Here is a 144,179-nt window from a genome sequence, read left to right as displayed (position 1 = left end):
AGGACAAGTGTCTGGCGCAGTTGTTAGATCGGATACTGTTGCTACAATGGCGGATTACCAAAATCTAAGTTTGAACATGGTGTTACAGTCGGCACATTAACGATGGGCCATAGCGTCTCCGAGATAGCCATAAAGTGGGGATTTGCCCGTACGACGTGTACCGTAAATACCAGGAATCCGCTAAAATATCAAATGCCCGACATCGCTGCGACTTAAAGTGATCCTGCGAGAGAGAGAGACCAACGACGACTGAAGAGAATCGTTCAACGTGACAGAAGTGCAACCCTTTCGCAAATTACTGCAGATTTCAGTGTTTGACCATCAACAAGTGTCAGCGTGCGAACTATTCAATGAAACATCATCGAGTTGGCTTTCAGAACCGATGGCTCACTCCTGTACACTTGATGACTGCGCGTCACAAAGCTTTACGCCTCACTTAGGCCCGTCAATACCGACATTGGACTCTTAAAGACTGGAAACATGTTGCCTGATTGGACGAGACTCGTTTCAAATTGTATCGAGCGGTTGGACGTGTACGGGTATGGAGACAAACTCGTCAGTCCATGGGCCCTGCATATCAGCAGGGAACTGTTCAAGCTGGTGGAGGCTCAGTAATTGTGTGGTCGTGTGCAGTTGGAATGATACTGGACTCCTGATATGCCTAGATACGATTCTGACAGGTGACACGTACGTATGCATCCTATCTGATCACCTGCATCCATTCATGTCCATTGTGCATTCCGACAGACTTGGGCAATTCCAGCAGGACAATGCGAAACCCCACACGACCAGAACTGCTACAGAGTGGCTCCAAGAACGCTCATCTGAGTTTAAACTCTTCCGCTGGTCACCAAACTCCCCAGATATGAACATTATTTAGCATATCTGGGATGCCTAACAACGTGCTGTTCAGAAGAGATCTCCAACCCCTAGTACTCTTACGGATTTATGGACAGCCCTGTAGGATTCATGGTGTCAGTTCAGTTCCCTCCAGCACTACTTCAGACATTAGTCGAGTCCATGCCACGTGGCGTTGCAGCATTTCTGCGTGCTCGCGGGGGCCCTACACGATATTATACAGGTGTACCAGTTTCTTTCGCTTTTCTGAGTATATGAAAAACTATTAAGACTTAATTTGTGGCTAGCATGAAAAAAGTAAGAACTGTTTGCAGCAAAATGGAGGGATGCTCTAAGTAACATGGACAAAATGAGTCTGTTAAATTGCTATTGATGGGAAGGTAGAACCTGAAAAATGCACTTACCGTTTCTCCGATCTATTCGCAGCGACGGAACAGGGCACACGATCGCCTTCTGCCTCTTACTGACGACGTGAAAGTAAACAGCTTCACTATAGACGGCTCGGGCATGCGCTAATGTTGCGAGTGCTCAGCCGAATAATCTGTGGTTTTCCCATCCACATGTTGGATTGGAGTTCATACATCCGCCTGTTTTGTTTAATGAGATACCGCCTTATCGGAAATTGGGTTTGTTTATTTTTCTTCGGTGAGAAACAACTGATAAATACCGCAGTTCCTATTTTACCTCACGTAATCCCCCACACCTCAAACACGTGAGCGAACTGTGTCTTCTTAGCATGTGAACTGCATACTCTAGTGCGACTAGTCTAGACGACCTTTTCATATGTTTCAAGCGCCCAGTGGTGCCGCGCTAATCTCTTTGGTCTGCGATGCGCTGTGACTGTTTTCCGTACGACGGAATGACTCCTGGATCCCGTAGTCATAAGGTAGTTCCAGATGTTATGGCTGTCGTTGTTATACCAATACTAAACTAGCGAACGTTATCTTCCGTATGACTCGTCCATCCCACGCTTTAATATAGCAGCAGTCGAGGTCGATCTACCTAACTGACAACAGTTGACTATAGCAATAGTACTTCTTCCTGCACTGAGATAATTTTAAGGTGTGAGTTGTTCGCTTCACAGCAAATCTTCGAGGAGTGTGCGAAGTAACAATTCAGCGTATTCGCGCCCGCTAACCTTCGGTGTACGGTGGGTTGCGTGTGTTTCAGGCTGTAATGCTTTCGGTTTGAGAGAAATAGACGGCTGTAACTGTTGCCCAGGAGACGCCTGATTGTCTAACTATTAGCACACAACACATTCACCTACTTGTAGTTCGCCTTGCTGTTCGGCAGTGTTTTTTGAAATAATCCTCTATCTGTGAAATCGAGGATTAACATAATATTTCTGGTTTATATTTATATACAACCTCTCGCGCAGACAAAAATAATACAGGTCATTGCTGTTAACAACAAAGGACATGAGGACAAATGCATAGAATTACAGGCCCGTATCACTAACGCCCATCTGTTGCAAGAAGCTAGAGCACATTTTAAGCTCAAACATTGTGACGTTTCTGGAAGAAAGGAAACTTCTCTCAATAAATCAGGACAGGTTCGGAAAAATGTTACTCGAGCGAAGCATAGTTTCCCTAAGTAATATACGATGCCATGCAAATGGTAGATGCCATAAATTCCATCTTCCAATATTTTCGAAAGACGTTCGACGCTGCACCACGCTGTCGACTGCTAAGAAGGACTCGAATACGTCGAGTGCGTGCACACAGATATTAACTGGGTCGAAGAATATTTTACTAATAGATCTCGCCATGCTACGAAGGACGTCGAATATTCAATAGAAACTAGAGTAATATCGACTGTGCGGTAAGGAAATAAACCAGACAACTTTCGTTTTCAATATGCATTAATGATTTATCAGATACACCAGTGCTCAGTAGCACTATCAGATCTCTCGCTGATGATGCTATTATCCACACGAAGGTGTCGTCGCTAGGTGGTCTGCAGGAAATGTCGAAAGATTTGAAAATATTTTCTCTAGGTGTAATGGATGGCAGTTCTCTTTCTGTCCGGAACCACGCTGCTGCTACGGTCGCAAGTTCGAATTCTGCCTCGGACATGGAAGTGTGTGATGTCCTTAGGTTATGGTTCAAATGGCTCTAATCACTATGGGACTTAACATATGTGGTTATCAGTGCCCTAGACTTAGAACTACTTAAACCTAACTAACCTAAGGACATCACACACATCCATGCCCAAGGCAGGATTCGAACCTACGACCGTAGCGGTCGCGCGGTTCGGGTCTGAAGCGCCTAGAACTGAGCGCCTTGAACTGCTTGGCCACAGCGGCCGGCCTTACGTTAGTTATGGTTAAGAAGTTCTAAGTCTAGGGGACTGATGACCTCAGATGTTAGGTCCCATAGTGATTAGAGCCATTTGAACTTTTTTTTGTCAGTTCTCTTTAAATTTGAAGAAATGCGAGAGAGTATACATTACAAAGAGTAAAAAATCTACAGAAGACAGTGATCGGTTTATTGTCAAATTTCTTGAAACCGTTGCATCTTTTAAATACCTTAATACTAAGAAGTGATATGGAAGGGACGAACAAGTAAAATCAGTCAAATGACTGACAGGCCGATACGATGTGCGGCAGTTCTGCTACCTACGCGTATCTATCACGTGCCGATAAGTTTAAAGCTATTAGGGGCTGGATCGAAGCATACAGGGTGTTTTAGAAAAAAAGGGTCATATGTTCCTAAGGTGGCAGTATTAGTCAAATATGGAAGAAAAGAACCTCTAACGGTGTGACCGGTAACCAATAAGTGTCGAAATATGGGCCACTCCGTACTCTCTTTCCCATCTGTCTGTTACGTAATAGTAGATACTACAAGCAGGTGGTTACCACACATCCTGACACATCCTTCAGCCCTCCTTCGCATTAAACGGGCACTTATGAATACACCTCGTTACATTAGAATGGCGTTACTAGCACTGACACTCTGTAAAGTCTTCACATTGTCGATGTGTTGAACATGCCTCAATGCCTTTAATTGTCCCCATAGACAGAAATCCAACGGATTAAGGTCTAGTGAACGGAGAAGCCATGATACTGTGCCTCCGATCCATCGTCACAAAACGTTGCTATGAGGCACTGTAGAAGCTGGGTGGTGACCCGTCGTGCATATACTACAGTCATAGACGGACACTATAATACCGTTCAATGAATCACCTCCCAACAGGTAGACCGCCACAAAGAGAACTAATTCTGTAACATATTCAATAAAAAATATGATACGACTTACGTCATAACTTGGTGACTTATTCGATTTGAGTATTTTAAATTGTGTTTCTGTACGGTGGAAGCTTATTTCAATTTCTGTTGTTTGCGAGTGTGTGATGCGGTCAGACATTCACGTGCTCTTGAACATATAGATGAAAACATTTCCAATTTAATCTTTCCGCATTTTATCTGTTTTTATCTGTTGCCTTCGTTTCGATGCTCGACTCATGAATGCATGCACCCAATCCATTAACTTTTTTAAAAATTTTCTGTTATTGCGGAAGCTTATGTAATGTCATAAAATGACACAAGACCAATCATGTTTTCGTATACGCTTCATTTACGCTTCTCTTGCTGACTGTGCAGTTTCCTGTATACATAGAAACCCGGCAGGGATTAAAAACAGTCCTGCCCGTGAACATATTTGCAAAAAGTTTAGAATCACATAAAGCGTAATTCGCCTGGCTGCAGTACATCCGCGCGTCGTGTGCAGCTATCTGGTGGCCGGAACTGCAACTACAGCGGTGTGGCTTCGGTCGCCCGCAGTGCCGTGTCTACTTGCGCCTCTGCGTTCAGCGATTTCTGTGTTTCCAAAACCAGGGGTAACTCAGCCGCTGTGGTTCCTGTCTCTCTCTCTCTCTCTCTCTGTCTGTCTCTCTCTCTCTCTCTCTCTCTCTCTCTCTCTGTATCACTCGCACCCCCGAGAGATCCTCGGGACATGGCTGCACATGTGCAGGAGATGCGACTGTTCCGCCACAGACACCGCCGTCTTAAGTTTCACGGCATCGTATTGCGAGTATCGCATGTCGACGTGTGAAACCACACAGCGGTAGTATGCGGCGACACTATTTCGAGGACAACCAAAAGTTGCAGCATTCACAAAGAGAGCATTACCCAGTTTGACGTTAGCAAAAAGCAGCAGTGAGCACCTGTATCTACCAATCCATAAGAACACAGATTTATTTGTCAGAAAAGCGGAATATACAGTGACAGTCTTCGGGAATTCGCGCGGAAAAATTAAACTGGATAGTGGAAATTTATTACTTCAATTATCGATTCAGGTTTTTCAGTTTAGTGTACATTACAATTACGTATATCGTCGAGTTTTATCATATATGAGTACAAATCCACCTTTTTCGCGAAACTTAACGGACGCTCGAAGTGGAGCTACTTATTGAGAGTGCATCTGTTCTTGACGTAATTTAAAACAAACCGCAGTATACTGCAAACTATGCATACAGTAAGGTTGATAACAGCCAGTCCAGAACAATTCTCCTACGGTAAAAAGAGCTATGACATAACCCCTGTAAGCAGTAAGGAAACTGGAAAGGAGTTGCAGCTGTTTGTTCACTTCACGTTTTTCCACATTACTCTCCATGACATTAGTGTCAGTCTCAAATTCTTAAGATTTGCCATCATGGAAGGAACACTTAACGTTTAATTATGCGAACTGTTAGCTTAGGATTGTCATATGCCTTTAATTTGTAGCTGTACTAGTCGGACAACTCACATGCGTGTGGCATCCATCACAGAATCGGACTGGCAGTAAAATCAGTGTTTCGCTTGTACTCTTCAGACTGCGTGGGACTGTAGGAAACAGTGGAATGGATCATATTCGGTCTACATAATTTTTCTATTGCATCACTTAGTTTTATTTGATGCATTCGTATTCCTCCTTTTCGAGGTGTCAGGCTGTTTCTGTTCAAATGTACTCGCATTTTCAGGCGAGTAACAGTATCAAAAAAATGGCTCTGAGCACTATGGGACTCAACTGCTGAGGTCATCAGTCCCCTAGAACTTAGAACTAGTTAAACCTAACTAACCTAAGGACATCACAAACATCCATGCCCGAGGCAGGATTCGAACCTGCGACCGTAGCGGTCTTGCGGTTCCAGACTGCAGCGCCTTTAACCGCACGGCCACTTCGGCCGGCAGTAACAGTATCGTTTGGTTGTAATGCCTGAAGGTAAGGGGTTACAAACTTATCGAAACGTTGCTCAGAGACGACGCAGGTATTAGGCTGATAACCTGAGAAGATTTCATCATTGCCTCTTCCTTTAATTATGATCACGCCCTACGTATTCGTTCACCGACTTCACTACGAATTCTACTCCAATAATATTGCTGTTGACGGACCATTACATACCGACGTAACGGAAAGAAAGCAGTAAAATTTTCTTATACGCCGAGATGTACCTTTCCTTTGTGCTACAACCTTACTGCCCATTTTTTATTACAATGAAGTGGCAGAATGCTCAGGATTTCTCTAATTGCACCTCTCAGGGAAGTCTTCCATCTTTGGGATTTCTTTAGTTTGTCACTTGTCAATTAGTAGTTCAGTCAAAATAACTTTATCTTCTTCATGGCGGGTTCCACAGCTTGCAAAGTGCGACGTAGAAGTAACTGGGCAGCTATTCTCACACTCTGCCTAACACTTCCAGTAATAATCAGACAGGTCTCTGAAATGTGAAATTCAATTGAAAGATCGTCCTTATGGTGAATCTCAGACCTTGTATTGACTTCTGTGCCATGATAATGGCGTTCTTAGCAGTTTTAACGATGGATACATTACAGAATACGTATACTACCCTGTCACGATACTGAGGGTTTCCGAAATACACTTTGTTTCTGGATAGCTGGAGATATTCCCAAACTTAAACATTTTTTCTGCAATGTTGCATGCAAAATGTTCCTTCCGGATCTTTTTATTATTTATCTAAGAACTCACTAGTCACTGTGACGTTGATTTTGTTATATATTGGCTGCTTCCCTGTCCTAAATACGCTCGGCGACGTCATCATCTGAAAAATTAGCGAGCAAATGTAACATATTCCACTGTTTATCGAAGGTAAAGATAGATACGTCATCGAGACTTTGAAGCAGGTCTGCCCCAATTTTAATTAAGATTTTTATCTTCTATGCTAGACTCAGATTGCTTCTTCCTTGTTAGTACGTTGACCGCCAGAACAAAGGATACTTATGTCTCCTCACATGATGGCATGCTCTGGGAGAAACTGTTGTTAATGTAAGTACCTAAGTACATTAGCGGACAGTCCAATGGAGTTTACGAAAGTTTTCTTTCCAGACAATTAAGCGCCAACGTTCTCCAGTGATTGACTTCATGAGCTCAGTACACTCCTGGAAATTGAAATAAGAACACCGTGAATTCATTGTCCCAGGAAGGGGAAACTTTATTGACACATTCCTGGGGTCAGATACATCACATGATCACACTGACAGAACCACAGGCACATAGACACAGGCAACAGAGCATGCACAATGTCGGCACTAGTACAGTGTATATCCACCTTTCGCAGCAATGCAGGCTGCTATTCTCCCATGGAGACGACCGTAGAGATGCTGTATGTAGTCCTGTGGAACGGCTTGCCATGCCATTTCCACCTGGCGCCTCAGTTGGACCAGCGTTCGTGCTGGACGTGCAGACCGCGTGAGACGACGCTTCATCCAGTCCCAAACATGCTCAATGGGGGACAGATCCGGAGATCTTGCTGGCCAGGGTAGTTGACTTACACCTTCTAGAGCACGTTGGGTGGCACGGGGTACATGCGGACGTGCATTGTCCTGTTGGAACAGCAAGTTCCCTTGCCGGTCTAGGAATGGTAGAACGATGGGTTCGATGACGGTTTGGATGTACCGTGCACTATTCAGTGTCCCCTCGACGATCACCAGTGGTGTACGGCCAGTGTAGGAGATCGCTCCCCACACCATGATGCCGGGTGTTGGCCCTGTGTGCCTCGGTCGTATGCAGTCCTGATTGTGGCGCTCACCAGCACGGCGCCAAACACGCATACGACCATCATTGGCACCAAGGCAGAAGCGACTCTCATCGCTGAAGACGACACGTCTCCATTCGTCCCTCCATTCACGCCTGTCGCGACACCACTGGAGGCGGGCTGCACGATGTTGGGGCGTGAGCGGAAGACGGCCTAACGGTGTGCGGGACCGTAGCCCAGCTTCATGGAGACGGTTGCGAATGGTCCTCGCCGATACCCCAGGAGCAACAGTGTCCCTAATTTGCTGGGACGTGGCGGTGATGTCCCCTACGGCACTGCGTAGGATCCTACGGTCTTGGCGTGCATCCGTGCGTCGCTGCGGTCCGGTCCCAGGTCGACGGGCACGTGCACCTTCCGCCGACCACTGGCGACAACATGGATGTACTGTGGAGACCTCACGCCCCACGTGTTGAGCAATTCGGCGGTACGTCCACCCGGCCTCCCGCATGCCCACTATACGCCCTCGCTCAAAGTCCGTCAACTGCACATACGGTTCACGTCCACGCTGTCGCGGCATGCTACCAGTGTTAAAGACTGCGATGGAGCTCCGTATGCCACGGCAAACTGGCTGACACTGACGGCGGCGGTGCACAAATGCTGCGCAGCTAGCGCCATTCGACGGCCAACACCGCGGTTCCTGGTGTGTCCGCTGTGCCGTGCGTGTGATCATTGCTTGTACAGCCCTCTCGCAGTGTCCGGAGCAAGTATGGTGGGTCTGACACACCGGTGTCAATGTGTTCTTTTTTCCATTTCCAGGAGTGTATATCTCACTGAAGATCTGGCACATAGTACCTGGCCTTGGCTTCAAATGCGAGAAAACTGAAAGTTCACTAAGGAGCCTAACAGTAGATTAACAGCCTGCTGCAAAAGAAATCTCTTTGTTTCCTAGCAATTGTTGATAATTCACACTTGGTAAACCTTGTTATGTGTTCTCAACACAGATTACCACAACACAGTATAAAAATTCTTAAACATGGCTGTAAATTCAGCAGCTATATGACAGTACACTTGGAGAGGCTGAACAAATCAGACAACTAATTGCAATTACCTTTTTACTTTTATTTTTTATCGAGGTTCAAAGAATCTTAAAATTGTCTTCTTCAGAATGTGTAATGGGCACAGAAATATTTTAAACAGGACAAAGTAAAAACTGCAGCCAAAAGATTGCATTATACGAGTATTCACTTGTTGCATCACATGATACTACAATGAATAAATCCAAACGGCTCTTGTCATATGACACATACATCTAACGTACATAAATAATCGCTAGCTACGCCTTAGGATTGCAGCACTAAAGTATTATAGGTGTGCAGATCAAAGGCGAAGTTACATTCCCCGTTAACATAAGGCACTTCTCGAAATCAAAGTCGAATTGGATGCAAAAGAGCACAATGAAGGTATCTTGATTACAGCAGTATGAATGAGAGGGGTTCAGTAAGTAAAGCAGCTTCGTTTTATTCAGGGGTCCAATATACCATGTTATTCGCCACTCTTTTGGCTACAAAACGCTATTTTTCAACATAGTCTCCGTTCAGTGCGACAACCTTACGCCATCGTACTGGGATAGCCCATAAATCCGCTTGGCATTACCCTTCCTGGTCGACGTCGGAACCTCCCCATCATCCACGCTCTGCTCCCGCGGAGTGCAGCCTTTGTCGGCCCAAAGACATGCAAGTCCGTGGTCGCGACTTTAGGATGGATGAGGAAGAACTGTCGAACGAAGTTTTGTCGGCTCCTCTGAGGTCCGCAGACTTGTTTGAGACCTTGCGTTGTCATCAAGAGGGAGAAGTTCGTTTGCATTTTTTTGTGACAAACACACTGAAGTCGTTTCTTGATATTCAGAAGGGTAGCACAATACACTTTAGAGTTGATCGTTGCACCATGAGGGAGGACATCAAACAGAATAACCCCTTCAGTTTGCTAGAAGTCTCCCGTCATGACTTCAGAAGTAGTAGTAGTAGTAGCTTTTTTCATGAGTAGATCTCTTTTTACAAGGATATAGGACATGTCAAAGTACTTACAAATTTAGATCAATTTAAAATAAGCTAATTCGTACAGACATACATTTACAGACTTCTGGTTAGAGACAATCATTAGATTTACTCCTGGCATACAATACTTTTTTTACAAATAACTTACTAAATAATGTAATGCCACGTTTTTCACTCATATCTCACTATCAGTCACTGCACACACTACACACCACACGTTGTTCCGTAACATTTCACTCACCACACACACACACACACACAGAGGGTACATATGAATAATATGTAACTAAAAGACACTGCATGTTACACACTGATAATAGGATTCTAAGGGCAGACCTTTTTGTGTTCACACCACTTCAACTGAGAATCAATATTCATTCCTAGAAATTTTGCATTTGTTACACAATATATAGAGGTGCCATCTACATTTATTTCAACATTGTCATTTTTCCTCTTCGAACTGAAATTCATGGTATTAGTTTTCGTTATGTTCAATGTCACCTTATTACTTATTGACCAATCATAAACTTCCTTGAGAGTTTCATTTGCTTTCTCGGCAAGGAGTTCTCTTGTTTTTTCAGTGACTGTAATATTACTGTCATCAGCGAAGAGCACTTTAAGGACTGAGTTTTTCTTCGGAGGAAAGGTAGTGTGGTACCACTCGCATGCACGGCCGTTTTGTTTCCGATTAAAAGTGATGAACCTATGTGTCATCGCCTGTGACGATGTTTGAAAAAAACAACAAAAAAAACAAAGAGTCACGATCAGGCTCGTAACGCGCCAGCAGTTCCGCACATATGGTCCTTTATTGATCTTTGTGGTCTTTTCTTAGGCGGCGAGGAACCCAATGGGTACACACCCATCAGTGACTGGTGGACATGTGTGTCAGCACTGCCAACAGAGATGTCCAGTTGTGCAGCGAGTCGTTTGATTGTGATCTGTTGATCACTTCGAATGAGAGTGTCCGTACGTTCCAACATAGGAAGAGTCACGGCTGTATGCAGGCGGTCGGAATGAGGGAGATCAGACACATTTGCGTGATCTTGTTGTCATGATGATAGACTCCTCGCCCAACGGCTCACCGTGCTTTTGTTCACTGCCAAGTCTCCGCAGACATTGTGCAAGCGCCTATGAACATCTGTGATGCTCTGGATTTCCGCAAAAGGAACTCTGTGACAGCTCACTGTTTGAAAGCACCTCCTTTACAGACGCCTTTTTGAAGGCTACGTTTATACAACGCCTCCACCTATCTGAACTTCATGATTGATAGGTGTTGGAAAGGGAATATTGCACTATGCCCCACAGCAAATTCCGCATTTTTTTCAGCCGAAATAGGCTGAACGTCCCTCACATTATGGCATTACATGTAACCTATCTGACTGTGGATATTCATTTTATTGGAGATAAGAACAGACACGTCATCGAAGCTTTGAAACAGAACTGTCGCATTTCGAATTAAGAAAAGTTCAAATGTGTGTGAATTCCTAAGGAACCAAACTACTGTGGACAGCGGTCCCTAGACTTACACACTACTTAAACTAACTTATGCTAAGAAAAAAGCACACACCCATGCCCGAGGGAGGACTCGAACCTCCAGCGGGTGGGACCGCGCAGCCCGTGACATAACGCCTCAAACCACGCGGCCCCTGCGCGCGGCGTTACAATTAAGATTGTTACCTTTTATGCTAGAGTCAAACTGCTTCGTCCTCGTTGGACCACTGAACGGCAAGGCAAAGGATACTTACGTCTTCTAAAACAATTGTATGCTCAAGAATCAACTGTTCTTAACGGACCAGCCTAAGTACATTAGCAGACAGTTCAACGGATTTTAAAGAATTTTTCTTTCCAGTCAGTTATGCGTCAAACTAGGCGCGAACGAAAGTGACCCGGTAACGATTCGAGAGACTGTACAAGAGGCCTACCAGCCACGGCGAGTCGCCACAGAGTATACAGGTGGACAACAACAGAGACGGCGCGAAAGAATGACAATTCCAGCAAGTAAACCGAGATCGAAACCTAAGACTTAGCGAATTCGGGACGAAGACAACGATGTGAGGCGATATCTGCACAACAGCACAGAGAAATAGCGGCTGAGTGCAGAACTGTTGCCGGCCGGAGTGGCCGTGCGGTTCTAGGCGCTACAGGCTGGTACCGCGAGACCGCTACAGTCGCAGCTTCGAATCCTGCCTCGGGCATGGATGTGTGTGTTGTCCTTAGGTTAGTTAGGTTGAAGTAGTTCTCAGTTCTAGGGGACTAATGACCTCAGAAGTTGAGTCCCATAGTGCTCAGAGCCATTTTACAGAACTATCTCGTTTTGCTTTATTGTTATTTCAGTTCGCCACAAAGGGGAGAGGCTGCCAGCGGATAAAAACAGCTCTTCAGCTAAATGTTACATATGCTGTATTTAAAAGATGGAAAATATATAAGAAGATGACAACAACAGATGATTTTGTAAAAACATTGTCGCGGACGATATTTACGATTTTTACATGAAAAAAATTAGCGTTAACGAGGTTTTTGTTAAAAAAAGACACATCGATGGGAAATTTGGACAGTTTTTAATGCTTGCTTGGCGATTTTCTATTGTAGTTAAAACAAGAAATGTGAAGGATGCCATGATGCCATGATGGTGATGCTGGTGATAAATGAAAATAATTGTAATATTGAGAGCGCAACGATATGTATGAGTATAGAACCGCAGGTAGTGACCAAAAAAATCAGAAAGTTGAATAAAGGGGAAAGGAGAAAATAGAAGGATCCTGTGAGGTGCAGTGATGTGATTAGGATTGGAAAGAGGAGTATATCTCGGGACGAATTTCACTCTTGGGCAGTGGGAGTTGGCTAAAATACCAGCGGGAGAGGATGGATAAGGCATGAAGGTGCATGGTAAGTGGAATATGTCGTGACGCACAAGATAGCCGCGCGGAGTAGCCGCGTGGTTTGAGGTGCCATGTCGCCCCTGCGCGGCCCCTCCCGCCGGAGGTTCGAGTCCTCCCTCGGGCATGAATGTGTGTGTGTGTTGTTCTTAGCATAAGTTAGTTAAAGTAGTGTGTAAGGCTAGGGACCGATGACCTCAGCAGTTTCGTCCCTTAGGAGATCACACGCATTTCAATATTTTTGAACACAAGGTAACTAGATTGGTTATTAGTGGGTGGGCAATTGGGTGCTGTGACTAGGTTTTGCGACTAATGGTTCGGATCCGAAGGTGCTTTGGAAGAGAAAGAGGTGTGGGAAGTGGATGATTTGGTACAAGATGAGAGTTGTGTGTGTGTGTATGTGTGTGTGAGGGGGGGGGGGGGGGCGTAGGCGGAGGCAGTTTGCAGGTCTCTCCAGGATTTCAAAAACGTTATAGAAATTAGGGGAGGCGGAGATTCAGGCAACATTGCAGGCTGTACAGAAGTGGGCAATTTTCCACATTTTCTTCCTGCCTGTTTCACAGGGGTAAGTGGCAGCAGTAAAAAAAAATGATTCAAATGGCTCTAAGCACTATGGGACTTAACATCTGAGGTTATCACTCCCCTAGACTTAGAAGTACTTAAATCTAACTAACCTAAGGACATCACACACATCCATGCCCGAGGCAGGATTCGAACCTGCGACCGTAGCAACAGTTCGGTTCCGGACTGTAGCGCCTAGAACCGCTCTGCCACAGCGGCTGGCCCTAAGTCGCGGCAGTAATTCGCACCTCAGTCATCTAAACAACTGTAGTGAATTACGAAGCCATATAATAGAGAACTGCAGACGTTAACGATTCGAAAACCACTGTATTGAATGGCTGGCTTTGAAAGAGCCTAGTATAAGCCTGACTGTGAGACTGAAGAGGAAGGCAAAGTTTTATTCTCACATGCATTCTCCTCCTGCAAAACTTTTTAGTGTCCGAACCACAAATTCAGTGACTAGATATTGGACGGTAAAACTAAACTGATGACTGTGAAAGTCCGCCGGGTCCCACACCAAGTCTATTAGCTTTCATTGATATCTGCTACATTATGCCAGTTCTGCTACTGCTCCCTTGATTGTACAGAATGTGACTCAAGTTCCACACAAATACCGTCTCGGAGTGAAAATATTTTTTGTCGACAAAAGAGTTATTCGACAGATGGAAATTTCGTACTGTCTCAATATTCGGTTCTTGATATTCCTTTTTATAGCTTCTTTCATGAATGTCTCAAGAACCGTATCAAAACTCTGTCATCAACAATGACGTAATGGACTAAAGGTAACAATGTAGAATTCGGTCCAAAGAAGGTAGGGTCGTCAATTTCCTTAGATACATCACTATCTAATTCCTATTCGTTTGCAGTGTCATACGTCAACTTTATTCTTAGTATACTTCAGTAGTGTGCATATCAATTAATTAGTAAGCTACAGTGTGTGCACTCCTTATATTACAGCATATCGTGAGAGGGGAAGAATTTAGAACTGAAAAGATATTTGGCAATGTAGCTAACTACAACAGAACTGTTTTCTTCAACACTGGAAGATGATTTTATATAGCTTAATTTGGATGCAGAAAGATCTTTCATCGACGCAATCTATCTCAAATGTTTTCGATTTTCAGAAGAAATTGTTCTGTTTTATTTTCTTCAACTGCTGTATTACATCGAAAAAGAGGGTGTAATTAAAAAATGGCAAAATGTGCTACAGTAGGTCCAAAATGATATATAAAGTATAGTGAATTTTAATAACAGAGTTTTCAGCTTGGTAGATGATTTCTGAATCTAGACTAATTAAAAAAAAAGTACATACGCGGAAAAGTAACAAATAAAGAAATAAAATTAAAAAAAATTATATTCCCATTGTGACTGAATGGAAAATGCATAACCAGTTCACACAGTCAGTCTAATCTGTGGCAGAATCCCGAAATGGATGTTGCTGTGTAAGACGTTCTCCGGGAACTTGTTGCAGGAAATCTGTACAAAATTCTCGATCTTGAAGAAAACTATCATATTGTTCGTGGTGAAAACAACTGTCTCAGAGGTAACACAATTTTGCAGATGGAAATGTGGTATATGTGCTCCTCAACGACCAGGGATTAGGTCAGCGCCAATGGTGATAGGTTGTCCGTACATAATTGTTTAAGTCGATATATTAATGTACGATAAATTTGCATTTAATGAAAATTGCTATATGAACTACTCAGATTTCAGAAAAATATCAGTCTGGTGTAAAGAGACACAACTAACTCTTGCTATTGAGAAATAGCGGTTTACGAAAAGTTAAAGGCTTAGTATCCGTTAACAACAAGTTTAGTGAGACACGTCCAGTCAGTCATGCCACACAAATATTTTCGAGTGGCGGGGTGTATGATATGAGGTGGAGCGACCATATAGGCTCAGTTGTTGGTAAAGTAAGTGATAAGCTTCGAAGGAGATTGGGAAGCTGTAGTTCATCTACAAAAGAGACTGTATCCAAACTACATCCAAGGTCCAAACCTAAACCCGCTCAAATGTTCGGTACCAGTATCAGATCAGTTTCACACGAAAGATATAATGCGTAATAGAAGGGTTGTACAAATGGTCAACACACTTGTTCGATTGGCGAGAGAGCCTAACAGAAACATGTTGAACAATCTCAGCTGGCAGGCATTTGAAGAAAGACGCCGTCCATCTCTCACGATAACCTGCTTATAAAACGTTAAGAACCATATTTTAGAGCATAAATCACCAGTGTTCATTATCTTCCTTCAGAGTTATCTCGTAGAAATCGTGCCGGAAAAAACAGTCACAAGATGTCCCACAGAGGCGTATTAGCACACATTCTTTCAATTCTCTATCCGTGAACAGAATGGGAGGAATACTTAATACACCGACGGGAATGGAAAACGTTACAACACGAAATACTTTCAGTAGAACGAAAAACCAGCTAAAACATGAAGCACTTTCGGTAGAACGAAAAACCTGTCCTAAGTTGCAAATTTTTACTTTTTATTCTCTCGATGACTAGTTTCGGGCCAAGATCTATTTTCATATCATCGTAACATGGTCGAAAATGACATTTCGTATGATGTGAAGAAAATGTCCTGGTCCGTGACTGGCAGTACCCAAGATCGATTGACAACGACAAGGGATCGTACTGTGCCAACGTCTCTATGCCGTTGTTGCAGGGTATCCTGTTGCGCAAAGTACGGAGGCCACCAGTCGACCACCACACCTTTAATTAGGTACAGTTTCTTATTTTTAAATAGATGTTAAGACTGCAGAACGCTATCTAATTGCAGAAGATTCCATCTGAAGAGGAGCCTCTGATGACAAGAGTCTAGCCCGCGCCGCAATCACACTGACAATGAACTAATCGGACACGAAATCAGCCTTAGTAAATTAATATTGCAGCCACCTCAACCGCTGACCATGCAAACAGCCTGTCTGCCAAATGATGGGAACAACACCCTGCCTAGACACGACGCCGAAATCGTACCAAGCCACGACAGAACTGCGAATAATCACTTATAAATATTCACACCGCCAATGATTACTGAAGTTAAGCAGTAGTGAATAAAAGGGCCTATTTAATGAACCACTCTCGTTGTCTACGATACTAATATCGTCGGAGCAACAAATTACTTCAATTTCAGTACCTGATTATCTTGCGTGATGATAAGTGCGACACCCAACTAGCAATTGTTATCTTTCGTAACGAGCATTTCACAACGCAGTACGTACTCTCTGACATAAACTCGGAACTATTTTATTACTTGTACTAAAATACCAATCTGTCTAGCGTCTTGGAATGATTATTCTGTTTATGGACACTTCCATCACTACTGTTAGGAATTAAAACATTTTTTAATTCTCCCTTAAATATTTTTCCAACTCTACGCAGCGATAATATGTAAGTGATGAGACTTCGCATGCGTCACAGAATAACGAATCTTTGTTAGTAGCAAAATCTTTGGCCTTTCCGTGAATAATACAATTACTACAGTTAAACTTATTCATCATATAGAAAACTTTCTCCCTTAATTGAAATCTTTTCTTTAATATAGAGAAGATCTACTTTCAGTAGCTTATTTATAATTTCATTCGTTCAAGAAACTTTTACCAAACACATTTAAAAACACCACATTATACGTGATATCGACTCCACTGTATCAATATCTCTAAATTACACTCTTTTAGACATACCAATTGAATAGACTGGGAAGTTTCCTTTAACCCCAATAAAATTGGATTTATTTTCCTTCTAGGTTCTAACATTCTGCGTGGTGTCTGTTGTTCTATGTCGTGTCTCCCTACCACTTTCGCGCAACGACGCTCTGGGCTTGTTTTTTAGGGAATTGACTAGTTTGAACCTGGGACCTGTTACTGGTAAGGAGACGCCAGACCACACATGACATGTAGAGTTCAGAAGAGTTCAGTGAGACTAGCGATGATATAGCCAAGTACTTAATGATTTTAGCGTCAGCTCCACTGCACTCCCTGTAAAAGAATCTTAATACTAACTAAATTTAGTGGAAGGGGTTCAAGGCTTTCCTATTTTTAGTTAGCTGGTAAAATAACATCGAAAAAGCAGTTACGTTTACCATTGGAAATTTTATTCTACTCACAAAACATTGTTTATAAATTGCACTGTTGATAAAAGGAAATGTTTTAATACAGGATGATAAAAACCAACTGCGTTCAACAAAAATGTGAACGAATATTCCCTGAATGGGTTTCCAAGTTCTACAATGGATCGAAGGATAACCTATGCCATATCACAACTATAATCTAGGTTTAAATTAAGTTTCACAAAAGAGAAAACTATCAAAATTGTCTACAGTGACCCTGTATTATCTTTATTTACTTATCTAACTTGTCGTAAATTACAGTGGCTGATGTGGCTTCTCAATAATTATATAACAGAAAAATCATCGCGTTTCAGATTTTAACTTACGTAGCAAATGTGAATACCATTAGCTTTAATTGACGATCGCCACTAGTATTACGCAAAACGGGGGTGTAACAGATGAGACTTCTGCAGTTCTGAGTGAAGCTTTATGCGCTGTTATGCGGCATTGCGTGCGTTCATTACCTTGTCGTTGGTTAGGCAGTGTCAGGGGGCGTCGATCGGCACAGCTCTACGCACCTCGCCGACTCGGAAGCAACTCTCTCCTCACTTCTCCTTACCACAATTTACCGAAGTTGGTTTTAAAAAAAAAAAAAACTATCTGGCTGTGTTTTCATCTGACCAATCAGGGTCCCAATGTTAACCTTAAGCTCCGCCTACAAAAATTCTGTCTATCCAAAGAGAAACGTTATACCTTCCGTGGTGGGACAATGTTTTTAAAGTTCGCAGCGTAACAGAGACGCGAAAAAGTCTCACGCTAAAACTTGCAGCTGGTGTGGCCCTTTTAGTGTTATCGTAAGATCTATACTGTTCTTCTGAAGGGCTCTATCTTTTAACATGGGCTGGGGGGTGGTCCTGGAAGTTACTTTTCGTGGTGGGGCAATGTTTTTATCGTTTGCAACGTAACAGAGACGCGAAAAAGTCTCACACTAAAACTTGCGGCTGGTGTGGCCCTTTTAGTGTTATCGTAAGATCTATACTGTTCTTCTGGAGGGCTCTAGCTTTTAACATGGGCTGGGGGGTGGTCCTGGTGGTTAGCTGGCGACGTGGGTGTCCCTTATCGTAGGGCCTTCTAGCTTAACACGATTCTGCTCTCGCCTTCTGTTCTCGTTTCTCCCCTCGGAACTGCGTCTGTCTCACGGTGGGAAGGTATGACATGCATTTAGGCATTCTTGTGTTAGTCTGTGGTATTCTATTTGCTCACTCGTTACTCGTATTACTTTGGTTAATCTAATGTCACAATTTATTCGGAGCTATGTGACATACTACTGGATTTGCTTATCATGTCAGGGTTTTCATGGAAGGTGTTGGATTTGCCTGACACCTTACAAGGTATCTCAATACACGTTGGTTATCACCAGTGAACGAGTGCCAGCAAATATATTATCAGTCCCCACAATACGGAAACAAGTAATAAAAAAAAATCAAACAAAAATCCAAAATGTCACCGCCACTTTTCAACTAACCTTAAGTTACAATTTAAAAGCAAATCTTGACCTCTTCAGGCGTTGACCACACGCTACCCGCTAAGTTCCATAACATTTAAATCGGCCACCTTGATTAATCAAGTTTTGGTGTAGCTACGTGTAGCTCGTTAAATGGTTCCTTCAATTTACTATCGCTTCAATTTACTATCACCGTATAGTGAAACAGTTCGTCGTTCTATGAGCCAATTCTTTGTCTGCTGCAAGCTAGTGGTCTTGAAAATACAACTACCAACACGTGTTCGAGGCTTTCCCTTCTCGATACACACACGCACAATACCCAAACCACCTCAATAAAAACGAAAAGCAACCCAATTACCTCTGGGCGCGCCGGACCACTCAACATACAATGCAGACGGGATATCGGTCACACCGATTCCACAAAACTCAGCACCTATCAAAGCAATCTCTCAATGAAATCAGGCTCACACGGGACTCACCCCAGCAAATTTTACGAACGAAACTGTTCACACAACTATAATCAACCAAATTCCGTGCACTCTCCCAAGACTTGGGTGTCAACTGAGTAGCCTCACTGTACCACGCAGTGAAACGCTATAAGAGCAGACTTGACATACACCACTACCACCACTTGGTCGGTGAGAGGTCTATCCGGGAACTAACTAACCCTTTTCGTTGTACAATAGGAACCATTTAAAACGAACAAACACGCAACGCCACGCCAACTTTTAACAATTAATGTAATAATTATCGATGCTGTCGATTCTTCGCAATAGCGGCCGGCTGCTGCGCGTCGCTCAGGCAGCATCTCTGGACGCAGCGAGGGCGACATGGTATATCGCTGCAGTCGCGCATGCTCGCCACCTGCTATTCCGTAGACGCTCTCATATCATCTAGAACACAATTTGATTTTGGTTTTACCACATCATACACGTATATTATCGTGACCACAAGGTGTTATCATTGATTTATCACCAAGGACGCTCAGCACCAGTAAGGGAAGGGCAAACGTACCCCGTGCGTTTTGACACAGCACAAATATGCAATGAACATTTACAGCGCATACAGCGCAGTTATCTATATGCACTATAACGGTTCGTCACACATTTTTGACATCTTCGGAAATGCCATTTTCGAGTATGTTACGATGATTTGAAAATCGGTCTCGGTCCGAAATTAGTCATTGAATGAATAAAAAAGTAATAATTTGCAATTTTGGACTGGTTTTTCGTTCTACTGATTAACAGAAGTTGCTAACACAAGGTACTCCACCATGCTGGAAGTTCATGAAGCACTTTACTCATTTTTATCAAACTACAGTGAGATGTTCATCACATAATGACTGTTAAGTGATTTGAGTCCAGTCGAATCTGATGTCTATGGTCATCAGGAGGTGTGACACCAACGACCACGAAGCCCAAATTGTATCCATTGTTACATTGGAGGGAAGTTGTCTTGAAGAGTTTTCAACCAAGTCTAAGACACATGTTGCATCAATTTTTGAAAATTGCTGTACGTTAGCTGGTATGGGAGGACACGCCTTCTCATCACACCTCAGACGTGCTTAATGGGTATCAAACGAGGGCACTGGACTGGCGAATCAAGGCCTCCTATCTTCCTCAAGGCCTCTGTATTGCGAACTGCAGCGTGGAGTGTTGCTTCACACTGCTATAATATGATATTCGGTGTCATGGACATCAAGGGGAAGGGAATGCAAATTCTTGCCTTGTACTGGAGAGAGTTCCGCCTCTCTTCAACACTTACCAAAACAGTCCTCTTGTCACATCCAATAGCTTCCCACACCGTGACTCCAAACTCAAATGGTTCAAATGGCTCTGAGCACTATGGGACTTAACATCTGAGGTCATCATTCCCCTAGAACTTAGAACTACTTAAACCTAACTAAGCTAAGGACATCACACACATCCATGATCGAGGTAGGATTCGAACCTGCGAGCGTAGCGGTCGCGCGGTTCCAGACTGAAGCACCTAGAACCGCTCGGTCACTTCGGCCGGCCACATCGTGACTCCAGGGTCTGCCGTGCACACAGGTTTTCTGGCGAGGGGCCGGCTGTCGGTCGATCGAGTGCCGTTTCCTTATTTCGCCCCGAAGATCTTCCGAGTTGAGAAGGGCGTGAGCTGCAGAAAATGCGGATACAGAGGCTCGCGCAGCTTGAGCAGAGTTTTATGTTTACACGTCTGGAGACTGTGTGGAGGCCCATTGTAACGTGCTGGGCAGGGCACTGCGATGCCGATATCGGCCGAGCAAAGTGGTAAGGAGGCGGCAAGTGCTGGAATAAACAGTTGTCGTGCCGTGTCAGTCACGTTGGACAGCCGTTTGAAATTGCACGGACGGCGGCCGAGCGTTAATTTGCTATCATGTTACGGAGTGGACCTTATGGTGTGCACCCCAGCGTCCAGTCATTAAGAGATTTTGATATTTGTGTCGCCGAGGCTTTTTGTTGAGTTGTTTCCGTTCGTCTGTAAATTAGGCTGAGTGCATTAATGCCGTTGGTCGTACCTGTTAAGTTACCTCAAGATTACTGAACTTTCATAAAGCGTGATCTGCAATCATGCGTCTACTTATCGCGCGTGTGTAATCCTAGCCGATGGTCATTCGGATTTGTAATTGATAGCCGGCCACTGTGGCCGAGCGATTCTAGGTCCTTCAGTCTGGAACCGCGCTGCTGATACGGTCGCAGGTTCGAAGCCTGGCTCGGGCATGGATGTGTGTGAAGTCCTTAGGTTAGTTAGGTTTAAGTAGTTCTAAGTCTAGGGGACTGATGACCTCAGATGTTAAGTCCCATAGTGCTCAGAGCCATTTGAACCATTTGTATTTGATAATTATTGTGATGTATAAATTATCTGTTAACTGGATGATTAGTTAACGCTGAAAATTGTCTTTCCTGTGTGGGCCGATTTATGTCAGTGGCAGTTCACACGTAATTATTTTCACCGTGTGCATTCGGATTTATATATTGTAGTACTGAAATTTAATGTTGTATGTATTTCTGTTGCAGGCAGACTGTGAGCCGGTTATGGTTTCTGTATTATACTGCATAAAGCCGCGTGGGTCGCGCCACTGAATCTGACTACCGATGATGATGATGATTATTAGTGTTTTAGGGCGCACATTGACTACCGATATTACGTCTGTTTGTCAAAGGTTTTTGAACGGATCATGATCAAACAAAGTAGCAAGTTAAAGAGTTGTTAAATTCCTGTACTTGAAACAAAGCCTTAGGTGCTAGATAATTTGATGTTAAATAGTTCCTTTTGATTTTACAAATGTGAATGTCTTTATTTTGGATAGTTTGGTAATTGCTGTGTTTTATATTATAGTTATCGCCAAGTTGTTTTAAATGTGCTAAGGTAGACCACTGTCATGGTGTTGACTTTTGATTTCCTAAGTGGAGTAGATCTGAGAGGACGTACAAATTAGTGCTACAGCGTGCTAGCCTATGTGACAAAAGCTATAATTGTTGATCAGTTATTTTAATCTTCGTGTTAGCGAACTGCTTTGTTGTGTTCTGTCTTCACGGTTAATTACTGTTAAGACTTGACGTCTTTTGACATGCCCTTTTGACGTGCCCTTTTGATATGTTTTGGTGGAACCTTCCACCGGTGAAGAAATTGGTCTGTGTTAATTTGAGCCGAAAACTCGTCCGTTATAATTAAGTACGATCTCATGATTTTGGGAACTGAATTCTATCTTAAAATTGGCTTACGGACTGAGCACTGAAACATTTAAGTGATTTCAGGTTCTTTAAATGAATTTCTTGGCTTAGTTACCTGAAAAATCTAATGAGTATAAGCTCTTGTATGAGCTTTTATGTCCGAAGCAGCTTTTATGGGAAAAAGTACTTGTATAGAGCGTCTTCATGTTGTTCATTAAGTTATTATGATTTTGTTGTTCATTCAACTAGTAAATCTTTTGGTATGGCTTACTGTGTTATTAATTCTTTGTCTGCAAGCCTGACACAAGCTTCGGAACAGCCGTCAAGTGTGTACTTCTGAATCCTTTTAAATTTTCTAAGCTTGGTTTAATGTCACTTCTTTCATTTATTTGACAAATTACACTATATGATCAAAAGTATCCGGACACCTGGCTTAAAAGACTTACAAGTTCATGGCGCCCTCCATCGGTAATGCTGGAATTCAATATGGTGTTGGCCCACTCTTAGCCATGACGACAGCTTCCACTCTCGCAGGCATAAGTTCAGTCAGGTGCTAGAAGGTTTCTTGGGGAATGGCAGCCCATTCTCCACGGAGTGTTGCAGAGAGGGGAGGTAACGATGTCGGTCGGTGAGGCCCGGCTCGAAGTCGGCGTTCCAAAACATTCCAAAGGTGTTCTATAGGATTCAGGTCAGGACTCAGTGCAGGCCAGTCCATTACAGGGATGTTATTGTCGTGTAACCACTCCGCCGCAGGCTGTGCATTATGACCAGGTGCTCAATCGTGTTGAAAGATGCAATCGCCATCCCCGATTGCTCACCAACAGTGGGAAGCAAGAAGATGCTTAAAACATCAATGCAGACCCGTGCTGTGATAGTGCCACGAAAAACAACAAGGGGTGCAAGCCCCCTCCACGAAAAACACCGCACCGTAACACCACCGCCTCCGAATTTTACTTTTGGCACTACACATATGACAGATGACGTTCACTGGGCATTCGGCATACCCACACTCTGCCACCGGATCGCCACATTGTGTGCCGTGATCCGCCACTTCACACAACGTTTCCCCACTGTTCAATCGTCCAATGTATACTCCTCTTACGTCAAGCGAGGCATCGTTTGGCATTTAGCCCCATGACATGTGGCTTATGAACAGCCGCTCGATCATGAAATCCAAGTTTTCTCATCTACCGCCTAACTGTCATAGTACTTGCAGTGGCTCCTGATGCAGTTTGGAATTTCTGTGTGATGGTCTGGATAGATGTCTGCCTATTGCACATTACGACCCTCCTCAACTGTCAGCGGTCTCTGTCAGTCAACAGACGAGGTAGGCCTGTACGCTTTTGTGCTGTACGTGTCCCTCCACATTTTCACTTCACCATCACATCGGAAGCAGTGGACCTATGGATGTTTAGGAGTGTGGAAATCTCGCGTATAGACGTATAACACAAGTGACACCCAATCTCCTGAACACGTTCAAAGTCCGTGAGTTCCGCGGAGCGCCCCATTCTGCTCTCTCACGATGTCTAATGACTACTGATGTCGTTGGTATGGAGTACCTGACAGTAGGTGGCAGCACAATGTACCTAATACGAAAAATGTATGTTTTTGGGGGTGTCGGGATATTTTTGATCACATAGTGTACTTCATCCTATTTGAATTTATCTGAATGCCTCTCTAGGTGTAAAGTTTCAAGCAGCCGTTATTGTTGATCTCTGAAGCTTGAATAATCTTTGCTTGGCGATCTTAGTGTAATAAGAACAGTTAAATTTTGCCGGCCGGGGTGGCCTAGCGGTTCTAGGCGCTACAGTCTGGAACCGCGCGACCGCTACGGTCGCCGGTTCGAATCCTGCCTCGGGCATGGATGTGTGTGATTTCCTTAGGTTAGTTAGGTTTAAGTAGTTTTAAGTTCTAGGGGACTGATGACCTCAGATGTTAAGTCCCATAGTGCTCAGAGCCATTTGAACCATCAGATAAATTTTGTTAGGTTATGATAGGCTGTGAGTCGTGTGACATGTAAAACTGTTTAATGATCGGCCTCTGTAAATCTATCAAAAATAGAGTTTGTTTAATAAATTCGTGTTGTGTACTAGATTCTTTTCTTTGGGTGCCAGCACCTTACGGCTCCAACCTAGCTCCATACAACCTGACAGGAGTTGGAGAAGTATGGGTTTCGAGAATCTCTGTTCCCTGTGGCTTTTCACAAGGTCCTCTACGGACACTGCGTCAGTCTGACCACCACGAATAATAGCAGCGAAACTCATCGCTGAGCATCACAGTGCCTACTTAATCTGGCCCTACACCACGTAAGTCACTGTTGTCTGTGGTATGATGTCAACGGTAAACGACCAATGGCAACTCAAAATCTGAAGCCAGCTTCCAGTAAGCTGTTCCCAACAGTTTGTGAGAACACTCTTCATGTCACCTCTACCCGGATATCAGTTATTGTCAACTGTTTGTCAGACCCAGTTGAACAATCCTACGATATTCTCATCGTATGGTACTTCTGGAAGGCCCCATGTGTTGTATTCTTGCCACACTGTCATTATGAGTTTCGTTACCACTCTCTCTGCAGTTATTGCATTACGCTTGTAGTGTATCGACCATATTCGGTCAAAGAATACGCCAGATCGGAAGCGAGTTGCAACAGAGCCAGCTGCAGGCGCGCGAGAATGTTGCGTGCTACAAAGCAAAAGACGGTCGCCTGGCGTTGCGAAAGGCAGCCAGCTGTTTGCGGTATTGCAACATCATACACTGCAAAAAAATGGTTCAAATGGCTCTGAGCACTGTGGGACTTAACATCTGAGGTCATCAGTCCCCTAGAACTTAGAACTACTTAAACCTAACTAAACTAAGGACATCACACATATCCATGCCCGAGGCAGGATTCTAACCTGCGACCGTAGCGGTCACGCGGTTCCAGACTGAAGTGCCTAGAACCGAACGCCTACATTGCATATACGCTGGTGGAAGGACTGAATCTTCCCTCACTTGCCACGTGGAGGTGCTTACAGTACATGCCTTACGCCCCAAATGAAAACATTCTGGAGCATATAAGTGCCCTCCCATTCGTGTACTATAAAATTTAAGATGTTTATTTGACACCACAAACGAAACTGATGACTCAGTGGGTCGAATATAGTTATGTAACCTTTTAAAAATTTCATTGTCGTAGTGACTGTGGCTTGACGACCATTTGTGGTGTCAAATAAACATTTTAAATTTCATTCAGCTACACTCCTTGATGACAATTAATGCCAAAATACGAAAGTCATGTACTAAATGAACCTTGTCTCAGTATCACAGCCTACGCAATGAGGCCGCAACACCCATAGTAACATCCCAGAATGAAATAGAAGGTCCATAGTTGGACCACGAGACAGGACACCCTGCCCTTAGTCATGAAGGAGCCGTCTGCTTGCTGTGCCGCCATACTGTGATCATGGTCACAGCCGGTGATTTGCTGACAGTGACATTCAAGTGACTGCATGCTCGGCCCCGCTCTTTTAGCTGTCAGGAATGCTGGACGTCTATTGTTTCGCATGAGAGGCAATTGGACACTTCCACCAAACTCTTCCTGATTTACAATGTATGAGGACTGAAATAAAGAAATTAACTGAACGAACCTACAAATTTCCATGTGTGACAATCCAAGGGTCATTTAACATAGCCAACAGTCTGTGCGATAGGTCGGTATCACGTTCCCATGCCCATCATACCAACGATTCGACCTTCCTCAAAGTCTGAAACATGGCGATAAATAGCACATGCACATATTCTGTGCGTACTGTGCTGCGATCTTCACCAGAAACGTTAGACGCACACGGCTGCCATCATGTACTCCCATCATTCTTTATCTGCAGGAATGGCTTTTTTCTATACTGAAATAAACCCGCAAAGCACAGACATTTTTTTCCCCAAGTCTTTAGACTTATTTGATGTGGCCCATCACGATTTCGTCACCTGCGCCAACCTTTTCACCTCAAAATAGCACTTGCAACGTGTGCCCTCATTTATTTGCTGCTTGTATTCCAGTCTCTGTCTCCTCCTGTAATTTTTACCCTCTTACATCTCCCTCTAGTACCATGGAAGTTATTCCCTGATGTCTTAACAAATGTGCTGTCATCCTGTCTCTTCTTATTGTCAGTGTTTTCCATATATCCCTTTTCTCGCCGATTCTGCGGAGAACCTCCTCATTTTTTACCTTACCAGTCTACCTAATTTTCAACATGCTCCTGTAACACATCTCAAAAGCCTCGATTCTTTTTATTCTGGTTTTCCCACAGTCCATGTTTTACGACCATACAATGCAATTCTCCAAACGCACATTCTCAGAAACTTCTTCAAATTAAGGCCTATGTTTGATACTAGTAGGCTTCTCTTGGGCAATAATACCCTTTTTGAAAGCACTAGTCTGCTTTATACGTTTTCCTTGCTTCGTCGTCATGGATTCTTCTGCTATCCAGGTAGTAGATTACCATCACTAATTTTGATGTTTAGTTTCTCACTGTTCTCATTTCTGCTACTTCTCGTTACTTTCGTCTTTCTTCGATTTACTCTTAGTCCATATTCTGCACTCATTAGACCGTTGACTGCATTCAGCAGATCCTGCAATTGTTCTTCACTGATGACAGCTATGTCATCAGCGAATCTTAACATTGACGTCATTTCACCTTGAATTTTAGTCTCACTTCTGATACTTTCTTTTATTTTCTTCTTTGATTCTTCGATGTATAGATTGAGTGGTAGGGGCGAAGACTACATTCCTGTCTTACACCCTCTTTAATCTGAGCACCTCGTTCTTCATCTATCACTCTTATTGTTCCCTCTCGGTTTTTGTAGATACTATATGTCACCCGTCTTTCACTATGACTTCCCCTATTTTTTCGAGAATATGGAACATCTTGCACCATTTGACACTGTCGAACGCTTTTTCCAGGTCGACATATCCTAAGAACGTTTCTTTAATTTCCTTGTCTTACTTCTACTATCAACCGCAACGTCAGAACTGCCTCTCCGGTGTCTTTACCTTTCCTAAAGGAAAACTCATCCTCATCTAACAGATACTCAGTTTTTTTCCATTCTTCTGTATATTATTCTTGTCAGCAATTTGGATGCGTGAGCTGTTAAGCTGATTGTGCCATAATTCCGCACTTTTAGGCTCTTACTATCTTCGGAATTGTGTGGTTGATGTTTTCTTCGGGAAGTCTCGTGGAATAACGCCATACTCATAAATTTTCCTCAACAACGTTAGTAGTCGTTTTGTTGCCACTTCCCTCAATGATTTTTAGAAATCGCGATAGGATGTAATCTATCCTTTCCGCCTTATTTGATCTTAAGTCTTCCAAATGTTTTTTAAATTTTGATTCTAATACTGTATCCCTTATTTATTTCCAATGGACTCCAGTTTCTTCTTGTTCTATCACGTCATCAGACAAGTAGTCCTCCTCATAGATGTCTTCAGTGTTCTCTTTCCATCTATCTTCTCTCTCCTCTGCAATTAACAGGGGAACTACCATTGCACTCTGAACTTTACCGCCATTGCTTTCAATTTCACCGCAGGTTGTTCTGAGTTTTTTCCGTATGCTGAGTCAGTTCTTCCGATAATCATTTCTTTTTCGATTTCTTCACATTTTTCAAAAATGGTTCAAATGGTTCTGAGCACTATGGGACTTAACATCTGTGGTCATCAGTCCCCTAGAACTTAGAACTACTTAAACCTAACTAACCTAAGGACATCACACACATCCATGCCCGAGGCAGGGTTCGAACCTGCGACCGTAGCGGTCTCACATTTCTCATGCAACCAATTTCGCCTTAGTCTCCTTGCACTCCCTACTTATTTTATTTCTAAGTGACTTGTATTTCTGTCTTCCTGAACTATTGCACTTCCTTCTTTCGTCGATCAAATGAAGTATTTCTTCTGTTACCCATGGTTTTTCCCCAGTTATCTTCTTTGTAAATATTTTCCTTTCCAACTCTTGTAATTGCCCTTTTTAGAGATGTCCATTCCTCTTCAACTGAACTGCCTACTGAGCTGTTCAATACCACAGCAGCTGTAACCCTAGAGAACTTCATGGGTATCTGTTCCATCCTTGCTGACCTCTGTGGACGAGCGGTTCTAGGCGCTTCAGTCCGTAACCATTCGGCTGCTACGGTCGCAGGTTCGAATCCTGATTCGCGCATGGATGTGTGTAATGTCCTTAGGTTACTTAGGTTTAAGTAGTTGTAAGTCAAGGGGACTGATGACCTCAGATGTTGAGTCCCATAGTGCTTGGAGCAATTTGAACCATTTTTATTAATTTTGCACACGAGACGTACGTCTCCCTTCTTTAAGTTTCTGTATTTGTCCTTTTTCTTTTGAATTATTGAATTAGATCGCTCACTGACATTGTGATGTCTATGTCAAGAACTCGTGATTTTCCCGCCAGGGGCTGTCCCCACGGTTCATGTGCCCTTGTCACAATCTTCTCTCTACGGGTTACGGGTAGGAGGAACGTCTGGACGGGGCCGCAATGATAGTTTTAGCGAAAGAATCCTAGTTACGCACCCCTCTGGCGGCCGGTCAACTTGATTCCGCCAACGCGGGTGGACACTTACGCCAAAGAAAACCCGCTATCCGTCACCTTACAGCAAGAAATATACTCCGTCGCCAAATCCCGCGGCATTCGCAGGGGAAGCTCCTACTTGTACGAGAACCGACCGGAGAACATCGGTGGTTACCGCAAGCTCATGAAGTATTGTTTTATCCACAATGCCGAGCCGCAGAATTTGTTGAAGATGGTCTTCCGCCATCTTCTGACCAAGAGGGACCCAGAGTTCCTGAAGCAGCACCTCGCAGCTCAGGGTTTGCCTGTCCACCGGCCTGATGAAGTCGCCTAGGGCACACAGGAACAAGCCTCTGTTCCTGGTTGTCCTGGTCGACAACATCGAAACTTGCAGACTTTTAGGGGAAGGTCGAGCCCCTTCGTGCAGAAGATAGGAGAGCCCAGTGTTACGTCTGCAAGGGATAGACCATGTGGTGCGCTGCTCTCACACGCCAGCTCGCTGCGCCAGGTGCGCCGGACCGCACCAGAGTAGGGAGTGCAGTAAGAAGAAAGAAGACCCGCCGACTTGCTGCAGCTGATGTGAACCACATGTGGCAAGCTACAGGGGCTGCAATGGCTTCCGCCGCAAGACAGCCACCAGACGGATCCAGCCAGGACGCAGCTTCGCTGACGTCGCCAGGGTGAAGCGCCACCAGCTAGCAACACGGCTGCGCCGTCAAATGCGCCACAGTCCGCACGAGTAGGGCGCGGTTGTCAAACGGAGCGACGCGTCATCTCGCAGCGCGCCAGTGGACAACGCGCAGCGACGAGGAGCAACGTCGCAGCCGCCGGAACGGACGGCAACCAGCTCAGTACGCTCCTGCGGGCACTGACCCAGCTTTTGCGACAAATTTCAGCACTCGTTGAAGCAGCAACGGCGGCCTTCCCAGCCAACGCCGTCAAAAACCAGCGACATCACGGATAACGCTCATATCCATGGCTTGACGATAAGCCCGTTCAATGCGAACGGACTGTGTTCCCAGCAGGACGAATTTCGCCAATTCCTACGGAACGAGGATGTTGCAGGAAACATTTCTCAAACCCGGGGTGAACTTCTGGGCAGCAAACTACTGTAGCTACCGGGACGATAGAGCCACCTACTTAAGCGGCACCGCCGTCTGTATCATGAGTTCGCTGCAGCGTCATTTTGTCCACCCGCTGGAGCTCGCCTTGTTGGAGGCCGCGGGGGCCGTCAACACCACCGCCGGGAAGATTTTCTTCGTGTCGTTATATCGGCGGCCCAATAGACCAACACACGAAGCAGATTTCAATTCTCTGCCGTCACTTGAGGGCGACTTTTACATGCAGGGGATTTCAATGAGAAAAAACCGGAATGGAACTGTCGCCTCACCAACACCAACGGGTGCCAACTCTCCCACATCGTAACGGCGTAGTCTGCCAGGGGCCGTTTGATCCCAAACACTTCCCTGCCCGACGTCATAATAAAAATGTCCTGTGACTAGGGCCTCCCGTCGGGTAGACCGTTCACCTGGTGCAAGTCTTTCGATTTGACGCCACTTCGGCGACTTGCGCGTCGATGGGCATGAAATGATGATGATTAGGACAACACAACACCCACTCCCCGAGCGGAGAAAATCTCTGACCCAGCCGGTAATCGAACCCGGGCCCTTAGGATTGACATTCTGGCGCGCTGACCACTTTTTTTTAATCTTATTTTGTTCGTTTTCGTTCGTTGTATCTGCTGTGGGCGGACGTCGAAAGACACCCGTTTCAGCTCGTTGTTGATCCATTAACTCAGTTTTTTTTTTTTTTTTTTTTATTACAGAGGGCAGCTAGCCCTCTGACCGAACACGCTGAGCTACCGTGCCGGCACCACTCAGCTACCGGCGGCGGCCAATTCACATACGCTGAAACACGGAACATCCTGTCATCCGACTCTGTCCCTGTCTTCTGGGATCGTCTAGACCAGAGTCCGAGTTACAGGAACTTGGGGAGCGCTTCCACACGGAAGTACTATAGCCACCTGAAGACGAGGCAAACACCGAAACTGTCGGGACCGACGCAGTCCTAGAGCCTTCTTCAACCGAAGATTACTCAGTGCAGCAAATGCTGCTATTCCGAGACGACCGCAGTGGCCACTACACGTCTCGCGTGAATTACCGCCGCACAGCCTGGCAGCTGCCACCGAGAAGAAACGACTGTTTCGTGAATGGCAGTTCACCAGCCAGCGAGACACTAAAAGGCACGTCGACCGCATGCGACAGGAGATAAAGAAAGCAGTCGAAGAACATAGGGACAGAGAATGGACAGACGTGGTCCACGCTGAATCCTGACGACAGCAGCACCTGTAAAATCGTAAAAATCTTCTGCGCCGCCGACAGCGCGCACCGCTGCTACAAGCCGGCAACGAATAATTCAGCGAGCTTGATGCAAAAGCCGGCGTTCTGGCCGACTCATTCATCGCAATCTTCGCGCCAGTGACCGACATCGTAGACGAGGTCCACGGCCACCGAGTCGATGAGCAGTTCCCCGTTTCACTAGCAACAAGGAATGAAGAAGACGTAATCGAGACGATTACAGAGGAAGAAGTAGCGGTGGAACTTCGGTGTCTTAACACCTGGAAAGCAGGCGGCAGTGACGGAATCAACAAACTCCTGCTAAATAACCTGCCACCAGGAGCACACCATCACTTAGCCGATGTGTTCAACGAGATACTTCACTCAGGCTGCTATCTTACAACGTGGAAACACGCCGAAGTTGTGGCCATCCCGAAGGCCGGGAAAGATTTTCGCCAGGTAACAAGCCACCGGCCAATCTGTCTGCCCCTGTCGCTCTCGAAAGTTTTCGAGAGGCTATTCGCGAAAAGACTGATGGAACACCCAGGAGGGTGTCATCCCAGACGAGCAGTTCGGGCTTCGAAGCGGCCATTCAGACTACCACCAGCAACTGCGACTCTTAGAGCGGGCGATGAGAGCACTGGAAACATGAGAATACCTTGGAGCAGTGTTTCTCGATGTGTCCAGAACCTTCCATTCCGTCTAACATGACGGCCTCGTGTACAAACTCTTCCCACTCTGGCTGCTGCCTATCGGAGCGAAACCTCCAAGTCAAGGCAGACGACAGATACGTGCGGGAGTACCGACGGGGTCTGTACTCGGCCTTTTGCTGTACTCATTGTACCGGGTGATCAAAAAGACAGTATAAATTTGAAAACTGAATAAATCACGGAATAATGAGGATAGAGAGGTACAAGTTGACACACATGCTTGAAATGACATGGGTTTTATTAGAACCGAAGAAATACAAAAGTTCAAAAAATGTCCGACAGATGGCGCTTCATCTGATCAGAACAGCAATAATTAGCATAACAAAGTAAGACAAAGCAAAGATGATGTTCTTTACAGGAAATGCTCAATATGTCCACCATCATTCCTCAACAATAGCTGTAGTCGAGGAATAATGTTGTGAACAGCACTGTAATGCATGCCCGGAGTATGGTGAGGCATTGGCGTCGGATGTTGTCTTTTAGCATCCCTAGAGAAGTCGGTCGATCACGGTACACTTGCGAGTTCAGGTAACCCCAAAGCCAATAATCGCACGGACTGAGGTCTGGGGGCTTGGGAGGCCAAGCATGACGAAAGTGGCGGCTGAGCACACGACCATCACCAAAAGACGCGCGCAGGAGATCTTTCACACGTCTAGCAATATGGGGTGGAGCGCCATCCTGCATAAACACCGTACGTTCCAGCAGGTGTTTATCAGCCAGGCTGGGGATGACACGATTCTGTAACACGATTGTCATGCGCAGTCTCTGATGTTTTGCTGTCGAGCGCCATCTGTCGGACATTCTGTGAACTTTTTTTTGTTCTAATAAACCCCCATGTCATTCCAAGCATGTGTGTCTATCTACATTATTCCGTGGTTTATTAAGTTTTCGAATTTATACTGACTTTTTGATCACCCAGTACAATGGCGATATTCCGCTAGTGACGCGCGTCGAACTGGCACTCTACGCCAATGTTACAGCGTTGTGTATCCGCAGCATGAATGCACGCACCATGAATCACCGTCTCCAACTCGGGTGCGGCACTCTGGATTCATGGTCAACGAAAGGGCGGCTGAAATTCATCGCAGTGAAGAGCCAGGCAGTGATCTACACCCGAAGAACGCTGATGCCAGACCTCCGGCCAGTGAAAACCAAATGGTTAAAATGGCTCTGAGCATTATGGGACTTAACATCTGAGGTCATCAGTTTCCTAGTCTTAGAACTACTTAAACCAGACCAACCTAAGGACAGCACACACATCCATGCCCGAGGCAGGATTCGAACCTGCGACCGTAGCAACAGCGCGGTTCCGAACTGAAGCGTCTAGAACCGCTCGACCACAATGGCCGGTCCAGTCAAATCCCTGAGAGCTCCTGCCCCATGGAGCAAGACGGCGAATTAACTAGGGATAACCCTAGACGCCTCATACCCGAAACATCAGAAATGATCCATGGGGCACCTGCGCGCTCTCTACCCGCTGCTGAACCCACAGTTGACACTCGCGCTGTACCTAACACTGATTCGACCAGCATTAGAGTAAGCAACTGTGGTGTGGGGAAAGGCCGCAGACTTACTCATCGCAACGTCAAAGGTTCCAGAATCGAGTTCTGAAGACCACTCTACACCTTCCGAGGGAATACTCCACTCGTCTACTGCACGAAGATACAGGCATCCTACTCCTGCAGTACACGTGACGTCACTCTGCGAGAAGGCAGGGCAGTCCCAAAACCGGCTTGTCCGTGAATTGGACCATCAACAAATCATAGGCCAAGAACACGTCTGCCTGACCTGTTGAGAGAAAAATTTTCTCTTGGATGATATAGGAAGGCCAATTCGTATATGTAAGGTTTTTCTTTTCTTCCTTACAGGAACAGCAGGAAGAGCAGTTTCATACTTACATTGCTCAACATGTCGAGCAAGGAAAGCTCGCCAAAAAGGCTACAGAAGAGGTGATATTTACACTCATTTGATTCATGTGAAGAGATTTCCGATGTGGTTAATGCTACACGAAGGGGATTAACAGACCTTGAACGCGGAGTGGTGGTTGGAGCTAAATGCATGCGACATTCCGTTTCGGAAATCGTTGAGAAATTCAGTATTCCGAGATCCACCATTGTCAACAGTGTGTCTAGAATACTAAATTGTAGGGATTACTTCTCATCACGCAAAACGCATTGGCCGACAGCCTTCACTTAACAACCGATGGTCTCGGCATTTGCATAGAGTTGCATTGTTAATAAACAAGCAAACCTGCGTGAAATAAACGCAAAAATCAAAGTGGTACGTATTACGAATGTACGAGTTAGGTCAACGCGGCCAAATTTAGTGTTAATGGGCTATGGCAGCAGAACACCGAGGCGATTGCCTTTGCTACCGGCTCGATATCGCCTGCAGCGCCTCTACTGGGCTCGTAAGCGTATCGGTTTGACTCTGGACGACTGGAAAAGCGTGGCCCGGTCAGATGAGTCGCCATTAAAGTTGCTAAGAGGCAATGGAAGGGCTAAAGTGACATCAAAGACCAATATTTCTGCAGGGGACTCCCAACGATTTGCTGGGTCCTTCTCACGTGGAGCTGCTGCGCCACGCCGGAGAAGAGGAGGTTCGACACGGCATTTGGAAGTGTGACCTATGTCACCTCAGTGCAGTATGAATATTGTAATACGTCGATATCTCTGAATAAAGCATTTATCTAGCTCTGCATGACAAATACTTGCTCATGACGTTTCTGTAATACACATGCTTGGAGATTTTTCTTCTCTGATATTCCCATTATTCAAGTTTCCTCCCTTTCAATCAAATTACAGTGAACGTAGTCTAGTTATTATATTGTGTATTGTGTTTTAAACTGGGGACCTAGAAACGACGGGGAGGATTCGTCCCGCCGTAGCCCTCAGTGATTCACAACAGGCCTTAGCAGTCCACCAACCCCACCGCCGCCCCACACCAAACCCAGGGTTATTGTACTTTTCGGATCCCAGTGCACCCCGCCACCGGGAACGTACCATACGAGACGAGTGTAACCCCAAATGTTTGCGTGGTAGCGTAGTTATGGTGCGCGGGTACGTGGAGACAGTGTTTGCGCAGCAATCGCCGACACAGTGTAACTGAGGCGGAATAAGGGCAACCAGCCCGCATTTGCCGAGGCAGATGGAAAACCGTCTTAAAAACCATCCACAGGCTCGCTGGTCATATCCCGAGGTGATTTAAACCCACAAGCCGCCCACCAGAGCGTTGTTTCACCATGTATCAGCATTATCCTTCATTTATGAACGTGAGTGCATTATAAAGGCCACACAAACCTTCCTCATCAATCAGTCTATGTAATACCGAAAACCGTATCGAAATCCATACAGTAGTTTGTGTGATTAGCCTTCAGCTAGACAGAAACCGTGGGGACGGACTCTAATCTCTATGTATAAAAGGAAATGTCTCGAGTGACTGACTCACACACTGACTCATCAGCGCCCAGCCCAAACGGCTAAGGACAGACACCTGCAACGTGCAGATGGTGTTGATCTTATACTGTAGGCGTCGTTTCAGGAAGGATTTTTCGAGATTCCATCCCTAAGGGCTAAAATAGGGGATGAGAGTCTTTTTGAAAATATGTCGCTGATAATACAATTTTGAATCCAAGTCTCCGAAAATTGGAAACCGTTTTCTAGATCATCAATAACGTAGTACGTGTTTCAGCATTTTTGTAAACGTAACCTCTACAGGAGTAAAACAGTGGGTGGAACTGTTTTGAAAATAAAATATTATTAAAGAACTATCAAAGCATTTTTAAAGCTAAAGCTATGAAAACTGGTATTTGGCTTCTGATTTAGATATAAAGATGTTTTGGGGGATGAAAGTTTCTATGAAAACATAACTACAAGAACGCAAAAGACATGGTTAACAAACCCGTGGACTCCAGAGACCAGAATCGTTTTCTGGTCAGAAGTACATTCGGACAAGACCATGCTTGTATGGTCTTCATGAGCTTCAAACGCTTAGAAGGTGTTGCAGTTTGTGAACAACATAAAAATTCGATTAAATAAGAAACCAAGAAGTCTGTACAGACCGTACAGTCTACAAGATCGAAACAATTCATAATATATGTACATATTGGTGAAAACGTTATCCCTTGAAAATTTCAACGAGACTGTAGTTCCAAAACAAATATAGTTGTTGAATGTTTTCACTCAGTGATCTTTGTTTTTATCCTAATGATGATGAAATTTTGTAAGTTTAGTTAACAATTCATGTACAAAGTGTTGTACATGTGACAACATTATTACTATAAAAAATTAATGTCTTACATATATCTTCGAGCGGAAAGAGGAGATTGAAGAATTACGAGTAATAACCACGTAGTTATGTCCCATCGTGCCGGCCGTTGTGGCCGAGCGGCTCTAGCCCCTTCAGTCCGGAACCGCGCTGCTGCTACGGTCGCAGGTTCGAATCCTGCCTCGGACGTGGATGTGTGTGCTGTCCTTAGGTTAGTTAGGTTTAAATGGTTCAAATGGCTCTGAGCACTGTGGGACTTAACTTCTGAGGTCATCAGTCCCCTAGAACTTAGAACTACTTAAACCTAACTAACATAAGGACATCACACACATCCATGCTCGAGGCAGGATTCGAACCTGCGACCGTAGCGGTCGCGCGGTTCCAGACTGTAGCGCCTAGAAACACTCGGCCACTCCGGCCCGCCAGGTTAGTTAGGTTTAAGTAGTTCTAAGTCTAGGGGACTGATGACCTCCGATGTTAAGTCCCATAGTGCTCAGAGCCATTTTTTTACGTCCCATCGTAATCATCGTCATCGAGGGGCACTAATATAAAATGATTTGTTGATGCGCCTTTCCATCTTTTTAAGTTTGACACACTCGGGTCCAATGAGATGTACGGACCCTGCAACGAACTTGTGACGTCACAGTAGTTGGCTTGTCCGCCACACTTCGTGAACAGTCGGCTCCATTCAGGGCCCACGTGAAATAAATACGTTGTTGAAAAGTTGTGCACTAACGGTCTTATATATTTCACGTGCTAACGAGGGTTTACATGCATTTAGATAAGCGATCAAGAATTGTTAAACTCGTCTCAAATAGTTATTCGCTCCCCGCCGGAGACGGCTGCTACCACTGTATGATGTGCAGGCCACATGCAGTGACGTACGCGCCATGGCGATCTTCCTCGTGGGCCTCGCACACACTGTATTGTACACTACTGGCCATTAAAATTGCTACACCAAGAAGAAATGCAGATGATAAACGGGTATTCATTGGACAAATATATTGTACTAGAACTGACAGGGGATTACATTTTCACGCAATTTGGGTGCATAGATCCTGAGAAATCAGTACCCAGAACAACCACCTCTGCCCGTAATAACGGCCTTGATACGCCTGGACATTGAGTCAGAGTTTGGATGGCATGTACAGTTACAGCTGCCCATGCAGCTTCAACACGATACCACAGTTCATCAAGAGTAATGACTGGCGTATTGTGATTAGCCAGTTACTCGGCCACCATTGACCAGACGTTTTCAATTGGTGAGAGTTCTGGAGAATGTGCTGGCCAGGGCAGCAGTCGAACATTTTCTTTATTCAGAAAGGCCCGTACAGGACCTGCATCATGTGGTCGTGCATTATCCTGCTGAAATGTAGGATTTCGCAGGGATCGAATGGAGGGTAGAGCCACGGGTCGTAACACATCTGAAATGTAGCGTCCACTGTTCAAAGTGCCGTCAATGCGAACAAGAGGTGACCGGGACGTGTAACCAATGGCACCCCATACCATCACGCCGGGTGATACGCGAGTATGGCGATGACAAATACAAGCTTCCAATGTGCGTTCACAGCGACGCAGCCAAACACGGATGCGACAATCATGATGCTGTAAACAGAACCTGAATTCATCCGAAAAAAAAATGACGTTTTGTCATTCGTGCACCCACGTTCGTAGTTGAGTACACCATCGCAGGCGCTCCTGTCTGTGATGCAGCGTCAAGGGTAACCGCAGCCACAGTCTCCGAGCTGATAGTCCGTGCTGCTGCTAACGTCGTCCAACTGTTCGTGCAGATGGTTGTTGTCTTGCAAACGTCCCCATCTGTTGACTCAGGGATCGAGATGTGGCTGCACGATCCGTTACAGCCATGGGGATAAGACGCCTGTCATCTCGACTGCTAGTGATACGAGGCCGTTGCGATACAGCACGGCGTTCCGTATTACCCTCCTGAACCCACCGATTCCATATTCTGCTAATAGTCATTGGATCTCGACCAACGCGAGCAGCAATGTCGCGATACGATAAACCGCAATCGCGTTAGGCTACAATCCGACCTTTATCAAAGTCGAAACGTGATGGTAGGCGTTTCTCCTCCTTACACGAGGCATCACAACAACGTTTCACCAGGCAACGGCGGTCAACTGATGTTTGTGTATGAGAAATCGGTTGGAAACTTTCCTCATGTCAGCACATTGTAGGTGTCGCCACCGGCGCCAACCATGTGTGAATGCTCTGAAAAGCTAATCATTTTCATATCACAGCATCTTCTTGCTGTCGGTTAAATTTCGCGTCTGTAGCACGTCATCTTCGTGGCGTAGCAATTTTAATGGCCAGTAGTGCATTTAAGACTCACGCCCTCCTACGAGGTGGTAACCGAACTTTCAAAATCTCTGTACGATATTGTGACACTCGGTCAAAGCCACGGAGGTTGGCATATCTCTGTCTCCGCTTCCACGGTCTAAAATGCAGTATCGGGTAGTCTGCTGAGGCGCCGCCCCGCAGCTGATAGGAGGTATTTAAATGGCAAGTGGCGGCGTCTGCTGCGTGCACTCACTGTCCCAGCAGATGACGTTCACTTTAGCGGACGGCGGTTTACCTTGTCGAGCAATACTTAACCGAGACTTTGCTCGCTTCCCGGTAGAAAACGGAAATCTCGTTACCAGGAAAAAGCAGGAATTTACGAAGTGGAAAAAGCGTAACGCAAGAGAGGCGCAACACTCGGCAGCAGCGGTGTGTCCTGGGACGCGGCACGTGGCCAGCCCGCCGGCTGCCGATTGGCTACACGCGGGAGTGGTGGGGGAAGGGTGCTAGGGCGGGGGGGACCGGGCCGCCGCAGGCCAGCTCGCGCAGAGAGCTGTGCCGGCAGAGTATCGCGTACGCTGGCGCGATGCTGACGGCCTCAGCTGCTATGGTGGAGACGTGCCTGCTGCTGCCCGGCGCCGTGCCGGCCGAGAAGGAAGTCGCGCGCGCCCGTGGGGCCGCCCGCTGCCTGTTCGGTCCGGCGGACCCGGGCGCCGCAGAACTGCTGTTGCGGGAGCAGCTGGCAGCCGAGAGGGAGCGCTTGCTGTGGCGGTTCGGCTTCCGAGTCGTAGCAGCGCTGGCGGCCGAGGGCGTGGAGGCAGGCCTGGGGGCGGAAGAAGAGCTGGCCGCGAAGGAGGAGGCGCAACCCCTCGGTCCGGCGCCGGCGCCGGCGCCGAGCTTGCGGAGACCCAGGGCCAAGCCTTACCACCGCCAGACCACTGTTAAAGGTACGTCCCACTGTGTGTATGGCAACAAGTCTCTGTGTGATGCTGTCAACTGCCGTGTCTGAAGATGTACTTCTAGGTGCGGAAAGGTTTACTTTTCTTCTTCTTTCTCTTTACAAGTGTGTCACTAAGTTACCTGCAACGTCCTCTTGTTCAGTGCTTCAATTGTTGATGATTAGTTACTGCTTGATCTATCTAGTTCACTTGGCCTACCTGTTATATTTTTCCCTATTGGTCGAAAATTGATTGCTGTTGCTGGCATCCTATTTCTCTGTTTCAACATTTTGTTGATAGAGGACTAGCAACCTCTTTTTTATATTTCTTGAAGCATTTATTAATAAATTGTCACAGTTGCAGGCCATATGTATATTTGGCAACTAGTTTCGAACCAGTTGGTACGTGCTCAAGCCTGACCTACTGAGGTTGCACGGAAAGTGCCTGATCCTACTGACAACCATCAAAATGGCAATAAATGCTTTACAAAGTAAAAAAAAAAAAAAAAAAAAGAGTCTGACTTGCTAACTAGGCACATTTGATTGCTACAGTCATCTGCCATTACTCTGTAAAGCATGCATTGCCGTTTCGATGTTTGTTATTAAGATAGGGACTTCCAGTGGAACCACAGTATGTCGCATGAGAATGGACCAGGTGGTTCGAAACAAGACGCCAAATATATGTCCTGGAACTGTGACAGATTCGTTAATAAACAATTCATGAAACAAATTATTTTCGCTCATTCTTATGGCATTATCTCTCCCATTAACCCTATACTTCTCGACCTGTTCGTACATGCTTATAAGTCCTAGTTTTCAAGTCCCAGATTTTTTTCACTCAGTATCTCCCATGTCCGACGATCCTCTCTCACTTTCTTACTTGCGATCGTTTCTTAGACTAGTTGGAATCCAAAAGTTCATCACACGACAGAACTGGCTGAAAAACGCAGTCGCCGTCGTCGAAATACGGTGCAGAAAAATGTAATTGCCATCCTGGCCGGACACCCGGAAATGTAAAACCAACCAAGACAGGAAAACTTGTTACAACCATATCAGTAGGGAAAATAAGGTACTCTGACCGACTATCATATTACCTACGTTTGGATTTGACAATCTGTGAAACTGTTCTCTTAGGTAGGACGGGGGATGTCACACTAACTTCGAGACGGCATATGAAAGATGCTTAGACACTAAAGTCATTGCTTAAATCAATTTAGAGGAATAGCCAATTTGTATTTTATGGATTGACTTATACTCGAAACTGTCGGAGACCAGCGAACGTAATGGCAAACGCTGTCTTCCAACCATTAGGTACCTGTTGTGTTAATCTCTGCACTGTATGTCATACTATTTGCAGTATAAGTAAGGGTGCTCTCTAGTCGGAGGGCACCTTAAACATCATATTAATGTGTAATAAACTGCTGTTTTGAAGGTTCAATACTCATACTGCAATTTTTTCCCCCAGCAGGCTTACAACTGTACAGTTGGATCACACCTACTGTGTAATCTGTCACTGAGGTCACAGAAAATCCAATCACGAGTCTTTGCTTCCCTATGCCAGTTTTGGTTCTGCACAGTCAAACACTGGTGAAGTATTCGTACGTTTGTTGCATTCCGTTACAAATGGTAGACTTCTTGCGATGTGTGGCATGGCCGTAGGAAAGGTGAACTAAGAGCTACTTTGTGGTTTCTCATTTCGCTATGTATGTGGGAGTGAAGCGAAGTGTCGATACATTGCCCACCGTTCTTCTCCTGAAATTCTACAACTAACAATACGACATACGGAGGTACATTGACGACTAGTCGCTCGATAGCGGTATCGCGTAACTCGCCTCCCCCACTCTCTGCATATACTGAATATTGGTTACAAAAATATTTGTCCCGCCGCTTCTACTCGAGGTTTCTAAATCCAGGTTAGTTGACACTGCACTATCTCCACTACGAAGTTTTTGTATGTCCATCTTTGTGTACCATTGTCCATGGGACATCGGCTATTCACTTACGTAATAAAATGAAACATCTGAAACTGTCATTTTGATGTTATTTTATTAGATTGTTGCCAGTACCGGTGACCCAGTACACCATTTTCAAACCTTCACTGACGCTGACATGGTATACACGATCCCTTCAGCGGCCAACATGTACGAACTGACTTCTGTAGAATCAGCTATCAACTCGCTACGAAGGCAAGGCACTGCTTATGTACTCGCCTTTAAGTGTCTGCTTACCAACTGTCTTCTGACACGTAGATCACGGAAAAGGTCGACGAATTTTCCTCATTGTTACCAACCAAGTTGGCGTGGTAGTAACGAGGCTGGACTCGTGCCTGCGAAAAATAGTTCAGATCCTGTCTGGCAACCTTTGTTCTAGGATTCCCTTTGTTTCCCTGAATCACTTGTGGCGGATGGTGCAATGGTTCTTGAATCAGTTTCGGATTTCATCTCCAACTGCATCGTTAATCGACGGGACGTTGATCTCTCTCCTTTTCTTCTGAAAGCCATCGTTGAACGAAGGCTTTGGCAGACAGCTGGAAAACCGTGAGCGAAATCTGTGTGCTCGTATTTCTCTGCCGCCTACACGTAGCAACGTGTCTGTTGTAGTGAGTGTGAAGTCGACAGCGTGATCAGTAATGCGGACCCTTGTCCCAGCATTAAGCGCCCCTGGAAATGCAATAAAGAGATCCGTCTTATTAGCAATGCTGAAGTGATGGCGCAGTTAGTATGGGAGTGCCGTTCTCCGACGTGTGATGGTGGCAGAAAATGCGGAAGTTGTAATGCGAGTCCAAGCGAGCAGAGTCGCTGACGGATTGATTAATTTCTGTCTAGAATCACGAAGTCGTATGTCATAAAGTAGTGAAGTATTTCTCATTACGTTGTTGCTAATCGTTTTTGCTCGCAGTGGAACGTGAGAAAATTGAAGATTGCTTCTAGGCTGCAGCCTCTGCGTGTTTCTACGTTGAGCTAATCTGCCTCCCCCCCCTCCCACTCGACGGCACTAGTTCCCTCTTTTCCCTCGTACTTAGTTTTCGCTACTGATTATGATACAAACTGTATACAAATCTTGCACTTGGGCTTCTTTGCGATCTTCTCAGCTTGGCGCTCTAAGCGGCCGCTAGTGTTTCTTGAATCTTAAACTGGCCCTGTATATTGCAATTATTCTTTTTTTGTCCATCAAAAACATTCTTGTTCACAATTTATTTATTACGGTGTAACCGCTTTCGGCCACTAATATGGTCATCTTCAGATGGTTCAAATGGCTCTGAGCACTATGGGACTCAGCTGCTGAGGTCATTAGTCCCCTAGAACTTAGAACTAGTTAAACCTAACTAACCTAAGGACATCACAAACATCCATGCCCGAGGCAGGATTCGAACCTGCGACCGTAGCGGTCTTGCGGTTCCAGACTGCAGCGCCTTTAACCGCACGGCCACTTCGGCCGGCTGGTCATCTTCAGACCAATGAGTAAGGACCTCCTGCTCACAATAACCCCAGGTTTATTGTGCGGTTCGCTCACACCAATCCCTTTGATAAGCAGGTATCTATAAGATAGCCTATGTGTTAATGCAGCTAATTCAGGGTGAAAGCTATCTCCATTTCGTATGTTATCGATATCCGTCCAGTCGTTTCAGCGTGAAGGAATAACAAACTTAGTAACACACACACACGCACACACACAAACTGCCGCGTTAATAATATATGTCAGACTTACATATTAACTTGTCACAGTTGTCGCGTGACGGAGACGTACGTGGGATGAGTAACCTCTAGATATGACATGTGACTGAATCCAATTGAAAAACATTTATGGGTTCGTTAGGACAGATCAAACGCCCCGCCGCCGCATCTGTCAGAAGTATTTACCGTTACTTCGCCGATTAAAACGTACGTCCGTAATCAAAACGCGTAGAGCATACGTTACGTCTCCAGGCTGCCAGGGAAAAAAGCCGCGTGAGATAGCGAGGAAAGAAAACCTAGAGAAAGAAGACAAGTAGGCGTGCTGTGTGTTGCAGACAACTGGGCGCCGCCAGTGTTGCAAAACTTTTGCCCAGAAGGCGGTGAATCGCGCGCAATGAGGGCAACCGCTGACACATCGCTTCCTCACTCTTCTGAGTAAGAGCGGAGAGGAGGGAGGAGGAAAAACCAAACGTTCCGCAAACAGCTGCGACCTACTCGCTAGCCAAAACACTGCTGCCCTGTTTGCTAGCGGACAGCGCAGAGAAACAGTAGCCATGTATGCTCCGTTACTGTTGTAATCCACCTGCGCAATTCTGAAGTTGTTTTATCCACTTATAATGAACATGGCGTCACTGAAATATTTCCACATCGTAATCGCAGTGCGGTACTTCGTCCTCGTCGTCTTCGAGACGCTGTCATCGTTGTCGTTGTTGTTGTTGTGATCTTCAGTGCGAGGACTGGTTCGATGCAGCTCTCTATGCTAGTTCAAAAATGGCTCTGAGCACTATGGGACTTTACATCTGAGGTCATCAGTCCCCTAGAACTTAGAACTACTTAAACCTAACTAACCTAAGGACATCACACACATCCATGCCCGAGGCAGGATTCGAACCTGCGACGTAGCGGTCGCGCGGTTCCAGACTGAAGCGCCTAGAACCGCTCAGCCACACTGGCCGGCTCTATGCTAGTCCACCTGTTCTAGGGATGGTGGTTATAGCTAAAATACCGGTTTTCAGTTATACTGGTCTTTTCGTCTCCATCTGGTTTGATGCAGCTCTCTATGCTAGTCTACCTGTTCTTGGGATGGTGGTTATAGTTCAAAAAGCGGTTTTCAGTTATACTGGTGTTTTCGTCTCCAGATTAACCTGAACGTTAAAACAGCTTGAAATAACAGATTTTCGGTTTGTTTATTGCTGTTATTTCCAGCAATAAACGTAAGACTTCCAACAAAGGTTGAAAAATTCTAATGAACGCGAGGAGTAAATCATCTCGATCGACATGAGATAGCGGCTATGGCAGAAATCGGCCTCAGTACCTCCAGTAAAGACGGCAAAGATGAGGAAGACGTTCGGGATGACAGCGAGGGTGAAAGGTCACAAACTGAGGTCTTCCCTGCACCTTCACTTTTGGGTAGTGTCATTTGTTCATCCTGAAGCAACCACAAAATTAAGGATTCTGTTATTATCCTAAATTTATAGAACCTAAATAAAAGTATGGGAGTATCAATTAAGGGACACTGTGAATGTTTTTTCCTTACATTATGTCGCAACTTCAAAAGAAAAAAGAAAAAAATGCTGTGAGCACTATTTGACTTAACTTCTGAGGTCATCAGTCCCCTAGAATTTAAAACTACTTAAACCTAACTAACCTAAGGACATCACACACATCCATGCCCGAGGCAGGATTCGAACCTGCGACCGTAGGGGTCGCGCGGTTCCAGACTGCAGCGCCTAGAACCGCTCGGCCACCCCAGCCGGCTGTCGCAAGTTCGTTGGCCTTTTAAAGTAAATAGAGCATTGTACTTCACTGATACTGCACTTGGAAACTTACTTCAAAACTTGGGAAGGTGCCATTCTGCATTACAACCAATGTCTGAGGAGAACAGCAGGAAACTATCGCATAGACCAGACGGGGAAAAGTCTTGCACACTGCACGTAAATTCGTTACTTCTTATGGGCCACGTCACAAGGCAACGGATACATTATTGTTTCAGCAAAGCTATGCTCATCCTCATGTATGTGAGTATCGATGGTTTCTAACCGTAAGTAGATTTATTAAAACTGCACTGATCTTTTCCCCATTTTCTGTAACAAGACAGTATTTTAAATCAATGAAAATTTTGTGAATAAACGTTATTTAAAGACCAATAATTTTAGCACTGGTACTATGAAAAATATGGCGTTTTCTTAGTTATTAGCAGAAAATGAAAAAAAGTATTATAACCGAGAGCAAACAGATAACGAAAATACCGGTTATTCCGAAGTCATATACGATATCTATTTCAGCTGGTCATTTTGTCCATTTGTACCGTGTACAAGTCTCTTGATCTCAGAATAGTTACTTCAGTTTATTTAAAGTAAACCTGATTTGCATCCACATAGCTGCGCTATTACCGCCACTCTTATGCAACCGGCGAGAAATATGAGCAGGTGTCGCGGGCATGGATGTGTGTGATGTCCTAAGGTTAGTTAGGTTTAAGTAGTTCTAAGTCTAGGGGACTGATGACCTCAGATGTTAAGTCCCATAATGCTCAGAGCCATTTTTATGAGTAGGCCTCATCATTCACCCTTATAAATGCGCCTACCAACTTGTGTCTTCCTCAGCCAATAAGCCAAGAAGTCACTGCGTGCTGTATTGAAAGGTATGGTGTAAGCACAGTGCTCTCTCGATAGTTGTCAGTTTCTGTGGTTCAAATGGTTCAAATGGCTCTGAGCACTATGCGACTTAACTTCTGAGGTCATCAGTCGCCTATAACTTAGAACTAATTAAACCTAACTAACCTAAGGACATCACACACATCCATGCCCGAGGCAGGATTCGAACCTGCGACCGCAGCGGCCGCTCGGCTCCAGACTGTAGCGCCTAGAACCGCACGGCCACTCCGGCCGGCCTCAGTTTCTGTGACCTGGAGCTGTACTACTGTGAGGAACATGTAGTATGGCAAAAGGATGGAAGATGTATGAAAGAGAACTTTACCTGGAATCAAAAGAAGATCGAGACGACGAACTTGTGTCAGATGACTCGCAGTAGCAATACGGGCAATATGGACAAAGAACGTAATACACGGAAAAATCTAAATGGTTCAAATGGCTCTGAGCACTATGGGACTTAACATCTATGGTCATCAGTCCCCTAGAACTTAGAACTACTTAAACCTAACTAACCTAAGGACAGCACACAACACCCAGCCATCACGAGGCAGAGAAAATCCCTGACCCCGCCGGGAATCGAACCCGGGAACCCGGGCGTGGGAAGCTAGAACGCTACCGCACGACCACGAGATGCGGGCAGAAAAATCTAGAAAAGCTTTATACAGGGTGTCCCAGCTATCTTGTCCACCCAAAATATCTCTGGAACAATAACAGCTATTGGGAAATGACTTTCACCGGTATCAGTGTAGGGCTGGGGACCATGAATGTACATATTTGGAAACATTCTAAAACGAAAGCATATGTGTTTTTTTAACACAAACTTATGTTTTTTTTTTTTAAATGGACCTCCTATATTTTTTCTTCAGCAATCCATAGCATGACAAAGCACATACACAATGGCGTTGATTGCATCGCAATATTCCCATTACATCCCGAGATATTAAGACGCGAAGTTGACGCTTAGAACACCCGACATGCGCTGCTAGCGCACGTGCTGAGGCTCAGGCGTGAACCCCATGCTGCCCTTAATCGCGATGTGATTGACATGCGTAATAACGCTTCCATACTTATCAAGAGGTCCGAAAGGAATAATGCGGTCTGCTTCCATGCTGCATTAACGTCATACGTTCCAGCAGGTATTTATCCCATAGGCTAGGGGTGATGCGGTTCTGTAACATATCTGTGTACCGCAACGTTAGTCACAAAGTTAACTTCGCTTATCGTTAATCCGTTACTAAAAAGGTAATGCCGTTCAACGTTAAAACTTTACTTTACTGTAGATCTAGCGCAAGTGACAGTTAATCATTCACTCGTAATAGTAAAATTCATGTTGATGGTTTTAGTGAAACGAGCAAGTGGACTAAAAGTTTTACCGTTGTTTCGGACCTCTTGATAAGTATGGAGGTGTGATTACACATAATCACACCGAGATTACGGGCAGCATGCGGTTCACGCCTGAGCCTCAGGACGTGCGCTAGCAGCGCATGTCGGGTGTTCTAAGCGTCAACTTCGCGTCTCAATATCTCGGGATGTAATGGGAATATTGCGATGCAATCAACGCCATTGTGTACGTGCTTTGTCATGCTATGGATTGCTGAAGAAAAAATATAGGAGGTCCATTTAAAAAAAACAGAAGTTTGTGTTAAAAAACACATATGCTTTCGTTTTAGAATGTTTCCAAATATGTACATTCATGGTCCCCAGCCCGCATCTCGTGGTCGTGCGGTAGCGTTCTCGCTTCCCACGCCCGGGTTCCCGGGTTCGATTCCCGGCGGGGTCAGGGATTTTCTCTGCCTCGTGATGGCTGGGTGTTGTGTGCTGTCCTTAGGTTAGTTAGGTTTAAGTAGTTCTAAGTTCTAGGGGACTTATGACCACAGCAGTTGAGTCCCATAGTGCTCAGAGCCATTTGAACCATTTCATGGTCCCCAGCCCTACATTGATACCGGTGAAAGTCGTTTTCCAATAGCTGTTATAGTTCCAGAGATATTTTGGGTGGACAAGATAGCTGGGACACCCTGTATATCAGAGAATATCAAACGGCTGATGCTGCTGACGATGACAACTAGAATTATTTGGAAAACTAAGTAGGAAAAATGCCGGAGTGGTTCCATCGAGAAGGCGACGAACATTACGCTTTCCGACCTGTGGTTGGCTAGGCTGGTGCCGTGTATTTAATGACTTCCTTGTCATCTGGAAGCTAAAATCCAGTCTCTTTCAGTTTGAGGCCATAAATACGGCTCAGTAAAAGTGATGGACCTGTGATTGGCACCTGGTGCTGAAGACGAATCGCAGTGTAGGACGGGACGAGAGGATTGCAGGCTGCTAAAGCGCAACGCGCGCCTGCTCCGGAAGTCGTTAAGACGTTGCGGGCCCATTGTATGAGCGCCAATCTGTGTGCAAATTAGCGGCTCAGCGGAGGAAAGGGAATGGGTAAGGGGGAGGGGCAGGGGGGCCCAAGCGAAACACGACGGATGGATGGAGCACGCGGCACGCGGGCCATTTCGCAGAACCGCGAGGAGCGCATCCGGCCACAGCGGATCCTGATCGCGCTGCCCTCTGTCTGTCTTTTGTCACCATCTCGTGATAAGAGGGGCTAGTCAGGCAGGTAACTGCTTTTTGAATGGATAGTTTGTCCATAAATCGTCGTGATAGTACTACAACAGATAACTGAGCTCCACGAATACAGAGGGAGGAAAAATTTCGTGAGCTGACGTGTCCATTATCGTACAGAAGAGCTGTAACTGCGTTTGCTATTTTCTCAAAACTGAACACCATTTTTTTCTTCTTCTCCTTTCGTATAGGCCGACTAAGGACCACTACATTTTCAACTGTTGTGTTTGGAGTGGATTCTGGCGTTCGTCCAGTAGTTGTGCATGCTCTGGATGCATTGTTCCTTCCAGTCGATATGCTGACTGGTCAACCTTCTGGGATGCGTCTTGTGAGTATGTCCGTACAAGGATAGAGGTCTCTTCCTAACCACGTCGGTAGTCTTTATATTTGTTACTTTCTTTGACTGGTCCCAGTATCTTCACCACTATATTCCCTTCTGGATTTCCAGTTTTGAGACCCTTCCAGTTGAGAACCAGACACGCTAAAGTATATAGGGTGGATAACTCATAGTGCTTCATGTTTCGTTAAAGATGCTGCTGGTCAGTTGACATGCCAGTCCAAGCTTTTAAAAAAAAAAAAAAAGGTTGAGATGGCTCTGAGCACCATGGGAATTAACATCTGAGGTCATCAGTCCCCTAGAACTTAGAACTACGTAAACCTAACTAACCTAAGGACATCACACACGTCCATGCCCGAGGCAGAATTCGAACCTGCGACCGTAGCGGTCGCTCGGTTCCAGACTGAAGCGCCTAGAGCCGCTCGGCCACATCGGCCGGCAAAGATTTTTATTCAAATTGATAATACTGTTCTTTCGGAATGATTAGGTTCCAATCACTCTCCCTGTTATTTAAATCCGTCTGTGTAGACTTCTCAACACTTCAGGTGCAGTGTGCAAGAAAACCAAATGATGATCCTATTGTATTGTTTTTTCAAGCAACACATTACTAGATAATCCAAGGGGAAAAACGACCCATCATGAAGGAATTGTCAGAGTGGGACACAAATCGGTACATGTGATGTTAATGTACAGAGGAACAAATGATTATAGTTTCAGAAAAATTGGTTGATTTATTCAAGAGAAAGAGCTTCACAAACTGAGCAAGCCAACAAACCTTTGGTCCGCCTCTGGTCCTTGTGATAGCAGTTATCTGACTTGGCATTGGTTGACAGAGTTGTTGGATGTCCTCAAGAGGGATGTAGTGCCAAATTATGTCCAATTGGCGCGTTAGATTGTTAAATCACGAACATGATGGACGTCTTGGCCATAATTCTCCAAACGTTCTCACTTGGGGAGAGATCCGGCGACACTGGTGGCGAAAGTGGGACTTGGAAAGCACGGAGTCAACCAGTAGAAATTCTCGCCCTGTGCGGGCGGGTATTATCTTGCTGAAATGTAAACCCAGGATGGCTTGCATTAAAATGGAAAAAACGGGGTGTAGAATGTCATCGATGAACTGGTGTGCCGTAAGGCTGCCGCGGATGATAACAAAATGAGTCCTGTTATGAAATGAAATCTCGCCTAAGAGAAGCACCATGGTTGTCGGGCCGTATGATGGGTGACAGGTTGGTATCCCTGTGCCGACCAGGGCTTCTCCAGACACGTCTTCGCTGATAAACGGGGCTCAGTTCGAAGCGGGACCCCTCACTGAAGACAGTTCTACTCCATTCAATGAGATTCCAGGCCCATATGACCAGCGAAGATATGTGCGGGGACGCCCTGGGTAGCGGTGGCATATCATCCTGATTGTTACCCACCATACAGCCCGATAACTAGGAATGACTGTCTGAGGTGCCATTGTATTTCATATGAGGACCCCTTTAGTTGTCAATTGCGCACTCTTACTGCGGAGCGATACGTCGACGATACTCTACCCCTCGTTATGTTGCCTTTCATGGCAGACCGTCCTGGACTTTGATTTCAGCAAATTAATGGCAGCCCGCAGATGGCGAGTTTCCGCTATTTGTCTTCGTGCTTGCCAAATCCTACCTTGGCCAGCAGTGTTGCCGGTTCTGTCCCTGTATGAGAACGTCTGGAGAATTATGAGCTGGTCCCTCCAACCATTTCGGAATTGGGACGATCTATCGTTCCAATTGGACAGAATTTGCCACGATATCACTCAGGACATCAAACAGCTCTATCAATAAATGCGAAGCCGACTAAAAGCTTAGATAAGGGCCAGAGGTAGACCAACGCGTTATTTACTTAATTTGTAACTCTTTCTCCTCAATAAATCATCCAATTTTTCTGAAATTGTTATCATTTGTTTCTCTGTACGAGTCGTCACATCTATTGATTTCTGTTTCATTCAGATTATTCCATCGTAGTAATTTTTTTGTCTTAGAGTGCATTTGCTCTTTCATTATTTAGCGTCCATGCACATTAACACACCACTTTACACTTCTCAAGACGTTCAAACGCTCAATCCTGGTAGCATTTTGCCTTCAGAATAAATCTTTCAGATTGTAGTGAGGCGGTATGCAGTAATCTATACGTTCCATCGAGATTACAGGATCGCTTTACCGCTCGACTGTAAGTTTCGCTTTAGACTTCTGTCTATACTACCTTCCAAACGCCATAACGTGTTAATCTACCAAAAAGCGTGCATACCGCTATATAGTGAAATATCCACTGTGCAGAAACGCTTAGATTGCATCTAAAATACGCGCCACCATTCCTGATGTTTCGGACAGCGCTGGTCTATCAGTGTAAGCGGGTAAGCCTCTGTGGAAAAATAAATGAAAGAACATAAGAGTTTAACATCTCGTCGATGTGGGGATCATTAAAGAAGGGGATGAAGTTCGGGATGGACATCGACGGAAAGGTACGTCAGGCGTCTCCCTGTTCACGTACACTTCAATGTGGATGCCAGACGGATATGTGAGCGCATTCCTCTGGAATTCGAGTCTAGCGTCTTAACCACTGCTTCAAGTCTTTCGCTGTGTAAGTGGAGTTTAGATAATGGGATGGTTACTAAAAATTAAAGCATTAAATCGGACCATCTAGCGCAAATGAATAACTCAGTGAAAGGCATTGGGCCCGAAGTGAAGTGACAAGGAGTTTCAATTCCCAGTTCAGTATACTGTTTTCAGCTGTCATTAGATTTTTGTACTTTCCACACTTCAAATGGTTCAAGTGGCTCTGAGCACTATGGGACTTAACATCTGAGGTCATCAGTCCCCTAAACTTAGAACTACTTAAACCTAACTAACCTAAGGACATGACATACATCCATGCCCGAGGCAAGATTCGAACCTGCGATCGTAGCAGCAGCGCGGTTCCGGACTGAAGCGCCTAGAACCGCTCGGCCACAGCGGCCGGCTTCCGTACTTCAATAGGCAAAAACAGAACTCTTGTAGGATCACTTTGTTGTCAGTCTGTCTCTACGTATCTTTTTCTTAGTAGCAGATGAGATTGTGTCAAATACTAAGGTCTAGAGTCCCTGGTGATCTAAATAACTTAAGCTTCTAAGTGAATGCAGTCAACAGGTACGGCCATTTATGTTACATACTTTGACAATCGGAAACTTATCAGAACCATTAAATGATCGCCGGCGCTACAGTTTGGAGCCGCGCGACCGCTACGGTCGCAGGTTCGAATACTGCCTCGGGTATGGATGTGTGTGATGTCGTTAGGTTAGTTAGGTTTAAATAGTTCTAAGTTCTAGGGGACTGATGACCTCAGAAGTTAAGTCCCATAGTGTTCAGAGCCATTTGAACCATTAAATGACCAATCTACATACATATCGAACCAGATGGTCTAGCGAAGACGGTAAAGTAGCTCAGCATGTTCGGTCAGAGGGTTGGTTGTCCTCTATAATAAAAAAAAATCTGAGTGAAGTATTCAACGATGAAATTGAAGGTGTGTCACGTGACACCGTTCAGACTTATTGATGGGAAGAATGACGAACAGAATGACAGGAAAAAAGAGCTAAAGCGCATGGCTGGAAATTGAGAAGTCGCGAAATCGAATCTCAGTCGGACCACGGATTTTTCAGTCTATGTTTTAACCTAGCCTTCACCTCTCAGCTATGTAAGGAATCGCCAGAAATAAAACTTGTTTCGGATTCCACACTAAACTAGTTCCCGTTTCCCTAGAAAGCTGAGGTATGATAGAGAAATGCAAGTCGCCATAGTGGCTTCCGATAGAAAAGATTGCACCGCATCAAGTTATTGTTATTATGTACATATATAATTAAGAATGTTAGAGTGCGAGTCCTGCTAGCATCTGCCATGCCTATTTTGTTTCTCCTGGTTTTCAGAGTCATAAAATTCAGTTTGAGTAACAGGAGCGTATAATTAGATTCGCTGAGGTAACAGAAGACGGGTATAAATTCAGCAGTAACACCTGGAAATATGTCCATTTAGGTCTTGATCTGCGTAGTGCGTTAGCCGTTTGTCGCTGGATATCAGTTCTTAAATCTTCTCTGTAGTACCGTTGCATAAATACGTAACTAGATAGTAACTGACAGAATTATTATTATTGTTATTTTCTATTCATTTGCCCGTTTTTGTCATTACAACTGCTAGGAATGCACCGTTTGATTACGAGCACAGGGTACGGAGAAGATTGCGTTGTCCAGTGCTGATTCGCAAGCAACCGGTGGCAGAGTGTGCAGAGTGTCGGAGCTCTTGCAGGCCTAGTAACAGCGCCTCAATGCGCCGCTTGCTGTAGGCCCGCCGCGCGCTGTGCAGCGGTGGGGTGTGCCCGCGGGGCATCGGCGCACGCGCTCGCTCTGTTCCTGACCTACACGCGGGGCCTTGAGCTCCCAGCGGCCTGCAGCGTGTGCTCAGAGCTGCCGTGCAATCTGGCCGCCGACATCACTGCGGCGGAGGCGTGCAACAAAAGCATCGTGAATCTACACCCTTTGCTGGACTAAGTGCTTTCCACAGCCCTCTTAAGTGGCTAATCCAATCAGTAATAGGCGCATATACACTGAGGTGACAAAAAATCGAGGGATAGCGATATGCACATGTACGCCGATGGCGGTAATATCGCGAACACAAGGTATAAAAGCCATTACATTGGCTGACCTGAAATTTGTACCCAGGTGGTTCACGAGAAAAGATTTCGCACGTCATTATGAGCGCAGGCTGGGGATTAACACTCTCTGAATGCAGAATAGTAGTTGGAGCTAGAAGCATGGGATATTCCTTTTGGGAAACCGTTAGGGCATTCGATATTGCGAGATCCACAGCGTCAAGAGTGCTCCGAGAATACCAAATTTCAGGAAGTACTTCTCACCACGGGCAACGCAGTGGCAGATGGCCTTCACTTAACGAGCGAGAGCAGCGGCGTTTTCGGAGAATTGTCAGTGTTAACAGACAAGCAACGCTGCGTGAAACAAGAGCAGAAATCAATGTGCGACGTATGACGAACGTGTCCATCGGGACAGTGTGGCGAAATGTGGCGTTAATGAGCTACGGCGCCTGACAGACGATCATCGCGATTGCGTTTGCCAACAGCATGACGTCGCTATAGCGCCTCTCCTCTAGTGACCATATCGGTTGGACCCTAGACGACTGGAAAACATGACCAGCTCAGACGAGCCCCGATTTCTGTTGCTAAGAGTTGATGGCAGTGTTTGAGTGACCCCACGTAGTCATGGACGTATGTTGTCAACAAGGAACTGTGCAAGCTGGTAGTGCCTCCACAATAGTGTGAACTGTGTTTCCATCGAACGGACTGGATCCTTTGATTCAACTGAAACGGTTGTGGTCGGCTACCTGGAGACCATTTGCAGCCATTCATGGACTTACAGTTACCAAACAATGATGTCATGTGACCGGCCCGTAGTTGTTCGCAATTGGTTTGAAGAACATTGTGGACAGTTCGAGCGAATGATGTGGCCAGCCACATTAGCCGATATGAATCCTATATAAAGCTTATGTGACATAATCGAAACCAGTTAGGTCCAGGAAAAGCTCTATGGTCAACCGGGGATCGAACTGCAGTTACGTGAATTTTAGCTTTCCCCTAATCCCTTGACGACCACTTTGAAATCGTGAGTTATTCTTCCACACTTGACTTAAATGATATTACGCGGTATTCGAGGAAAGTGAACGGTATAAGCGCTCCTTTATTCACTCCAGTTTGATGATTACTACAATAAAATGTGTGTGTGAGTTCCTAAGGGACCAAACTGCTGAGGTCATCGGTCCCTAGACTTGCACACTACTTAAACTAACTTATGCTAAGAACAACTCACACACCCATCACCCATGCCCGAGGGAGGACTCGAACCTCCGGCGGGAGGGGCCGCGCAATCCGTCACATGGCTGCTCAAACCACGCGGCCACTCCGCGCGGCCCGCTACAACAATAAGGATGAAATAAAATTCTGACCATGAAAATGTAGAGGTGACTAGAAGGTCTAGGGCTCTAGGCTATGAAATAAGAGCAAAATACTGTTTATACTGTCCTGTATATGAGCCATAGGCTGCGTAGGGTGTCGGGAAGTACAGGGAAGCATTATACGTAATAAAGAGAAACGGTGAGGATGTCAGTCTCCTTGATGGTGTCCTATGCAGGTACGTATTTCTTAAGGGTGTCCTGGTTAGTAGAACTACTTCCTACCTAACAATACATACGACAGTAAGATACTTGCGTCCGGGGTCATTTATGGCAGAGACACTAAACAGATACACAGAAAGCTGCAGAAGGCTTTCTGTACTATCGAACGGTTCTTGCTTTGTTTCAAATACTGATAACATTCCGATTAACCCACACGCACTGGTAACCGTAATCAGTTTGAGTTAAAGCCTATATAATTAGAAGTTGAAAAGTGCATGCGGATCGATGACTCTTTAAGAGTGAAGCTTCCCATTAAGATAGGATTGTTAACATTGGTACAAGGAAGGGGAATGCATCGACAACAATTGCATTAAAAACGCACTGTGTATTACCGTAAACATTGTATCGGACTCTCACGGACTCCCAAAATTCGTAGTATACTTTAAGTCCATGAACCAGTTTCCCCACACACATCCACCAGTTCGGTACAGTGACTTACCCTCTGCGATCAATTCAACCTCACTAGAGGTAACAAAGCGTGGATGAACGCACGTTCATACAATAGCAAGGCAAACTCTACTTGCACATGAAGCTGGCGCCTAATGCGGTCCAAACTTTCGAAGCGTTCGTGGTGCACAAGAAATTTCTTATAAGCTCGTGACAGTTGAAATCTTGACTAACTGTAAGAAATTTTCTTTCCAGTCAGCTGATATGCAGAGAAAAATGTATCAACGCCCAAGACATGAAGGGCGCTCACACACACACACACACACACACACACACACACACACATATCTGCGTTATTAAACGTGTGCGTCATCTGAAGGCCTATCCGTTGCCTGTCACCATTGACTGCACCTCTCAGCAGTCGATAGTCATTCGGCAGAAACCAATCAGTGCTATAAGATGATATGTTTCCGGCTGAGTAACTGCCGATTCACTATTCGTTCATTTGAAGTGATCATGCTGAATTTTTCAACTGCTGCAGAAACTGAATAGTTTTCTGTGCAGTTCTTACCCATGTACATTCCTAATGGTCAGCGTTGTTGGATTCTGGCGTGGGTGCTTCGGACTGGCCCCAACGATTATTGCAAATCTAATTTGTAATGGAGAGGTATAAAATAGTGTCCTTTCTTCCACGCGAGATCAGCCCAGAAGCCAATCGTATTTATAATCGAAACGTAAACTCAGTCAGCAGGCGCATGCACCACATCGTTGCCGACCGACCGCCGTGTCATCCTCCGCCAATGGCGTCATTGGAAGCGTGATGGAGGGGCTTGGGTGCTGCACACCGCTCTCCGGACCGATGTCTGTTTTTGTGAGCTTGAGCAGCTACCACTCGCTCAAGTAGCTCGTCAGTTGGCAACACAACTGTTAAGTCCACTCAGTTCCAATTCTTGCACCAAGGAAAAATCCCTGGCAGTACCGGGAATCGAACCCGGGTCCTCCGCCTTTGTCAGCCACGCTGACCAATCAGCTACGAAGGCGGACGATATTAAAAATCACATCGCCCAAATGCAGTCACATCGACATGCACCACTTCCTTACACGTCTTTGTCACTTGCGTCTGTACATAATGCTAATCTCATTTCTTGGCTGCGTTGTACATTACGTCTAAAAAAAGCGAATCCGTATTCTGTTTTTAGTGTAAGCTCTGTTGGCTGCCCGCTAGTTGAGGGGGCGGTGAGTGGATATATCATGGTGGAAGTTTAGCCATTCTTCACAGCGCAAGGCTAATCTTGCCAAGTCGACCATACCTTCTAATAAAAAGCCGGCCGGCGGAAGACTCATGGGCCCCAGCACTTTTCTTAATAACGCCTCCGTAGCGGCAGGCCAGTCATACCTCCTGAATGATTGCCTTCTTCACTCTCCTCTAACTCGACGGAATTGCTCTTGATGCGTTTCACATTGTGGGTGCCCCGCAACGATTGCAGCGTGCGTTCCCTGGATGAAGACGGACTGCCTCGCAGCGGTGTTCTTCACTTAGCCAGCCCGTTGGCCGGAATTAGTGCTGATGGGGCGCTGAAGATAAGTTATCCACGGACGGAACGTCGGAGAACCGTAAAGTAAACGCCCGGAGAATATGTTCCGCACTGGAGGGGAATTGGTTTCGTTCAGCAGCATTAACAGACACACAGGGTGTTTCAGAATGTTTACCGTGATTTAAAGTGACCATAAATATCATACTAAAATGCACACACACATATTATTTCACACATGCGTACAAACACTCGTGTTCTAAGTTCCATTTAATGTATTCAATGAGAGTACAGCTTATGACTCGCGAAATAGTCTATCACACGCCACAAATTTCGTTGTATTTGACGGGTACCTCTTTCAACAGTTTGAATGATACGTTCGCGCAATGTGCGCACATCCGGTAAATGTATGTCGAACATCTTTCTCTCATTATATCCCTTAGGAAAAAAAAATTCAATGGGGTAATGTCCGGCAATCTTGTTGCTCGTGGAATTGGGTCACCTCTTCCAACCCAGCGACAAAAATATTCCTTATCCAAAGACTGTAGAGTACATGTTGCCCAATGAGGAATTGCTCCATCTAGTAGAAACATCACAAGGGGCTGCACCTCCTGGAACTGGGGTACAGCATAGTAGTGAAGCATATCCAAGTACACAGTACCAGTGACGGAAATTTTGTGTTTGATCTTGGGGTTCCCCCTATGTGCTTCCTCACAAGCAGTGGCTTTTCGTTACCCCGATACGCACGTTTTGTCTATTTACACTCCACTTCAGTTAAACATTGCTCCATCTGAAAACTCTATTTACTGTACGAAATTTTCATTATCGCCAATAGGGAACAAATTGATATCAGCAAATTATTTTCGCTGTTCAAAATAATGTAGTTTCACTTCTTGCAAAATCGGAATCTAATAAGCGTACAGTCCCAACCGTTAACGTAACATTCTATGCGCCATGGTATTCGGTTCACAGAGCTGACGTGATCCTCATCTTAATAATTTGGACGGCGATCGTGTAAACACCGTCCGTATGTTTTCGGCAGCCTCTGGATACGTCGAAGATCGCCCACAGTTTTTTTTTATTTCCACCTGAACTCGTAACTAAAATTGACTGCATCTGTGCCTCAATCAACTACACATCTGGTAGCAGTTCCCCGGAATTTAGCTGCACCGTGATTGCATTTTTCGTCTCAGTCTGCCACACAACACATTTTTTCTCTGCACTAGTGCAGCCACTTTCAGCTTTAATCGACAGTAGCACTCCCACTGACAGATTCTGAAACTGAAACATGCCATAATGGAAACTTAATGAGTTTTCAACACACTAAAAACAGGATATCATAGGTATAAGCCGTAAGTAAATAGTAATAGCTATTTGAAATCTGGCTAAATATTTTGGGACACCCTGAATTTTGCATGCTATCCGATTATCATGTATGGATCGATGAACAACCGGGACTTTAAGCGATCTAGCTGAAGTCCATTATAAAATAAAAACTGAAAGGGAGAGAGAGAGAGAGAGACAGAGAGAGAGAGAGAGAGAGAGACTTATAAACTTCTGTGGCCTCTCCCTATATTCTCCTTCGAATGGCAAAAAATTCCAGTGCAGTTGGTGCTTCCATATTAAAAGCACGTTTCGTAACTGCATTTTACTCGCTCAGGAGAAAAATCAAATAGTTGCGTCGTTCGACTCGCTTATGCAAAAACAAGGCGCAGATATATCAAGGGGTGGTCTACAAGGTGATAAGATTCACGTTTTTCCTGTCCTAGCAGAGGAATAATGTTCAGACTTCGTTCTCTCCCTTGTTATAGCTCGATAAACTTCGTCACACAATAACATCTATCAGCACAAAAACAAATAATAACTTTGGGGCAGCTCTTTTTGCTAATTATCGTACTAAGTTGCTTGAGGAAATATTTTACTTTTTTTTTGTAAAGACGTATCTCACAGGAGACTCTTGTCTGTTTTCCATTTTGAGTGAACAGCACTAGATTTATTGACTACATTAATTAACGCCACATATCAGTTTTATATTGATTTAAAAGTTGACGGGAAGGCGAAGTTAACTGATAAGTTTTTGTGCAGCTGAGGAAGAATGGTGTGGGCCGGCCGCGGTGGTCTCGCGGTTCTAGGCGCGCAGTCCGGAACCTTGGGACTGCTACGGTCGCAGGTTCGAATCCTGCCTCGGGTATGGATATGTGTGATGTCCTTAGGTTAGTTAGGTTTAAGTAGTTCTAAGTTCTAGGGGACTGATAACCACAGCAGTTAAGTCCCATAGTGCTCAGAGCCATTTGAAACATTTGAAGAATGGTGTGGAGATAACGAAGAGTCGTCGCAATATCATTACTTTTGATATGTGCTCACACAGAAGAAAAGATTTACATTAACAATAAGAGAAACATTTTAATATAACTGTAATTCTGTATGCAGTCCTTAAGTTCTCCACATCACTGAAGCAATATACGAGCAATATTTCTGCAAATTATACAGAATGAGTTGACGCAGCAGTGAACTGAAACTCTATTAATTTCGCACGAATTTCATTCAAATAATTTGGCTTATTGTTTTCTCTGGCTCCTATAAGAGTATCCTGCACGTTTCAAAATTATGTCGCTTAGTACACTCAAGCGATTACTGGTTCAATTGTTGCCAGCAACTGTCATTCAGAAAGCACCACAGCGAGGAAAAATAGAGCGTTAAATTTATCCTTGTTTTTTTTTTTTTTTTTAGTCATCGCGTTATTTCCGTAACACCAGTGTAGCCCTTATCCTTGCCTTGTTTGCTCGTCACAACAGCACGTCTCGAGACGTTATCAGTTCTTCTGTTATTCGACCTCTATTCCTTATCCTCTGGCTCTCCTGTCACACGCTTTTAAACTCGTGTTTACACTCTAGAGGAGGACTTGGCGTCCACTCGATAAGAGCTGTCAAGGTCGCAGCCAACTATACACAGCATCCTTGGAAGTCGCTGACGGACACCGATATTTAACATGTGTAGGTTTCCCCTCTGCGTGCTGCATCATTTCAGTGAAACTGTGAAGGGGAACCGCTTTCGGCTTCTGTATGTCTCATCATCCTCATGAACCTACTGGTGTCTTCCAATAAGACGCAAACAATTCCAGGTTACATATTCTACGGAACTTTAAAACAAAACTACGTGATGCAGTCACAGATCAATATGTGGCGGAGAACTGACAAGGGATCGTGGTCCAGCCACCCATGTTAGTTTCCACAGAATGCCACAGGGCTTTAAGCATTGTGTTTCCTCGGTAACATTCGAGAGGAGAAAGCAATAAGTGTGTGGCGGTGTGAGGTTACAACTCATCTCATCTCATCGACATCAGTGTTGTAAAACGTACTGATTTACTAATCACAATTAGCTGAATTAAACTTAACACATAAACAACACTGGTAGTTCGAAGATGAAGCGTGCCCAAAGTGCGAACGAACATTAAAGTACAAAATTTTTGAGGTTTTTGTGGACCCTTGTTGACCTACATCTTCGGCCAGCGTTGGCTTAATGCTTTATCTGTCGTTCCGCTAACACGGGTGGCTGGCATTGTCAAAGATTCACCCTCCATTTCTGACAATGGGTGTCGGTCTAAAATCCTGAGACGAAAGCCAACAGGCAATACAGCAAAAAGTAAAGTGTATGTACCTTTTAGCAGCATGCCAGTCAATAATAATGTACTTTTATACATTCTACCGCTCCTTATAAATGCCGTAAAGGTTCGTCGGTCAAAACCATGGACTACTACTTCGTATAAGCACGACACATTCCTTATGTGGATCTTACTATGTAGATTTGACGTAAGTGTATCTGTGGAATCATGCTCAAACAAACACGTGAAATGCAGGCAATGGTTTGAGGATTAACGTTAATATTCGAAGCTAGTCACCACCACGCAGCTGTGACAGAGACTTGAAAAAATACTAATTTAGATTGTTGTTGACATAATTAACTCTTACCTTAAAGCAGGTAGCTCTCAAAGTGACCATCGCCAGGTCGTTATTCGGCATTGTGGTGTTGCGCTGGATAATCCATTGATGGTCCGATCGCCGGGTTCAGAATCATTTGGCGTGACTAATAAAGGTGACATTGCTGCTCCGCCAGTACCCTCAATACCGTATTCTCCGATGGGTGCATTTCAAGGACAATTTGAAACACTCTTGTTGATGAATCTTCTCCCACACAATTTCACACCATACCCTCAAACAGATTTTCTGTCGTGAGTCTTGGCCAGCTTTTTGTGGCCTGAACGATACAGCTTCTCGTGTTTCTGTCTTTGACGATAAATTTATTCCATTTAGCATCTCACCCCGTTGTGAAACTCCCCTCTGTTCGCTAATTCAGCTTTTCTAACACTAGATCATGCAGCACCACTCATTAAATACACTTCTTTTGCAAGTTCCTGTAGTGAGTGATGGTCTGTCTTGGGGAACAACCCCTGCTCTGTGACCAGTGGAGAATTGCGCCATGGGCACTTCAGAGAAGACTGTCAACTTTTTTTTAAGGTAGCGTTACAAAAGTCTGCGCAGTAGGAGTTATTTGTTACGCAAAAGGAGCAGTTTACAAACTGAAAGGCTGGAAATTCTTACTCAGGTAATTTATCACTTGCACTGCATTGACTATAAAGGTTGGAACACGCTGCGTACACTGTCCGTCCAAAAAGTTCCGGGTCTGATTTTATTCCTGGCATATAAGCGACGTCATCGCAGTAACTACGGTGCAGCTTGAACTACCAGCTGTAAACAACAGATGGGCATTTAATCAGTCAGTAGTGAGAGAGTAATGTTAAGTAGCGGGCTACGGTCGCAGGTTCGAATCCTGCCTCGGGCATGGATGTGTGTGATGTCCTTAGTTAGGTTTAAGTAGTTCTAAGTTCTAGGGGGCTGATGACCTCAGATGTTAAGTCCCATAGCGCTTAGAGCCATTTGAACCAAGTAGCGGGCGTGCGGCCGTACAGTGTGTCAACATTGTTGTGTCGCAAATTTCAGTGCAGCAACATCTCTAAGTCAAGCGTTCAATACAGTCTCCCGAATGTGAAAGGTTTATCCCGCACATATTGATTCCTGACCAGAATCTCATGGACGTCTTCTGCGATGTTATTTAAATGCAGCAAGTGGAGAATTCTTTTCTGGAAAAAATTATAGTGGGTGCCGAGACTTGAGTTTTCAGTACGAACCTACTAAAATGCGAGAAAGGCAGAAATGCGCTTGAAGTGTCAATGCTCTGACCACAAATGGTTCAAATGGCTCTGAGCACTATGCGACTTTACTTCTGAGGTCATCAGTCGCCTAGAACTTAGAACTAACTAAACCTAACTAACCTAAGGACATCACACACATACATGCCCGAGGCAGGATTCGAACCTGCGACCGTAGCGGTCGTAAGGCTCCAGACTGTAGCGCCTAGAACCACACGGACACTCCAGCCGGCACTCTGACCACACAACCGATGTTAAAGTCAATGTGACGCTCGAGTTGAACACCCCAAAGGAGGACTCTGATGAACTTTCTGCGCGGTGTACCGAATGGGGAAAGACTATGTAGAATGTCTGAAACATTAAAATCACCATCTGAACATTTCTCTATGTGTTATTAATCCAGTCTCGAAGCTATCTGGACAGAATGGGTATATATAAGATAAGAATAGCTGATTACATGTTATATGTTACTGTAAGAGTTTTTGGGTGGCTTGCCGTAAGACAGTAACCAGCACACTACATTATGGCGGTGGCTGTGGAGAATAACGTAGTGTGATGTCGCGATGACCGGGGAATGTAGTGAAGTTGAGAGGTAGGGATGATCGCAAGACACAGCAGCTGTTTGCGTATGTGACCTCGGCCTTGGCAAAGGACGTCTTCGAAGCTGTCGGCAGCGATAGCGATCTCAGGAAAGCGACTGCGTTTCTACGAAGCACCCTCCCCCCCTCTTCTCCCACCGCTCACCACCCCCGCCCTCCCGCATACTTATTTCCTTTCACGCCATCGTTCTGCGTCACAAACACGAGGACTGTGAAGTTATGGTAATGGCCTAGTGGTACGCAAGATGCTTATCTTCTGTCTCCCACAGATACGCTTCTACGGAAAAGTGTGAGAATGCCTGGAGAGGATTCATGGAATTGCCTTCTGTAGAAATCGCTTGTTAGAAGTACGTGAACGACTAAGAAGTCGGAACTTTTTGTACTGTAGAAAACTTATGACGAGACCATTATTTGTTGGTTTGTGCAACTATACTACCGGAGATCTATATATAAAAAACTGTCTTCGTTCGAGCTAAATTTATGCAACATTCAGCTAGGCCTATAGATTTTTGTTCGTATTGAACAGGAAACATTACCGTGGGCTGCACGTGGCCGTATTGTCCACGACAGTGCCCATGCAGGTTTCCACACAGAACAGGGCGGTCGCCGTACATAGCGGACTGCAGTAACAGGTTTCCTGCTGCACCATTCACAAGCGGCATTTACGATGTCGTTGTTCGGAAACTTCCGCATACCTACAGTGCGTTCAACTGTATCTTTGTTTCTTGTTTTCCCTTGGTGCGTGCTCTTGTAGGACTTCGTGCACTCTTGAATTTGTTTCTAATCAGGAACCTTCCTCATGCCGACGATTCGTGACTGGAACAGCAAATGAGGGAAGTGACAGGGGTACGCAAAATACCCTCCGCCACCATAAAGCGGCTTGCGGATTATACACATCTACATCTACGTGACTACTCTGCTATTCACAAGAAAATGCCTGGCAGAGAGTTCAATGAACCACCTTCAAGCTGTATCTCTACCGTTCCACTCTCGAACGGCACTCGGGAAAAACGAGCACCTAAATTTTTCTGTGCGAGCCCCGATTTCTCTTATTTTATCGTGATGATCATTTCTCCCTATGTAAGTGGGTGCCAACAGAATGTTTTCGCAATCGGAGGAAAAAACTAGTGATTGAAATTTCATGAGACGATCCCGTCGCAACGAAAAACGCCTCTCTTTTAATGATTGCCACTCAAATTCACGTATGATGTCTGTGACAGTATCTCCGCTATTTAGCGATAATACAAAGTGAGCTGCCCTTCTTTGTACTTTTTCGATGTCATCCGTCAGTCCCACCTGATGCAGAACCCACACCGCACAGCAATACTCCAGAATAGGGAGAATAGGGCGGACAAGCGTAGTGTAAGCAGTCTCTTTAGAAGACCTGTTGCACCTTGTAAGTGTTCTGCCAATGAATCACAGTCTTTGGTTTGCTCTACCCACAACATTATCTATGTGATAGTTCCAATTTAGGTTATTTGTAATTGTAATCCCTAAGCATTTAGCTGAATTTAAAGCCTTCAGATTTGTGTGAATTCTCGCGTAATCGAAATTTAGCTGATTTCTTTTAGTACTCATGTGAATAACTTCACAATTTTCTTTATTCAGGGACAATTGCCTCTTTTCGCACCATACAGATATCTAAATCATTTTGCAATTCGTTTTGGTCATCTGATGACTTTACAAGACGGTAAATAACAGCATCATCTGCAAACAATCTAAGACGGCTTCTCAGATTGTCTCCTGCGTCGTTAATATAGATCAGGAACAATAGAGGGCCTACAACACTTCCTTGGGGAACGCCGGATTTTGCTTCTGTTTTACTCGATGACTTTCCGTCTTTTGCTGCGAACTGTGACCTTTCTGACAGGATGTAACAAAAATCTACGGCACAAATTGCAGCAGACATACCTCACACGACGAAGAAGGTATGTTATGGGTCTGGAAACGGTTTGTTTGCATGTTACAACTCATTTTCTCCAACTCATTAATCATGGGAAACACACGAGAACAGAACGAACTAGCGTACCACATGTAACTCTTATCACAAGAGATGTTCAATATGCGCTCCGTGGGCATTGATATATGCATCAACCCATCATATAGTCAACATTTAGTGTTGCAGCCTCATGTCTTGTACTGCCACTAGGGTCGTCGTCAACTGTATGAAGACTTGCCGCCTCCCGTTACGGTGCCCTCGCTATTCTATGCCTCCCTCAGTTACAAGTAGCAGGCGTAAATGCACCATGTTTTCTAAGATGACCATCAATGGTTTCAAACGTTTTTCCGTCGGGGCAGCTTCGTCCTGGAAACCTCTCCAGGTACGAACGTCGAGCGCCAGAGTCATTGCCGTTGGCTGATCCACACAGCAAATGGGCATCTGCCATCTCTGCATTTGTGTACGCTCTCACTGCACGAGCAAAGTCTGTGATTAACTCTACGTAGTAATCGGTGTGCTTGAACAAGTTGTACTGATCGTTGGAACAGTTGGTGTTACCTGTTCAAATGGTTCAAATGGCTCTGAGCACTATGGGACTTAACTTCTGAGGCTATCAGTCCCCTAGAACTTAGAACTACTTAAACCTAACTAACCTAAGGACATCACACACATCCATGCCCGAGGCAGGATTCGAACCTGCGACCGTAGCGGTCGCGCGGTTCCAGACTGTAGCGCCTAGAACCGCTCGGCCACCGCGGCCGGCTTGTTACATGTTAACAAGCAATGACGTACGTCGCATTGGAACAGGGAAATGTAAAGCAATATCACTGGTGGTACACAATGAAACCATATTCATGATTCTAACGCTCCGTTCGTATTTGTTTCCCATGATTGACGAGTTGGAGAAAATGAGTTGTAACACGAAAACAAAGCGTTTCCATGTTCATATAACATGAGTTTTCGCCTACGGGTGAGGAATGTGTCTTGCGGTTTGTGCCGTACATTTCTGTTACATCCTGGGTAGGATAGAAGCTACCACGCGCAAGCAGCGGCTTGCACTGCGGCTCGCGGACTCTGCTGGCGGCTATCAAGGACGTCCCAGTTCCCACGGTCCGAGTCAGCATCGGGGCGGCGGGCGCCTGTGACGTACTCCAATGCACAGCGGACTTGCTCGTGGCAGACGTCAATTCTCACCGCCTCCTCATCGCCCTCTTCTGACGTTACTGACAACGGTTGAGCTGCGCGTATGCTGATATCGCGGTTACTTGTGGTTGAGAAATCGATCAGGCGAACTGCGACCGAGAAAGCTCACGGTGTTAATTTTGAGACGAAAAAAGAGATCGAGGCGGAAGTGTAAGTACGTAAATAATAGTGCAGGTTTGCAACACAGTTCTACTGTGCTCGGTCGTGAGGTACTGTACTGCGTCTTAAAGACACTGAGTGCGTTATCGAGCGAGGTGGCGCAGCGGTTAGCGCATTGGACTCGCATTCGGGGGACAATGATTGAAGTCCGCGTCCGACCATCCTGATTTAAGTTTTCCGTGATTTCCCTGAATCGCTTCAGGAAAATGTCGGGATGATTTCTTTGAAAGCGCACGGCCGGCTTCCTTCCCCAATCCGATGGGACCGATGACCTCGCTGAATGGTCTCCTCTCCCAAATCAACCAACTGCTGTTTAGTATTCCATTGCGTGAATCAAGAAAATCACCTGGAGATCATACCCGAAAGAACGCTATACAGTTACTTATCAACAATTTTCAATACAATACTACGTGCAAGGAGATAGGTAAGCTGCTACTCTTCACTGGCGATTCGATATACAGAGAGTAAGATGTTAACACGAAATATTCCCAAATCAGTGCGCCAAGAACATCTCCTAGACTTCAGATTTTCACTGTTCCTATAGCGACAGACACATAAATAAGGAATGATATCGAAAGTAGCTTTTCTTTCTTGTCCGTGTATTTATTAGTACATACCTCAACATAAGCGAAACTAAGCAATGTGGATACCATCTTCCATTGGAGTGGGGTTACATAATAATAATGTAAAGCAGTCTGAGTGCCCTTAAACTCAGAGACACAGGGACCGAAACCACCCACCGCGATAACGACGGATGCCTGTGTGCCGGCCAGCCTAGATGTTGTCTACATCCACCGAGATAAATACCGGGCTGGTTTCCAAGTCCTACAGACACACTGCAAACGTTATAACATCTGATTACGCGATGTACACTAGACGTAGCGGACCGGACAAGCATATGGATTCCTCCTCTGAGGAGGGTTGGAGGCGGGCGGCGGGCGCTGGCATTAGCATTAAAATTCTTCAAACAAAAAACTTTTCAATTTAACGCGTTTTTTTAAAACGGTTTACAAAGTATAAAATAATTTGTCTTACCCCCATAGCCTCCTAAAAATGAACTATTCATGCATCAAGTATGTATTGCACGTGCCCTACATTTTTCGTTTTAAATTCTATAAGTACTTTCGTATCTATTAAAAATTCCCAAGCAAAAATTTTCAGTATTAGCTGTATACGGTTAGGATTCTGTTTGAGGCTATGAGAAATTAGATCACACTTTCTAGTCTGATTTAAAAATGTATCATATTAAACAGTTTTTATTTAAATAATTATTTTCTGCTTTTTAGTATTCTGTGTGACAAGTATTTTGATCGATTTCAAACATTTCGATGAGATTACAAAAATGGTTCAAATGGCTCTGAGCACTATGGGACTCAACACCTGAAGTCATCAGTCCCCTAGAACTTAGAACTACTTAAACCTAACTAACCTAAGGACATCACACACTTCCATGCCCGAGGCAGGATTCGAACCTGCGACCGTAGCGTCGCGCGGTTCCAGACTGAAGCGCCTAGAACCGCTCGGCCGGGGATGAGATTACAAGAGATACATGTGGTAAATTTCAGGATTATTTCAGTTTCTCTTCACCTGAGCCAACCAATACATTGCTTCCTCCTTCGATTATCTCACGAAAGGACCTCGAATGTAAAAGTTAGAGAAAATGGAGCTCATACGGGGACTTACTAGCAATCATTCTTACCACAAAATATTCGGAAGTGGAACGGGAAAAGAAGAAAATTGCAGTGATATACAAAGTACCCTCTGCCACCCATGAAAGCTAGTTAATATTGTATTGTCATCCAGTTCTGAGCTATGTTGAAATTTCTGGTCTCTAGCTAATTGGGAAATTATGGTAGTAAAGAAAGTACCCTTCGCCACACATCAGACTAGAAAGCGAGTCAGTATTGCATTGTCACCCAGGTCTTCGCTATGTTGAAAGTTTGAGTATGTAGCTCATCGGGAAGTTAGTTAACAATTAATTCGAAACTTTGTGCTGAAAAAATAGACAAGAAAGCGACCTAATAAAAACGAGTTGGTAATTATGCTTGGTTGGTTCTCTGCCTAATTGGAGACGTATCACACCATACCACACAACTCTCGATTCGGCACTGGTTGGACAGAAAGTCACTGGTATGAATAGATGGACTCAGAGGATGAAATTCCGATACACTAGATCTAAGTGCTTTTTTCACGTTGAAATATCGATGTTATCATTGCTCGTCCAGTTTTAAATCACTGTGACAGTAAAATGCAGTTGTAGTCGGAAAGAGACACCACGGCAGTGAATCCGACTGCGGTCTTTTGCGTAGAATATCCTACTCCATTTGGTCTTGAAGGCTTTGTATTCGGTTCAGATTACTGTAGAGGTACGAGATCCATCTGACGGGGTTCGTCTGGTAAAACATGCCGTCCAGCTGGGAGGCAGATTTGAGGCAGGGTGGGGGCGACAGTGGATGGGCTACCCCTGTCGCTGGTGGTATCGTGGTTACGTTGGCGGATCGCTACTGGTACGGGGACTCGCGAGTAAACAGAACGGCGTCGCTGAGTCCTTGTCAGAGTGTTTGGCCTTGAAGCGCGCGCCAAAAGCTAGCGGCGTTCTGTCGAAACGTGGCCAGGGCCGGAAATGCCGCCGCAATGAAGGCTGCCGTCGGTGAAGCATCTAACAAACGCTGTACGTAATAGAATCGTTCTGTGTAGTCTGTTGTGCAGAATTCATAGGAGGTGTAATTTTGACAGGCGAACAAGAATAAATCTCTCCTTGGTGTCAACCGTGGCATTTCCAGGATGTTCGGGCGAAAATAGGAACAGTGGTTGTTCTAGATCTGCATCCTGCGTGTTGACGCATTCTAATTTGGGAATAGCCCCTGAGTCTATAAGATCTTGTAAAAAGAGTTTCAACGACCGGACAGAGATCTTCAACATCACCCTTCTTGAGCGACTAAAAACTCGTTCTGTTGGTTACATTTTTGTAGACTTCGTAATTTCCTTATTCCAACGGCATCATTTAGCAAATAACGCTTAAAACCTGCACTTCTTGTGTATTATTGTAGCCTCTTGATTCAAATGGCTCTGAGCACTATGGGACTTAACTTCTGAGGTCATCAGTCCCCTAGAACTTAGAACTACTTAAACCTAACTAACCTAAGGACATCGCACACTTGTAGCCTCTCCCAGATGTTATTCAAACTGTATATTGAGCAAGCAGTAAAGGAAACAAAAGAAAAATTCGGAGTAGGTATTAAAATCCATGGAGAAGAAATAAAAACTTAGAGGTTCGCCGATGACATTGTAATTCTGTCAGAGACAGCAAAGGACTTGGAAGAGCAGCTGAACGGAATGGACAGTGTCTTGAAAGGAGGATATAAGATGAACGTCAACAAAAGCAAAACGAGGATAATGGAATGTAGTCGAATTAAGTCGGGTGATGCTGACGGAATTAGATTAGGAAATCAGACGCTTAAAGTAGTAAATGGGTTTTGCTATTTGGGGAGCAAAATAACTGATTATGGTCGAAGTAGAGAGGATATAAAATGTAGACTGGCAATGGCAAGGAAAGCGTTTCTGAAGAAGAGAAATTTGTTAACATCGAATATTGATTTAAGTGGCAGGAAGTCGTTTCTGATAGTAATTGTATGGAGTGTAGCCATGTATGGAAGTGAAACATGGATGATAAATAGTTTTGACAAGAAGAGAATAGAATCTTTCGAAATATGGTGCTACAGAAGAATGCTGAAGATTAGATGGGTAGATCACATAACTAATGCGGAGGTAGTGAATAGAATTGGGGAGAAGAGAAATTTGTGGCACAACTTGAATAGAAGAAGGGATCGGTTGGCAGGGCATGTTCTGAGGCATCGAGGGATCACCAATTTAGTATTGGAGGGCAGCGTGGAGGGTGAAAGTCGTAGAGGGAGACCAAGAGATCAATACACTAAGCAGATTCAGAAGGATGTACGTTGCAGTAAGTACTGGGAGGTGAAGAAGCTTGCACAGGATAGAGCAGCATGGAGAGCTGCATCAAACCAGTCTCAGGACTGAAGATCATAACAACAACAATTATGTACAAAGAAGGTAAAACCGTCTTCTACCCGAAGGGTTATTCTAAAATCAGAGTGCTTACATGTATTGGAGGCGATAAGCTCTAGCTTTTCACCGACATTTGAGTTGACTCGTACACAGGCAGTTATTGGAATATCTAGAGTTTATTGTGTTCGCTGGTCACCTTGCGCTTTACGTTTTTGCTGGCTTCGAATTCTAGTGTGTTTTCGATGCTGTCATGAAAATCGCTTCGATTTGTCGACTGTACCAATATATGCAATATCGATTTAGCTAGAGTCGACTGTATCTGACGCGTAAACTATCACCAGCATCTTCAGTGGAGTAGCAAAATGAAATTCAGTATCGGATCAAAATTATGTAGATACCTATTAGCGGACGTTAGAGTCCACCCTTCGCCTTTATAGGGCTTGTAACCTGCTGTAGGCACTTTCAGTGGAGTGTGTGAATATCCTTGGAGGGATGGCAGCCCATTCTGCCGCAAGAACGACACCAGATAAGGTAATGTATCGACGCTGTAGTCTGGGAGCGTTAGATGATCCAACGCATCTCTAAGGTGTTCCATTGGGTTGTGGTCGGGTCTCTGGGCAGGAGAATAGATTTCAGGAATGTTATTGTCCACAAAGCAATGTTGCACAGACGCTGCTTTCTGACAGGGTATACTGACATGCTGATACGAACAATAATCTCCGAACTGTTCCTCTACCTTACGCAGAACCCAGTACTGCAAAATGTGTTGGTATCAATCCGTAGTTAGCGTTTCCGTAAGTGCAATAACGGGGCCACACTCTAATCACGAAGAACTCCGTGACAGCGTTATTACCTCCTACCGCGTATTTCACTCCAGGCACGACGAATGATGGCAAATACCCTCCTCCATGCAGTCGCCAAATCCAAGTCCTTCCATCGGATTCCCACAGGATGTAACATGAATGATAACTCCGAATCGCTCGTCTTTAGTCATCTACTGTCTTGTGGCGTCGCTCTTTACACAACATCAAGCATCACTTAGCATCGGCTAAAGAAATATGGAAATTTGCAGTAAGTTCCTATGGGACCAAACTGCTGAGGTCATCGGTCCCTAGGCTTACACACTACTTAATGTAATTTAAACTAACTTACCCTAAGGACAACACACACACACACACACATCCACTCCCGAGGGAGGACACGAACCTCCGATGGGGGGAGCCGCTCAAACTGTGGCAAGGCACCTAAGACCGCGCGGCTACCCGGCGCGGCCGACTAAAGAAATGCTTGCCTTATGGCGAGCTGCTCGACTACTGTATACCTCATTCTTTTCAACTCCTTACGCCACGTCATTGTGCTAGGGGACTCATTAGTGATTAGTTCCTCTGATTTCTTGCTATTTTGTACAACCACTGTCCGAAACGTTCTAAGGTGGCTGTCTGTTAGTACGTAGATCAACATGGTCTTGGTTTAGCTTTAGTTCCACTTAACGTTCACATTACCAACAGTGTCGTTGGTCAAGTTATAAAAGGGGAGTGTATCAGCGGAGCTGAAATTTGTACTAAAGTGATTCCCGTGAAATAGCTTCCAACGTCGTTATGGCCGTAGGACGGGAATTAACAGACTTCGAGCGCGGAATGGTAGTTGGAGCTAGGCGCATGGGACATTCCATTTCGGAAATCGTAAGCGTATTCTGTATTGAGAGAGCCACAGTGTCAAGAGTGTACCGAGAATACAAAATTCCTGGCATTACCTCTCACCACGGTCGACAGACTGGACACGTAACGACGGAGATGGTTCAAATGGCTCTGAGCACTATGGGACTTAACAGCTGAGGTCATCAGTCCCCTAGAACTTAGAACTACTTAAACCTAACTAACCCAAGGACATCACACACATCCATGTCCGAGGCAGGACTCGAACCTGCGACCGTAGCGGTCCCGCGGTTCCTGACTGAAGCGCCTAGAACGACGGAGAGCAGTGGTGTTTGCGTAGAGTTGTCAGTGCTAACAAACAAGCAACACTGCGTGAAATAATCTCAGAAATCAATGTGGGAGGTACGACGAACAGCGCGGCAAAATTAGGCGTTAATTGGCTACGGCAGCAGACGACCGAGCCGAATGCATTTCTAACAGCACGATATCACCTGCGGTGCCTCTCCTGGGCTTTTGACCATATCGGTTGGACCCTAGACGACTGGAAAACATGACCTGGGCAGATGAGTCCCGGTTATCGTTGGCAAGCTCTGGCGATAGGGCCCAAGCCGATGAGGCAGACCGCACAAAGCCATGGACTCAACTTGTCAACAAGGCACTGTGAAGCTGGTGGTAGCTCCATAATGGTGTGGACTGGGTCCACTGATGCAGCTGAACCATTGGCTGGACATTGTCTGGAAATGGTTATGTTCAGCTGCTTGGAGACCATTTGCAGACATTCATGGACTTCATGATCCCAAGCAACGATGGAATTTTTATGGATAACGATGGGCCCTGTCACTGGGCAACAAGTGTTCGCGTTTGGTTTGAAGATCGAAATTATGGACGGCTGTAGAGGGAGCACAGATGAATACACTACTGGCCATTAAAATTGATCCACCACGAAGATGACGTGCTACAGACGCGAAATTTAACCGACAGGAACAAGATGCTGTGATATGCAAATGATTAGCTTTTCAGAGCATTCACACAAGGTTGGCGCCGGTGGCGACACCTACAACGTGCATGAGGAAAGTTTCCAGCCGATTTCTCATACACAAACAGCAGCTGACTGGCGTTGCCTGGTGAAACGTTGTTGTGATGCCTCGTGTAAGGAGGAGAAATGCGTACCATCACGTCTCCGACTTTGATAAAGGTAGGATTGTAGCCTACCGCGATTGCAGTTTATCGTATCGCGACATTGCTGCTCGCGTTGGTCGAGATCCAATGACTGTTAGCAGAATATGGAATCGGTGGATTCAGGAGGGTAATACGGAACGCCGGCTGGATCCCAACGGCCTCGTGTCACTAGCAGTCGAGATGTCAGGCATTTTAATCCGCATGGCTGTAACGGATCGTGCAGCCACGTCTCGATCCCTGAATCAACAGATGGGGACGTTTGCAAGACACCAACCATCTGCACGAACAGTTCGACGACGTTTGCAGCAGCATGGACTGTCAGCTCGGAGACCATGGAAGCGGTTACCTTTACGCTGCGTCACAGACAGGAGCGCCTGCGATGATGCACTCAACGACGACCCTGGGTGCACGAATATCGGATGAATCCAGGTTATGTTTACAGCATCATGATGGTCGCATCCGTGTTTGGCGACATCGCGGTGGACGCACATTGTAAGCGTGTATTCGTCATCGCCATACTGGCGTATCACCTGGCGTGATGGTATGGGGTGCCATTGGTTACACGTCTCGGTCACCTCTTGTTCGCATTGACGGCACTTTGAACAGTGGACGTTACATTTCAGATGTGTTACGACTCGTGGCTCTACCCTTCATTCGATCCCTCCGAAACCCTACATTTCAGCAGGATAATGCACGACCGCATGTTGCAGGTCCTGTACGGGCCTTTCTGAATAAAGAAAATGTTCGACTGCTGCCCTGGCCAGCACATTCTCACCAATTGAAAACGTCTGGTCAATGGTGGCGGAGTAACTGGCTTATCACAATACGCCAGTCATTACTCTTGATGAACTGTGGTATCGTGTTGAAGCTGCATGGGCAGCTGTAACTGTATATGCCATCCAAACTCTGACTCAATGTCCAGACGTATTCAAGGCCGTTATTACGGCCAGAGGTGGTTGTTCTGGGTACTGACTTCTCAGGATCTATGCACCCAAACTGTGTGAAAATGTAATCACATGTCAGTTCTAGTATGATATATTTGTCCAATGAATACCCCTTTATCATCTGCATTTCTTCTTGGTGTAGCAGTTTTAATGGTCAGTAGTGTTTTTGTGCCGGGGATGTCCAACTCGTCAAGGTGCTGCCCTGTGCCGGGTACAAAGAGGCTAGACGCGATATTAGGAGGATCCCATGGCTTTTGTCACCTCGGTGTATAGTGTGAAGGAGTTGCACAATCCGGAGATATCATTAGCTTGCGAGACCGACACAGCTCCATTAAGTTGCGGACAGCCACCGGCGAGAAGACGGGTCGCATGGCGCGGGGTGGGGGTGGTAAACAGCGGCCAGCGGGGCAGGGGCCGCCTGTTGCGTCACGGGCGATCGCGGTCACGCGGAGCCCCGCGTGCGGCGCTGCCGTCTAACCGACTGGGCATGCTGCCAGCGCGGGAAAACCTTCCCGCCACGTCTCCGCGCCGCTGCAGCCGCGGCGCCCGCCGTCTTTCGGTAGCCCGGTCCAGACTGGAGCCGGCCTTGGGGCGGGCGGGCAGGCTCCGACCTGTCGACTCGCACCGCTAAAGAGGGGCGGGGCCGCGCGCAGCCGAGCCTTTTGGCGCCAACTCGGAATTCCTCCCATTCCTGGCGGCCCGCAGTTGATCCCTAACCTTCGGCACCGCGAGGTCCAAACCGGCTTTCCACACGGCCAACCGTCAAGCTTGTCACCTCACAGTTAATGTATGTTCGCGGGCAAGAGGCTGATTGCAACATATTGCGCCTCGAGCCTCTTTCGATACCCATCTGAAGGACGCGATAAGGATCGTGGCGCCAACTTTTAAACCCAGACGTACACCCTTATATTGCTCCCCACGCAATCCTCCGACGACAACAGGTAGTAATACATGAGTGGATGAAACTCGAAATATGCAAGTCATGAAACGCTGACCAACTTAGCACGCACTCTAGAGAGCCAATTCGGGTAAATAATGCCCATGTCGATCCAGAAAGCTATAATCTGATATGAATGGAGAAATCGGTGAACTTACTTCCATCGTCCCCTGGGAGCGAACCAGCCAAGAAAAATAGGGGATAATATCAGGTTTGCCAGAACAACAACTGAAGTTCGCCACTCTGCTCTTCTCTCCTGCCCCCCTCCCCTCGCCCCCCTCCGTCTCCCGGTGCCACCCATAAATAGGTGGTCCAACTAAAGAAAGAAGTAAGAGAGAAAAGAGACAGAAAATGCAGTCCCTGTAGGTATAACCCGACTGGAATAGGTAGAAGTAAGTAAAGACAGTATTTGTGTATCCGAAGGAAGACTCAAAAAATTACTGGCGAAAACTGCTCTGTATAAACAGTGGTATTCTTTGGATAGTGGCAATCTTCACTCTTCTTAACAAATGTGTGTGAAACCCTATCGGACTCAACTTGATGTCCAGCTGAGTGTGAAATCTTATAGGACTTAACTTCTAAGTTCATCAGTCCCTAAGCTTACGCACCACTTAACCTAAATTATAAAATGGTTGGTTGGTTGGTTTTTGGGAAAGAGACCAAACAGCGAGGTCATCGGTCTCATCGGATTAGGGAAGGACAGGGAAGGAAGTCGGCCGTGCCCTTTCAGAGGAACCATCCCGGCATTTGCCTGGAGCGATTTAGGGAAATCACGGAAAACCTAAATCAGGATGGCCGGACGCGGGATTGAACCGTCGTCCTCCCGAATGCGAGTCCAGTGTGCTAACCACTGCGCCACCTCGCTCGGTTTATAAAATGGTGCAAATGGCTCTGAGCACTATGGGACTTAACATCTGTGGCCATCAGTCCCCTAGAACTTAGAACTACTTAAACCGAACTAACCTAAGAACAAACACACACACCCATGCCCGAGGAAGGACTCGAACCTCCGCCGGGATCAGCCGCACGGTCCGTGACTGCAGCGCCTCAGACCGCGCGCTAATGCCGCGCGGCATTCTTCGTAACACCGGAGCCAACTAAACTTTATGGAGGCCTAGAAAAAGATTGCTAGCAACGGTAATTAAGTTTCTAAGAACTATGACCTGGCGTATTAATGTACCTCAAAATGCGTGGTGGCCACTTATTTTGTGCCTTACGCCGCGTAACTAATTGTTGCTCATATTTGAACTAATAGCAGTCGGTACTGTATGGCTTTGTACTCACGTTACAGCTTCCATTTACAGTCAGTGTTTTAGAACGTTAAAACTGAACTACTGTACTTTTCTGTCTTTCTTTGTTCTCACAAACGTACCATAATTGGCTGTTACTAGACTAGAACAGTTTTCGTTTCAAACTTTTCCTTGCAGTCAGAAGTAACAAGATTCATTTCGCCAGCTTCTTGTCTTGGTATCTGACAAACTATCGCAGCTGCTAGACTCATAGTTTCAACACAAGGTCACGACGCTTGCTGTATGTACGAGCCATTTAAGTCATGTCCTTGACGGCATATCTCAGATTACACAGTGCCTTCGTAAACATGTTCAGATAAGGAGTGCTTACACGTCTTCTATTACTTAAATGCCACAACTCATTAGCTGTTCAAGGTTGGAGCAATGAAGGCGCATAGTTTCTTCCTAGTACACAGTAATATCATCACTCTTAAGCGCCGGGCAGTTCACATTTATGCTGCCATTTCCGAAACTGCGACATTCTCTTCAATTAGTCTTACGCACACATGTTGACATTTTATATTTTCTAGTACCTTGTGATTCACGTCAGAGGGCTACCCGATTTTAACACTAACAAGCCTCCATTAAGTTTGGTTGGTTGTTTTGGGGAAGGAGACCAGACAGCGAGGTCATCGGTTTCATCGGATTAGGGAAGGACGCGGAAGGAAGTCGGCCGTGCCCTTTGAAAGGAACCATCCCGGCATTTGCCTGGAGCGATTTAGGGAAATCACGGAAAACCTAAATCAGGATGGCCGGACGCGAGATTGAACCGTCGTCCTCCCGAATGCGAGTCCAGTGTCTCTATTAAGGGTATACAATCTACTGAAAAGAGGTCATGATACGTTAAGGACCTTCCAGTATTTTCTTCCCGTAGTTATCCTGAATTAAGTGTTATAGATCCCTAAGCTGCGTTCTTAGAATCCAAACGAACTATTGATTACTTTCATCCCCTTCTTTTAAACAGTACGAGGTCCCTTTGAAACCGAATTTATTCCTGAACCGCTTTGATTTCATTAAAAATAGTGACCTAAAAAGAAATCGAAATGCAGGTTACAGAAAGACAAACTTTAAATGGTTAGATAGGACACTGGATGAACATAGCCAGAAACAATAAGGACATAAGAAGTTACAGGTTTTTAGGCCTTGTGTTGAGGTAACTAGGAAAAGTTAATTTCGGAATGGAACTATTAAAGGACAGCGGAAGATCGAAATATGTAAAATGTAAAATATATTATCGTGGATGTTTCGTGTGCCAAATTTTAAAGATGGAGAGAGGAGTGCAAGGCGAGAAAGGTGGATGATTTCAGACGGGACAGGAAGAAAGCGTACCGTACGGTTACGATGCTCTATCTGGAATTGTTTGGGTATCAGAACCTTGTGCTTTTGTACAGCTTTTGTCCAACTGGTACAGCTATTATTGCCGGTGACGAGCCCTGAAAATATTCGTTCAGGACTCCAGTTGCTATCTGGCAGTAAATTACACGGTCAAACGATTGCACGAGACGGTGATGGAGGCTTATAGAAAGCCAGAGTGACGACATCGTGGTATATCGGTACGAGCGCACGCCGTGTTGGGCTAAGATCGCTGAGTGATTTTCCCCAGTGCTCAGCCAGAGGTGCCGAGTGAGTCACTGCTGCCGCAGGCTACGCTTTCGTTCGCGTCAGCCCGATGTGAAAGTGGGAGCGATGCTGATGCAATTCCAACAGTCAGCTCGCTCTTCCGGGAGAACGTAATGCTAAGCGCAGCGCGCGTTCCTTCAGACTTACACCATTTTGCCAAAATAGCTTTCACTCATTCCACTGAGATTACACAAAAGAGTTTGAGCAGTATTCGTAAGTTTTCCAAAGGTATCAGCATGTTAGGGTCGCTCGTTTGTGGTTTATGGTATAAAAGTGAGCATAGTATAATACTATATACCTGCTAGCTCGCTGATACGAAATATCCTCGGTGAAGAACAGTTAAATTCCTGTATATATGGACGTTGAAATGTTTCATAGGTGAAGCAGGGACTCTAAACTGTCAACATTAGTCTTCAACCAAATATTCAGACTCGAAATTAAAGTCAAAGCTAGTATTTCAATGCGGTGAAACCGAAAAAAATCACTTGCTCAGATGTTGCTCTTGTATTGCGACTGCAACGAATTTTGTTTATACTTTGAGCGTAGAAAGTCCTACCTCGTAACAGAGGAAATGAGACATTTTGCTTTACTAAGTAACTATCTGCAGTGACCGTCTTCTGTTTTTCTCCTGTAAACTGTGACTGTGTGCTGAGACAAGTTTCATAAAAATTGATCCACCCGCAGTTACCGTTTATACTTGTCGACTGGCATACTCGTTGCAGTTTTTTACGTCAGTGAGGAACCTGAGGTTCATTGAGATATCCATATGAGTAGACATTATGCTGGTCCGCTGTGGATCACCGTAACGAAGGTTGCCTACTTTGTCTCAACTGACCTCGAACGAGAGTGTCATGTATGAGGGCTGATAAAAACGAGGCTGATGCCGTACATGTGTATGTTCCTTCCATACACGTTGAGTTATTTGCAGTCTCCTTCAACATAGAACCCGTTTGAATCCACAAACCCATGGAATCATTCCTTATACTTCTCAAATCATTCCTATATATTTGTGTAAGACTCCAAGAGATCGCCAGTTTCAACTTCAGGCAGAAGACAATACTGCTGATATTTAAAGGGTGCAAATCCTCGGATAATTCTTTTGTTGCTTACGTTCACATGAGATCAAATTTGCGATAATGACGGAACAGGATGTGAAAACTAACAATTCAAGCACGGTTACCACGATTTTTTTATGGAATGTCTCTTTTAGAGACTGGACATTTATAATCTGAACAAAGTCGGAAGTTTCACGAAACTCTTATCACTAAAGCTGGTATTAACACATACAGGTTTAAAACTTAAATCTGTAGGGTGGTTTTAATTAACCTTCTGCCACTTGAGCCAGTGAAGGAAAACTATTTTCCAGGCCGAGCGGGGTGGCACAATGGTTAGCAAATCCGCGTCCGGCTATCCTGATTTAGGTTTCCCGTGATTTCCCTAAATCGCTTCAGGCAAATGTCTGGGTGGTTCCTCTGAAAGGGCACTGCCGAGTTTCCTCCCTGATCCGATGGGACCCATGACCTCGCTGTATGTTGGTCCCCCCCCCCTCTCCCCCCCCCCCCCCCCCCACAAAACAACCAATTGTTTTCCACATGAGGGCCCATCTTTATAGAAATGTTCAGACTGTATGATGCAGGATTTGCGTTGTTAATAGCGTTTCTGTCAAGGACTGCCATTAGGTGCCAGTATTCGTACACAAGAATCAGTATGAATTACAGTTGCAGAGAATCAACATGGGTCTGGCCAAGGTGAGCAGGACTTTTCTCGTAAAGATGTTGTACCATAGACAACAGCAATACCAAAAGAACAGCAACGGTGGCGCGGTTCATTGCGACTGTCGACGCATTAAATGGTTCAAATGGCTCTGAGCACTATGCGACTTAACTTCTGAGGTCATCAGTCGCCTAGAAGTTAGAACTAATTAAACCTAACTAACCTAAGGACATCACACACATCCATGCACGAGGCAGGATTCGAACCTGCGACCGTAGCGGTCGCTCGGTTCCAGACTGTAGCGCCTAGAACCGCACGGCCACTCCGGACGGCCTCAACGCATTAAAGAAATACGGAGAGGTCCTGTTTGCGCACCGGCATGGCAGAACCTGATACGGACGTTCGAACTAAGTGACAATTTGAGAATCGCTCCCAGGGGAGGCCGACAGCCAACTGAGCCGGAAATTGCTGAAGGCGTTATTGTTGCCATGGCTGAGAACGCTGGACGCAATTCGCGATCTTCAAGCAGTGCACGTTGGAGGTTGAAAATGAGCGTATCAAGGGAGTTAGCTAATATCCCAGCTGAGATGTTTCAAGCAACAGTAGAGGAATGTATAGCCCGGTTCCAGGCTGTCGTTTATGCAGGTGATGGTCACATTGAGCAACTTTTGTAACCTGGAAGGTAAACATGATACGCTATTAACAAATGTTACCTCCTCATGTGGAAATTATAATGTGAAAATGTGTTTGTTTCAATAGTTTGAGCACAAGGGAAATTGTAGAAGAGGAGAAACGGAGCGACCAGCTGTTGCGGAGCATGCTTTCCAGCCAGGGAACCACAATATTCGTTTCGAGGAGACGCAAGTACTAGTGGCCACAAGCGGATACTACGAAAGGCTCTACAGGGAGGCAATCGAAATCGCTAAACACCCAAATAATTTCAATCGAAAGGAGGACGGCGTGAAATTAAACGGTATATGGATGCCTGTGTTAAAGAAGATGTGTACCACCCGCCCACTACTGGGTGATGGCAACGGCGATCGACGGCGACGGACAGCGGCCAATTGCACTGACGTTTTCAAAACACGTGACGTCACACCGCGGAATTTAGCGGCAGTCAGTAGCGAGCCAATGGGTGTGTTGGACCTCCCATCGACCTACGGACCCCCTTGAAGATGTCTCCCGCAGTCGGAGACGAAGCGTTGCGAATTGAGACCAAATTCATCAACTGACCACGGCATAACAGCCCGGATAATTATAATGGACATGATATTTCCGCCCGTGAAAGTCTACATTTTAGTACTTAAGTGTAATACCCTACCATTGACTCCTTTACGAATGAATAAGATTTGAAACAACATTTGTTTCTAGAATGAAATTTTCACTCTACAGCGGAGTGTGCGCTGATATGAAACTTCCTGGCAGATTAAAACTGTGTGCCGGACCGAGACTCGAACTCGGGACCTTTGCCTTTCGCGGGCAAGTGCTATACCGGTAGCTCAGTCGGTAGAGCACTTGCCCGCGAAAGGCAAATGTCCGGAGTTCGAGTCTCGGTCCGGCACACACTTTTAATCTGCCAGGAAGTTTCAACATTTGTTTTAAGTGCGCGTGGAACCCTATTAATACACTATTGGCTCCTGAGTTGCGCTTTCATCGCAGCGACCCGCACTACGAAATTTCCGGTGTAATTACGCTTCCTACTTTGCATCGAGGCTGGAACACTAATTGGAACTGTGACGAGGTGAGGTGTACGGCGCGGTAGGTGGGCAGCGTACACCCCAGGCGCGCTATCGCTCGGCGTGCTGTGTGACCCGGTGGCCCGCATCGGGCCTGCTGATAGCAGCCTCACGCCGTGACGTCAGCCAGCGTGGGCCGGCGGCCGGTTTTACTGCGCTGGCTGTGGCTGCGTAACCAGGCCGCAGCCAATGGCGCTCTTGCTCTCGGCTCATCACTGAGTGGGCGGCAAGCCGAGCAGCACGCGATTACTCACTCCGTAGTACTCCCCTCTCGGCTTCTTACCTCACCACTCCGTCACGTGCTGTTTTTGTGTGCCGAAGAGGCATTGACGTATGTGCGTGCCTCTCACGATGAGCTGCGGGCTAAATGGCGTGAGAAGGATGATCATGCCCTACCGTAACATTTCCACTCCGCTGCCTAGTATCCAGTACTTGCAGAGAGTATTTACTATTGAGCTGTTCATTATTATGGTGTGCATTAGGGCTTCATTTCTTCCCAACGTAGGAATAATGATTGTATGCTAGCTGTATGTAATGTGTGGTGTGCGTACTGTAAGATCTTTAGTACACACACCATCAGATTATTTGACTTGTCGCTCTAACGAAGTAGGCGAGTGTCAGCAATGTGTCTCGTGGTCTTATCGTGGCGTGTTTATCTTCTGCCGTTTGGTCAGACGATAGAAATGCCACTTGCACGCTTAGAGTAGCAGATAGACGGTGACCAGTTTGATTAATTTTCACACACATTTATTAAAATAATAACAAGCCTAAAAATTACTTAACTCGCTTCTGGATGCTATTTACAATTGACAATCTGAAGTTCCTTTGGTAATGGTACTTTAATCTTATTCTCACATATATCTCTGATACTTGACAAAAGTGTCTACCATATTCCTGTACATAGCCATGAAGATAAATGTATAATCTTATTAGGCGCAGACTGAAACTTGTCTATAGACTAGTACAGACAAATGCAGACTGGTACAGACTAATGCAGACAAATGCAGACTAACTGATCGGAGGTCTGTACACTCATTATAATACCTCGCGCGTTCATGTATCACTGCGCGAGTGTGATCCGCAAGGAGAAAAGGTTCTACGTTAGCAGCAATCTCATTGGCTGCGTCACATATTAATACGCGGATCGGCGGAAGCAGAATTTGGTCCATCTCTATGGCAGCACCATCTCGTAGTGCGGAGACGGACGAGCACTGCGCCTGCGCTGTTGTGCTTAGCGGGGCGCGCTCTAGTGGGAAAGTTGAGTACGCGCTGACTACGCGGAACTATGTTGGCAACATAATGGTACTGCCGTTTCTCGTTTCTCGTCTTCCACTCTCTGTTCTCTTACGAACGTTCTTCTGTGGATTCTGTTGCTGCCATTGCATGGCGAACGTCTTCATACCATTTATATACGATGAACTCACATCACTGTTGACCACCGCCTATGCTCGACGTCAACGTGGAAGAATAGCCAATCGTACACAGCGCAAGGGGGGGGGGGGGAGGGGGCAGCAGTGACAGTACAAAAAGTGTCGGGGGCGGGGGAACGCGGAAGAGAGGACAGTCGTTGCCATAATGTGGTCACAGGGCGATTTATTTTATGTCCAAAATGGCATAATCATACACTTTCGAGCCAAGGCTGGAAGCATTGTCGACACGACGAACTTTGTAAACTGTTTGCTTGGTGGTTGGAGTATACAAAGATGGCACCACCAAGGCAAGTGTGGTGGACTACTGACTATAGACGACATGGCTGAACGACGCCTGCGGAGATGTGTACGGTGGGAGAACTAAAAGAGAAAAGAAAAAAAATTGTTCAAATGGCTCCAAGTACTATGGGACTTAACATCTGTGGCCAGCAGTCCTCTATAGAACTACTTAAACCTAACTAACCTAAGGACATCACGCACATCCATGCCCGAGACAGGATTCGAACCTGCGACCGTAGCAGCAGCGCGGTTCCGGGCTGAAGCGCCTAGAACCTCTACGCCAAAGCGGCCGGCACGGGAGAACTGAATCGCAACTGTTGAGCAACTCACTACCCAGACAAATGTAGGGGCTCCCTTCAGTGAATCCTCAACGAATGTTCAGTGAACGTTGCTGCGCATGGGCCGCCGCACCAGGCGCCTGGTTGAACCACCCACGCTGACTGCTGTTCATCGGCGACAAAATCTGGAATTTGCACGCCAGTACCGCAATTGGACGCCCACTGAGTGGCAACATGTGGCCTTTTCGGCTGAATCACTTTTTACACTCCATCGGACAGATGTCTGTTGGCTTATATGTCCCTGCAACAATCGTCGGAAGGGTCCAGGCCGGAGAAGGGAGCGTTATGATCTGGGGAATGTTTTCCTGGGTTTCGTTGATTGATCCTGCAAAGCACAGTGGGTCAATGGAAGCATTCAATTATTATTGGGGACCACGTCCACCCCTACAACCAGCTTGTTTTTCCTCGGGACGATGGCTTCTACCAGCAGGACAACGCAACGAGTCGCACTGCTCGCTGTGTACGTGCGTGGTTCGAAAAGCACCAGACGAGTTTACAGTACTCCCCTGGCCGCCGAACTCTTCGGATGTAAACACAGTCGCGAATCTGTGGAACAATCTCGATCTGGCTGTTTGCGCTGTGGATTCCTCAGCGGAGAAACGTAGTGCAGTTGGCCATGGCTCTGGAGCCAGCATGGCTCCACATTCCTGTTGGTAGCCTCCAGAACGTCATAGAGTGTCTTCCTGTACTTCTGCGCTGCAGAAGTTGGTTATTCAGGCTTTTGGTAGGGGGTCACTGGACCATGTATTATTTCCCTTTCTCCTACACAGTATATTCTCATGTTGTATCATTTTACATTTGACCAGTCCATAATATGGTGAAGCTTCACCTCGAGAATTCCGTTTGCACTGCAAGAAATACGTCGAACAAAATCTTGTTCGAGCAGACTCGGATGCTAGCGGACACTTTAAGAAACGTTGTTGTTATTGTTGTTGTGGTCTACAGTCCTGAGACTGGTTTGATGCAGATCTCCATGCCACTCTATCCTGTGCAAGCTGCTTCATCTCCCAGTACCTACTGTAGCCTACATCCTTCTGAATCTGCTTAGTGTACTCATCTCTTGGTCTCCCTCTACGATTTTTACCCTCCACGCTGCCCTACAGTGCTAACTTTGTGATCCCTTGATGCCTCAGAACATGTCCTGCCAACCGGTCCCTTCTTCTAGTCAAGTTGTGCCACAAACTCCTCTTCTCCCCAATTCTGTTCAATACCTCCTCATTAGTTATGTGATCTACCCATCTAATCTTCAGCATTCTTCTGTAGCACCACATTTCGAAAGCTTCTATTCTCTTCTTGTCCAAACTATTTATCGTCCATGTTTCAAATCCATACATGGCTACACTCCATACAAATACTTTCAGAAACGACTTCCTGACACTTAAATCTATACTCGATGTTAACAAATTTCTCTTCTTCAGAAACGATTACCTTGCCATTGCCAGTCTACATTTTATATCCTCTCTACTTCGACTATCATCAGTTATTTTGCTCCTCAAATAGCAAAACTCCTTTACTACTTTAAGTGTCTCATTTCCTAATCTAATTCCCTCAGCATCACCCGACTTAATTCGACTACATTCCATTATCCGCGTTTTGCTGGAAATTATGATGTATGTTAACAACTTTAATAGAGGCACTGGATTTTTTATTTGTTTTTGTTTTACACCTTTCATTCCCTACTCGTGAGTGTTGGATGGGCCGATGTAGAACAAGACCTCATTCTTTCCAGCCAGATATTCCAGTTGAAAATAAGTTGGGCAGAGGGAGTTTTCTCATGGGATTATATGCCAGGGGATTCTCAGTTTGAGGATTCGTCTGTTTTTTTCCTACATTAGAAACTGCATAGAAGTATGTCCCGCATTGTACTTTCTTATGAGAACATAATCGCTACATGTATACAGTGTATCTGTATAAGCTAACTGTGTACACAGCAGGACACGCAAATGAAGAATTTGACCGAAGTATCGTACACTGAGAATGGGGTAATATATTTACATCGCTTTAACCTCGGAAAGTCAGTCAGCCGGCGGGAGTGGCCAAGCGGTTCTAGGCGCTTCAGTCTGGAACCGCGCGACTGGTACGGTCGCAGGTTCAAATCCTGTGTGTGTCATTCTTAGGTTAGTTAGGTTTAAGTAGTTCTAAGTTCTAGGGGACTGGTTAGGTTAGGTTAGGTTAGTGTTGTTTAACGTCCCCAACGAGGTCATTAGAGACGGAGCGCAAGCTCGGGTTAGGGAAGGACGGGGAAGGAAATCGGTCGTGCCCTTTCAAAGGAACCATCCCGGCATTTGCCTGAAACCATTTAGGGAAATCACGGAAAACCTAAATCAGGATGGCTGGAGACGGGATTGAACCGTCGTCCTCCCGAATGCGAGTCCAGTGTGCTATCCACTGCGCCACCTCGCTCGGTAGTAGGGGACTGGTGACCTCAGATGTTAAGTCCCATAGTGATCAGAGCCATTTGAACCATTTTTGAAATCAGTCACAGATAACAGTCTTGATGTAACTGCATTCTTGGCATTGTTTTTAAAACAATGCTCAGCGTTCCGCCTCAGAGCGCGCACTTCGCCGTCACATTCTTGTCTGGAGCGGACAGTAAGTAGACAGTGGAGCGCAGGAGGCACAACGCGGAAGCGTGCGTGCGCCGGGACCGGCTGGCAGGCGCGCAGAGGTCGCTGGCTCTAGCGGTACCACGGGCTGGCTCCGCCCGCTACACCGCAGAGGAATGCCCAGGCGGGACCGGAACCCGCTGGCGCTGAAATGCTGGGAGTTCACGGCCGGCCGGGCCCTCAGGCACTCCTGTCGGCCCCCGCACCGTTATTTCCCACTGGGGAACGCGCTTAGATTCGAATGCCACAGGGCACTGTTTTTGGACCAATGGATTTGATGTACAATCGATAATTCAGAACCCGAAAGAATTTGGCGTAATGGCCTCCGTGTCCGATGTACAAATATCCTTCACGACAAGGCCTCTGGTTAATCAAACATGTCTTGACTTTCCCGCATTCGAAAGGGATAGTGTACAAATTGATGGCCAAGTCTTGTCTGAGAGTAATTGCGATGTCTCGGGTGTTCTCTATGCGATTGCTTAATATTGCGATTCGGGTGTTCAGCCGAGTTGTTCTTTCCATTTCCATAATGGGACGCGCCACTGATATGCGGATGTCACAGATTAGAACGGTAGGCAATGGGCCCGCCTATGCAGTCCATAGACAGTGTTTGGAGTTTCGAATGTATGATTGTTTAAGAAATGTACACATATTTCGCCGGCCGGGGTGGCCGTGCGGTTCTAGGCGCTTCAGTCTGGAACCGCGTGACCGCTACGGTCGCAGGTTCGAATCCTGCCTCGGGCATGGATGTGTGTGATGTCCTTAGGTTAGTTAGGTTTAAGTAGTTCTAAGTTCTAGGGGACTGATGACCATAGATGTTCAGTCCCATAGTGCTCAGAGCCATTTGAACCATTTTTTGAACACATATTTCAATGTAACAATGCCTGATGTCAGTGCCACAATCGAAATAAACTAAATTAACCGTCACTGGCGTTTGTCGCGGGATTTCAGTGGAAGTAGTTCATGAGATACCGTAGTATGAACATAGTAAACACTGACAATTGTTTGTTCCACGTTGTAGTGGAAACGAAAGTTTCTCACGCATGCGTATTTGCAGTCCTGCACAGATGTTAATAAGTCTCCGGAGGTGTCTTGTTGTAACATTACCTAGGTGAAACTAGAGACAAATAAAGGTGAATGCAGTGCCCCAGTGATGCATGACGCGTAAAGAACCAATGTATCCTCAAAGATTTGTGCTCAGAATGACCACCACCAGCGCCTGTACAAGCTTTCAGTCTGTCGTGAAACGATTGCTAGCATTTCAGCGGAAACTGCGGCGCAGGCAGCAGTAATGCGCCGTTTCGTGCCATGTGAAATTGTTTGACGACGTTGAAGAGGTTGACACCCAGTGGGATATCGTTCGGCGTACTCGATACACGAATGAAAGGCATACTTCCTACATTCACTATAATCAATGAGCATGTCCACATCTTTTCGCATTGAGAAATGTTATCTTCCAAGCAAGTCCTACTACGTCCACTATCACACAATAAGCGGCAGGACCGTCGAAATGTAATCGCAGTCTTCACACAACACAATGTAAGCAAACATAACACCGTCATCTAGCACCTAAGCAATTGATTACTCGTAAACTAATTCCACTGGCTCCCTGCAACAAACACCACTGACGTTTCCATTTACTCTACTTTTAGGATTTTACTAGCAATAGACATTGTCCCATTCAAGAGGAGGAGAAGGAGATTTAGTGTTTAACGTCTCCTAGACATCGAGGTCATTAGAGATGGAAGACATGCTCGGATTAACAAAGCATGGAGAAGGAAAGCCGTCATGCCCTTTCCAAGGAACCATCCCGGCATTTGCCTTAAGCGATCTAGGGAAATCACGGAAAACCTAAATCTGGATGGCAGGACTCGGTTTTGAAGCGTCATTCTCCCGAATGCGACCATTTAAAGATTTGTAAATGTTTTAAGAAACTGCACTTTCATCAACGTCTCACTGTCTGTTTATTAGCTCCAGATACGCACCCTCGTCTACAATTCAATTCCTTAAATACATCGTATCCATAGTGTCTTCCAACTTCAAAGTGCTTATGACGACCTCAACTCTGCTGGACCACTTTCAGCGAGGTGTCTCAGTGTCTGTGAAGGAACACCAGTACATTTTTCCTCAAGAACAAAACTCTGCATTCTGGAGCGAAGTCGACGTTCTGACTCATCCCAAAGGTGTTCAGTTGTGTTCAGGCGAGATTCCGGACAGGCCAGTCCATTTCGGGAATGTTATTGTCCTCAGACCATTCCCCCAAAGGTGGACACACTGCATTGACATGTTGATATAAACAGTCATGGCTTCCGAACTGTTACTCTACTGTTTCAAGGCACGATACTCTAAATTGTGTTTATATTCTTCCGCATTTAGCGCTCTCTTAAGCACAATAAGTGAACCACACCGTAATCACGACAAACATCCCTTTACCATAACATCATGTCCCCAGCACTTCACTGTTGGCACCACACGTGATGGCAGGTAGCATTCTCCAGACATTCGCCAAACCCAGACACTTTCATCGAATAGCCATAGGATATAGCATGATTCATCAATACAAATCACTCGTTCTCAATCATCCACCGTCCAGTGGCGTCCCTCTTTACATCACCTGAAGCACCGCTTAGCACTGACTACGAAAATGTGTCGCTTATGAGGAGCTGCTCGATCATTATATCACATTATTTTAACTCGTTACGCACGGTCGTTGTGCTAGATGGACTGCTGGTGGCACTTTCGAACTCACAAGTGATTTCTTCCTTTGATTTCATGGGACTTTTTACAATCATCCACCGCAGTGCTCAACCCTCCCAGTCCGTCAGTACGTGAAGTTTGCGTCGTCTTGGTTTAATTGTGGTTGTTACTTCGTGTTTTCACGTCGGTCTCGTCACTATCCATCGTATTGAGCAACTTTGGAAGGACTGAAATGTCCGCGATGGATTTGTTATTCAGGTGCATCCAGTGAATAGTCTACGTTCGAAGTCACTGTGCTCTGTTGATCTAGCCATTCTGCTATTACTGCTTCTCTGTTGACAGCACACCCCGCTTCCTTTAATGTTGTCGGGTCTACAGGCCGTGACATCTATTGGTCAGTTCTGCATTACGTATGGGTGTTCGGGTACTTTTGTTCGGACAGTGTGTATGACATGGAAGATACTAGAAAATTGATGCCTGTTCTAACGTTTCAACATCGATGACAATTTTCGACTGTTTCCCTAGGTCGCCATTTCTGTAGTTTCAGTGGTTGTAACTGGAGCTGTGAGGAGCATTTTTTACCTACTTTCAGCTATTTATGTCCACATTGTATCTAATTCATTGGACTACTTAATATTTGACAGGGATGAAAACAAGAATTGTGACACTCTGCTGTCGCGGCAGTGATACACTAGAGACCTTTGCATACTGGAAAACTAAAATATTTCATGTAAAAGAACCCATTGTGAAGAAATATAGTGAACGGATACGCTAGTATGGAATGCCGCTGGAACCCATGTGAACGAATGAACCAACTGGAAAACCAGCTCTTGAACGTCGTGCAGACGTGCCGAGCTTTGGCTGGCTCTGACAAAGACGGTGAGGCACTCGCCATCCGACGGGAAATGCGAATGAGGGCCTGGGGCATATCTGCGGTTTCCGTCCGGATGCTGGCGGAACCTTTTGATTTTGCCGCTCGCCACCTACGGCGGAGCAGTAAAGATGTTTACGGCTCTACAGCCGGGAGAACTGGCCAAGCATCGCGTTTAATTGTTTACACCTGGCGGGTGAGTCGCCGTAAGTGTTGGATCATTACCTGCTTCCTGTCAGTCGGACGCTAACCCCACGTGCAACTGCGAAAAAAAAAATAAAAATAAAAATAGTTTCATTATCATGGATCAGAAATGCGCGTGTTGCTCGCGTGATCCATTGAGCCAACGATGCTGCTACGCATTCTCCACCACAGACTTTGTTATTAAGTGTTACGACGTTAGCTAGATGCTAATGTGTGTACTAATAATTTATTTATGGTAAATTATTGATGCTCTTTCATCCTGCGGTCATGGAAGAGTGAATATTATTTATATGTTGAGTTCGGATGTAAGTTAGTGGAGAGGAAAGTGGCGAATGAGATGCGACACCGTTTTTCTTCACAACTTGGGAGACATCATACTGTATTGAGTTAAGTTGCGTAACTGATGGATATTCTTTGCCTACTATTACTATAAGCTGTTTCAGAGTACCATCAAACTGAGGATTTCCTGAAAACGATTCGTTTTCGATACGATTTGTTATAATAAAATGACAGGAAACTAGCATCGGTAGCTACAGGCGTCCTGTAGCTAATGTGCTGTGAAAGTATACCGTTTCAGTGCTAAGGCACATTGATAATCTATCAATAGCACGTCGTTTTGATACAATTTATCACTGTTAAATAGCAAATAATGACATTTGTGATGCATCTTCAGGCAGTGTATTCTATATACAGAGCACTGGCTGCCATATCGAAGCTGTAGCTTGGTTGATAGTCGAGAGCTGTGAAGAGAAGATAAAAGGTTTACGGCCACCTCCTTCCAATTTTTTCGCTTTTTTCCCTAAAAGAGTCTGGGTCTTTCTTATTAATTTCATAGCAGTATTATCTGCTATAGTCGATGTTATTTACTATAAATAATGTATTTTCTGTAAGTCTTGTTGGAATGTGCAACGACTGGAATTTTTTCCCAACTTAATTTTATTCGAGGTGATGATTAAAATTTTATTTTTATTTTTGTAATGTTTTCCTTGAATATTTACACAATAAATCAAAATTAGGATATAGAAGGAACAAATTACAAAAGTTAGAACATAGTGCATTTAGAAAGAGAGTGGAGAAGTTGGGATATGAGGCCAGGACTTTTTACATGCGAATTCGACACTCTCTCGCATCTTTTCCAGCAAAAAATTTCTAACATGTTACCATGTTACCGAAGTTAGTTTTCCACATCTATTAAGTACGTAGTTGAGGCTATATAACACCATTACTGTACAGTTTTTAGGATCCCGCACCTAAATCGGTAGAAACGGAACTCTTGAAGGATCATTTTGTTGCCCGTCCGTCCGTCCGTCCATCCGTCCATCTGTCTGTCTGTCAGACTATTAAAAATCTTTTTCCTCAGGAACGGATAGACATATCGAAATTGTTTTTAAGTCACATACTAAGGTCTACAGTCCCTACGATGTAACATATTTGAGCTTCTAAACCAAAATAATCAAAAGATAACGACCTTTTATGTCACATATTTTGATAACTCGCAAACACACTCATTAAAACCTAGACGGTACTTCCCGTTGATCTACACTCGTGAAACTTGTCAAAAAGGAAGTTTTCACAGTTCAAGAAAATAAATATACCCGAAAATTGTTAATTTGAATTATATCAAACGGGAAATATATTTTTATCATTTCTTATCCGACTTCAAACTTGAAACGTTCTCGAAAGTCTTGGAACTCCTGGAGTCGGTATCTTGCGAGTATCGATGTCGATAACAGCCAAAAATAGTCAGAGCGTGAGTCTTACTCACAATGACCAATTTAAAATTTTTAATTTAAAATTTTCTTTTTATGTTTAGTTAAAACTTCCTAACTAGTTGTATTATCATCTCAGCAGTATAGCTTCTTTCTGCACTTCGAGTGAGTAGTGCTGATGTCTTTCGCACCCATTTACAGAATGCTTACAGCTGCCCGATTTGAGCGGCGTCTCGTATTAGGGCCCCTACACAAGAGGGCGACACCCGAGGCGCGTGACGGGCGCTTCGGTTGTGCCCACGCCTTGTCGCAGCCGTGTCGCGTGCCCCGGCGAGCTTCCGCCGCCACCTGCAGCGCACTCCTGTCCTAATTGGCGCTCATCTGCAAACAATGGCCCAGGTGAAGATGGCCCGCAGGCTTGTGGCGCGTGGACCCGCATGCGCGCCTCGCATGGGGGTCGTCTTCACCTGGCGCATTGTCCGCTACCGGCGTTCACCCTTTCTACCCAATGGCGCTAGGACGCTCCTTACGTACACCTGTAAAGCTCATGAAACTAGTCCATGTTCCTCACCTGTCCCCACTCGTGCATTTGCGTCCTATTGTAGGGGCCTGCACGTGAGTAGGATGGTGGTGAGACGTTGTGCAGAGTGGCAAGGGCTCTGTACCACGTGACACTGTGGCTAAAAGCGTCGTCATGCCCCGCCTGTCTCTAGCTTGCCCTTTGGGGAGCACAGACAACATTTAGCGTTGATTTTCGTGTCAGTTGAGGTATGGTGAAGGTAGTGTTCGTACACTTTTTGAGTCATCAGTCTTCTGAAATTTTTGATGCGATCCGCCTCATTTCTTGCCTTATCAGTCTACCTAATTTTCAACATTCTTCTGTTGCACAACATCTGATGCCCTTCGATTCCCTCCTGTTCCGGTTTCCCTACTGTCCATAATTGTCTGCCAAACAGAAATTTCGTCCTTAAATTAAGGCCACTGTTTGAGACTAGTAGACTTCTTTTGGCCACAAATGTCCTCTACACACGTGCTACTCTACTCTTCACGTCCTCCTTGCTTCGTTCGTAATGGATTATTTTTTTAGAAGAATGAGATTTTCACTCTGCAGCGGAGTGTGCGCTGATATGAAACTTCCTGGCAGATTAAAACTGTGTGCCGGACCTAGACTCGAACTCGGGACCTTTGCCTTTTGCGGGCAAGTGCTCTACCAACTGAGCTACCCAAGCACGACTCACGTAGGAGAGCTTCTGTAAAGTTTGGAAGGTAGGAGGCGAGGTACTGGCAGAAGTGAAACTGTGAGGACGGGGCGTGAGTCGTGCTTGGGTAGCTCAGTTGGTAAAGCACTTGCCCGCGAAAGGCAAAGGTCCCGAGTTCGAGTCTCGGTCCGGCACACAGTTTTAATCTGCCAGGAAGTTTGATTATTTTTTTGTTTCCAAGGTAGCAGAAATCCTTAACTTCTTCTACTTTGTGGTTCAAAAATGGTTCAAATGGCTCTGAGCACTATGCGACTTAACATCTGAGGTCATCTGTCCCCTAGAACTTAGAACTACTTTAACCTAACTAATCTAAGGACGTCACACACATCCATGCCCGAGGCAGGATTCGAACCTGCGACCGTAGAGGTCGCGCGGTGCCAGACTGAAGCGCCTAGAACCGCTCGGCCACACCGGCTGGCCGTGTACTTTGTGATCACCAGTTCTGCTGTTAGGTTTCTCGTTATTCTCATTTCTCCTCCTCCTCTCTTCGATTTACTCGCTACCTCTATTCTGTACTCATTAGACTGTTCATTCCATTCAGCTGAGTTTAGGAATGATATCTGCAAAAATTATCATGATATCTTTTCGCTATGAATTTTAATCCCACTCTTGAACCTTTCTTTTGTTTCCGTCGTTGCTTTTTCGATGCTTAGAGGGTTTCCCAGAAATGCTAGGTCAGACTTCTAGGGGCTGTAGAGGGAGTCTTGAGAAACAAACCGAGGATAGGACTCCGTGTCCGGACACATCATCCAAAGACCTGATGTCTGGTGTTTGCTGCACAGTCGTAACTGCGCCGTGAAGTGGACTGCGCCTGTAAGTGTAGCCTATCCATTTTGCATCCACATGTCCGCATTGCAATACCTGGACAGCTGCCCAGGGGAAAGAACACTAACGGCTAGCTTGAGCCACGTCTACTTTGAGGTAGACCATCCTAAAAGCATCCTCCCCTTAATGACTTAAATTATTAGTCCGCAAATGAAGTGAATTCTGAAGAAATGTTGTTCATTACACTGTCCTCAATCATCAACAGAAATATCTGCACTTACCCGTAACATCCTGTGTATATATTGGGTGACTGAAAAAAGAAAAAAAATAACTGACAAACCTTAGGGACAAGTTCCTCATACATCAACAAGTAAAAAGGTCTAGTAAACATGAGATCTAAAGAGCATATCTTTAGAAATATGAGCAGTTGGTCATCTTTGATACTATGAAACACATCTATTCTACTGAAAGCTCTTTGCTTTCCATGTTTTCGAAGGAGGAAGTATTGACCAAAACAAGGAAAAAAATTCCGGTAAATGAGGGTTGTAATATGCATACTTTAAAAGCTATGAGCACTTGTTCATCTTCGCTTGTTTGAAAAATAGCTCTTTTACCGAACAAGTGCATGTAGCTCTTGAGGTACACATTGTAGAGCCTCTGTTTACTAGACTTTTTTCTTGTATTGGTTCAGACAGTCGCAGTCGTGATCTCCAGTCCTGAGACTGCTTGGATGCAGCTATCCATGCTACTCAATCCTGTGCAAGCTTCTTCATCTCCCAGTACCTACTGCAGCCTACATCCCTCTGATTCTGTTTAGTGTAATCATGCCTTTGTCTCCCACTACGATTTTTACCCTCCTCGCAGCCCTCCAATACTAAATTGGTGATCCCTTGATGCCTCAGCATCTGTAGCACCACATTTCGAAAGCTTCCATTCTCTTCTTGTCCAAACTACTTATCGTCCATGTTTCACTTCCATACATGGCTACACTCCATACAAATATTTTCAGAAACGACTTCCTGACACTTACATCTATACTCGATGTTAACAAATTTCTCTTCTTCAGAAACGCTTTCCTTGCCATTGCCAGTCTACATTTTATATCCTCTCTACTTCGACCATCATCAGTTATTTTCCTTCCCAAACAGCAAAACTCCTTTACTACTTTAAGTGTCTCATTTCCTAATCTGATTCCCTCAGCATCACCCGAGTTAACTCAACTACATCCCATTATCCTCGTTTTGCTTTTTTTTATGTTCATCTTACATCCTCCTTTCAAGACACTTTCCATTCCGCTCAGCTGCTCTTCCAAGTCCTTTACTGTCTCTGACAGAATTACATTGTCATCGACGAATCTTAAAGTTTTTGATTCTTCTTCATGGATTTTAATTCCAACTCCGAATTTTTCTTTTGTTTCCTTTACTGCTTGCTCAGTATACAGATTGAATAACATCGGGGAGAGGCTACAACCCTGTCTCACTCCCTTCCCAACCACTGCTTCCCTTTCATGTCCCTCGACTCTTATAACTGCAAACTCTGTGCAAATTGCAAATAGCCTTTCGCTCTCTGTATTTTAGTCCTGCCACCTTCCGAATTTGAAAGAGAGTATTCCAGTCAACATTGCCAAAAGCTTTCTCTAAGTCTACAAATGCTAGAAACGTAGGTTTGCCTTTTCTTACTCTAGCTTCTAAGATAAGCCGTAGGGTCAGTATTTCCTCAATTGTTCCAATATTTCTACGGAATCCAAACTGATCTTCCCCGAGGTCGGCTTCTACCAGTTTTTCCATTCGTCTGTAAAGAATTCCCGTTAGTATTTTGCAGCCGTGACTTATTAAACTGATAGTTCGGTAATTTTCGCACCTGTCAACACCTGCATTCTTTGGGATTGGAATTATTATATTCTTCTTGAATTCTGACGGTATTTCGCCTGTCTCATACATTTTGCTCACCAGATGGTAGAGTTTTGTCAGGACTGGCTCTCCCATCCCCTCCCAAATATGAAAAAAAGAGTTTGCAGTAGAAGAGATGTGTTTCATAGTCTCGAAGATGAACAAGTGCTCATTGCTCATATCTCTCAGAATATGCGCTTTAGAGCCATTGTTTACTTGACTTTTTTTTGTTTGGTGTAAGGAACGTGTCACTAAAGCATCTCGGTGTTTTTTTTTGGGACACCCTGTATACTATGTAGCACTGCAGACTTTATAATGTACGTTGAAAAAATAGACCGATTGCAGAGTGATGGTAGTAAACAAAATTCGCCTTTTCCTTTCGTTTCAGATTTCTACAGGGTGCAAAAGGCACCTGCCGACAAGAAGCTGGAAGCGGTATCCAGCAGACCGACAGAAGGCGTGTGCGCCGAGGCCGATGCCGACTGAGCTGGCGCGACCTCACTCTCTGCTTGAGCGCTGGGAAGTCTTCCAGAGGACTGCCGTTTGAAGAGGCTCGTCCCGGTACACGCCATCTGCGACAAGCAGGACGGGTGGAGAACCTGCATCCGAACGTCACTCCATCGACCACGTAGTGTGGCCGGTCCTCGGGAATCAGCGGATCTCGTAAATCTGTAGATCCGACCACTGACTGTGACGTTACGCACGCTTGCGCAGTGGACTCTGGTGTGGTGCGAAGAGCATATGCTTCTGATTTCCTGTATTTCTGTGCTGCTATCGGTGCTTCTACCGTATAGCACTCGCCAGTGACTCTACATTAACACAGTTTGATGTAATACAGTCTTGGTCATACTCTCTCCTGTAATATTTACTTCATTCTTGCACACTGTTGTTAACATTTTAATTCTTGAGGGTATGTGTGATGTGCAATGTTGTAAATAGCCTGCAAAAGAAAACTCCCTCTGATAGAACACAGGATTGTCTGACATTATCACTACTGATAATAGTGTTTAGTACTTAGGGTGTCCAAGAGGTCTTACACATTATTTATTATATTATAAAAATGTAAATAGTCGAAGTAAAAATTATTTAAATGTAGTAAGCTAACATACCAAAGCCGGATGACAGAAGGTGTGATAATATTGTTTTAAAAGGTTTAGTTTCTCTTGCTCATTCCGTTAGAAACGTATTATTCCTTTTGTCACTTGTGTTAAGTTGAAATAATTGGTACAGTGTACTGATGACGTGAGCATCCCAGATAAATATTTGGGGAGAAATTTTGCATCTTTTCCGATAGTCTTCTTGTTATTGTTGACTGAAATGTGGAAATTAAGAGAAGACTGGTTTTGAATCTCAAATTGCAACTACTTAGTTGTATTAATTCTCGTGAAACGTCATTTGTTTAAACGTGAGGTTAATTTATTTCACTGTTTTGTTGTAAAAGTAATTTTTATCCTAACGTTGCATCAACTATTGGCTGCAAATGTCTTAGACATAACTTACACGCACTCTACTTTTCTAAATAGTATCTGCACAGCGTGATTTAGTGTTTCCCTCGCACTCCAAGCACTGTCCATGCTTCGCAAAATATCGTGCCTTACGTGTTTGTCGATCCTATTCTAAATGTCATGTGTAGATGTTTCTTGTTGTGGAGTTCCTAGCTAGGCACAGATTTCGCCAGCAAATCCCTAGTTTGTCGCCTCTTCTTGTCTGGCTAGCTTTTCTGAGAGCTGCCAGCCTACAGCGGATAGGCCAAAGAAAGTGCGTAACACACACGTTGCATCCTTAGCAGTGTAGTGTAAGTGTTCCATCCATTGGCGATTTCGTCTTCTCTTGACTAACCACTCTAGTCACCCCTAAATAATCTTAGTATTTGACATCTGCAATTACCTTTAAGGGGAAAATATGTAAATTTTGTGAAAGAGATTGACATAGTCAAAATATTTAATGTATAAATGTAAGTATTTAACTTTGTGTGAGTGCGCTGTAATACTGAAATATTGAGGGTCTTCGTAGCATTGTGTCTTACTTCAGGCATAAGTACATCTAAAACAAAGGGAATTATCTTTGTGGTATCGTTGTATATTACTGGATGTTGATTCTATGATGAATGTACAGTTTAATTTAATCTGTCCATTAATTATTACGTAATGATTGAAATGCTGTCGTTCAGATTATTAAATAAACATTGTATATTCCGTTCAGTAATGTCTAGTCTGAATGATACCAGATCTCATTATGCTATAACATTTGTTCTTTTCTGCGTAAGATACAGTAAATGTCAGTCATCTGAATAAACTCTTAACTGTGACTAAAAAAACTGTATTTAATATCTGCTGCTGCATTTGTCTTGGAATACCCCTGAATCTTGTTTTACTGACAGATGAATCACATCGTAACTACAGCAAGATTTCGCATTGACATTTAAGAGACAGTGTTGCAGTATTGCCAAAAACAATACTGTAACACTTAAGATGGAGAAATATACCAAATGGGTACAATTGTAACAGTATCTATATCTACCCAGCTTCGTCACTTGTTTATCCTACATTGAAAAACTAGTTAAACAGAGGAGGCTATTTTATTAGAAACACTAACAGCACTAATCGAACAAGAAACTGCACGAATATCCTGAAAAAGGAGAATGGAAAATTACCTATACAAAAACAAAAGGAACAAACATTGCGATACATAGAAGTACTCAATAACGGAAAGACAGAATGCACAAAGCGACTAGAACTAAGTCACAGACCTGACGCCACACAAACTAGCGTTTTGACAGGGATAACAGACAACTGGAGGGACACAAAATAAATCTCAGTATCTGCATTCGGTAGAATATCAAAGGATTCTGCAAAAAAATATGAAGCAGAAAAATTTTAACGTCTAATAAATACATTTTTCACAGCTCCAGTGTCCACGAACGTAAATGTAATGAATATGATCTCAAACACACAAAATGTATTTCAGAATAAGCGAAGCATGACAGTAACTGTTACCACAAAACATGAAAACCGAAGCAACACTATGTGTTAGGGTCTATAAAATTCTTACAGCATCAGTTCAAGTGGCCGTTGTGAAGGAAGAACATTACTATATCTTTTTCAGTTTCGCGACAAGGTGATATCAATTTGCAATTCTTCGATACACGTCAAATTAATCCAAGAGGTAAGTAGTTAATAGCAATAACTAATGAAATATATATTATAGTAACCTGTATTGTAAGCTTGGAATCTTCAGCTTCACACGTCTCAAACAAATTGGTGTAATTAATGTAGCATTGAGACTTATTAGATGCTTTACATGGTATAATCCTTTCCATGCAGTGCAATCGCTTTCCATGTCCTCATTAAAGGAGCAGTGCATACAGTAATGAACAATGCAATGAAACTCAGTACACGATGGTTCTGCTATTGAAAGCCAGCCGACAGAAAATAACTTACAAGACTAAGAAAGTATGTAAAGGGAGAAGTCAGATTATGGAATATAGCATGAGAGGAAAAAAGATGGAAACTGACAGGAATCTATACATATTCTAAAAGTGGATGTAAGTGTTTATGTATGTTCCACATCTCCTCCTAAACCACGGGACTAATGTAAACCAAACCTTATATACACATCCTTTACTGTAAATCAAAAATCGCTGTGGGGGGTAAGGACCATCTACCTATCCTAGTTCGGGAGATATGCCGTAATTAACACTGAGATGCATGAAAAACTGATGCATCATGAATGACGTATTGTTACTTTTCCGCTAATAACTCTATTAGACATCAGTTTCGCAGACAGTATCCATATATTCCGCTAAATGCACAAACAGCTCAGGAGACATGACGTCATAAAAGCAGCCGCATTGTGCATGACGTTTAAATATATTACTACTCACTCGATTCGCAACACATTTTGCAGCCAGTATGCACATATGCATGAAAAGAGGATATAAGATGAACATCAACAAAAGCGAAACGAGGATAATGGAACGTAGTGGAATTAAATCAGGTGATGCTGAGGGAATTAGATTAGGAAACGAGACACTTAAATTAGGAAATGAGTTTTGCCATTTGGGAAGCAAAATAACTGATTACGGTCGAAGTAAGGGAAGATATAAAAGGTATACTGGGAATGGCAAGAAAAGCGTTTCTGAAGAAGAGAAATTTGTTAACATCGAGTATATCTTTAAGTGTCAGTAAGTCCTTTCTGAAAGTGTTTGTATCGAGTGTAGCCATGTATGGAAGTGAAACATGGACGATAAACAGTTTAGACAACAAGAGAATAGAAGTTTGGTTCAAATGTCTCTGAGCACTATAGGACTTAACATCAGAGGTCATCTGTCCCCTAGAACTTAGAACTACTTAAACCTAAATAACCTAAGGACATCACACATCCACGCCCGAGGCAGGATTCGAATCTGCGACCGTAACGGTCGCACGGTTCCAGACAGAAGCGCCTAGAACCGCTCGGCCACTCTGGCCGGCAGAATAGAAGTTTCTGAATTGTGATGCTACAGAAGAATGCTGAAGATTAGGTAGGTAGATCACCTAACTAATGAGGAGATACTGTATAGAATAGGAGAGAGAAGAAATTTGTGGCACAACCTGACTAGAAGAACGGATCGGTTGATAGGACACGTTCTGAGGCATCAAGGAATCACCAATATAGTATTGGAGGGAAGCGTGGGAGGTATAAACTGCAGAGGATGACCAAGAGATGGATACAGCAAGAAGATTCAGAAAGATGTAGTTTGCAGTAGTTACTCGGAGATGAAGTGGCTTTCACAGGATAGAGTAGCATGGAGAGTTGCATCAAACCAGTCTTTGGATTGAAGACCACAACAAAAACATTCACGTATGCCGCCGAATGTACCTACAAAAATGTATCATTGTATGAAACAGACTAGTAGATATGACGTCATAAACCCTGCGATACGTGAAAAAATGCCGCAACATACATGAAGTTTTAATACATTTATTCTCCACAGTTAAGTCACTCTTACATTCGAAACGACGTAAGGGAATCCATGCTATATAGCAGCGCTTGTGGCAGCTTTCAACTGCGAAGAGCAAACGGCTGTAAGCGAAAACAATAGCCGTCTGTAGAGCTGTGAAGAGGTGTTGCCATAGAGGCGTTTATAAAATCGTATTGTAGACACGTGAAGCAGCTGCGTCCAGCGTACAGAAATTGTCCGGGATCAACTCACACCGAGTCTATTACAAATGTGTAGGTAAGGCTTCGTTTCTAATAGAAAACTGGCAAAATGAATACCCGGGAAATGCCGTGTTTGTCACTTAGTACAAAATTGAACTCGAACTACCCTTTTTTGGATGGTGTGCGTAAAGCTGAAACATTCTGAGTGAACTGCGAAAACGAAAATACAGTATACTTATTTATTTGTTGCTGTTACACGAAGTTCTGGCCGCTGAAGTTCCTAAGAAAGAACTTATGGCTTTATACAACTTGAAGCTTTAATGTAAAACAGGAAACACTTTTTAATGCACTGCAGAACAATGGGAAGTGTTTCCTATTCATTATTGTGATCATGTTCTACCAGGTAGCTACGGGAAATTAAGTTAAATTTACTTAAAGCTTTATTTATTCTCAGTAAGAGAGAACTATGTAACACTACATAGTTTGTGTGTGAAATAAAATGCAATAAAACCGTTTACGACGGCCAGAAATAAAGAACATTTAAGCACATACTCGTACTACATAATAGTTACTGTTCTAGACTCGTTAAGGGCATTGAATTAATGGTCAGAAATGAATACTTATTTTTGAACATAAACGAATTACACCTTAAGCCCATAGCAGCTGTTCTAACGGATGCCAGCCAGAATAAATGCATGTATTATGAAGCGCATGAAAAACATTACACGAACATCTGATGACCCGATGAGTCAAAACATTGAGACCACCAACTAAATAGCGTGTTGCTCCACCTTTGGAACACAATACAGCAGCTATTGGCGGCAAAGATCCTTTGTGGGGCTGTATAGGTATGTTGCACCATATGTCTTCGCACAGTTCACGCAATTCGGTGGATTGCAGTCGCGGATACGATATGACCAATAGCGTCCCAGATGTGCCCCATTGGTTTCAGATGGGTCAAATTTGGGGACGAAGACATCAACGTGAGTTCATTATCATGCTTCTCAAAGCGCTGTAGCACTATTCTGGCCTTGTGACACGGACAGTTATCCTGCTGGAAGATGTCACTGTATTCTGGAAGAAATGAAGAATCAAGGTAGTCCCCAACAACGTTCGTATAGTTCACAGCTGCCATGGTGCGTACGATTACTACCACATGTCCCTCTAATACCCAGGTGAATGTTGTCTGCAGCACAATACTGCCATCATAGTCATCAGTCCGTGGCCTAAATTACGTTTCGAACAGTCGTTCGTCTGGATGACAGCATATTGTCCTGGTGCAACAATGATTGTGATTCATTAGACCAGGCGACACGTTTCCATTGATTGACAGCCTAGTCTCAATGCTCCCGTGAACTGACAATGTTGGTGAGTCAACAAGCAAACATACAAGGGATATCCGCCGCGGAGCTCCATGATCAACAACGTGCACTGAACGATGGAGTTTGAAACACTTGCGCCTAAATCAGCGTTATATTCTCTGACATCAGATTTTCCACTGATCGTTGCTTACCGTCCTTTACAGAGAGAGGAAGCCTGCGACGTTGACGTTCCGTGATGTGAGGCGTGGACGTGCAACACGTTGTCGCGCACTAGTGGTTTCACCGTGAAAGATGCCTACCGTTGTCTCTTACAGCTATCCACCATCTATTTTATCTTTTTCAAGTTATATAATATTTGTTTTACAATTGTCTTTGAGATACCAAGTTAGTCAGCTTAATTACCCACCAGTTCTTCGTAAACGGTTTGCATGGCCTCTGCAACCAATCACAGGGCTTCGCAGTCGTGTATGCCATATGCTTGTAGTTCGAAAAGAACTCAGAGTATGTGGGCTAAGAGAGTTCTGATGCAGAGTAGATCAACTACGACGTCATCTATGAGTATTCGGATTGCCCCACCCCTCCACTAATCCACGCCTCTAACAAATGGTGGGAAATTCAGAAACTCGCGAGAAATTCCAAAACAGCCAGGGGTTTCCTCCAGTCCTATGACATCACTCTGGAAGTAGGGCCTCTGCCCTAAATACAAAATCGTGGTAAATTCAAAAATCCAAGATGATGCATTGCCTTGCTGGTGGAAGTAGACCACTCGTGCTAATTACAGAATCCAAAATGAGTGGTCTAGAATATTGATGCAGCCCTACTCTCATGTCCGAGGTCAGAATAACGATCCAACGGAGGGACCAGGATATATTAGTGCAGCTCTACGATGTCAGAATCTGAGATGAAATTCATGAAATACTGGTGGAGCCTTACCATGGTGTCAAAATCCAAGATGGCTGACCAGGAATACTGTTGCAGTTCTGTGACATCAAAAACCATGATCTAGGAGAGAGGGAAGTAATTTGCGTGCTAGAAAGTGCAAAGTCCTGTAGAGACCTGTAGGGCTACTTATAGCGGCACGGCCACTTGTTCTATACGTGGAATTCCATCCTGCCACTAGTAAGTTAAGCAATTCCCCCTGATCTCCGTTTAAACAACTGTCGCTGTAAGTTCAAATTGGCCAACACATGTATCATACAGTGTCAGGTTATTTCAGTTCAATAACCAGGATCCCACATCTTCCCCAGGGCCATTTGCGCTACGCTTATACAATCTCTGTTCCCACCCCCCCCCCCCTCCTTCTGCTCTAACATTGCGGTTTAAACAGTTTCCTCTCCACGACAGTTACCATAAGTTCAAAATGGTGAGAGAATCGTCTTATCCCCAGTTTCAAAAGATGGGAAGTTTGCTATTTGTCAAAACTAAGGAGCAATTGTTAGAATTTTAAAACCGAATGGCCCACTGATGCAGCCTGTATAGTTGTCACTATCATATTTAGTAGGAATAATATAAGGACAATTGCGTCTTTATTTAAACAAACGCAGGGAGGGCCTCGATTACTGTGCGCCACGATCCAAAAACACTTGCCGGGCCGTACGCCACCGTCAGCTGCACTCACTGCTGCCCACTTTCAAAAGACTACACGATTTTACACTTAAACATACCCTAATTTAGAACAGGACTGCATCCTGTTGCGGTAGAGGAAGGTAATCTAACAGTTGCGACATTCCATAGCTGGAGCAGTCTACATGGTTCTCTGCAGACTGATATGCAGTTTCAACCAATACATATTTGGTACAAAACTGAACAAGGTTACTTAATGGTTTCAGCACCCCCTTACTGTGTGATATACTCCACCGCAATTTCCGATCTTTATTGTAGTCCAGTTAAAAACTTTTTTACAGATAAAACCTGAATACGATTCCATGAAAGTTATATACCACCTACGATAGATGTCTGTATCATTCCTTAACTACCGTCAATTTTTAATGTATATGTACGGAATGGACAGCACATGTGAAAATCTAATAGTATACTATGTCATTTCACGAGAAAAACTCGATTAAATGTAAGTCTTCCACACACTTGTCCCATACTTCATGAAATCAACATACAATTCAAGTTAGCCACTATACAGCAATCAAATTGTAGATAAATTTAGGCATTACATCAATGATAAAACCAATTCAACGAAAGCGAACTCGACATAAATAGAAGTGTGCAGGACAGTAGCGTTTGATATCGAAACTTAGATAGTATGCTGCTCTATCGTCGGGGAGGAAAAAAAGAAAGAACTGGAACAGAACACTAGCAGATTTCGATCTCTCTTTCTCTCTCTTCTCTCTCTCTCTCTCTCTCTCTCTCTCTCCTTTCTCTCTCCCTCTTTCAAGCGCGTTCGCACAAAAAAAAAACACACACACACACACACACACACACACACACACTGTCAATCAAGCAAATGTATCGAGAAATGTATTTTGACTGTGTATGTACTGCATCTCGATATACACATACGACTGACATATACATTAAATGCTTCCAAGGGATTTCTAAATCACGTGTGGGTCGCTGTGACTCAGTTGTCAGTTTACTAGTGATTCTCTTCGTAGCAGTAGATTCAACAGATTCAGACAGTAGGTCCCATGAAGAATTCAGTAAGGTGGTAACAGCAGGTTTATGCTATAGACTGTAACAGACTCTCAGGTAGCTGTAATAATAGAGTCATAATGATGGATGCCACCAGCTGTATTACAGCGCCCACAAACACATCTAATGGGCCGCCGTATCATTTTTCAACTAACACTGATTTTCACTGTAGGTACACCTTAGTGTGATGGAAATTTGATATTGAAGTAGACGAAATGCTTGATTCCAACCACCCTTCCTGCAAACAGAATGTGATCTAATGTCTGGACTAGCACTGCATTTTAAATGATTCCTCAAGTAAATTGTAAGTGTTTTACATTGGACATATAACATTTCCAGATTTCTGTCCACTACTCAACCCTAGCATCCAGATGTACCAACCATCAAGAATATGCTGGAGCTGCACACACAGCTGTTTCGAGACAAGCTCAGTGGAGCACACTGTGTGCAGCACGTCAGAGCACGGTGTCTTTTTTGTGATTCTAACGAGCATCTAATAACTATAAGTGACTCGTATTTTTACTTACTGCGTGCATTTTAGTCCAAATTTGTAAATTTCTTGCATATTCGTGTATGTAGTAGCCACAGTTCGGTGTTTCAGTTACTGTCTAGTCTACAGTTTAGTCGTCTTTGGTATGGATAGGGACTGTGATAGCTGCTTTCAGATCCGTGATGAGTTTGTGACCCTTCGCTCACAGCTGGCTTTGGTCACGCAGTTTGATGCTGTTGCCAATGGGCATCGCTGTCGGTGGACTGAGCATGGGGATACAGCGTACGTCCACCACATCCCTCATGTCCTCCATCGGTCCACTACAGCGACCGCCCTGTTTACTGACCACATTCGGGGTGACGCCTCACTCATTTCGAGTGGGAGGTTGTTTCTAGTTGTGGCAGACAGCAAAACAGCAAAAGATTTTCCAGGGGCCAATCGTAGGGCCTTCCCGGTTCGCCAGCCGGAGTGGCCGAGCGGTTCTAGGCGCTACAGTCTGGAACCGTGCGACCGATACGGTCGCCGGTTCGAATCCTGCCTCGGGCATGGATGTGTGTGATGTACTTAGGTTAGTTAGGTATAAGTAGTTCTAAGTTCTAGGGGATTGATGACCTCAGTAGTTAAGTCCGATAGCGCTCAGAGCCATTTGAACCATTTGAACCTCCCCAGTTCGTTTGGTGAAGAGGTTTTAAGCGCTACCTGTGGCTGACAAAGATCATGAGCCAGATGCAGTCGAAATCCAGTCTGCACTCTAGGTGCCTACTGGTTAAGTCATTCCAGATGTGGAACGAGTGTGCCGGCCGAAGTGGCCGTGCGGTTCTAGGCGCTGCAGTGTGGAACCGCGAGACCGCTACGGTCGCAGGTTCGAATCCTGCCTCGGGCATGGATGTGTGTGATGTCCTTAGGTTAGTTAGGTTTAACTAGTTCTAAGTTCTAGGGGACTAATGACCTCAGAAGTTGAGTCCCATAGTGCTCAGAGCCATTTGAACCATTTGGAACGAGTGCTTCCGAAGCCAACAACATCACAGTGTGTAGTCAGCTACAGATGAAGGCCCGTAGCGGTACAAATGATGGGTATTGCTTAGGATCAGACGAGATTATCTCTGGTTTTGGGCAGATAGCAAAAGTGGTAAGGACGGGCACTGTTCAATATGCCCTAGACATGTATGTTCCGAGTAAGTTTTTAAGGGATGGGGAAGATTCACCATGGTTTAACAGCGGTGTTAGAAAAGTGCTATAGTCTGGAAACGCAAGACCGCTACGGTCGCAGGTTCGAATCCTGCCTCGGGCATGGATGTTTGTGATGTCCTTAGGTTAGTTAGGTTTAACTAGTTCTAAGTTCTAGGGGACTAATGACCTCAGCAGTTGAGTCCCATAGTGCTCAGAGCCATTTGAACCATTTGAAAAGTGCTATGTAAACAAAGAGCACTTCATCTCAGATTCAAGGGATGTAAAAACCTAGCTGACAAACAAAAGCTCAACGAAGCGAAAATGATCGTAAGGAGAGCAATGAGAGAAGCGTTCAATGATTTTGAAAGTAAGACGTTGTCAACCGACCTGAGTAAAAAGCCTAAGAGATTTTGATCGTATGTAAAATCAGTAAGTGGGTCAAAATCATCTATTCATTCTCTCAGCGACCACACCGGCACCGAACCCAAGATAACAGAGAGAAGGCCGAAACACTGAATTCAGTCTTCCGAAGTTGTTTCACCGCGGAAAATCGTAACACTGTCCTTCATTTCAATCGTCGTGTGATCGTCGAAATGGCAGATATTGAGATAACCCATTGCGGAACTGAAAAGCAGCTACAATCGCTTAGTAGTGGAAAGGCTTCAGGACCAAATGAGATACCTATTAGATTCTATAAAGATTATGCGAAAGAACGTGCTCCCCTTCTAACTAATGTATCGTAGATCGCTTAAGCAACGAAAGGTACCTAACGATTGGAAAAAAGCGCAGGTCATTCCCGTTTCTAAGACAGGCCGTAAGACAGATCCACACAATTATAAACCTACACTCCTGGAAATGGAAAAAAGAACACATTGTCACCGGTGTGTCAGACCCACCATACTTGCTCCGGACACTGCGAGAGGGCTGTACAAGCAATGATCACACGCACGGCACAGCGGACACACCAGGAACCGCGGTGTTGGCCGTCGAATGGCGCTAGCTGCGCAGCATTTGTGCACCGCCGCCGTCAGTGTCAGCCAGTTTGCCGTGGCATACGGAGCTCCTTCGAAGTCTTTAACACTGGTAGCATGCCGCGACAGCGTGGACGTGAACCGTATGTGCAGTTGACGGACTTTGAGCGAGGGCGTATAGTGGGCATGAGGGAGGCCGGGTGGACGTACCGCCGAATTGCTCAACGCGTGGGGCGTGAGGTCTCCACAGTACATCGATGTTGTCGCCAGTGGTCGGCGGAAGGTGCACGTGCCCGTCGACCTGGAACCGGACCGCAGCGACGCACGGATGCACGCCAAGACCGTAGGATCCTACGCCGTGCCGTAGGGGACCGCACCGCCACTTCCCAGCAAATTAGGGACACTGTTGCTCCTGGGGTATCGGCGAGGACCATTCGCAACCGTCTCCATGAAGCTGGGCTACGGTCCCGCACACCGTTAGGCCGTCTTCCGCTCACGCCCCAACATCGTGCAGCCCGCCCCCAGTGGTGTCGCGACAGGCGTGAATGGAGGGACGAATGGAGACGTGTCGTCTTCAGCGATGAGAGTCGCTTCTGCCTTGGTGCCAATGATGGTCGTATGCGTGTTTGGTGCCGTGCAGGTGAGCGCCACAATCAGGACTGCATACGACCGAGGCACACAGGGCCAACACCCGGCATCACGGTGTGGGGAGCGATCTCCTACACTGGCCGTACACCACTGGTGATCGTCGAGGGGACACTGAATAGTGCACGGTACATCCAAACCGTCATCGAACCCATAGTTCTACCATTCCTAGACCGGCAAGGGAACTTGCTGTTCCAACAGGACAATGCACGTCCGCATGTATCTCGTGCCACCCAACGTGCTCTAGAAGGTGTAAGTCAACTACCCTGGCCAGCAAGATCTCCGGATCTGTCCCCCATTGAGCATGTTTGGGACTGGATGAAGCGTCGTCTCACGCGGTCTGCACGTCCAGCACGAACGCTGGTCCAACTGAGGCGCCAGGTGGAAATGGCATGGCAAGCCGTTCCACAGGACTACATCCAGCATCTCTACGATCGTCTCCATGGGAGAATAGCAGCCTGCATTGCTGCGAAAGGTGGATATACACTGTACTAGTGCCGACATTGTGCATGCTCTGTTGCCTGTGTCTATGTGCCTGTGGTTCTGCCAGTGTGATCATGTGATGTATCTGACCCAAGGAATGTGTCAATGAAGTTTCCCCTTCCTGGGACAATGAATTCACGGTGTTCTTATTTCAATTTCCAGGAGTGTATATCGTTGACGTCAATCCGTTGCAGAATTACGGAACATGTTCTGTGCTCAAGAATTATGATGTTCTTGAAAAATGAACAGCTCCTCTATAAAAATCAATATGGATTCCGTAAACAGAGATTCTGTGAAACTCAGCTCGCTCTGTTCCTCCATGAGATCCACAGCGCTATGGACAACGGCCCTCAGGCGGATGTCGTTTTGCTTGATTTCAGTAAGGGATTCAAGACTTTCTTGCAGATAGAACTCAGCACGTCGCTCTTAACGGAACTAAATCGACAGATGTGAAGGTAATATCCTGAGTACCACAGGAAAGTGTGACAGGACCGTTGCTGTTCAAAATATATATAAATGACCCAGTAGAAAGCGTCGGATGCTTTTTAAGGCTATTCGCAGATGATGCAAAGTAGCAACGCCAGAAGCTAGTAAGAATTTACAGAACTACCTGCAGAGAATACACTGGCAGTTGACCCTAAACGTAAATAAATGTAACATATTGCGCATACATAGGAAAAAAATCCACTGCTGTACAGCTACACTATTGATGTCAAACAGCTGGGGACAGCGTCTGCCGTAAAATATCTAGGCATAACTATCCAGAGTGACCTTAAGTGGAATGAGCATGTAAAACAGACAGTGGGAAAAGCAGACACAAGACTCAGATTCATCGGGAGAATCTTAAGGAAATGTAGCTCATCCACGAAAGAAGTGGCTTATAACGCCCTTGTTCGCCCGATTCTCGAGTATTGTTCATCTATCTGGGATCCCTATCAGGTAGGACTGATAGAGAAGATAGAGAAGATCCAACGAAGAACCGCCCGTTTCGTCACGGGATCGTTTAGCTGGCGAGAGAGCATTACGGAGATGCTAAACAAACTTCACTGGCAGACGTTACAAGAGAGACTTGTGCATCACGAAGAGATTTACTATTGAAATTTCGGGGCAGCACTTTTCAGGAGGAGTCAGACAGCTTATTACTTCCCCCTACATACGACGGGGGACCCTAAAGAAACCGGATTGTTGTCATAAAAAATTTATTGATGAACCTTTTTACAAAATTACTTCAGTCACCTTCAAAATACTCTCCATTACATGCGATGCACTTTTCAAGTCTCTTTTCCCACTGTTGGAAGCATGTTTGGAACTCTTCAAGTTTGATATTGTCCAATGCCCTTTGCGAAGCTGTTTTTACCGCCTCCACATCTTCATAACGCTCCCATTTTAGCGTTTTTTTCATTCGTGGAAATAGGAAAAAGTCGCACGGGGCTAGGTCCGGCGAATACGGAGCGTGGGGAACGACAGACCACCTCTGAGATGCCAATAGTGGGTCACTCGTAAGGCCGTGTGTGCTGGAGCGTTGTCGTGATGCAGAAACCAGTCACCTGATCGCCAAAGTTCCGGGAGTTTCCTCCTCACATCCTCTCGCAGACACCTTAAAACATCCAAGTAAAAGTGCTGGTTAACAGTCTGACCAGGGGGTACGAATTCCCGATGAAGCATTCCACGAACATCAAAAAAGACAAAGATCATCGTCTTCACATTTGATCTCACTTGCCTTGCTTTTTATGGTCTGGGAGAGTTGGGAATCCTCCATTGGCCAGACGCTTGCTTGGTTTCTGGGTCATACCCGTAACACCAACTCTCATCTCCTGTAATGGCTTTGTTCAAGAAGTTTGGATCACGTGCAATCTCTGTTTTCAAGTCCTGACACACATTCATGCGGATGGTTTTTTGCTCCTGTGTGAGAAGGCGCGGAACAAATTTAGCAGCATCACGTCTCATGTGCAAATCAAAATCCGCTGGCACGAGCTCCAACTGATTCCTGTCTCTGCTGAAATTTGGTCGACCGTTTGGCGACAATCCTTGTTGATCTTTTGGCAGACCTTTTCAATGTTCTCCTTACTTCGCGATGTTGAAGGGCGTCCAGAACGAGCTTGGTCTTCGACACACATCTCACCACGTTTAAAGCCCAAACCAGTCGAAAACCTGTGTGCGGCTCATAGCGCCCTCCAGGAAAGCTTCCTGAAGCATTTGGTGTGTCTCCGTTGCAGTTTTTTATGCAGGAAACAAAATTTCACACACACTCTTTGTTCTTTAAAGTTGCCATAAGGACTTCGCAGAGGTAACCCGCCAACAGACAGAGAAACACAATACCACACGTGCATGTTCAGCTCTACACTGGCGCCGTCTGCACAGCTGTTTCATGAAGGTCTATACTAACACCATCTAGCGTGAGAAGCCTGCACTACGTCTACGAGTGGCAGCGCCCTCGGAGTCCGCTTTCTTTTGGGTTAACCCTCTACATCTCGCGTATTGACCACGAGGAAAAAATTTGAGAAATTAGTGCCATTACAGAGGCTTACCGACAATCGTTCTTCCCACTTACTATTCGCGAGTGGAACAGGGTTGGAGGGATCAGATAGTGGTACCGAAAGTATCCTCCGCCACACACCACTAGGTGGCTTGCGGAGTATGATATAGATGCAGATGTTCATGTAGATGTTTCATCATTCGAGGGTTGGATTCCCTCTCTTCTTCATCGAAGAGTTTCACTGCCTGGGCTACTCTCAGGGTGCGCCTTCGACGTGGAAGATTCCTGCCGTGTCGTCTGCTTGCCGCCGCCGCCGCCGCTTGGTCGCCGCCTTCCGGTCCTCGCCGCCGCCGCCGCCGTCGCCGCCTGCCGGGGCTCGCCGCCCCCGCCTGGTCGCCGCCTGCCGGTGCTCGCCGCCGCCACCGCCGCCTGCTGATCGCCACCGACGCCGCTGACGCCGCCGCCGCCGTCGCCGCCTGCCGGGGCTCGCCGCCGCCGCCGCCGCCGCCGCCGGTGCCCGCCGCCGCCGCCGCCGCCATCCGGTGCCCGCCGCCGCCGCCATCCGGTGCCGCCTGGTCGCCGCCATCGCCGCCGTCCTGACCCTGGTCTACGGCCGTCTTCGTCTTCATCCGTGTTCGTCTTTGTCTGTCCCCAGTTTCTGTCCTCTCCTCTTCGTTCTGTTCGTTCTTGTTTCTCTCTCCCGTCATGTCCGCCCCCACCACCACTGTCACTACTACCACCACCGCCATTGTCTATACCTCCCCTTCCGCCGCCTCCACCACTATAACTTGGTGTGCCCAGTCCCACCCCCCTCCTTCCATTCCACCTCTCCTCACTCTCCCTTCACCCTCTATCTTTGTCGCTCCCTCTCCCGCTTCTTCCTCCCGCTCCTCTCGTTCTGATCCCTTCCCCCCACTCCCCCAGCCTGTCACTGCAGCTCCGGCTCGGGTGGTGGCCCGTCGGGCCACTGCCCATGCCCAGCTCTCCCCGTCACCTTCGCCATCACCGCCGCCACTGCCACCGTCAGCGTCATCGTCGCCGTCGCCTTCGCCTTCACCGTCACCGTCACCATCTCCGGCGCCGACTCCGGCCCCGGGACCTGCCCCTCCCCGCCACATTCCCGTTGTTCCCATCCCCCACACCTCCTCCACCGCCGTCAAGCGCCCCGGTGGCACTCCTGCTTCCTCTGCTTCCAAAAAGGCTGCGCCTCGTCCTCCTTCCCCCACCCATGATGCCATGGAAGTCTCCCCGCCTGTCCCTGCCCCCTCATCCTCCTCCTCTCCCCCTTCCTCCTACCGCTACCTCCTCTCCCGTCCTAATCCCTCTCTCCTTGAAGCCCGGAACCTCACCCTCTTCCTTCGCCAGCATTGTCCTGGTGCCCCCATCTCCCTCCTCACTCCTCGCCGAGATTCGGTCCTCATCTCCTCCCCCAGCCCAACCCTCCACACCTACCTCCTTTCCCGCATCCCTGTCACCCGCTTTGTCCCTCATGCCTCTCTCACCCCTGCTCCTTCACCACCTTCCTCCTGCCAACCCCAACCTCCGCGTCGCCCGCCAACTCTCACCGCCGTGATCACTCGGCTTAGTCCAGTGATCACGGAGGAGGAGGTGTTGGCGGAGCTCCAGGCGCATCCCCATTTGGAGGTGCGTGCGGTTCGCCACATACATAACGCTGCCGGCCCCACCCGCCTTATGCGTGTTTTTTCTGAGCACGCCCCCTCCATTGACCGTCTCCTGAAGGAGGGTGCCCTCCTTTTTAACCAGCGGTACAAGGTCGACCCCTCCCGCTCCCCTCCTCAATCCCTGCGCTGCCAGAGGTGTCTACGCTATAACGCGCACCCCACAGCTGAGTGCCGCGAGGCCCCCACCTGCCCGCATTGTCGGCAAGCGCACTTCCTCAGGCAGTGCCCCAACTTCCAATCCCCTCCTTCCTGCAATACCTGCAATCTCCCCCATCCCACCTACTCCCAAAAGTGTAAAGCCCGACCCCCTCCAACCACTCCTGAACTCACCGTCCCTGTCCGTCCCCTGGACGCCCCCACCCCTCCTGGCAATTCCCTTCATCCCCCCCCCACCGCTGAGGACATCATCAGGTTCCTTACCATCGTCCTCCAGAATGTTCATCCCTTTCAGCACCCACACACCCTCCAACAGATCTCCCTCGCCGCCTGTTCCATATTCCAACTCAAGATGTACGCCACCTACTCCAACAACCAGGCCCATTTCACCTTCTCCCGCCTCGACACCCTCGTCTAAATCCCTATCATGGCGCGACAGCAACGTATCCTTTTCAACAACATCCGCTCCCTACCCGCCAACAGGAACCTCTTCCTGCACACCCTTGCCACCCACCGCGTGGATGCCTTCCTCCTTAATGAAACCTTCCTCCAACCCCACCACACCATTCACACTTCACCCTACCTCCTCCACCGCTCCGATAATCCCCTCCCGATTGCGCGTGGCGGAGTTGCCATTGGTCACCACCGCCAGATCCCCGTTCGGCTCCAACCTCTCCTTCCCGACCCCACCGAACACCTGATCCTTAGTCTCTTCTTCCCCGGCCTTACCGTTACCTGCGCCACCATCTATGTCCGCCCCAACGCTCCTATTCCCTTCGACTTCCTCTCCCACGTCGATCGTACCTTTTCCTCCTACGTGATCGCCGCCGACCTCAACATCCATAGTCGTTCCGCTGCCCAGTTACGGCGATGGCATCGGTTCCTCTCCACCCTTCAAGGTGACCTCGTCCCCATCCCCCGGCATACCCGTCCTGAATCCAACTCCACTCCTGATGTTATCCTCTCCTCCCCCAACCTCCTTGGCCACATAACGGTGGATGTCCTGGAGCCTATTGGTAGCGACCATCTCCCTGTCCTCCTCACCGTTTGAGACGGTCGTCGCCCTCGCCCCGACCCTCGTACTGACCCTCCCCCTAAGTATGTCCACGACTATTCCCGAGCCGACTGGAATGCCTACCGGGATACCCTTTCCACCCAGGTCGATAGCCACCCTCTCACCTACCACCACCCTGACGATGTCACCCATGCCGCCTCCTTTCTCCAGCAGACCTTGTCTGAGGCCGTGGAGGCCCACGTGCCTACTGTCGCCATCCACCCCCACCGTCCTACCTTACCCCCACAGGCCGTTCTCCTCCTCCGTGAATCCCGTCGTCTCTACCGTGCCTTCCTCCGCACGCGTGACACGGACACACTACGACGCCACCGGCAACTCCAGCGACACGTTCGTAATTTGCTTGCGGCTAAGAAACGCCGGGTTGGCGACAGACATGCACCCGTTTAAATGCAACCCTACCAATCAACTCGTCCAAGTTCTGGTCGGCCTTCCGTCGCCTTACTGGAACTAAACCCTCCCCCTATTATCCTCTTCTCCATGATGATCACCCTTTCCCTGACTCCCTTAGTAAGGCCAATCACTTTGCCTCCTACCTCTCCGATGTATTTTCCGTCCCCGATGATCCCCAGTTCGATTACTCCCTCTTCCCAGATATCCGCGATCGAACTGACACCTCTTCCCCTCCCCTCGCTCCTGGCTTCCAGTACTTGGACAACATTACACACACGGAACTCAATGCCCCTATCACTACACAGGATCTCATTGATACACTCCGCACAAAACGCAACACCGCTCCTGGTAACGATCGTGCCACCTACCGTCACCTTCGTGAAGCTCCTGTCTCTTTCCTCTCCACCCTGGCCAGGCTCTACAATGTAGTCCTGTCCACCGGTTACTACCCCGACCTGTGGAAAACCTCCCGTATCCTCATGTTCCTTAAACCTGGCAAACCGCCGTCCGCCGTCTCCTCCTACCGTCCCATCAGCCTTACCTCGATCTTCAGCAAGGTCCTAGAATCTATCCTCACCCGCCGCATCCACCAGCATCTCCGCCAGCACCGCCTCCTTCCCGTCACCCAGTGTGGCTTTCGGCCATCCTTCTCTTCCGACGATCTTCTCCTTCACCTCACTCATCTCCTTTCCGAACAGCTTAATTCCCGTCGCTCCGCCATCTTCCTCTCACTTGACCTCGAACGCGCTTATGACCACGTCTGGCATTCCGGTCTCCTCTTCAAGCTCCAAACCTTTGCCCTTCCAATTAACTACGTCCGTCTGATCGGTTCCTTTCTCTCCCGCCATCCTTCCTATGTCACCATCCATAACACCGATTCCTACACCTTTTTCCCCTCCGCCGGTGTGCCCCAAGGCTCCATCCTCTCCCCCCTTCTGTACCTTTTGTACACGGCGGACATGCCGCCGCCGTCGCCCCCCGTCCACCTCCTCCAGTTTGCCGATGACACCGCCTTCCTCGCCCTTGCCCCCACCCTGTAACGCTCCCAACGCCTTCTCCAATCCCATCTTGACCGGTTCACCGCTTGGTGCAACCAGTGGTTGCTCAAGGTCAATCCCTCCAAAACCCAGGCGATCATTGTAGGCAAAACCACCCCTTCCTTCCGCCTCCTTGATTTCTATCTCACCGTCTATGGCCGTCCTATCGCCCTCACTCCCACCCTTAAGTACCTTGGCGTCACCCTCGACCGTCGCCTCTCCTGGACTCCCCATCTCCAGACAATCCAAGCCAAGGCACGTTCCCGACTCCGTCTCCTCAAGCTCCTTTCCGGCCGCACGTGGGGTCTGGACCCCTCTACAATCCTCCACACCTATAAATCCCTCATCCGCCCTATCCTTTGTTACGCCCATCCAGCCTGGATCTCCGCCCCCCCTACCTTCTATAAATCCCTCCAAATCCTTGAACGCCATGCTCTCCGCCTTGCCTATCGCATCCGTCTCCCCTCCCCCACGCGGATCCTGTATGATCTCATCCCCTTCCCCCACCTCCTCCTTTTCCTTGAAAGGATACGTATCCTGTACACCTCACGTAAACTTGATCCTCCTCACCCGCTCATTTCCCCGATCCTCTCCCACCCCCGCCCGCTGCCGCGCCTGTATTCCCACGTCCCACCCGGTCTCCATCTCTCCACCCTCCATACCCTCTCCCAAGGTGGCTTCCGCCAGCTCCCCCTCCCTGATGATGTCCTCGTCCCCTCCATCTACCCCTCCTATCAACTTTGACCCTGCCCCGCCCCCCACTTCCCGTGTTCCTTTCCTTTCGGCACCCTCCCTCCCTTCTCTTCTCTTCCCTTCTTTTTCCATCTCCCTGTCCCCTCCCTTCCCCCTCTTCCCCCGGGCTTCCTCTCCCCCTTCCTCCCTCCCCCCTATCTCCCCTGCCCGTGGCATCTCTGATCTCCCCTCTCGCTCTCCCACTCCCCTTCCTCCTCCTCCTCTCTTGGCAGGTATAGTGAACATTCGCGCGCCGGAGATCGTCGCCTTTTGTGTCTCGTGTGTGTGACGTCGTATAGTGTTTTTGGTGTCCGCCGTCCCACTCCTACGTTCACTTGTGCCGTCGGACTCATCAGTGTTTTGTGCGCCGTGCCAACGTGTTTTCAGTGTTGTTATCGTCACATGTGAACGACTCCGTGTTTTTTATGTCTCTGTGACCTCTCTCTTTTGCCCGTCACTTTGTTCATTGTCATTCACCATGTTTTATACTCTTGTAAAACGCTATGGCTGAAGAGCGGCGTAGTGTGCCGCTGCCAGCCTACCTGAGTTGTACAGGTTTTAAAATAACACTAAAGTGACAATAACCTCCACAGGGCACTTGGCGCCTACCGCGACATCACAGCCTGCCCCTTCCGAGGCGCCCTTGTCGCTGTCGATTTTGATCGCACCTTTGATCGTACTGACGACGATTTCCTTCCCGCCATGCTTGAACACATGGGCGTTTCAGAGGCGTCGGCAATGGTGATCCTACGTCTAATCCATGGGGCGCTCACGGATTATGGTCAAGGGCCACCAGACCGAATACATCACTCTTGGAGTGTCCTTAAGCAGGAGTCATATTCGCGGCGGCCCTCGAACCCGCACTACACGGCCTTTACCAACGACTGGAAGGCACCTGCGTATCAGACGTGACCTTCCGATGTGATGCTTTCGCTGACGATCGGGCGACGAAATCCAAACGACGCTTCAGTGATTGTGTCGCTATGGCGTGCCATCAGGTAGCGTCATCAACATACGGAAGACAACGTATATGGATGTCGGAAGAGGCCTTCTCCGCCCGACAGCGATCCCCTTTCAGAAGGTTCCCAGACTGACCTCACTGGGAGTGCAGCTCCCCAGTATAGTACGCCGAACTGCGACAGTCACATATCGCCGGCTACTACAATGGACATGTGCGCTGCTCCGTGACAGCAAATACCGCAACATGGATATGATTCTCCGGATGCGTTACAATAACACCGACGTAGTGTCCATACTTAATTATTTTCCACACATTCTTCCCCTGTCACTATGGCCCATAGTTAACAGGTGGCTTATGAACATTTTGTGAGTGCAGGTCACATATTCGAAGTCCGCTACACTACTTTAATGATATCTCCGCTGGCGGGAGGCCTGGGTTCACTCACGTCCACCTACGGACGACACGATTCGCGCAGACGCTGGCCGGCACCAGACTGATAGGGACGCTGCTTCAGATCGTTGCGCTCTGAGATCTTCGACCACCGGTCGCCGTGGGACACATAGCTCCGTCACTCGCCCTTATCCGAGATTTTCTGGTCGGACTGAGCTGCATGATAGAGGATCTACTGGCGACGAGGGCGCCGAGTACAAGAAACTATTACCGTATCTATCAAGCACGACAACCCCTCAACAACGTCGAACAGCTCCACCAAACAATACGCCGGACCAGGGTGTAGCACGGTGTAGCATGGTGAACAGCAAATTAGCTACAAGTCAGCGCCTCCAATCCATACATCTTACGGACGACTCTTTGTGCACGCACTGCGCAGTCGTCGATTCATACACGCACCACTTGACAAGTGCTGCGACAGGCAGCTGCTGAGATCTTATACAACCCATGCTGGTGCTCCTGTTGCGGCAACAAGCAGAGTATCACGCCGAACGAACTCCTACAACCAGATACTGTTTACTTTCCCACCGCCAGAATGAACGCCGTCAACTGGCTGAAGATCATGGTGCTGTACTACATTTTGCAAGCTGTGCCTGAAAGCGCTCTCGACTTGGGGTTCCACCTGATGACTAGTCACAAGGTGTTCTGCAGCCATGGATTGTATCGGACACGGCTATCGAATTATTTATGCGCATTATTCGAAGATCCTCCGATCCCCTGGGGGATTTCCGAGTACTACAAGACACACTTGAAGACAATTCACGGAATATGAATAATCCTCAGAGGAAACGGTTAAGAGGGAGTCCCCTTTCCATCAATTTGCGAGAAGACGGCTCGGAAGCTTCTGGTGGCAATAGCAGGATCCAATTAAAACAAAATAACTAAATAAATTTGATCAAATAAAGCTCTCTTGATCCTGTAAGACCCCTTTCCTTCCTTTCCTTCCTTGACACTGAGAGGGTGGGAATGGGGCATTGTGGTCAGTCTTCGGAATGTGACCCCTGCTCGCGTTGCTCCCGACCCTTCTCTCGGGCTTAAAAAAGAAAAGAAAAAAAGGGTAGCGTCTTTGATTAGTAATCAAAACGTCCTCGATCCAGTGTTTGAAAGCCAACACCTCTTAAATTTTGATTAATAATCGGCACCGGCGGCCGAAGACTTCCTGCATAAGAAGTCACCGCTCATTCTGCCAACGGCCTTGTCAAAGAAAGTGGCCGAGCGGACAGAGATTTAGGGCGCTCTCTTGTCCTTGGGGTGGGAAACTGCCCCTAAAGGCTGAAGAAACAGAAGCCATCAACGGCATGAGGTTGCAGAAGACAATGGAAACCACTGCACTAACGTGTATCCACAGGACATGTGTCCTGCAGGTGAAAAACTGTCGTGATGATCTCTCCATTGGCAAAAGATTCCGGAATAGATCCCCATTCGCATCTCTGGGAGAGACTGCATAGCTGGAGGTGACCATGAGAAAAAGATTGAATAATCAAGGAAAGGATAACGTTCTACTAAAAAATGGTTAAAATGGCTCTGAGCACTATGGGACTTAACATCTGTGGTCATCAGTCCCCTAGAACTTAGAACTACTTAAACCAACTAACCTAAGGACATCACACACATCCATGCCCGAGGCAGGATTCGAACCTGCGACCGTAGCAGTCCCGAGGTTCCGGACGGCGCGCCTGAACCGCTAGACCACCGCGGCCGGCTAACGTTCTACTAGTCGGAGCGTGGAATGTAAGAAGCTTTAATGTGGTAGGGAAGCTATAAAATCTGAAACAGGAAATGCAAAGACTCAGTATGGATATAGAATGGGTCAGAGAAATGAAATGGAAAGCAGACACGGTTTTCTGGTCAGACGAATATAGAGTAATGTTAGCAGCAACAGAAAATGGTATAACGGGAGTAGGATTCGTTATGAATAGAAAGATAGATAAAGAGTGTGTTACTGTGAACAGTTCAGCGATAGGGTTGTTCTTGTCAGAACAGACAGCAAACCAAGACGGACCACGATAGTTCAGGTATACATGCTGGCGACGCAAACTGAAGGGGAAGAGAGAGAGAAAAGCATGTGAGGATGTTGAGAGGGTAATACGGCAAATGAAGGGACATGAAAATCTAATAATGACGGGGGATTGGAAAGCGGCTGTAGGGGAAGGAATAGAAAACAAGGTTGCAGAAGAATATGGGCTTGGGACAACGAATGAGAGTGGGGGAAAGTCTGATTGAGTTTTGTAGTAAATTTCAGCTTGCAATAGCGAATACTCTGTTCAAGACGCACAAGAGAAGAGGTGTACTTGGATGTCTGGTTTGTGGTGCGCTCAACGGCGCGGTTATCAGCGGGTATACTTGGAGAAGACCGGTGGAGGAGGGAAGATTTCAGTTAGGCCAATCACAGAAGTTGGAAAGAAAAACACAGGTTCTCTATTCGAATATTTGCTTCGTGTTCTTTGGTGGGGGGATTTCGGAAGGACGTGTTTAGTAACGCTGCTCAGCACTGTCATCGATTGCTATCACCCACAGAAAGCATTTATTGTGTCTTCCCATTAGCACACTTTATATACAGTCAGAACCTCTTTGGAATTTATGCCAGGTTCCGAGACAAAGTTTCGATGCGGATTGAATTCAAAGCAATAATATCTGAGACAGATGAAAGATTTACACCAAATAAATTAATAAACGCAGGTACTGATCCCTCGTGGTACACAAAACAGATCAGAACACTGTTACAGAAGCAACGAAAAAAGCATATCAGATTTAAAAGAATATAAAATCTCTAACACTGTCTATGTTTTAAAGAAGCTCGAAACTTTGCTTGGACTTCTATTCGAGGTCCTGTTCCACAACGAAACTTTTCAACGCGAGGTGCTGTTCCACAACGAAACTTTTTCTCTGAGTCCGAGAGAAAATCCAACGAGGTCCTGGCCGTATGTAAAATACACCAGCGCAAGTTACAATGAATGCCTTAACTTCGCGATATAATGGTAAAATTACCGATGACAACCCCAAAAAGCGGAGTTGTTAACACAGTTTCCCAAGATCCATTCACAAAAGAAGACGAAGTAAATATTGTAGGATTCGCATCAAGAACAACTGCCAACAAGAGTAAATAAAAAGTAGATATCCTGGATGTAGCAAAGCAGCTTGAAGTACTTATGGTAGCCAAGTGTTAAGATAACATACCAATTAGGTTCCTTTCAGTGTATGCTGATGCAATAGCCCCATGCTTTGCAATCATATAAAACCTCTCTCCCGACGAAAGATTCGTACTAAAAGGTAATGATCTATTGTCGCATAGTCAGCACGGATTCAGAAAACATCGTCCTTGTAAAACATACCTAGCTTTTCCGTCCTGAGCGTCGTCCTCTTCGCTATCGCCATTAACTCTATAATGGCCTGTCTCCCGCCGGGTATCTCCGGATCCCTTTTTGTTGACGATTTTGTCATCTATTGCAGTTCTCCACAGACCTATCTGAGCGGCGTCTGCAGAGATATTTCGATCGTCTTTACTCATGGAGCATCGACAATGACTTTCATTTTTCAGTTGAGAAAACAGTTTGTATGAATTTCTGGCGGCGCAGTTAGTTTCTCCCACCATCTTTACATCTTGGACCTGTTGCTCTTCCGTTTGTTGAAACTACGAAGTTCCTAGCGCTCCTGCTCGATGGGAAACCCTCTTGGTCCTTCCACGTGTCTTATCTGTTAGCTGCTGTACGCGCTCCCTCAATGTCCTACGTGTCCTCAATGGTACTCCCTGGGGCGCAAATCTAACCACTCTCCTCCGTTTGTACTGGTTCCTTGTCCGTTAGAAACTATACTGTGGGTGATTTGTTTATGCATCTGCACGTCCGTCCCTCTTACGCCGTCTCAATACTATCGTGGCATCCGTTTGGCTACTGGAGCCTTTACACCAGTCCAGTTGAGAGTCTGTATGCAGAATCTGTCAAACTACCGCCGTCCTACCGCCGTGACCTTCTCTTCAACAGGTACGCATGCCGTTTTTCTGCCATGCGTGGCCACCCATCCTGTGCCTCCTTCTTCGATGACTCCTTTGATCGCCAGTGTGGGGAGCGTCCCTCTTCTCTGTTACCTCCTGGAGTTCGCTTTCGGCTCTTGCTCCAGCAGATTAACTTCAAGTTCCCTGCAACTTTTCCGTTGGGTGTGAACCCTTCACCATCTTGGCTTCGTGCGGCAACTCAACTCTTGTTCACCTTGGCCTTCATTCGCTTCGTAAGGACACTATTCCAGCCTCACTCTATCGCGCTCAGTTTCACGAACTTCACGTGGAATTTCGCGGTAGTACCTTTGTGTACAATGATGGCTCTCGGACTGACCGTGGTATCGGGTGTATCTTCATCATTGGCGCCAATGTTTTGCGGTATCGACTTCCGGCACACTGCTCAGTACTTACAGCAGACCTCTTCGCCCTGTATCAGGCCACGCAGTACATCCGGCGACACAGGATTTTCAATTGTCTCATCTGCTCAGACTCTCTCAGCGCCCTTCAAAGCCTCTGTGCACTGTGCATCGTCCTTTTTTTTTCTTGGATTCCTGCAAAAAGGAATTGCAATACAATCATTAATAGAAAATAGCATAGTGCAACGGGTCCAGGAAAACTGTCACTTGCTCACTCTTGACTGGTCCACTGTGATGTTTATGTGGGCTCCTGGTTACGTCGGTCTGACAGGAAACGAGGCTGCTGACGCTGCTGCCAAGGTTACAGCCCTCGCATCTCAGCCCACTAGTTCTTACATGCCCTCCCATGATCTCTGTACTGCCGCCTGTCACGAGGTGTTATCACTTTGGCATCGCCGTCCTCTCTTCATGGGAATAAGCTCCGAGCTAATAAAATCTCCCAGCGGTTTGGACGACCTCCTCTCGTTCCTCCCGCCGCGAAGGGGCCATTTTAAGGACGTTGTGTATTGGGCACTGCCATCGCCATTTGTTAAGTGGTACTCCCCCACCACTTTGTGCACGTTGGGCCCAAAGGCTTAAGATGGAGTTTTATCAAAGGTTTTGCTCACACACGAACTGTCACATACATTTAACGTATCTCACACGTATTTACACGCATCTTTCAGCTGGATCTCTAGCGAATTTCGCCCTGCAGTTTCATTATCACGCCGATTAATGTTTATGATGTGGTATCTCCTGAACTATGTCACGTACAATGATAGATTTTGTAGGTACATTTAGCGGCATATTTACACTACTGACCATTAAAATTGCTGCACCACGAAGATGACGTGCTACAGACGCGAAATTTAACCGACAGGAAGGAGATGCTGTGATATGCCAATGACTAGCTTTTCAGAGCATTCACACAAGGTTGGCGCCGGTGGCGACACCTACAACGTGCTGACATGAGGAAACTTCCCAAGCGATTTCTCATACACAAACAGCAGTTGACCGGCGTTGTCTGGTGAAACGTTGTTGTGATGTCTCATGTAAGGAGGAGAAATGCGTACGATCACGTTTCCGAGTTTGATAAAGGTCGAATTGTAGCCTATCGCCATTGCGGTTTATCGTATCGCAACACTGCTGTTCGCGTTGGTCGAGATCCAATGATTGTTAGCAGAATATGGAATCACTGGGTTCAGGAGGGTAATACGGAACGCCGTGCTGGATCCCAACGGCCTCGTATCACTAGCAGTCGAGATGACAGGCATCTTATCCGCATGGCTGTAACGGATCGTGCAGCCACGTCTCGATCCCTGAGTCAACATATGGGGACGTTTGCCAGACAACAACCGTCTCCACGAACAGTTCGACGACGTTTGCAGTAGCATGGACAATCAGCTCGGAGACCATGGCTGCGGTTACCCTTGACGCTGCATCACAGACAGGAGCGCCTGCGATGGTGTACTCAACGACGAACCTGGGTGCACGAATGGAAAAACGTCATTTTTTCGGATGAATCCAGGTTCTGTTTACAGCATCATGATGGTCGCATCCGTGTTTGGCGACATCGCGGTGAACGCACATTGGAAGCGTGTATTCGTAATCGCCTTACTAGCGTATTAGCCCCCGTGATGGTATGGGATGCCATTGGTTACACGTCTCGGTCACCTCTTGTTCGCATTGACTGCACTTTAAACAGTGGAACTAGTAGTATAGAAGTAAATAATTTTAACGTTGTGCATGATGAGGCAATTTTGCATCCATCTCAGTGTATATGACGTAATATCTCCTGAAGATTATGACGCACAGTTACGTAACTTGCAGGTATATTCAGTGGTATATGTGAATACTGTCTGTCCGTAGCTCGTGTGGCCTAGTGGCTAGCGTTGCTGCCTCTGAATAACGGGTTCCCTTGTTCGATTCCCGGCCGGGCCGGAGATTTTCTCCGTCCAGGGACTGGTTGTTTGTGTTGTCCTCATCATCTCATCATCATTCGGGCCGTGCCGGGACTGGTAATGAAAAGATCTGGAACATGTACGGGCGATGATGACCACGATGTTGACCGCCCCACAAGCCAGCATCATTATCATAATCTGAATACTGTCTGAAAAATGTGTCATGAATTCAGTTAGTAGTAAAGAAGTAATAAATTAAAACCTCATGTTCCATGCGGCAATTTACCGCATAAACAATGAAAAAGTAAGCGATAATTTTTTTTCTTTTCATCATTTTGTGGGAATTGTAAGCGATAAAAAGATTCGCGAGGGTTTCAGATTGTGGGTAAAGTTTTGTTGCAAGCCACTAATTGCTCTCATTCTCAAACACTGGATGTAGAAAAGACTGTGTTTTCGCGTGTCGTGGGTTACACTGCTTTTTCACCTCCATCACCAACACTTTGATCGGTAGGTAGTTTTTATCACCACAGCGATTGTTTCCACACTGCAGGTGATATGTTTACATTGGTTGAAAGCGGTCCATTGGCTTAGGAGAAGATGAGGGACACACATACGAGGGTAATCCCAAAAGTAAGGTCACCTATTTTTTTATAAGTACATAGACCTGTTTATTTCTACAATGGTTTACATCAGTTTACATCTTGAACATTTAGCTATTTTTCGATATAATAACCATTTCTGTCGATGTATTTTTGTAGACGCTGTGACAGTTTTTGTATGCCCATGTCATACCAGCTCGCCGCCATGCTGTTCAGAAAGTTATGAACCTTTTCTTTCACCTCGTAGTCGGAGCTGAATCGTTTTCCGGCCAAATGTTCTTTTAACCTAGGGAACAGGTGATAGTTACAGGGCGCCAAGTCAGGACTATAGGGTGGGTGGGCGATTATGTTCCACTGAAACTGTTGCAGGAGAGCAACGGTTTGCCGAGCGATGTATGGGCGAGCGTTGACATGGAGAATGTGTACGCCCTTGCTCAACATTCCTTCTCTCCGGTTCTGAATTGCCCGTTTGAGTTTTTTCAGACTCTCACAGTACCTGTCAGCGTTAATTGTGGTCCCAGCGATTCAGCTCCGACAACAAAGTAAAAGAAGAGGTTCATAACTTTCTGAAGAGCATGGCGACGAGCTGGTATGACATGGACATACAAAAACTGCCGCAGCATCTACAAAAATGCATCGACAGAAATGGTGATTATGTCGAAAAATAGCTAAATGTTCAAGCTGTAAACTGATGTGAACCACTGTAGAAATAAAACAGGTCTATGTACTTATAAAAAAGTAGGAGACCTTACTTATGGGATTACCCTCGTACATACATTTCTGCAAATCTGTGTGGATACTACAAACCTAACATCATGGTTAGATTTTGTACAAGGGAGGAAACGTGCGGGCTGATAGAGTTAACACAATTTTAAGAGCGCCTGTTTTCGTAAACAAGGTACGTGATTTGCGAGCGAGGTACAGCAGACAACTGCCGCTGGAATGCGCTCATTGCGATGCACCAGTTCGTTTCTAAGCGTGTACCAACCACGTTAGAAACAACGTCTGGCGTGCTTCGGAACGAGAAACACGTTCCGTGTGAGGGCGGTTTCAGCTTGTGCTGTGACACTGCGCCGTGCAGAGATTGCGCTTCCTGGCTGGCGCCCGGCCGGTGCCCGCAGGTGTGGGCGCTTCCTCTTGCCCTTTCCCTGCTCTCCCCCCAGTGCTGCCCCAGCCACTGCTTCCGGTGTCTCGGGCGCCGGCGCTAGGGTTACCGCCACGCGACGTTGCGACGCGCCGCAGTGGAGGGGAACCCCTGGCACTGCATCAACAAACACTGCGGCCTCGTCGACGTCCTAAGTGGCCGCGACGATGACCTCTTTCGCCTGTTAAGTGCAATACCGGTGTTTCAACAATCATAATCCCTGGAGAGAGGAACACTGCTGGTTTCCAGAAGCATTACTATGACTATGAAATGGGGAAAGGCAAGTTCCAGTCACATTAATGTGACAACAGCCTGTCTTCGACGACAACGTGTAATAACCACTCACAGATGGCACGTGGCAGCACTGGTAGTAGAAGGTACATAAACAGTGTTTGGGTGGCGGGGAACGGAAAGCTGCAGCCGTTGTCGCAACGCGGGAACGGAGCGATTTTATTTGACGTCCGAAAGTGTATGATCATTAACTTTTGGGACAAGAGTGGAACGATTTCCAAAAGGACTAAGTCTGTAAACTGTTCACGTGCAGCCATGGTTAAAATACACTATGTATGGCAAAATGGCGCTATCCGAATCCGGCGCCAAGGTAACTATGGTTCAATAAGAGCGATAGATAAGAGGGCTGAACGGTGACTGCAGAGATGTGTACGGACAAATAGACTTGCAACTGTTGAGCAATTGGCCACCCAGATGAACCAAGTGCTACCAACAGTGTCTCCTTAATGACCGTCAAGAGAATGTTGCTGCATATGGGCCTCCGCAGCACAGGCGTCTGGTTCATACAACCATGCCGACAACTGGAAGGTTGGAGTTTACACGCCAACACAGCAGCTGGGGCCTATTTTGTATCTTTCCGCCATTTTTCCGATCGATTCTGTACGCGAGCGCACCGAACGGTCTTGTTTACTAAACAAAGCCCCAAATATTATTCAGTAAGCATTTCGAAAGCGATGCCGAACGGTCCTAGCGAACCGAAACGCTGTTGTCAGGTCTCCTCGCGCCTACCAATGAAAAGCAGAATGAGATTATCATTCTGCAGCGGAGTGTGCACTGATATGAAACGTCCTGGCAGATTAAAACTGTGTGCCCGACCGAGACTCGAACTCGGGACCTTTGCCTTTCGCGGGCAAGTGCTCTACCAACTGAGCTACCGAAGGCCGACTCACGCCCGGTTCTCAGAGCTTTACTTCTGCCAGTATCTCGTCTCCTACCTTCCAAACTTTACAGAAGCTCTCCTGCGATCCTTGCAGAACTAGCACTCCTGAAAGAAAGGATACTGCGGAGACATGGCTTAGCCACAGCCTGGGAGATGTTTCCAGAATAATATTTTCACTCTGCACCGGATAGTGCGCTGATATGAAACTTCCTGGCGGATTAAAACTATGTTCCGGACCGGGACACGAACTCGGGACCTTTGCCTTTCGCGGGCAAGTGCTCTACCATCTGAGCTACCGAAGCACGACTCATGCCCCGTCCTCAGAGCTTTACTTCTGCCAGTATCTCGTCTCCTACCTTCCAAACTTTACAGAAGCTCTCCTGCGAACCTTTAATGAAAAGCAATCAGTCACAGATTCGCGCATGCGCACTGCAGCGCCATAGCGGCATGAACTCGAAGTGGCTAGCAGCCAACACTGGTATGCCATTCTTCACAGTACCGAAAAGTGTGGTTAGAGTACGTAATACTGTCCAGATTTCGCTGACCTTGGGCTTCCATGAATACATGATATCGATAAAATATTGACTGTGTTCTGGAAACTATCGTAAATGTCACATTATGTCATTTTATTCTCATTCACATCGACGTCTTGTTTTGGATTTTACGTTTCGGAATATGAGTTAGGAATGGAGTGTAGTACCACATTGTACAAATACATCTATAGAAACAACCGAAAAATTCGTCATTTTCTGTCGTTCCTTAGTTGCTTCAAAATTTATGGAGGTACGTTCCGTCTATGCAGCTAATGGAAGGCAGTTTGTTTATTCCCACACGCGTTTCGCTTCCTTTATTCGTGATGATGCTTCACAAATAAAAGGATCGAAACGCGTATGGGTATAAACTGCCTTCAGTTACTTGCATAGACGGAACACTTCTCCACGAACCCGAAAAATTGTTTAAGAGAGTGTCAAAGAGCAAGAAGATGCATAGAGTGTGGTTGTAGTTCGCTCCTAGAGATCCAAATGATGAAGTAGCCTACTTCCCTATGTGATACGTCAACGGTTCGGTTCATAAAACAAAATTTAAAAAGTCGCCTTTTTGAGAGCGTGTGGCGAGTGCAGCTATTGAAGTTCGTTGTAGTTTATAACATGCATTTGATGCATCAAAATGTTTCATATATGGTGGTATAGTCTGAAAGTATTGTGGCGGGAACATTTCATCTCTGTCTATTGTTGTTAAGGATTCGATAGCAGATAAATACTTGTGACAAGCTAGAGTATAAAGACGACTGCTGCTAGGTTCATACGCAGTAATTTATGTTGTGCTCTTAGATTCCTGTCTGACCACACTCTCGAAAATCGCTACGTATTCCGAAAAAAAAAGGTTAATTACTTGTGACATTTATACAATGTCACTGTCAGTTATTTCACCGACAGTAATTTTATCTTTCATTTCTTGAACGCATGGAAGTCACGAAATCGGAGATACTCGTTACGGAAAAAGCCTGCTCTTACGTGTAAATTACAACGAATCAACGAATATTTCAGAAAAATGCTGAACTTTGACGATTAACGAAGTCCTAGAATGTGTTGCAAACACGAAGACAAAAAAAAAAAAAAAAAAAAAAAAAAAAAAAAAAAAAAAAAATCGCATCTAGCGGTATACGAACGAACGCCCTTTGCCACGATAGTTTTTTTTATCGTTTCGTACATCACATGACATTCGTCGAAGTTCGTTTTTGACCCCTTCTCTCAGTTTTTTTCTTACAGAGATAAGGCAGCTCTCTGACCGAACCCGCTGAGGTACTGTGCCGGGTTCAGTTCGCCGCCTTACCCCAACTTCGCTACTAGAACTCGCATGCTGTCGGCGCTTTATTTTAACCATTTGCGGAAAAGAGTATGCGAAGTCACTAGTAATTTCAACTAGCACTCATGTAATATACGTAAGCAGAACCGATGTCTTCATATTTAACGACCTTTAAACTCTTAATTGCATAAAAATAACAGGTGTTTTGAGAGAATATTAACCAAAAACTTTTTTTTTGTATTGTAATCATTTACAGTAACCACCTAACCTAACCATATTTCTACCAAAGGAAAATAGTCTATTATGAACTCACTTTCCAACTGGACGCATCCTGTGGTGGTTCTTTAGGAACAAATCACTAAATCCAAAGCTAAAACCGCTCAATATGTTTAAAATAACAAACAGTAGGTGTACATAAACAAAAGCTAACTGAACGACAGGACCAAACCGAAATCCAAAACCTCTCGGTACAGTTGTCGAGAAATCGGCGGGAGGACCGTTCGGTAAAAGGTGTAAGAAGCTTACTAAATAGGAAATTCGGATGAAGAACCGAAAATGACGTCACTACCGAGACTAATCTACTGCACCGATCGGTATGAACGATACAGAATATGGCTCCTGGAGTCCACTCAATAGCGACAGGAGATAAATCAAGTTTTATGCTCCATCGGACAGATGGCCGTTGGCGTGTACGGAGTGAAACGTGTGAAAGCAAGCACACTCAACAAGGAGGGAGCATTACGGTATGGAGAATGTTTTCGTGGCATTCCGTGGGTGATCTCGTCTTTATGGAAGGCACAATGGATCAACACAAGTACGCATCTATCCTTGGGGACCATGTGCACGCCTACATGCAATTGTTTTTCCTTGACAGGATGTCATATAGCAGCAGGTCATTGCAATGTGTCACACAGCTAGCAGTCTACGTGAGTGGTTCGAAGAACATCAAGATGAGCTTACCGTATGCTCCTGGCCACCAAACTCCCCAGATTTAAACCCAATCGATTATCTGTGGGACCGCCTCGTGCCATGGGTCATCAACCGAGAAGCCTAGCACAGCTGACAACGACACTAGAGTTGGCATGGCTTGACATTTGTGTCGGTATCTCCCAGAACTTCACTGACTGTCTCTGTGGATGTCTCGCAGCGGTTCACTCTGAAGAAGGTGTTATTCAGGCTTTTGACAGGTGTTCGTTCACATTAAAGTGACTCGACAGTGTATATGCAGACTATCTGTAAACTTTGGTGTCAGCACCCCATCCATCAACTGGTGACACCAAAGTGTACAGACAGTCTGCATAACCAGTCATGTTGGCCACTGATGCGGTGTATCACGTTAACCCCTTCAGCATCAACTACGGCCTGAAGACGGCCCATTGAAGGTCGAAACTCATAGCTACACAATAAATAAAATCACAAGAACGCATGTAGGCGTTTCATTGTCTTACAATTGCATGGAACTTGTGAAACGGCTTCTTCATCAAATTACTAATGATACAGTGCAAGCTTCCGTCTTTCAATAAAATGGCAAAGGTAATGTTAATCAAAACACTAGGATAAATTTTAGTCTAAATAACAGTTGATTTATTCATTCATAACATCACATGAGAAAAGATAGCTAGAGAAACGGCACACAAACATTTTTTATTTGACAAACACATTCGGTAATATGGGGTCTATGGTGAACAAAGTGATCAGCTGGGGATCAACACACTACACTAATCAGAACTAATCGCTTTACCTGACTTCATACATGTGAATCCGTGGTATGGCCCAAAAACTACGCTACTATCAAGCATCTATATTCTGCTGTTCCATAAAGAAAAACATGGTTCCAAAGAACAGGGTGCTGAGAAGCATATTTTGGAGTCCTAAGCTGTAGCAGCGAATACTTTACCTTTCTGCAGGTCAGGATGGCACACCACGATGGGCACGGCGACTGCAGTCATGGATAGTGACAATCTGTTATTAAAAGTACGTGCCCCCAAGTAAGCAAATACACAGTCTCACATTTGGCTAATTCGAAATGCAGCTGCTTCCTTATTAACCTCTGAAACCCCGGTGGATTCCAGTGTGCAAGAGGACCAGTTTGCTGGTCTGCCAAACCAATATGACTCCGTGCCACAATTATGTGTGACGGAATACGTCAAACGTTTAGAGGGCTGACTCGGACTAATTAAGTACACCCACACATCATTCATTGCGTATGTGATGTCAGAAGCAGTACCTCAAACGGTTCAGATGGTTACTGGCACAGGCTCTAAGTGGCACACTAGCAAAGGACACAAATCTCACCATTTAGATAAAGACCTGTCGTTCTTTACTAGTGAAGTACCAGTACAAGAGTAAGTGCTTCTCTTTCTCTCAGCTTTCCTCGCCAGCTCAGTAGCATGACACATTTACATGCTTAGACTATTCTCACTTTAGCACAAGCCAATCACGAGCTGGAGCGCCGCTTTCTAAGCTGGGAGACTACCCCTTTCTCTGCATACACAGATTTGACCAACCAGCGACTTTAAAAATTAATTGGGAGAAAGGGAAAAAAGATTCTACTTTGCAGTCCCTTTCCCTTGTGTTTAGGCCATATCTTTCCTAAAAGCATGACGTGGATGAAACCACAGCCCTCCGTACAAAGATCGTTATCTCCCCTGTTGCGTCCATTTTGAACTTTCCAAAGAATGGCCATAAACTCACTAAAAGCCTCGTGCCTTCACAAATATGTTTTGTAGCAGAGTATGGATGCCTGAGCGCCACTGACCTGTCCCACGGAAATTCACAGAAAGTCACACCCGTCTCATTGGCTTCCTACCTACCAAGAGCCCATCCTCTGCTTTATTGCCAGTCATCAATGCTCTGTCCATAGCTCCAGCGACTCCTCGACGCTAGTCAGCCTACGTGGGCGCGACCGACAACCGACCAGACTAATCCAATGTGTCTACACAATGAGACCGAGGGATGGGTTCGGCAGAAAAAACGCTCTCCTCGGCCCTCAGCCGTCATACACATTTACTGCAGTCAATTAACTCGGCACCCTATTCGTTTGAATGCCGGTAAAACTTACCACTATTCCTTTAATAGAGCACACAAGCAAGAACATTAACTACTGCCAACCATTTCATTTCATCATACGAATGAAGTCAGATCGTATCCAGTATAGCAACCAAGTAATAGAGACCATCTTCCCTAAGAACATTAAGCAACATGACACCGTATCTGAAGTGAGAGTGTGGCGTGCAATCTCTCAACAGCCCTTCGCATACATATGATGTTTCATAAGTGAGGCATACTTTACATGTTTTGATACTTGTAACAATTGCAACAGTCATATATCGGCCTTAGAGAGCCTATAAACGATTATTATTCAAAAGATGCACCAGAATAGCTGTTTACAATAATTAATCTTTATTTATGACAGTCTGTTTTGGTATTTATTGCCATGTCGAATATATGTGAATACAATTATGTCAAAAAAAAAAGGTTCAAATGGCTCTGAGCACTATGGGACTTAAATTCTGAGGTCATCAGTCCCCTAGAACTTAGAACTACTTAAACCTAACTAACCTAAGGACATCACACACATCCACGCCCGTGGCAGGATTCGAACCTGCGGTCGCAGCGGTCGCGCGGTTCCAGACTGAAGCGCCTGGAACCGCTCGGCCACTCCGGCCTGCACAGTTATGTCATTAGCAGACATATATCATGCTACTGGTTAAAAAATCGCTACATAAAATTTTTTGTTATTTCCCATCAACGATTTTTTTTCGGGAATATTTGAAATGAAATGATAGATAATCATTTTCAGGCTCTCCTTTTGTGCCAACAAGTGTAGGTGGAGCACTTTAGCTATTTCTGAGTATTGACACAGCATTGGATGCCGTGTCAGAAAGCTATAGTTGACACTAAATATGCAATCTAACTAGAGAATGTGCGCTGAGGTTGGTGGGAGAGAGTGTAAGCTAGTCCGCACATTCCACCACTCCCAAAATCCTCCGCGTGAAATGCCAATTTACATTCCTGATATGGTACTTGACTGAACCGCAGAACTTTTCAGTGTACTGGTCGTACAGATTTTGGCAACATTGTATTCACAGGGTTTGCTGAGTGGAGCGCATGGGCCACGTTTAACTTCCTGCATTCATTTTTCTTTGGGAGTATGCCAGGATTGTGACATACGTGTATGTTATAACCTCCCCACAAAAGTAAATTGAAATTAAAATAATTATTATGGATAGCGATTCTAATTTTTGTGTGACCTCAGAACAAAATTGATTCCCATTTATAATCTCCGTGCACAAATGCATTCATATTTAATGTAGCCACAAAATTATTTTCTCATTTAATGTAAGCTCGAAACAGAAAAATTCCTAAACCTCATAATAAAAAATAAATTCAGTAACCTGGTAAAATTTGGACGAAAGCAGTGCTGCGTCGTGGCCCTGTAAGATCATTCTGAATAAAAAGCAAAAATTCTTACCCCAATAAAAAAACGGCGAATATATCTGCTCTTACCTAAAAAATTTTTTCGGCACAGCTCCGTGCAATGCTGGCTTATACATCTGTGATTTGTGAAAGGAAGCAACTGATTTTTTTTGAAATGAATGCTTTTTTTTTAAAAAAATTACTTTATATTACCAAAATTATTATTAGGACATTTTTAAAACATTTGGATGACAGTTCAGATACATTCCTAGATATGCGCGACGCTGATTCTTTACCTTATACAATAATACTCCATCTCCAGATTCCCAACCAGAGCAGACTGCAGACAAGCGCAGACAACCTCAGACAAGCGACTAGCCACAACTAACTGCTACAGTTACACAGTTCGTACTGCAGTCAACATTGCTCTCTGGTCAGCGATTCAATATCGCAGGCAGCGCATACCTCTTACATAACCCTCCACAGGGGTGGGGGGGGGGGGTGGGGGGGTGGGGGGGCAAAATATGGTAGTGATGGTGAGTCAATTGGACTTGCCATGAGCAACAAATTTTTCTTAATTAACTAAGTTTACAGTCACAGAATATATACATATATATAAGTGCAGAACATGAAATAAAATATAGTACACATGCACCGAGTACAGAACATATCAAGCAATGACAAAATGTATACGCAGTGAGTATAAATCATATTAACAAATGACATAAAGTGCACACGCACTGTAGTACAGAACATATCAGGAAATTACAAAATGTATACGCAATGAGTACAAATCATATTAGCAAATGACATAAAGTGCATACCCACTGTAGTATTTTTTTTTACCATTTTACAAGAACTAGGATAGGAAAGGGAAGGATTGCATCATGGTTGTAGCACAGTAGGTTGCACGTAGCTGCACTGAAAGTCCATATATTTCTGCAGAAGCACCACACCAAGTGAGACAATCTGAAGTTCTCTTCCCTGAAGTATTAATCAGTGTAGCCAAGACACTGAAATGTCGCATTAATATTCAATGTTACCCTTTTATTAGTACATTAGGTACACCAAACAGTGGGACCATAATAACATCTCCATTGCTCAAGGTGGTGGACAGCATGTCGTGTCAACACCACGTTCTTGTGAGGTACACCAAAGTAGAATTAGTGCAGAAACCAAATATAGTGCTCCATGATCATGAGGAAAGGCAGGACAAACGGATATTGCAGTAATTTCTGGTAATTAGGTCAGAAGGTGAAGGACATTAAGTCTTATGCCAGTCATCATTGAGAATTACACTAGTCCATCAACTGATTTGAGTAATTGGTGGCACTCATCGCCTAGTTACTGAACATTTCTGTACTATGTATGAAGTATTACAGAATAATGTTTATAAGTCATCTGATTATAGTGAACATTGGCACTCATTGCCCAGTTACAAACCATTTTATGCATTATTCAAAAGTGATCATTCAACAAGACTTAATTAATGGCATACTATTTACATAATTCAGCTAGTTATAGTAATCATTTACACTCATTGGCCAGTTACAAAACATCAGAAGTCGTCCTTCAAAACAGGAGTCGAAGAGTGTAGCATCAAGCTACTAGAATTCACATATATAGCATGTAAGTGACATAATACAAATATAAGAAACAGTGGCATTCATTGGCCAGTTACAAAACATATAGCAAGTATTAAATATTACAAAACATTTTTCATCATTCAAGTGACATACGACATATTTAAAATAATTATTGGCACTCATTGGCCAGTTACAAATCATCAAAAGTCATTCTTCAAAACAGGAGCAAATGAGTGTAGAGCATGTATGCATTATTACAAAATATCATTCACTATTACTCAGAATTCATCATTCAAGTGACGTATGACATATTTAAAATGTAACACACTTTAACTATTACTCAAGGTCTGTGATTAGAAAAATATCATTCAGTATTACTCAGAACTCTCTTAAACTGGTAGCATCATTTGGGACTGTTAATACATTTTTTTATACTAGCAATGCATTGCGTTGGGATCGATAATTAATTGCTGGGGCATAACAATATTTACTCTTGACTTATTGCTGCAAATGAGGATAGGTAACGTTATTCGTCATGAGTCAGCTGTAGCAAGGTTATGAAACAAATAGAGTATATGTGATCACATTCATGAATAACACACACAAATGGGTAAAAAAAATGCAAGTACTAGAACAGGTTTAATGACCAACTGCTTATAGCACATTAATTTCATGAATAGCTTCTCCTGAAAAAAAAAAATACAAAATGTACTATTAAGCTGAAAGAAGAAACGCATATTATGCTGAAAAGTAGTGAACTTCGAATTAACAGGTAATGAAATGTGTATTAAATATATATGTTCTCTAGCTGTCCTTTCCAAAACCTTCAGTCATTATACCATGCGACATAAGACATACTGTCAAAACGAACTGCAACACATACTTAAATAACTACATAGCATTTCTTAACTAACAGTAAATATATAAACTTTATCATTATCCTCATCTGCAAAGAAAAACCTAAAAGTGGTGCGTTTAGTGGCCATATAAAGTTTATCTCTATCAACACCTGTAAACAAAAACTTCATTATTCATATCACCATAACTTCATTATTATCATCACCTGTAAAGAAAAACTTCATTATTCATATTACCATATTCTTCATCACTATTCATCACCATTCATTATCATCTGCAAAAAGACACTTCATTATTCATTATTCATATTACCATTTACTTCATACAACTATTCATAGTATAGGGTTCCTTATTTCTAGCATATTTCATCTCTAAAACTAAGATGTGTAGTTCTGTCTGACAGCCTGCATCAATCGCCTCGTATTCTGAAAGAAAAAAATTAGTTAAGACCGCTATCATACGATGTGTATAGTATATTCTTGTTAATGCTTGTTAATTCTGATCCATTTACTCTTCCTGACGAGGTATTGCATCTTCTTTCGTTCATTCCGAAGGTGAAATTCCCATTTCATAGTAATCCACTGTGGTTTGTTTAATTTATTTCTTTTACACGTTATTGCTTTCTAAAAATGATGAACAATGATTAATGTCTTGCATTTAAATCAATACCCATTAAATAAAAACTGGTTTCTAGTGATATCATTGAGCATACAGCATAGCATGACAGAAAACGTAATATGTCAAAAACATAGACAGTGTGCAGGTGCAAAAAATGTACAGAGAGTCTCACAATGCAGCAGCAAAAAAAAATGTAAAATGGTCACGATGTTGAGATATCATAAGGCAAAATGTCAAAATCAATTGGTGTTTGTTATATCTTAAAAATTTCATAGTGCATACAAACAAAACAAGAAAACAATCATACACACATGAAGAATGGAAAATCTGCACGGTCTGATGTGTAACGACAAGAAATGCCTTTCTTTGTTCAGCTTGTATGTTGTGTAGTTGATAGAGGCGAGAGTTGAAGACTTTAATGGAGAAAGAATTTGATAAAATTAATGTCACTAGATAGAATTGCATAATTGGTCATAAAATATGTAAGCTTATCTGGAAAAATGTGCACGGTCTGATGTGTAACGACATGAAAAGCGACCTGCTAACCTTACCTTGCCGGGCACTTGCCAAGAAAAAAATACGATAATCATCAGTAAGTAGTCACATAAACATAATTGCATCATTGGTCATATAAAAATCAGGAAATGGCATTACAGTGTGATAAATCATAAAGTATATTCATTCAATAAAGGGTTTAATATTGGAGACAAGGTGATTGCCTTTGCTTTTTCTGGTTCTCAAAATTTCGACGTGTACTACATTGGGGTGAGGAATCCTGCGAATTCGATATGGACCTACGTATAGAAGCTCAAATTTACTGCATCTATTCTTTCCTCTGTTGGATAGATAGTGTGTACGTACTAATATCTTCTGTCCAATGTGAAAGTCACGGCGTGTACAAACCTGTTTTTGCTGTCTTCTCCGGCGTTCTGCGGCACGTTTGATGTTGTTCAGCGCAATGTCAATTATTTCATGGTGTCGTAGTCGACGAGATGTAGGAAAAGATACTAATTCTTTAATTTTGTTAGGTGGTTCAACATTTTTCAGTATAACAGTCGGAGATAGCATAGTAGATTCATTTGGTATGGAATTAATTACATCCTGGAATGAGAGTATGTGTGTGTCCCAGTCAATATGTTTTTTATGGCAGTATATTCTACACAGTTTACCAATTTCTTTCATTAGTCGTTCAAAAGGGTTCGAAGAAGCATGGTACCTGGATATATAGATCGGAGAAATATTTCTAGCTCGTAACATTCGTGGCCATATAGCAGATCGAAACTGTGATCCATTGTCGGAAATTACTTTCAATACATGCCCTACATGGAATAGAAAATGTTTTACAAATGCTTTCGAAACAGTTTTGGCAGTAGCTTTGCGTAACGGAGTGAAGGCAACAAATTTTGAAGTGAGTTCAACAGAGACAGAGATGTAGCAAAAACCTCTATTAGTTCTGGGAATCAGACCAAAAATATCTACAGCAGCCATGCGTCTCAATTTAACAGGTACAATGGGATGTAACGGAGGAATATGTGAAGTCGTATCTGACTTAGCTTTCTGGCAGATTTTACATGACGCTAAAACTCGTCGAATACGTTTCTCCATGTTGATAAAATAACAGTTCTGTCTCAGTATAAGAAAACATTTTCTGGCTACATAATGTGCGTAACTTAAATGAGTATACCAAATTAATTTGTTAACAAGCTCGCCAGGAATACATAATAACCAATTGTTGCTGTCAGGGTGAGAGCGGCGAAACAGAATATTATTCCGTACAATGTAATGGTTTTTAATGGTAACATTATTCCTATGTTGCCAAAGGTGTTTAATTTCTTTCCACACGTTGTCTTTACTCTGCTCTTGTGCTATGTCTTGTAATGACGACGAAATAAAATTTTCAAATGCAACTTGTTGAATGTACATGACGCTGAAATTTGCTTTGCAGAAGTTGGTTGCGATGTCTTGCTGATTGTTGCTGAGAGAACGGGATAGTGCGTCTGCTACAATATTTTGTGTGCCGGGAATGTGAACAATTGTAAAATTAAATTCCTGTAAATAAAGTTTCCATCTGCTTAATCTGTAGTGTGTGAATTTAGCGGAAAGTAAAAACTGTATAGCTCTATGATCTGTGTAAATGGTAGTGTGTCTTCCATAAAGAAAATGCCGAAATCTCGTAAATGCCCAAACAACACATAATGTTTCAAGTTCTGTAACAGAATAATTGCGTTCAGCAGGTGACAGAATGCGACTTGCAAAGGTGATGCTTTTAATTACTGTAGTACCATCTTCTTCAATTTCCTGAAAAATGTGTGCGCCTAAAGCGGTGTTAGAACTGTCGGTGGCAATGGAAAAATTTCTAGTAAGATCTGGGTGCGATAAAAGTGGTGCATTCAACAAGGCTTCTTTCAGGTTCACAAATTCAGAATGTGCTTGCCTATCCCAGGACCAAATAGTGTTTTTACCCGTCAATTGACATAATCTAGGGGTGTCCAAAGCAGAGTAATGAATAAATTTACGAAAAAAGTTAATTAAACCCAAAAAAACTGCGTAGTTGTTTCTTCGTCATAGGAACAGTAATGTCACGTTAAGCTTGAAGTTTTTCCGGGTCAGGCGTAATGCCTTCTGCTGAAATTACATGTCCAAGAAATTTTATATAAGTTTTGCCAAAGTGCGATTTACTGAGATTAACTGTGAGTCCTTGTGCACGAAAAGTTCGTAACAGTTGTTCAAGAATCAGATTGTGTTCAGACCAGTTAGCTTCTGCAATAAGAATGTCGTCTACATACGTTGTGACTCTGTCTTTAAGTTCTGTCGGAAGTATACTATTCAAACCGCGAATAAATGCTGCTGAAGAAATAGTTAAACCGAACGGTAATTTACAAAATTGATAACAGTCACCAAAACAGAGAAAAGCCGTGTACTTTCTGCAGTTCAGATGGAGTTGAATTTGCCAAAATCCCGATTTCAAATCTAATGTGGAATAAATAGCAGTACCATAAAATTTCTGTAGAAGCTCTTCTAGTGTCTGTGGGCGATCTGTTTCGTTAATAATAATGGCGTTGATGTGACGCGAATCAAGTACGAGGCGAAGTGAACCATCCTTTTTCTTAACAATATGGAGCGGATTTATGTACGGACTAACTGCCGGTTCAATAATTCCTTGGTCAAGCATAGCTTGCAATTCTTTCTTAACTTGTTCTCTTTGAATATACGGAATGGGATAATGTTTGGCTTTAAATGTGTCGTGCTGTTTAACTTGAAATTCGTACATAAAACCGGACATAGTACCAGGAACGTTGTCAGAAACTGGAGCTTGCTGTAAAAGAATTTTGCGTAGTTGCGTGCGTTCATCGTCTGTATTTGCACTGCTCTGTTTAACTTTATCAGAAATCATTTGCATAACGTCATGGTCAGCTTCGTCTGGAGTATTATAGTTGTGTACGTACGTATCTGTGAACAATGTCACGTGATCCGGAAATGACCTCTGTACGATTAATTGTTTGTTCTTCTGCAGATAAAGAGTGCTGAAATTCTAAAGCCAGTTGTACATTTTCATCCTTTAACATTAAATAGGAGTTTTGAAAGTCAATTGTACCAGAAAATTCGTACCTAAAATAACGTCTGTTGTCAATAAGGGAACAATCCAAAAATTTGAGTGAAATGTATGACCTGCAATACAAAATGATAAGTGTGTCTGTAATTTTACATCTACTCCTTTACTAGATACTGCTCCTTTTACTTTAGTTTTGCCTAATGGTAACGTAGGATAGATATTCTCTTTATTACATTCGTTGAAAGTTTCCTCATTTATAACTGACATAGGTGATCCAGAATCGATTACTGCTGAATATTTGGATGATCCAATCTTTACTTCAATGACAGGGTGTGAAATGGTTTTTTGAATAACTGGTCTTTCCTGCAAAAGAGTGTCTCGGATGTCGTCAAAAGTAATAACATTTTCGTGAACAAGATTCTGCGTGTCAAAAGCATTGCTTGCGTTGCTGGAAGATGCAACCTGTACTGTATCTAGTCAAATTCTATCTGACATGCTATTATTTTCGGGAAGATGCTGTGGTATTTCAACTATTTGTACTGTTCTGTTATTTCTTCCTGACGTATTACGTTCGGGATGATATCTACTGTCTGGTTCATTCATGATAATATGTTGTTGCGGATGATTTTGTTGTTGGTAAGACCGACTGTTATTAAACGTAGGCTGAAAATTGTGCTCATTACTTTTACGTCTGTCATAATAGTCATTTCTATACGGTGCATTACGATAGGAATTGAAATGGTGTGTTTTCTGTACGTACTGATTCCCTAGTTGCTGTGCGTTACTATTTGTTGGAGCTGACGCTATACGTGTAGGCGGCGAAACATTAAAGCTTGGTTGACCTTGTAGACTGCATTGTTGGTTAGGTATGCTAACCGGTTGGTTTCGTTGCTGTTGTTGGGAAAAACCTCTATTGTTGCCAAAATGTGGTTCCTGTTGCTGATAATTTTGACAATACTGATAATTAAAATTTTGTCTGTTATTAAAGTTACGGTGATAGTTCTGGAGTGTCTAATGAAAACTGCCACTTTCGGTAAAACTCGTCATATCAGATTTCTTTACTCATTCTTAATCCTAGATAGACCGATAGCTGAAGAGTTGTTTTGATAGATATAAAGGATAGTAGAAGAGAAGGCAGCAGTGCAGAAAACTAAAGATGAAATAGCACTACTACGGCTCGGGGCCCTGTGCTCGCTACGGCACATATTCATTGAAGCGTAATGAATCCCCTGAGGTCAATTATGGGCTACAAATAGATTTTAGTTTCTGTGTTACAGGCAATGCCGGTGAAAATTCAAAAGCAAATTGTCGTATCCAGTGAAAGAGTGAATCTGTGTTCTGTCATTTTTAAATATTTTAAATTTTCTCACGGATAGAAAATGCTTGTAATCAAAATTATCGTCTTTGTATGTCTGAACAGGTTCAGGATTGTATGAGAATCTATTTTTCTGTGACTGTTTGGAATCTAACTCACGTACTCTCTGTAAATTACCTAAATTATACTGGCTGTGTGAGTCTGACAAATGTTCGCAAAGTGGCGTATGCTGTGATGTGTTAAAGGCTGAAACATTTTTCATTTCTGTCACTTCTTGCTGTAAAATTGACAATTTTCTACGCAATGTATTATTGGACGAACCTATCTCACTGATTGTCTGCTGTAAATTTTGGAATTCGGGTGTTTGATTAAACGAAACTGGTGAAGTATCGTCCGATTTGGTGTCATTATTATTTTCGATAACATCAATACGACTGGCCAATTCATCATATTTTTCAGTCAGTGTTTTTACCTGATCATCCTATTTAGTCTCGCAAGCATTAATTTGTTCTTGTATTTTACGTGTGGTTTTGTTCAACATTTTAACGTCTGCTTTGATGGCATCGGGATCCTGAATTAGTTCTAATTGTTCAAGTCTGTCGGTCACTGTCTGAACGTCTATTGTGTGTGTCTGTTTTTGCTTTAAGATCGGAGATTTCATCATGCAATTCGGTGTCCAACTGTTTGATAGTATTAATTTCGTCTGATACTGTAGCAATATTGTTGTCTACGTATGTTTTTGCTTCCGTAAACAATTTACGTTTATCTTCCTGTCTCTGTGCAGTAATTGTTTCCATGACTTGTCGCTTTACTTTATTCTGTTCCTGTATAAATTTACGGTAACGCGTTTCACTGTTTTGTAGGTGGTGATTAAAGCGTTCGTCAATTTGGCTGTTCTGTTAGTCAAATTTCGCGTCTACTTTTGCATCCAGTGTGCGCGAAACTTCTGCTGACATTAATTTAAACTCGTCGCGTAACTGTGTTGCGTTTTCAGAGCATTGTTTAGCGACTGCACTAATTTCGTCTCTAAGTACTTTAGTTGTGGCTGCATGTGTATTACTTAATTCTTGAGCCACAGATCTAATTTCTTCACTATTGTTCCTAGCACAAGCCTTAATTTCATCACGTAATTGTTCTTTAGTATCATGATATTGCGCGGCAACGGCTGCAATCTGTTCACTAAGTTGTTTGTTTTGTTTATTTAGGTGATCGTGTTTTTCATTCAACTGTTTGAAATTTTCATTAAGTTGTTTGTGATTGTTGTCCTGTTTTTCATTGAATTGTAGCAATAATGCTACAACTTGATCCAAGTTAAAATTACCGACTCTATTCTCTGTACTGTGTGATGGTGTATGTGCACTTGTCACGCTTTGTCTAACGATTTGGTCATTCTCCGATTCACAAAAAGGTTTGCCAATCGGATGTGCACTGTTGGTCACTTCACCGGAATCAAATAAATCTGACGTGTTTTGTGAATATTGTTCACCTTCGTTAGAAACAATTATCTGCTCACTAAGTAAATTTCTTAAATCAGGCGTGTCAAAGTGGGCAGCGTGCACTGTATCAGAACGTGCCGCGTCATCAATTGTCGTTAAATTAACAGAAGACACAATTGAATTTGTTTGCTCATAATTAGCATTAAAATCATTATTAGTGATCGGTACGCACTGATTGTCTGTAAATGGAGGACTATCATTAAGTTTTAGTCCCCCTTAAACATCCCAACTATCATTAAGACACTGAGTGTCGCAAGTATTATCGGTCAAATTATTCGAGTCGGCTATTTCACTCATTGCACATCGCGATGTACTGTTAACAGTTTTTCGCGGCATTTTTACACAAATAAAAATTAAGCACAAAATGAAACAAAGACAAAGCAAAAATGGAACAAACACAATTACAACAAAGAGCAATATATTGCGTTGCGCCAGATGCAAACTACATTTAAGTAAATAAGAGCGGATATATGACTACTTCTCAGAAATTCACAAAGAAATACGATCCTGGCAGGATGTCGCCAAGTGTAACCTCCCCACAAAATTAAATTGAAATTAAAATAATTATTATGGATAGCGATTCTAATTTTTGTGTGACCTCAGAACAAAATTGATTCCCATTTATAATCTCCGTGCACAAATGCATTCACATTTAATGTATCCGCAAAATTCTTTTCTCATTTAATGTAAGCTCGAAACAGAAAAATTCCTAAACCTCATAATAAAAAATAAATTCAGTAACCTGGTAAAATTTGGACGAAAGCAGTGCTGCGTCGTGGCCCTGTAAGATCATTCTGAATAAAAAGCAAAAATTCTTACCCCAATAAAAAAACGGCGAATATATCTGCTCTTACCTAAAAAATTTTTTCGGCACAGCTCCGTGCAATGCTGGCTTATACATCTGTGATTTGTGAAAGGAAGCAACTGATTTTTTTTGAAATGAATGCTTTTTTTTTTAAAAAATTACTTTATATTACCAAAATTATTATTAGGACATTTTTAAAACATTTGGATGACAGTTCAGATACATCACTAGATATGCGCGACGCTGATTCTTTACCTTATACAATAATACTCCATCTCCGGATTCCCGACCAGAGCAGATTGCAGACAAGCGCAGACAACCTCAGACAAACGACTAGCCACAACTAACTGCTACAGTTACACAGTTCGTACTGCAGTCAACACTGCTCTCTGGTCAGCGGTTCTATATCGTAGGCAGCGCATACCTCTTACAATGTTTAAGCAGCAGCCCCACAACAGTTTTCTCCACTGATGAACTGTTGCCATAAATTCACTGCATTGTCACAGCTAGGGCTCACAGTCAAGTAAAATTTTGTATAAACACCATGGTAGCATTTTTACTGTAAAATTATTTATTTGTGCAACCCACTACTGCAGTTTTGGCTGCGTGGCCATTATGGAATAAAAATAATTGTGATCTAGCACAATTGACAACAGCCAAACAAACAAAATTGAAATAATAGGTCGTTCATATAAATAATTTTACAGTCAAAATGCGACCACGATGTCATTTAGATAATTCTTTAGAATTTGAAAGTAAAAGAGATGTGAACAGCAAAAGCAGTAGAAGGGAATATGATGTGTACCTTATTATAGTGACGATCGTCTGAGTGTGTGACCTTATTACGCTCTCTGAAAGGTAATGTCTGACAGAAAAAGAATTTTCAAATTTTGATTAAAGTTTTCCCTCCTTAACAGCTTCTTCAGTAAAAGATATACACTCCTGGAAATTGAAATAAGAACACCGTGAATTCATTGTCCCAGGAAGGGGAAACTTTATTTACACATTCCTGGGGTCAGATACATCACATGATCACACTGACAGAACCACAGGCACATAGACACAGGCAACAGAGCATGCACAATGTCGGCACTAGTACAGTGTATATCCACCTTTCGCAGCAATGCAGGCTGCTATTCTCCCATGGAGACGATCGTAGAGATGCTGGATGTAGTCCTGTGGAACGGCTTGCCATGCCATTTCCACCTGGCGCCTCAGTTGGACCAGCGTTCGTGCTGGACGTGCAGACCGCGTGAGACGACGCTTCATCCAGTCCCAAACATGCTCAATGGGGGACAGATCCGGAGATCTTGCTGGCCAGGGTAGTTGACTTACACCTTCTAGAGCACGTTGCGTGGCACGGGATACA

General features: G+C 45.0%; 1 protein-coding gene across 1 annotated transcript; it reads left to right on the top strand.

Annotated features, from left to right (window-relative positions):
* Positions 1-39,287: 39,287 nt before the first annotated feature.
* LOC124622043 lies at positions 39,288-97,623 on the top strand. The gene is made up of 2 exons (XM_047147602.1): positions 39,288-39,656; positions 95,711-97,623. The coding sequence occupies exons 1-2, from the start codon at positions 39,296-39,298 to the stop codon at positions 95,806-95,808; spliced, it is 459 nt and encodes a 152-aa protein (XP_047003558.1). The 5' UTR covers positions 39,288-39,295; the 3' UTR covers positions 95,809-97,623.
* Positions 97,624-144,179: the final 46,556 nt, after the last annotated feature.

This window comes from Schistocerca americana, chromosome 7, assembly GCF_021461395.2.
Source record: "Schistocerca americana isolate TAMUIC-IGC-003095 chromosome 7, iqSchAmer2.1, whole genome shotgun sequence".
Lineage (NCBI taxonomy): Eukaryota > Metazoa > Arthropoda > Insecta > Orthoptera > Acrididae > Schistocerca > Schistocerca americana.
The sequence above is the reverse complement of the archived record's forward strand: the minus strand, read 5'-3'. Positions and strand labels throughout refer to the sequence as shown.

Excerpts from the sequence above, each read along its gene's own strand:
- LOC124622043 (XM_047147602.1), top strand. The coding sequence starts at position 39,296 with ATGCTGACGGCCTCAGCTGCTATGGTGGAGACGTGCCTGCTGCTGCCC. Across the intron at positions 39,657-95,710 it reads CCGCCAGACCACTGTTAAAG|ATTTCTACAGGGTGCAAAAG; the intron begins GTACGTCCCACT and ends CTTTCGTTTCAG.